The sequence below is a fragment of the Paramormyrops kingsleyae genome, chromosome 20 (assembly GCF_048594095.1).
Source record: "Paramormyrops kingsleyae isolate MSU_618 chromosome 20, PKINGS_0.4, whole genome shotgun sequence".
Classification (NCBI taxonomy): domain Eukaryota; kingdom Metazoa; phylum Chordata; class Actinopteri; order Osteoglossiformes; family Mormyridae; genus Paramormyrops; species Paramormyrops kingsleyae.
In genome coordinates this window covers 2029746-2173924 of record NC_132816.1, presented here as the reverse complement: position 1 = coordinate 2173924, position 144179 = coordinate 2029746, and the positions used below count along the sequence as shown (strand labels likewise).

At 42.5% G+C, this 144179-nt stretch overlaps 2 protein-coding genes across 6 annotated transcripts; both read left to right on the top strand.

The window, feature by feature from the left end:
* Nucleotides 1-7798: 7798 nt before the first annotated feature.
* Nucleotides 7799-49488, top strand: LOC111853475 (EGF-containing fibulin-like extracellular matrix protein 2). 2 transcript variants are annotated; one of them, XM_072703506.1, is made up of 9 exons: nucleotides 7799-8029; nucleotides 8809-8900; nucleotides 10785-10830; nucleotides 10952-11203; nucleotides 28132-28251; nucleotides 29221-29334; nucleotides 30148-30271; nucleotides 44134-44326; nucleotides 47676-49488. In XM_072703506.1, the coding sequence occupies exons 2-9, from the start codon at nucleotides 8820-8822 to the stop codon at nucleotides 47832-47834; spliced, it is 1089 nt and encodes a 362-aa protein (XP_072559607.1). In that variant the 5' UTR covers nucleotides 7799-8029; nucleotides 8809-8819; the 3' UTR covers nucleotides 47835-49488. The 2 variants fall into 2 exon arrangements, with proteins under 2 accessions (XP_072559607.1, XP_023686180.1); XM_023830412.2 differs by having other exon boundaries at nucleotides 7800-8022.
* Nucleotides 49489-60394: 10906 nt separating this feature from the next.
* mark1 (MAP/microtubule affinity-regulating kinase 1) lies at nucleotides 60395-143913 on the top strand. Of its 4 annotated transcripts, none has more exons than XM_072703890.1 (19): nucleotides 60395-60819; nucleotides 72176-72248; nucleotides 83736-83939; nucleotides 85224-85277; nucleotides 124924-124972; nucleotides 126558-126623; nucleotides 127364-127434; nucleotides 128711-128767; nucleotides 129453-129689; nucleotides 130286-130405; nucleotides 130768-130867; nucleotides 131042-131154; nucleotides 132022-132175; nucleotides 132784-132965; nucleotides 134291-134394; nucleotides 134535-134681; nucleotides 135707-135967; nucleotides 139543-139578; nucleotides 141090-143913. In XM_072703890.1, the coding sequence occupies exons 1-19, from the start codon at nucleotides 60800-60802 to the stop codon at nucleotides 141439-141441; spliced, it is 2400 nt and encodes a 799-aa protein (XP_072559991.1). In that variant the 5' UTR covers nucleotides 60395-60799; the 3' UTR covers nucleotides 141442-143913. The 4 variants fall into 4 exon arrangements, with proteins under 4 accessions (XP_072559991.1, XP_072559990.1, XP_072559992.1 ...); XM_072703889.1 differs by having other exon boundaries at nucleotides 139534-139578; XM_072703891.1 differs by lacking the exon at nucleotides 139543-139578 and having other exon boundaries at nucleotides 60396-60819.
* Nucleotides 143914-144179: the final 266 nt, after the last annotated feature.

Genomic DNA, 144179 nt, shown 5'->3' with positions numbered 1-144179 from the left:
TCAAAAGGGACCACAAGCACAGATAGCACATATAGCACAGTGCAAACAATGACCAATTCAGGAACAGAGCGAAGGCAGGCACCTAAATACACAGATAGCAAGAGCATGACAAGGGACAGATGTGCACCATTACAAATTACACACAAAGGACTAAGAGCTAAAAGAAGAGTTGTGGGTTATTAATATACACTAAGGAATACATGTGAAACAAGACATCTACAAACCAAAACAAAAGTAGGGATAACCAGAAACAAGGATACAAAAACAATGACCTATACTGAAAATACCCAAAGCTGGGCAAATATGAAGAAAGCAAGCCAAACATTTTTTTCTAAGACTGACATTTTGGACACCCAAACCACCATCACCCAGTCCTCATTCTGTGCCCCCCCCCCATATCTTAGAGTGGGGGAGGGGGGGTCCCACCTTTAAAAATGTGGCATTATAGGTTACAGTTAAAACATGACATGACCAGCTTGTTTTATTAAAAAACAAAAAGATAAATATAGGCAAAGCTATTTATAACATGTTTGGAACACAAATAGGGTGTCAAATGCAAAGTGTGTCTGACAGATGGCCTTCACAGTTTGAACACTGCTGAGCTTCCCATACGAGTGTGTTTGTGACCATATGAATGAGCATTTAATGAATAACAATGTGTGACCTGCCAGTCAGGTACTTCTTATAAATTGCAGGTATATTAATCTCTTTCAAGGGCCTGTTGGATATTTTGTATATCATCCAATAGGAAGAAGTCACATGTGTATCTGTATTTGAGTATTTTCATTTCTAACTGGATCAACCTGCTTATTTTCAGTATAACGGTGCCATTGACCATCACCTTAATCGTGGTTATTGGAGTTTCAGAAAAAATACTGAAGACTTGTCCTTGATGTCGTCAATGGTAGGTATGGGCATGACAGGAGGTAACATTTTAAGACACTGAATGAGGTTTTCTTTAGTCTTAGCTTATCCCTCATACACGGGGGAGACGTGTGGGATCAAGCTGCAGGGTCATCCAGTTTTCCATCGTTCATGGAGCAGTTTTGGGGGATTAGGGTCTTGAACAAGATACCAACAGCGATATTATCACGCTTCTGGCTTCACGCTTCTGGCCACAGGATTTAAGCTGGCTTCCCTACACGGGTACAGGCTCCTAACCCACAGGGTCACACACCCGCCCCAAACAGTATAGATTTATAGGTTTCCATTATTTGTTTTCTTGTTTAAAAGGGCAGTAATCACCCAGCCACTCAGGGCTAAAAGCCAGCTGGCACAGTCAATGCTGTACGTGAGTAAAAACAGGCACCACTTCCCTTCATCTCTTCTCTCCTTTCTGAATTACCTGCAACATTTGGGAGGTCAGAAAGATGGGGTTGAAGGCAAAAGGCTCTCAGGCCCCCAGTCAATGCCGGGTGCCGGCTCCTGCCGTGAGCCACTTCCAAGTGTATCGTTGCCACAGAAACCAGCCGGACAGAATAAGACGCCCCCCCCACACACCCCCCGGCATCGCCCCGGTTAGACCATCAGGTTCTGAACATCCACTGTGCACAGCTACAGACAATATGCTGGAGGTTCATGGGGGTCATCTGTGTCTCATTATGGAGGGCAACAAAATTCTGCTGAAGACGGAATTGCCAGCGATGGGATTAACGTAATTAACCATACTTGCTTGTATATGCTTCCTCTGGCCAAATTACACATTTAAGAAATCATTTAAACATGATGTGAAGAAATTAACTCCTTTGCCAAAACATATGTAAAAAACAAAGAAAAATGTAATTTTATTGTTTTGAGATTGTTTAACATTGATTGTAGAAGTTGTCGTATAGTACAGCAGAATAACATCCTTCATGATTATGAGTGTGTATCTCCTACCAGAAGATGGACTGGACTCCGGCAACTGGTACCAGCTTCTCCATCTTACTCCAGCCTGTAGAGATACCACAGTCTGCCTGTCTCATCCTGTTCTTAATTCACCATCAATAGTTGGGTGGGTTTAGTGTAGCTGACTTCAATCTAGTGACCTAAACTCATACTACTCAGGTTATTCTGTAAAATTCTGTATTAAAGTCAGCTGTAATTATATTTGAGTCACTAAACCATGCATGACACAGCCAAAAAGCAGATCTTTAGAATTTATACATCGCATTCATATTTGCACAAGATGTTAGTGACGGGTCATTTGAGAAATTGCTGTGAAACAGAAAATGACATAAATCTGCTTTAAATGCTCCTGCAGGTCTTTTTTGCCCAAACAAGGGCAAAACACCAGGCTGTGTCAGCAGCTACGTCTTGGTGATAGCTGATGGATCTTTCAGGGGTTCGAATCACCTACAACCTGTCCCTACACACACATAGCCAAGCGAGGCCCTCATGGCCAAAACACCAGCCGTCACTCCCCATTAACCAAGGCTGCTATCTACCGTAATCTCAGCTGGCAACTGTGAGCAGTTTAGCTACCCACAGTGCCCACTGGGATTATGGTAAATACAGCGATTTCCCCTGTGCTGCTGTATTGACCAGCCCAAGCTGTCACCCCAAGCCTGGATGTCAGGGCTCTGAATGGAGATGTCACCATAATTACAGAAGCGTATCTCAATGAGCTCAACCATTTGTGTCAAGAGGTCAACTGAGGTCAAATCTTTTGCTTGAGTCATTTTCTATTCCTTTTAGAATTGCTGGCGACTTGCATTGAATGCTTATTTTTCAGTTAATTTTGGTAGAGGTGTCCAATGGCACCATGTCTGATGTCGACGGTACTGCATTGAGAACTGATTGTATCATTTTGATTGGCCATCAGTTCTGGATGGAGCACCTACTGCATTGGAAGAAACATCACAAGATGACTGGCAGTTGAAAAAATACTCATTGCTCCCAGCTGGATACTTATGGCTGCACCTCAGCAGACCTACAGAAGACAGACATATATGCATAGTGCATAGTGGATACATGAAAAAACATAAACTTTAAAATTAAACTATATATATATATATATATATATATATATATATATATATATACACACACACACACACACACACACACACACACACACACATATATATCCATATATATAATTGTTTTTGAAGAAGCTTCCAGCATGCAACATTATAAACCACATCGGTGCATTAGATCTTGTCTGAGAAATTTTAAATATATTAAAGGCGTAAGTTGGATGTTTTTGTTACATAGTTTGATACTGAAATAACATTTTATCCTTCTTATATATCCATTTGTGTTATACATTGTGTGACAAACATATTGGGCAAGTAACTACTGTGTTCTCTGCCATCTGCAGGCTATTTAATGTACTACACTTTATTTCCACTGTCATAAAGAGCCTTGAAGAACAAGCAGCACCTTTGCCTTCTGATTTTTCTGTTGTCCACGCAGCTTAAAGTATATCATTTCTGGAGGAAAAAGCTGTAGCTGACAAAATTATATGGTTAGCATGTAAGATACAATAGAGAGCATTTAAGTGGATCTGAAGGTCATGGCTTGATTTTGCACTACAGAGAGCCTTTGCTACAGAGAACTTGGCTATTCATACAGCTCAAACAGCATTTGCTTTGTTTTACGTGTACTGTTATACTGTACTAATGACTTTCCCTTGTGTCCTATGCTCCTCTCTCAAACTCCGAATCTTCTCTCTCCCTCCTGTTTCTACTTTGTCATTATTGCTGGAAAGCCAGCACAGAGGAAAAAAGATACAGAAGTAGTTCACCCTTGATGTTGATGGTGCTAAGAATGACAGGCAACATCTCTTCTAAAACTCTTCTAAACTGTCATTAACAAACTGTAGAATAATTGGCTATTAAGCAGGGCTGGACTGGACCACCCATCTAGCATACCAGGCATTTTCGCGGTGGACTGACGGGTATGTGGGCCAGCAAAATATATTGTAGGGGCTTCCCCCCTTTGGGGTGGTATGGTGGTGCAGCGGTTAGCACTGCAACCGCACACATCTGGGAGAAGGGTTCCATGTATGTAAAGTTTGCATGTTCTCCCCGTGTCATCGTGGGGTTTCCTCTAAGTACTCTGGTTTCCCCTAGTCCAAAAACATGCTGAGGATGACTGGAGTTACCAACTTGCCCATAGATGTGAATGATGTGTGAGTGATTGGTGTGTGAGTGTGCCCTGTGATGGGTTGGCAACTTGTGCCAGTAGGCGCTGGACCCCTCGTGACCCTGAATAGGATATACAGTTATAGAAAATGTATGGATTCCTCTGACCCAGGTTGGCAAAGTGTATCATTTTAAAGGGGTTGTCTTTTAATCCCAGTCCAGCCCTGCCATTAACAAATACTCCACCTGCCTTTCTCAGAGCAGACTTGAAGTTGCTCCTCAGTACTGGAAGCAACCTTGTATGGTCTTAATGAAAAGTTCTCTCTCAGCCTCGCTTTCTTCTCTCTCATGGATCTATCTACAGATGCTGACCGGCAGTAGGTTCTCAACAGCCAGAACTGAGATATGTATCACAGGCATCCACAGAGCTGGTTTGAGCTATATCACAGAAAGGTTCTCTCACGTGACTTGGAAAAGATCTCTGGCGTACTGGATCTTGTAGGAAACTATGCATGCCAGTGGACACAAAATATCCTGCTGATAACCAGGATTCTAACTCCACCCATCGACATGGCCCATCCTGCAACATCTACAGCTTAACTTGTATCCAAGCTGGATGTATCCAAGCCTCAGAAGCAAACCATTACATTAGAGAGATGGCTATGGCCTATGGCTCCCCACACTATGATGCCGGGAGTAACGCTGGTGTGTCTCTACACAACACTGCCAGAATTAGTCCTCTCCTCTTGGCGCAGCCATACGCACACCCAACGGTCATCCATGGTAATGCAAAACCGCGATTCATCGCTGAACATGGTATGATGCCACTCATCATCAGTCCATGCATTCCGGTTATGGCACCATTCCAAACACAGCCGTCTCTGCACTGGTGCTAAGGGCAACCTATGAATGAGATGGTGAACCCATAGTCCAGCTGATGCCAGTCGTCGGGACATGGTGCGGGATGACACGGGGTGTTGTAGAGAGCCCACTACCTGTGTCTGGATAGCAGGCGCAGATGTCATGGGGTCCTCTAATACTTGGCACACAATACGACGATCTTCCCTTTGTGTGGTCTGTCTTGGGCAACCAGAACCTGCACAACATGTGTGAGTGACCTCACGTGCCCATTGGTTCCAACATCGGGCGACTGACATCTGAATGCCCCACATGCCAGGCAATTGCACGATACGAGCAGCCAGACTTATGCAAACCCACAATGCAACCCCTATCAAACTCCATCAAGTGCTGGTAATGCTGTCTAATGCATCTACTAGGCTTCCTCTGTGTTTGGTGACTAGACCTGGCAGCTCCTTTCAAATCAATCAAATCATTTACATATCCATCGCTGGTCTGCACGTGTACCAAATTACATCCTAATCGGACCATTACTTCTGGGTACTTAACTTTTTTGTCACTGAATGTATACAGTAGTATGCAAAAGTTTGTAAATAATAAATAACATATTTTGGTCATTTTTTAATGGAAAAGATGTAAACACTGTCTCTGTAGGAAATGGAAAAAATGCACAAAATTTACACCAAACATTGATGCATAGTTACTTTTTTTGTCATAAATTGAACAGAGATAAAAAATAAAAACATTATTGTGGCACTCTGCAAAAGTTTGGGCACCCTACATAATCAGTACTTAGTAACAAATGGGGGTTTTGATTTGTCTTTCTGACCAGCATATGAGCAGTTCTCTCCAAGAGTTGTCTTGGACTTCCAGATCTCATCTTGACCTCCACAGTTCCCCTGAACTGCCATCTCTTAATTACACTTCTCACTGTGGAAACTGCAAGGTGACAATGCTTTGCTATCTTCTTGTAGCCTTCTCCTACATTGTGGACATCAATAACTTTCATTTTCAGAGTCTTACACAGCTGCTTAGAGGAACCCATGGTTGCTGAGTGTCCACAAGTGTGTGCACAAGGTTTGAAGAGTCAGAGTATTTGTAAAGCTTTGAAATTGGCACCAGCTGACATTTACTAATGACAGCTGTTGCCATGCATCAGATCTAACGAGCTGATTAAGGTCTGAAACCTTGTAAAAAGAATCTGAGACTTTGGAACTCTTAGGGTGCCCAAACTTTTGCAGAGTGCCATAATAATGTTTATATTTTTTTTATCTTTGTTCAATCTATGACATAAAAAGTAACTATGCATCAATGTTTGGTGAAAATATTGTGCATTTTTTCCACTTCCTACAGAGACAGTGTTTGCATCTTTTCCATTAAAAAATGACCAAAATATGTTATTTATTATTTACAAACTTTTGCATACTACTGTATACATTCAGTGACAAAAAAGTTAAGTACCCAGAAGTAATGGTCCGATTAGGATGTAATTTGGTACACGTGCAGACCAGCGATGGATATGTAAATGATTTGATTGATTTGAAAGGAGCTGCCAGGTCTAGTCACCAAACACAGAGGATGCCTCGTAGATGCATTAGACAGCATTACCAGCACTTGATGGAGTTTGATAGGGGTTGCATCAATGTTTGGTGAAAATATTGTGCATTTTTTCCATTTCCTACAGAGACTGTGTTTACATCTTTTCCATTAAAAAATTACCAAAATATGTTATTTATCGAGGGGTGCCCAAACTTTTGCATACTACTGTATATTCAATGGCATTTACATATTAGTTTCCATATTGGCACCAACGTTTGATCCAAACGTACATCTTATATTTCATCTTTACTTCTATTTAATTAACAAATGCTTTTGTCCAAAGCGACGTACAAGAGAGTGTGCAACACAGACATACAGTTGTCAAGGGTCAAGGAGCCAATTAGGCATAAGTGCAGCTAGGCTGAGCTTCCAGTGAATGTCCAGCAACAAAAGTGTAAGCCATGTAGGCAGTATCAGAATCAATAGTTACACTCACCTAGAATTTACATTATACATAGTAATGTAGCATTTCATGCATATTTTCAGTCTAACCAAAGGCACACGTCTGCAATGTGCGTATGGTCCACTGGTCCTGCTTGTGAATCTCCCGGTATTGGGCTCTCTGCCAATAGCAACTTGCTAGATAATTGCTGGGGTACCAAACAGGCATCAGGACTCAAGAGCAAAAGACTGAGACAAAGGCCTGTGCAGATCTCCATGGCTCGACCCGGAATCGGAGTCCGTATATTGGGGAGACAGTAGAGGATGCATTGAAAAGAGATGGCCGATTTATAGATGAAGTGTTTCAGGGATCGATCTCTCTGTGCAAAGAAGGAGAAAAAAAAGAATATGATTTAAACACAGTTTTGAAACTTTGGCAAAACCAAAAGTTTGAAGGACTGAGTTGGAACCTACAGCTTAGACTGCCATTGGCCTGATACTTCGATGGCAAAAGTTTCCCCTTTTCTTACATGTGAGCTGCAGAAGAAAGGTCAAAATAGATAGACATAGATGTTTAGTATAGCTGTGAAGCATTGATCTCCACTATTAAATGGAGCATCTGATATGTTGTAGGGCAGAAGTGGTTGTGAACTGTTTTCCCCCACAAAAGCCAGAAAATTAAATTAAATATTAATAACCGATAAATGCACTTACATTCCCTCCAGCACACAAATCTTTTACATGGAAATGTGCTGAATTAGACACAAAAACAAGAACTATAAACAGAATTCATGCTGAATTTGAAATGACCTCCAGGGGGCGCTATATGTCTAATAACAATTATAATAATTGCGAGGGGAACACATCCAAGTGGAGTTTCCTAAAGGAAAACGATGGGACAGCGCGGTGGTGTGAGACCTGCGAGGAGCGCCGCCTCCCACATTCCGCATGTTCCCTCTGATTCTTCTGGGTGTTGGACTGCAGGAGATTACAGCAGTTGCCATACCATCACTTCACAACTGAAGATTAATTTAACTCCGGATTTTTTTTCCTTTACTGTGGGCTTTTCTTTAGAGGTGCTGTCCTAAGATCTGCTCTTTTCACTGAGCTACACCAGGTAACAGGTATTGACTGCTGAGTTTGCAGCGTGTGTATGACCTGAAAACAAATATGCGTTTAGCCTTTAAATACGCACAGGTGTTCAGCGGTGGAAAGATGTTCAGCTATAGTAATGTGTAGGAATGCAGTGACCGTTAACGTGTGCATTTGTGCGTACGCTTGGTAAACTTTTATCTGTAATGTATATTGAATTATTTTTATTTATTTGCATTGTATTACATAATAATTTTCCCCCTTAAACACCATACAAAATGCGTCTCTCAGTTAAACTTATTCCATGCGTATTTTATATATACCGAAATTTCTGTGACACTGACAGTAATTAATATACAACGTCAATAAATCTTTGCCATAGTTCAGTCCTCTCTCTCTACACGAAGATGTAACTAAAGTTGGTGTTTTCACACGGAAAAAAGCAGATGGAGTTGCGCCATGCATTGCGTTGCGAAATTTCTCAGCTCTGATTTTCGAACAGCTGAATTTTGGCATAAACGTTACAGTGTGTAAAGTGAGGCTTGCTTAACATGCGCGTTTGCCTGAGACCCCTTGGTGCGTTTAGTGCACTCCGAGGGAAAAACAAACGAAAAAACGCCGCATGCCTCCAGCTGTCTAAGACGAGACTGGAGCCGCTCCAGCAAAAACACTGCCCTCCAAACACGGGGAGATGTTTGCACTTGCTCAACGATTTAGCTTCTGATGTAATAACGGCTATTACATTTATCGACTGCCTTGAAACATGGAACATAAATAGGCCCGTAATAACGCCTTTCTTCCCTATTTTTAGGGCTGTTCACCATGTTCAGGATATGCTTGTGTCTAAGCGTGGTCATTAACTCCGTTCTTTCCCAAGAGGCAGAGGACCCGGTCTCTTACACGGTAAGTGCGCCTCCCGCTCCATTCGTATGCATTAAAACAGACACATTCATTTGTCCCGGGGGTGCCCAGTATCTGCTCTGTGTTTCTTTATACATCCATAACAATTTTCGGAAAGTATGATCCACTGTTCCAGAGTCAGATGTGCTACTTATCTTCACTGCATATTCTTAACAAACATAGTTTACTTACATTTAAATATGCTTTTATAATATACAACTGAATGTTAATAACATGTTGTTATTCTTTGGTGACAGATTATTTATTTTCTGAGTCCTGTAAAAAAAAAAAACATGAGAATTGAACACCATATAGGAAAAAAATACATTTAGTTTTAAATGTAAATTATTTGTTTTTAATGCAATCAATAAATGAACAGGTACTGTAGGTATAACCCTAATACAGACAAAAACATTACTAAATTGGATGCTGAGATACACTCGCTCACATTTTCATTAGTTCTTGGTGGATTGTAACAGTGACTTTGAGTCCATGCAAACAGATAAAGAATTCTTAGAATTTGCTCTTCACTGGCATCCCTCCACGCAGTCCTGGGCATCCTTTAAGGCAGCGTTTCCCAATTTGGTCCACAGTCGGTACACATTTTTGCTTCCTCCCAGCTCATTGATATATTCACAGAAGCCCATGAGTTAATCAGCACCAAATCCTAACCGGGAGGTAGGAGGGTGGAAAAATGTGAACTGCTGTGGGTCCATGAGGACCGGATTGGGAAACACCGCTTTAGGAGGTTATGAGGGATGGGAAGATGGTCATCGTGGAAGACACCTCACCCAGCAGGAGAAGGAGGTTACATTACAGGCAACATATCAGAGCTCATCAAGCTGTCCTTATAGCATGATATGTTTCTGAAGGCCCAACCAGGAGATGAGTTCCCAGGTTTTGTTTCAACCAACCAGTTGAGTTCTCTGTAACTCTCACTCGTTATACTCAACTGGTTGGTTGAAACAAAATCTTGGTCTGGACTTGTACTTTCAGGACCTGAACTTTATACCTCTGGTACTGAAGAGATGCAGCCAATGCAGGTTTTTTGCAGAGCTTGGGTGTAGGCACTGTGTCGCCATCCTGTGGGTGCTGGCAGTTTCCTCTAAGGTTTTTCGTCACATTTCCATCAGCCAATGATAGTCTCTCTTTTCTTTATCCCCAGTTTCAAACTGCTCTCTTTGTCCCCAAAGTGCCAAACACCTCCAGCACTCATAGATAACAGTCCAGGATTCAAAGTGCGCCAATACTTAGAAGTTAGTTAGCATCATCTGCTCCTTTCCTCCTGGCATTGTGTGAATTATGGGATGGGGCTGGAATATACTATAGGACAGAGGGAGTGTTGAGTAATCGACAGTAAGCTCTGAATGAACCTAAGTCAGAGAGCTGTGGTGCCCCAGATAAGACGAGGCTCTTCACATTTTCAGGTTTCCAGACACAGCTCCACCAGCTGATATGGGGTGTTTCCTAGTGTGTGTGTGTGTGTGTGTGTGGGGGGGGGGGGGTTGACACAGGCCTAGGCCTAGGCCTGAACAGAAACCCCAGGATAATGTCTCTGGTGACTCAGTGTGAGGCACACATTCCGCCCTCTGTACAGGGGGGGGGGGCATTAGACACGTTGTGGGCGGGGACGGCTAGTCAAAGATGCTGGATGCCAAGGATAAGTGCCATAATTCTGGCAAGCTGGGTACTTAAGAAACAGCCATTTGACAACCTGTGTTAAGAGGTATTTGTTAGGGACACTGTCACATACATTACTTTCAAAGGAAAAGGATGCAAGTGCAGCATACTTATAGGTTATTTGAGTAATGTATTGGTAATTTCTGGAAAAACAGTGGATTGTTTTTAGATTTAAGCTATGACTGGCTGTATTCTTTTAATCAACAGTGCACAGATGGCTACGAATTTGAACCCCAAAGGCAAGTGTGCAAAGGTAACATATTAGCCTGGAATTTACCCCTCAAATTGACCATCCTTCCATTCTGCATGTCAGTCACTCTCCCGCTCTTCAAAGATGATGAGCAGCGCCTCCCGTCTCTCCGTGTTCCCCTCAGACATCGACGAGTGTGCCATCCTGCCTGACGCTTGCAAAGGCGGCATGCAGTGCACAAACCACTACGGCGGCTACCTCTGCCTTCCTCCCAGCGCCCAAATCATTGTCAACAATGGAGAGGAGAGTCAGGAACAGGCTGCAGAGCATGTCAATTCTCCCCCAGTCCCACCCAGGCACCGGGTTTACCAAAACGTGGTCCGAAACATGCATTGCAGCCCCGGATTTGTTCCTGATGAGCAGAACTTTTGCAGAGGTGAGCCCCCATCTTTCACTTTTGAAACTTGTCTTCAAGGTCTAGCCACCAGATTCTTTGAATGCCGAAGCTATTGCCTTCATTAGCATTGGCAGGAGGGGCAGATCTCATTTACCAGAAAGACATGTCAGTTTGTTCAGGCTGCCTATGAAATGCGGGACAACAGTAGGCTTGGGCAGTATCCAATTTACGTACCATCATTCCTTCTTGACATTTCACCCTGGTATTCGATGCATGCCAGTATTTAGAAAAAAAACATGTAAATCATGTAGGCTACTGTAAACTGACTCATCAGTGTGGAAGTTGAGCACTAGGAAAACAAGGAGACAATCAGCCTTCGTTCATTGATACCATTGTAGCTGCCTGGCCTGCGACCACGTGCAAACTAAGATTCAAGTATGCCATGCCATGCTCCAGCAACTTACAGAGCATTCATGCCGCATTTTGTTTCTGTAGTATTAACCTACGCATGTGTGTTGTTCTTTGCCTTTTTCTCATTACTTAAGTGAGGCTCCAATCGCCGCTAACGCTGTGCGCTACAGTACATCACCTCAATGCAGCATCTCCGGTATCAGTGTCATACAAGGAGGAGCGTCTGTATTTTTTATGGTATTAAAAATAATGCCTTCTGCCTGGACTGCCAGATACCGCAGTATGCCGTAATACCACCATACCGCCCAAGCCTAGACAATGCTAATAAATAATCAAAATGATAGATACTATAAGCTGTCAGACAAAGAATGACATCCTGGTAAACGCCTTCAGAGCTTCTGCTGGTGTTCTTAGGGCTTACATCTATTGGCTTTTGAAATCTCAGGCTCGCCTGCTGACAAGTTAGTGTGTCACGGATTTGGCTCCAGTATTGTTTTCTTTCTCGTCAGGCTTGGACCCTCAACAGGGATCAAGATTCCCGCAATACTCAATTTAGATAACATTATATTATAATAATTATGAGTCCCAACTGCTGCTGAAAGGCTTCATACACAAGAGTATAATGTTCCAAATGAGTCATCTGTCACGCTGAGACCACAGGCGATATTAAAAAGAAAAACACCAAGCTGTCGAGAAAAGACCAGAACTGATTCTCTGTTTCATGAGTCCTTGAATTGCTCAAGTTCAGCTTTCTGTTGCATTTTCCTTCATGTGTTCCATACCTCACGTCTCTCTGTGTGCATGTCTGATTGGGTGCTGGTGCAACTCAGTGACAGTGAAGAAGGAAATACAAGCACGGGAAAAAAGTCAAAGACAATCAGTGAGTAAGTGCTTTTGGTAGGCGAATTGTCACAATGTTCACAGACAGTGGATTTCCCAAGTAGAATCAGAATTGAAGGTTTCAGGATGGCTATCCTGGTTATATGTTCAGTTCCCCTTTTGGCTCTGTCTGGGAGTTTGATGGTCCCTCCTGTGTATGCAATTGTTTCTTCTTGGTACTCAGGTATCCCATCCAGGGTGTCCCCTGCTTTTTGCCCTGGGTTTTCTGCCCCAGGTTCACTATGAGCCTCTACCTGTACTGTACTCATAGTTGTTATTGAAGATAAACAGATAGAAATTTATCATAAAAATGATTATAAAAAATTAGTAGTCTGAGGAATATTTAGAACCATTCTCTGACCCCCTTCAAAGAAGGTGATCATGTAATACTCCTGGGAAAGTTATGTTCATAAAGCATAATATCGCAGTGGTGAAGAGCATGGAATTTTGGGAAAGACTGGGGTTAACCCATTATCACTGGCTGATTTTTTTCGCTAAGTGCAGTGCGGAGATTTTGTTAATGCCTGGATCTGTATCCTGGACTAGGCTGATATATGGATCCCTCCTTTGGAAATTGTCATATCTGGGTTCTGGGTCCTGTGGGTCTAGGACCAGAATGAGAATGTCCAGGAATAGCTGATATATTCATGGAAGCCTGTGAGTTATCCGGCACCAAATCTTTACCTGTGATATGTGACAGCACTGCTTTTCTGAGATCAGCGTCCATCTATAAAATCAGCATCCATTCATGAGATAAGCATCCATCCATGTGATCAGCATCCATCCCTGAGACCAGCATCCATCCATGAGATTGGCGTCAATCCATGAATTCAGCATTCACCTATTAGATCACCGTCCATTCATGACATCAGCATCCATTCATAAAATCAGTGTCCATCCATGAAACCAGTGTCCATCCATGAAATCAGCATCCATCAGGCAGAAAAGAATCATGAAAATGCATATAACAAGATTCCGATTTTGTACGTGATAACCAACATTTTATGAATATTAACCACAGAATGGGGCCAAGGAGAAGAGAGAGAGATATTCACTATATATTTGACATGAGGTCAGTGTAGGGGGGTGAATACTGAGGTAGAATGTTTTCACTGTTTAGTTGTAATAAGACTTGTAGCTGTATTTATTAAAACTGGAGATACTTCAGGAAGCATTTACAGTAAGCAGATAGATGGCATAGTGTTGCTGTTAGATATATGCCATGAAAACCTTTAAATCTTTAAAGAGAGAGCTATGCCGGTCAGTACCGTAAAGAGTTAAACAATATGATGAGCTGTAACCACAGGTACTTTAATGTGTCAGTCTTGCATTAAACTGAGAGCCAACTCAGACCGTGAAAAATCATTGCTGTTTTATCTACATTCAGCATGAGGAGATTGTTTCAAACTACAACATCTTTCATGCAGACCTCCATTTTAGAGGGCTAGGGTGTCTCATGGTTTTTACAGGGTCTCTTCTTAATGTTAATAATACCTCCAAGTGCAGTATTTATAAGCAATAACATTTTTACGGACATACACAGTTCAAGTTCTTCAAAGAAAAAGATGTGTGGTTTTTTTTGCACAGTCAAGACATAAAGGGGCATGACCAAGCTAAGATACAAGAAACAAGAATTTTTTGGTTTATTTAAAACCTGTCAGATATGTGTTGAATAATGAGGTGGATGATTTCAGACAGATTAACAATGTCATGGACTCTGCTGAATGTTGATACTGTCTTGGGGAATTCTGCAGAAAACTGATCGTTTCACATTCTGGTTCTTGTGTTTACTGTAATAGTAATCTGCATGTTTAAAAAAAAAGAAAAAAAAGTCTTTGGTTTTGAAAATAATAAAATTTGCATTTTGTTATGACAGATAGTTACATGTTGATCTCAGTGAAAGTTTCACTGTTGCTAAGACCGCACTCTCCCTGGTCCTGAATGTAATAAGTAAGATGCAGACGTGGTTTTTAGAGCTGAACATAGCTGACAGGAGATAATCAGAAAAGTACGTTGGGAATATAGGAATATGCCTGTGAAGTGTGAATTCTGAAATAAGAGGTGTGTTCTTTGATAAGGGCATGCAACCTTTGATGACCTTCAGAATAGAAATGACATCAGAGGGGATTTGTGCATAGTTTTTGTACATATGTACATACTTTGGTGAAAATATATAGACCGATGACTGAAAACAACGTTCTCGATTGTTTTAGGGTGGCAGTGATGTTGCGAATGAAATTACATGTGAAGCTTAACTAGTGGTGTACCAATGTAGTATTTTTGACCAACGCTGATAACTGACATATTCAGATTAGGTGATTGATCCCCCCACTCAGCAAATTTTGTGGTTGGGCACCCAGGAGGTGGTGCCCCTTGTGTCTTCAGATTGAAAGTAGGGTTAAAATGTGAAAGAGTCGACAAAATCCCTCGTCCTCCACTACAGAAAACGGCTTGTTGTCCAGTGCCATCATCTCCATTATTTCAGTAGTTATGTCTTTAGGTCTGGTGCTGTTAACTTGAATTTTTTTGTGATCAAATTTTTATTATCACATCAGACAGAGTTCAATACCGTTGTCTCAACCAACATATCATACATCTATAACCCACTAATCTTCTGCATCACCTGTGCTTATTTGGTATAAAACTCACACGGTCACAGTTCCTGTTATGTGGTGGGAAAGCAAGACACTGAAATGGCTAGGAATCACAAAAGTTCCCAGTCCAGACAGTCCAAGAACTTGGAATCAGGGGCCGTATTACAGAAACTTCCTTACTTTCAGATCTTATCTAAACTGTTTGGTAATCACGATAACTGGGGTTAGAACCTGATTTAGGAAAAAAAGCTGTTACAGTCAAACAGGTCCTAAGCCAATCCTAACTTTAGGGTAACAGTTAAGCTGCCCTAACTTTAACTGGCCAGCACTAGTGTTAACTATAGCTAAACGTGTTTAATCCGTATGCCTGCTCTTTTATTGCTTTTACCCATCCAATGAAATGATATAAAGTGAGAAAAGCCTGGGGAGAAGATGCAAACTACTACACACAAACAGGCAGAAGCAGGTTCTGCACCCAACACGCCATAGGCTTCAGTGCTGATGGATATCCAGCCATGCTTCCATCTTTCCAGCACAGGGTTGCAGTACCTCTTTAAAATAGAGTGTCTACACCATGGAACAGTGTGCCCATGTCCACAGCCCATTGCTGTGATGGCTAGTCTAGCTACCTCTGTCCCAAGCCAAGTTATACTGGGGTTAGTCCAGCGAGATGTTTTTGGATGTTTTCTCTTTCCTTTAGGAAGAGACAAATTACCCTGCTTTGAATGCTTCACAGAGAAGCTTTGCTCTTCTCATAAAATCACTTTTTAATGATGTTTTCTGGTTTTTCTAGTTTTAATGCAGAATTAACAACTTTTTAAGCTCATTGCTTAAAAACACCTGGTCTGTTTGAAGAATGTAAAACTAACCGTTCTGTGCTTGTGATGAACAGATGAACAGAACGTGTTCATTTCTACAAAACCTGGTAGAAACATAACATCTCTTGTTTAAATTGTCACCCTCCCTATTTATATTACCTATAATTACTGATATAGTGGTCTGTGGATGAATCCCTCTGTTTTTGCACTGGTCCAGGTAGTGGAATTGAATGCTATGCCTATTACCAGTCTCCTGTAAAATTCCTCTCTCTCTTCCAATCCTTCACCTCAGCTGCCCGCTGCTTCCCAGCAGTTGTCCATTTACTTCCTCATAATTTCAAAGTCTAAATTAATTCTTGGTCCCATTTACCACTGAGCCTAAGACGAGGATCAACGAGACTCCAGTGATTCTTGATATTTACATGAGAAGAGCTTATTCCTTCTTGCAATTGTGTGTGGGTCCATTGCATTGTTTTCCGTAAATTCCTCAAGCAGGACCAGGAACATGGCCTGCAGTCCACGGTGGCCCATGGGTACTACCCATAATGCAAAGGCCGTGTCTCGTTAAAAGGCTGATGGTCCTGCAAACTTTAAACCTGATACTGCTCGACAATGACGCTGAATCGTAACAGCCTTTCCCAAAATCACCACTGGATTATGCTTCATTTCCTCTTAATTTCCTATTAAAATGGGATTTATGACAAGCAGAACAGTGCAGAGAACAAGCCAGGGTTGTCAGTATCACGGCCAAGCAGGGCAGCCAGAAGGATAAAGATCATGAAATGTAAATTGCTTTCATATTGTTACACATCAAACAACCTTTTTATCTGGTTAAGTATATCCTCCCATGAGGGTCTGCAACCTCACCTGTGTGCTGTATTTTCCAGAATTGGCTCCAGGGACACTGCAGATAGGGAAGTTAGGGATGGATGGGTTGGATAATGATGGATGAATCAATTTGTCAAATGAGGCGTGAATCTAAAATGTCATGTGGGTGATTTTCCTGCAATTTTTAATACAGTGTTCGCTTGCGTTTAGCTGTGAGGATGATGTTTGAATTCTTCAGGCAGAGTTTCTGTCACAGCTCCCGGTTCACCCTCAGGCTGGCGTGCCCCAGTTTTGACGTCATGTCCCCGAATGACCGGAGTCAGCAAGCAGAAATGTGGGAGGTTTAAGCACCATGCTCTGAACACGAATTAATTCTGTGCACACTGTGGCTCTTTAGGCCCATTCACTGGGATTTAATAGCAGGGACCGGTGACAACTTGCTAAGCTTTCATGTGACACCTTCACGGGCAGAGCTGCTCTGCACAGCTACCGGAGCAGTTGAGGATCAGGTCTTTCTTCTGCTGGATAAATAAACTTCAGGGTAGATTACCATCCTCTGCTGAGTTGCAAAATGTCCTTAGTGCCACACTTTGGAAAAAATATAATAATGGTTATATTTTTCAACAAGGCATGTAGTTGAAAGACATTTTAATCTCCTGCCATGATACATTTTCAAATATCTGACAGTTATAAATAGGATGTGTTGAAATAGCACTTATTCCTATAGATGAAAGTACAGTTTGCACACTTAGACCCACCATGATTGTGAAATAGAACTATAAAATTCATGCAGCCACACACTGAGATTAATTTAGTTACTTGCATATTTGTGTAACAGATGTCATACATTACGAGTGAAACACTGGTGTAGAAGAGGTCATATTTGTTTATCATGACATAATCGAGTAGCAGATGTTACTTTTGTTTATTGTGACATATCTGTGTCGTATGACTTCCGTGTGTGAATAATTTAGAGCACCCAGTTTTCATTTAGGCCAAAGCCTGTATGCAACTGTAACAAGATTTTTGTATTGCATTAACTTCGGTTTTCACATAGTAGATATTAAAACCTTTACTATTATCAGCTGTTTCTCTGTTAATGAATAATTATTGGCGTTACTCCAAGGCCGTGGTAATATGTACATTTTTACTACATTGAAAGATGGAAAGTTTGCAATCTACCGTCTCTGTTTCTGTTAATGGTTTGGCTTTGAAACCAGGATCACAACTTGTCCAAAAAAACAACAATAGACAAGATAAGCTTCAACTGCAGGGTGTTACGTGCAGAACGATTGGCTCTCAGCCTTGATGGTAAACAGAGAAAGCTGATGGATGAAGCTGGTAGTGGTGGGGTGGGGGTTTAGCTAAAGAATGAAGCTTGGATATGCTTCCTGGGCGAGACTTTGTGCTCATCCTGTTTCTGTGCTGAATAACTGATGATGGAGATTACTAACCATTTTAGTTACTAGTTAATGACACATTAAAATCCTTTGATTGTCTCAGAGCTGCAAATTAATATGCACAAACACTGTAGGCCTTCGAGGAAAAGGAAGGTCGTATATTCCTTTAGCCACTTGCCAGCAGAGTGTGCTGGGCGAGTTTGCATTTTTCCTGGAGATTTGGAGGTTCAGCACTAGCTTTTTGTGGCGCGGAGTAGGAGAGCCTTCTCTCCCCCTGATGTACATGGATCCTGGGGCAGGCGTGTGCTTGTTTACATGAAGGCCTCTGGAGACACTGGCAGGGTGGAGCAGCTTGGGCTTGCAGCCCAGCACACGGGTTGTCTCTTAGATAGGCAGCAGGCCTGAGGCAGCCTGGAAAGGCCTGAGGCATCCAGTGAAGCCCGGTGATGCCCGAGGCAGTAAAGTCAGGCATGGGGAGGCCCGAGGAAGCCTGGCAAGGTCTGGGGTGTCCAGGGAAATTTGAGGCAGCCTGGGCAGGCCCAAAGTGGTTCAATTAGGCCTAGGGAGGTCTGGCAGTCCCTGAGGTAGCCCAGCAAGGGCCGGGGAGGCCAGGCAAGGCCTGAGGGAATTTAGTGAGGCCCGTTGAGGCCCATGGCAGTCTAGCAAGGCTCGGGGAGGCCTACAGAGGTCCAGTGAGGCCCAGCGATGCCCTTGGTAGTTCAGTGAGGCCCAAGGCGGTCCAAGAAGAACCAGGGTGGCGTGCAGGGGTCCAACAAAACCCAGGGAGGCCTGGTGAGCCCTGAGGTGGTACATTGCAGCCAAAGGCAGCCCATCTGTTTTAGCAGACTTGCACAGGCAGGGTTGCCTGTTTATACCGAGCACCTCCAGGCAGGCTTTAACTCACCACATGGTCACTAGGTTATGGAGCTTCAACAGCATTAGGTTCTGTTCTGGAATCACTATCCGCTTTACGCGGTATATAGTGCAGGTATATAGTGAATTTGTTATTCTATTGGGAATCAGGTTTGAGAATTCTGGAACATTCCGCTGTTTTGTCGGTGGCAGAAATGAAATACGTATTTTATGCGTCCTTTGCTTTGTCTGATTTTAATTGACTCTGGTTTTCATTCTTGAAGAAAAGTTACCCACCTCTTATTTCAGTTCTTATTTCTGGAACATTCTTACAATATACAACTATATACACAAGGAACGTACTGGTTTTGATTTTATTGCCAGCATTTTCTCCAAGCGATCCCACCAGGCTGTCCCCCTGCCATTGACCCGTGTTCTTGGAACAGGATCCAGGCCCCGTGTGACCCTGTCCTGGATGAGCAGCTAGGGAAGATGGACAGATTGATTATGTTTAAGCATGTATCTGCTTTGTTTCACAATAGAAATTTCATCATAGTTCTGAGTTACAGTTCATCAAATTATGCATGCATCTCAACACTAAACCAAGCCAATCATTGTTTTGAAGAGAATTTTTAAAATCTGATTGTCTTATCGTTATTCTTTTATCTGACATTGCATTATCATATGAGGGTTGATTCTCTCTAATTTAGGAATGCGTGAAGCATGTTTTTTGTGATATGATTGTGTGAAGCTTTGGGCATCGTTTTCGGTTTTTGAATTTGCAGTGTCCAAGACGTTGATCTCTCATTTAGCCAGACAGTATACAGTAAGGGATTAAATGTACTTTAACAGAAATCGCATTGTGTTTTTGTTTGTTCAAACCTCTGGCATTCAGTATAAAGGATGACCTTTACGTAATTGTTTAAAACCAGCCCTTGAAAAAACTAATTTTTAACAGATTTTAAACTACTTGTGTAAAATTGCAGGGCTTTGATAGTGGTGGATCCACATTCCTGGCTCTGGAATGTAGAAAAACAGCCTGATTGATTTCACTCTGACCATGACACTTATTTTGACCTTTGCCAAAATAATTATATAAAATTTGCCGTTGATGTGTAATAATGATATTTTAGTGTCTTCTGTTTCTAAGTGCAGAATCTAATTTATCCAAGATTTAGATGGTCATGAGCAGAAAATAATATTCATAAGTCAGAGGAAGATCCAGAATTGAAACACAAATGATTTAGTGAAGATGTCAGTTTGAAGCAGAATTTTAAAAAGGGTATGCTGTTTGTATTTTAACAAAACACCCTCCCCTCCCTGCTAAAGTCCATTTCAGTTTGGGTGACCAGACAATCCAAGTCAGGAAGGAAACTTTGAGCTGCTTCAGGTTTTACAAACTGCTTTAAAACTGAAAGGCTCCTGCAAAACAGTTCAGTTCTTCTTGTGCTTTTACTGATTTGTTTCCTTGATCGAAAAACTCATCCAGCTGTTTCACATCAACATTAGTGACACATGCATGATTATAGGAGACCAATCAGCAAACAGCAAGAACTCAGTGCTTAAGTGAAATCCAGGTCCTTTTGATTGAAATGGTAGCTTACAAATCCTGTCCTGGCTCAAAATGTTCTCCCTGACATGGATTTTCAGTGTAACTTTGCTTTCCTTAAGCTTTCTTTGTGACTTAAAGAGCTTGCTAAACGTGTTTCTAACCTGTTTGTTAACAGAAATATCTCCTGAATGTTTTTCCAAATAATGTATGAAACATTCACTACCCACTGTCTCTAAAATGCAGGTATATAGTGAATCTGCTATTCTATTGCTTTGTTGTGAAGCTGTAACCAGTAATTTAACCAATACTCAGAACAGAGAATTGCACATCTATCTCTGTAATAAATTACATCTCAGCAGCTCATGTTGACATACTAAATTCAAGCCACTTAAGGAATAACTACTTAAGGAAAAGAGCTGTCAGTGCATGATAGTCTCAGCTATGCCTGAGTAAAAATAAACATTTCCAAAGCTGGTGCAGATGCACCTGGTGAAGGACGGGCCTTGGAAATTTGTGCATCAAATACCCTTCCCTGCTAAAGGAGGAGGGCAACTCACCTGTAAATGGGGGATTTCGTTTGTCTCCAAAATATTCTTCCATTTTCTGTATCTGCTTGCCCTGTCCTATGCCAGAAACTATGGGTGCAAGACAGGGAATTACCCAGGGTCGGGCACCAACCCATTGCAGGGCAAGTACACACACACACACACACACACACACACACATATACACACACCCGCACACACACACCATTCACTCACACATGCACAGTAGTGTGTCCCAAAAAACTAAAACTGTTGAAAAGTATAAGCCTCACCCTCCAAAAAGTTTCCTATAGGTAAGTTGTTCTCAGAGAAAAAATTTGAACCAAATCAGAAATTATTTAGGGGTGCCCCAAAGGGAACAAATTTTGAAATTTTACCTATTGAAATTGAAAATTTCTCTTACTTTAGACTGTTGTAACTTCATAGTGTACAACACTGTAATAATAATATGCCCCACACAAAATTACTTATTTATTAACAGTGTGTTGAGTGTAGTTAAATATTCTTTTCTTTGATGACGTCATGATTGTGTTTGTAAAGTTATTAAAGCTGCAAGAAATTAGAATTTTGTCATTTGTTAGCAGAAACAGTGAGCTTGTGTTGTTGACTCTGTTATAAGTGTATCATGAGTGCTACTGCTAAACACGCTATGAGAAGTGACAGTAAAGTACGATTGATAGGATTTGTAAGTGAACAAATAGTAGGTGCTGGTTTACCATCAGCACACGACGTTATGCGACATTTCATGTTTCATCTTTGCACACAAAAGTTGTCTGTTCGTCAAAGTGCTACAAATGCTTATGAACAGCTGTTACCAGAACAGAACAGCTGTTTCTTGGTTCTTGTCCAGAATTGGCCAGCCTGGCTCTGTTCTCTGACTTGGCGACAATTGATGACAAGCGCCTGCTGGTGACGCAAATTACAACTGAACGTGGGTCGCACCTGCTGACAACCCTTCCAACCAGCATTTCTGATCTACAGATATCAAAATCACTGTTCAGCGTAATGCAGCTTGATGACAGCTTCTTAGATCTTCCAGTTGAATCGTGGCGTGAGAAGCACTGTTGCTCGTCATTTAGCATGTGTCAATGACAGCACAGAGCGAGGGGTTGCACTGATTCAAGACTTCAACGAAACTACAATTGATGAAACACAAAAGCAGTATCTTCTGCAGGTCGTTGAGAACCTTTGTAAAAACTATCTTCACCTGACAGTAAAGGCAATGCACAACATATGGGTTATTGGACTGTCGAAGTTCTATGATTGACCAATGTATGACAATAATAGTAGCTAGCGCTAGCAAAAGCAACTTGATTATCAACTGGAGATGTAAATTGTAGCCAAGACAATTGTTGTATAATGTTTGTGTAATTTACATGCACACTGTAGTGTAACAATGTAAGCAATAGTATATTAGAGGCCAGTCGAGCAGATGCATGTAATATTAAATGTGACTTGCAATGCTAGAATTGCTAATTTTGCTATAATTTATCTGCGAACTACTGTTATGTAATGTTGTCATTACTACAACATCTAATTGGCTTTTATATTCTAATTCAGGACACTAAGTTATAGTAAGATTAGCAATGACAAATTTGCAGCAATTGCAATTCTGGAATTACATCAGGTCAAACACAGTGAAATTTTCAATTTCAAGAGGTAAAATTTCAAAATTTGTCTCCTTTGGGGCACCCCTAAATAATTTCTAATTAGGTTCAAATTTTTTCTCTGAGAACAACTTACCTATAGAAAATTTTCTGGAGGGTGAGACTTATGCCTTTCAACACTTTTAGTTTTTCGGCACACCTTAATGTACACCTACAGTGATGTGAAAAATAAAGTACACCCTCTTCAGTTCTGTGGTTTTACGTATCAGGAAATAATAAAAAAATAATCTGGTTCTTACCAGGTTGTAAAATGATTTAAATCTAACCTCAGGTGTAAAACACATTACAGATTCCACTGTTTCATTGTTTATTTAACAGAAACGAAGCCAAAATGGAAAAGCCATGTGTGACAAACTAAGTACATCCCCTAATTCAATAGCTTGTTGAACCACCTTTAGCAGCAATAACTTGAAGTAATTGTTTTCTGTATGACTTCATCAGTGTCTTACATTGTTGTGGAGGAATTTCGGCTAGCTCTTCCTTACAGCATTGCTTCAGTTCATTGAGGTTTGCAGACATTCATTTATGCACAGCTCTCTTACGGTCCCGCTACAGCATTTCAGTCAGGTTGAGGTCTGGACTCCACACATGTAGCGGAATGGAATCCTGGGTCCAGAGGTGTGAGGCAACCACACTAAGCATGGTGCCACCTTGCCATCCATCTCCAAAGCATTTGCTTTCTACATAGAGTTTCCAGACATGATATGCTGATTTGGCAGGGCTGCAGAACATGTGAGGGAATGTGGAAACCCTGCAGAGCTGCTCTGCATCTTCCAGATCCCTCCAAGCAGCATGAATTCCACATGTTCCTGCCTGAGGCTATACTAACACCTGGATTATCTTGTTGGGAACTTTAGACAATATCCTCTGTATTCTGGTATCTGTATTACAGTTGCTGTGATATTTCTGTTTAGTATTTACATGTACATGTAACCTCTGGTAAAGTTAACAGTATCGATGGTGTTTTGTTGACTCTACATACCTTTCAGGACTCTGAGGCCGAGCAGCTCTTAAATACATGTTCACATCTCTCTCTGCACTTCCCACAGCAGAGATCCAGCATGTCCAGCTCAGCTGTCGGCAAATGACCTACGGAACCTGTAACTTTCTCACCAAAAAAGATACAAGGGCTTTCTGGTGTTTGTCAGACATGTGCTTTGGGTCACACCCACTTTGGGATTCATGAATGTTAATCAGAGTACTGAGATATACCTTTAGGTAAAGCCCCTCAAGAGCCCCTAATGTAAACCATGAGCCAATCACAATGAAGCATGTTGCACGCGAGAAACACACAGGCCTGAAATAGCAAAATGACATTTTAATCACATGTGAATTAAACAACATCTCTTTTTTGGCAGAAATATTTGGAGCATTATAAAGTTTAACAATTCGGGTACTGTCTTGTTTGTGATTGCATTGCATACTTGTGAGAATGATCCCATTGCACAACGGTTCTGCCACTGTGTTTGTTTTCACTGCCACGCGAGTGCTGATGAAGGGTTCCGGATTGTTCTTCATGCCACTTAATTACCATTCAATATACTTGGCAGGCAAGCAGCGCATCAGCGTAGCAGGGCGGCCCTGGAAGCTGAGGGCGGCCCTGGAAGCTGAGGGCGGCCCTGGAAGCTGAGGGCGGCCCTGCAAGCTGAGGGCGGCCCTGCAAGCTGAGGGCCATTACATTTAAGATAACTGCTCAGAAGTTATCCTTCTTTCTTCATCGATTTTAGGACAGAAGTAAGACTTTAGGGGTGAAGCAGGGCCGCTTGGCCAGGCTTGCCGTATCGGGTGTGTTAAAAGGCAGTTTTCTGGGCAGAGGCTGGTTCTGGAAGGAGGGTAAATGGTAAAATTGGGTCATTTTATTGCAGGCTTAGCCAGGTGCAGTTTAGCCGAGTTGGGCTTAGCTTATGGGGAAGGTCGTCACTTTTGCTGTTGCCTTTCTCTTTGAGGTCATCATCACTTTTTCCATACTATGCTGTTTTTTTTTTTTTTTCTTTTTCTCCTTGCCACGTGTTCATTTGACCGGTGTTCTACTTCTGAACCAATGACACGGTCAGACATTATTTGGAAATGAAGTAGAGCCACATAAGGCGTATTTGTGTACACAGGAATCCCTCCAGAATGACACAATCCCAAGCTTGTGCTGCGCGGGCACCGAGCACTATAGCAGAGAGAAACATTCGTTTGTTGATGAAAAGGAAACTTCAAAATTCAACAAGCTTGTTGTGAATTGTTTTTTTTTTTCTCTCTCTCTCTTGTGTGTGACATAGGGAGATATGTGTTTATTAACCTATTTCCCATGGTTTGCTGGTTCTCACAGGAGCCCTGACTGAACCTAAATAGTCTATAAGTCTTGCCTTAATGAGCACAACCCAGCCTTCCTCCTGAACTGCCAACCTAGGAAGTGAGGAAGCAGTGACTGTTTTTCTGTAACATACAGTATCATGCAGCTGGTAGTTATTTCAGAAGCAGTTGCTCAGATATGGAACCAGATAGCACATCCTTGCTGAATATCATAACGGAGATCAGCTGGACTGTAAATGAATGATTTGCGATCTAAAGTCCACACTGGAAGTGTCCATATAATCTGCACCAGGCTGGAAGGATTTGCAGACTGCCCCATAATGCTTTTCAAACTTGGTAGAGACTTATTAAAACAAAGTTTCCTGCTTCCAGAGGTGCTTACACAAAATATTACTCCTTAAGGGGTCTGAATACTCATATTTTTAAAAAAAAAATAAAGTTTCAGTAAAGCCAAGAATAATCTCGCCACTATAAATGTTATGTTTAAGAGAAAAAAATAGTTATAAAGAGCCTGTGTGTTCCATTTTGTAGTAATGGGGGACCCACTATAATATAAGCCTTTATGGGAGAGGTACCCTTAATGTGACCATAGCATTACTCAGAGGTTGTAACGCTGATGATAGGCTGGCTAAAGAACTGGATTAGATGAGAAGGTCAAACTCTCAGGAAAAGAAAAACTGTTTCACCGTTTCAGAATTGTCACTAAACACACAGCCATATCAGATGATTACTGCAACTACTTGGCTGACTTTCAGAGGTTAATGACTAAGATGACACTAACGTAATATGTATAATACCAACATGGAGATCGATTAAGCATAATATTTTTTTGTGTCTGTCTCTGTCTGCCTGCCTATCTATCTGTCTGTAGTTTGTCTGTGACTGAACCCTGTATCTGTATGTGTTGAGTAGGTGGTACTATTTGTTCATCAAAGACTGCAGGAAAATCTCCAGTTAGTATTTGCTGAGTCCCCCTGGCCTCTAGAGGGCAGCCTCTCTTAGCTTCATATTTTCCTGAGGCATGTGCAGGGATGGAAGGCTTCTGGGGTCTGCTAAAGGAAGTCTGAGTAGGAGCAGATACGTAGGCGATTAACACTGTTTTTAGCGTGCTCTCGTCTGTCTGCCTTTTTTAGTGTGCTGTCTGAGTGGATACACATGCTGCTATCATTTATACAAATAATTTAAGGGGTAAAACGAGGCATGAGACCCGACTCCCATCCAGAGTGGAACTCAGCATGGGACAGGCTCCAGGCCCCTCAAAACTCTGACCAGGGTTTGCACTGGGAAAATGGATGCATATTTTAATATTTTAAACAAAACAAAGTAAACTGGTGAACCCACTTATGGTATGTGCATATGTCAGTTTTCCCTGTTGATAGACGTGAAACAACAAACATCGACACAGAAATGTTGAACTGCGCAGTGTTTTACTGGGCTGATTGTCCTGTCGGCTGAGATTCTCGATCCAAACATACCCAACATTCCCCCGCATGCCAATGTTGTGTTTGCATTTCAAGGTGGCACAAAATCCGCTCCATAGTGCAGCGCGAACACCAGTCAAAACCACACATTCTATCGCCTCTAAAGGAGCAGAATTCGCCATGTTGTCCTCCATCACCAGCAGCCACTTAGCGCTTTCATCGTTTCCATGCAAACAAGTCAGAGGGCCGTGGGTAATTTGCCTACATTCTCAACATTTATAGTCTACATTTACCATTTACATTTATATTTAACATTTATGTTTAATATTTACATATAAACATTTATATTTACATGTAGTACATTTTTCAAATATTATACATGGCGAAAAGTTGTAATTCTTGTTTCTAGCTAAATGTAATAAATGCACTAAATGTTGAAAAACTGACAAGTAAAAATTGCTTAGTGACTCCCCATATTATAAAGCTTAAAAATTCGGGTACTGTCTTGTTTTGCGATAGCATTACATACGTTGCACAACGGTTCTGCCGCTGTGTTTGTTTTCACTGCCTTGCGAGTTCTGATGAAGGGTTCCGGATTGTTTTTCACGCTTTCAATACACCTGGCAGGCAGGCTGCACATCTGCATAGCGGGGCGGCCCTGGAAGCTAAGGGCCACTCCGCAGGGGGCCACTCCGCAGGGGCCCGCTAGCTTTGCTTAGGCCTGGCGGACACGCAGCTCTGCATCCGACTGGAGGGCCTGACGCGGCCCCAGCTGTGTAGCCCTCTTGCAGGATATCCTCTTTGGTAAACAAACACGCTTCCCTCACGAGGCCGGCGCGGGGCTGCTCACATCCGCACCTTCCTGTTATCTTGGCTCAGACGTTTCACTCACTGCCAGGCCTCGTGGGGACAGAGTCAGTCATTCTGGCGTTGCCGGTGACAGCGGGAGTATTACAGTGACCGCACATGTGTCATTCCATTCTCAGTAAACCTCATTAAACAGTGTGTGCTGTTTGCATTGTTAATCACTTCCCCTGGATAGTGGTTTCTTGGTAAAATAAAAAACTTTAACACTTTACATGAGGGGGCACAAATGATGTAGTAAAGCACTCTTATTTAATGTTTTAATTAATCAGAAACCTGCCTGGCGCCTGTAGACTCCGGGATAGGCTCAAGACCCCCAGCAACCCTGAACAGGACAAGCGGTTACAAAAAGTGGATGGATGGATGGATCGATTGATCGATCGATCGATTAACCAGCATTAGTTACGTATTGATCTCATGCTCGTTCATCATTAATCAATCATAACAGGTCATGTTTTTCCTGTTACTATACTATGTACGGTACTATATTTTTTACATGATTTGTACTTGAGCAGTCACTGAATTACTAAGTTACTTGTGCCCTCTCAAGTAAAAAAATGTTACCAAACTTTCTCAATATTATTGTGAAGGAATATGGTACGCAGTGGTTCTGTGGGTAGCCCTGACTCCTCACACCCCCTCAGCTGGGGATCTAATTCCCCCCCCCCCCCCCCAATCTGTTTTGCAAATTTGTGTTTTGTGCCCATTTCTCAGGAAGGGTTCCACACTCCCTAACACCCTGCATCTGGACAGGGGTTTGAATCAGAGTGTTTAATGTTGTGATGCCATTGTGATGTCATTGATGGAATGACAATGCCGTCACCGTTCGTTTCAGATTTGAACGAATGTGAGGTCAGCAATCCGTGCCAGCACCAGTGCTACAACACCATGGGATCCTTCCTGTGTATCTGCGAACCCGGGTACGAGCTGGCTTCCAACATGGTCTCCTGCCACGGTACGTTTCCTGCCTGTCAGAACTGCGCAGACGCCACCTCCTGGATGCGAGTCAAGTGATGCTGAATAGCTAGCCTTGACATATGTCACATCAAAGCAACGTGAGCCGACCTCCTTTGGCTGTGTAACAAATGTAACCTCTTGTAATGTTAGCAAATCTGTCACATTTTGTGAGCTAATATGTCTCAACAGTGTGGACACTTTTGGGTCAATAAAAGACATCGACTGATATGTTTTTCAGTGGCAAATGTTGATGCCGGTTTTTTTTGGATGGGGGACAATGACCGGTTTTTTAAGTAGAAAAAAAAATTAATTAATAAAACAACTGCTTAACTTTAAATACTTATTTAACATTAATAGCAGGCAAAAGCAACAATCGCTTAACTCTAAATATCAACTCCCAAGACACAGCACAAGCACCCAGATATGAGTCTGGCATACTCTTAACATCAAAAATAACAGAAATTGATCACAGTTTAAACAAGAGTGTGCATCATTTTAAAAACAGTAGAAAATAAAAACAATGGCAATAATTTGGTTTGTCTTTGGTATTTCATGATTCAATTTCTGACAAAAGTAACAAAACGATATGCTTAAAAATTGAGATCGTTTTGGTGTTGCGGCAATGTTATTCATCAAGTGAAACGGATGTAAGCCGCAGGAATTTAGCACTCTAACCTTCAGTTGCCGCATAGGTTCCCCACTGTAGGTGCTGATAAACCACACTACAGCACTGAGAAGCGAGGGCCCCTGTGGCTGGGCGTCAGTCAAGCAGCCACATGGTCCATCGATTGGTCAACCTCGAGTCTATAATGCCAAAACTATGACTATAGAATCACTGGCCAAGACTCTTTTGTTAGCAAAAGTGGAATGTGAAGATTTCCAATTTATCTATTGTCATCTGATGGCAGAGTTTACTTTCGCACCATATCTGCTTTCACAAGTGTGTTATTGGTTTATTTCTGTCCAGATATTGACGAGTGCAGCCTATCCAGTTACACATGCCAGTATCAGTGTGTGAACCAGCCCGGGAGATATGTCTGCACATGCCCAGAAGGATACCGGGGAACAAGAATGTGTCAAGGTGCTGGCCGACTTGCTCTCAAACGCTGCCGAGTTTAACGGCTGCCGGCCGTTAAAAAAAGACGATGCGCGTATTAACTTCACCTGTCAGACGCACAACCAGGAATGTGGGCAAGTTCCCTCTTGGAGGTGTAGATTCTTGGAAAGAAGGTCAAATCAGTCAGACAACCTCATCGTATGTTAAAACTTATCTTTGTGTGCTTATCTACTTGTCTTTCTAGCAAGTAAAAAGAGGTGATGGGAAGGGATTTGTATACAGTGTATATAGCTACTCTGGCTGAGTGCTTCCTGTGGAGTACAGTCTTGCCTGGGATGATATTTGTGAAGCTGTTGCTGTATTCTGTTTGTTCACTATTATGAAAATTATGTAGGACGTTCCACTGTGCAGTTGGGTTTCAAACTGATGTTTTAAATGCAAGTCTTTACTTTTAGCTTGTGTACTCAGAGTACTGAACCATAAATGAAATGTAAATATTGCTATTATAATTTAGGTAAGGTAGGCAAGTAATGGAAAGAAATGTTGATTGTGGAATTTACCAGGCTTGTGTATTGTCTACTTATTGTTTTCTGTTGTGGCAAAGCTGACTGTGATGAATTAGATAAAATTTACTTCACTGTAGATTCACATTCTCTGGCACTGCTTATTATGCTAAACGGACATAGTGGCTATGCTGCTGTAGAAACTAATGGCAAACATTTATTGCAATGTGGCACGTTTTACAACCCAAACCCTGTCATCTCCATCCTGCCTTGAGTTAGCGTTTCTGTAATTTCGGGTGTTTTTTAACCAGGCTTGTCTTTATTTTATGGCCAGACATCAACGAGTGTGAAACAGGACATGAGTGTGCAGACGATCAGATGTGCTGGAATTACCATAGTGGATACCGCTGTTACCCCAGAAACCCCTGTCATGAGCCCTACGTCAGGACAGGAGAAAAGTAAGTCTGTATGTTTGTTAAAAAGTGAACTGAACCAAGTGCACACTTCGCCCACCTGCCACAGGACAGGAGACCATTTATTTCACTGAACTTATGATCAGCTATATATCAAATACAAATTAGTCATTTGTAATTAACCTCTGAAAAAACCTTGTTGTAAAGATGATCAGCATATAGAACTCAGTATGGTTTCAATTTGGGGTTTATTTAACATCACAATTTCCCGTATATGAGTCTAGCATACCCTTAACATCAGACAAATCTGAAATCTCCATCTCCTGAGCAAAAGTAACATAAAAATTCAAATATGCATATTCCTCATGTCTACGAAGAACTCTGTCTGATATAAAAACTATACATAATGGCAAAAGCCTGCAAGACTAATTAATTGAGCATGGCTCCATACATAGACAAATAGTTTTATATTACTAAAAGAAAATAATGCACAATAGTCTTAGAAACCGAAATCTATTAGCATAATATATCTTGCTGTATTGTGTAGTAAGGGGGTGGGTAAAAAAGTAAGTACAAAAATAAAATAAAAAATAAATAAAAGCCAGAAATGAAGGTTATTCTTGACTCATTTTTAATATAAAAAATCCCTGAAGTAATAGGAGGCATATATGTTTGAAATAACCATGAAAAAGTAGAAAAAACATTCATAATGGTAATTTTTATGGTGAGGATCTGGGGCTGACATGCATGGCCAGGAAGCGTAGGCCTCCCTTTCCAAGGCCACTGCTCATGCTGGGGCATCCCTAGGTGTTTCCCAGCCACCTGGGGGATATAATCTCTCCAATGCATCCTGGAGGACGTGCCTGGAACAGCTGCCTTGGAAGCAGACCATCTGGCATCCTTATAACATGCCTGAATCACTCAGCTGACTCCTCTCCACCCAAAGGGGCAGCAGCCATATTTTGATAAGAACATAAGAACTATACAAACAAGAGGAGGCCATTCGGCCTATCGAGCTCGCTTGGGGAGAACTTAACTAATAGCTAATAGTTGTTAAAATCTTATCTAGCTCTGATTTAAAGGAACCCAAGGATTCAGCTTGCACTACGTTATCAGGAAGACTATTCCATACTCTGACTACACGCTGTGTAAAGAAGTGCTTCCTTAAATCCAGTTTGAAATGTTCTCCCGCTAATTTCCACCTATGGCCACGAGTTCTTGTATTTGAACTAATGCTGAAGTAACTATTCGGATGAACAGCATCCAAACCTGTTAGAATCTTATAGACCTGGATCATGTCCCCCCTCAGTCTCCTTTGCTTGAGGCTGAACAGATTTAGCTCAACTAACCTTTCCTCGTATGGCATTCCTCTAAGGCCAGGAATCATTCTTGTGGCCCTACGCTGCAATGTCCTTTTTAAGATATGGTGACCAAACCTGCACACAATATTCTAGGTGAGGTCTTACCAAGGAATTGTATAATCTTAGCATTACCTCCCTTGACTTAAACTCCACACACCTGGAGATATACCCCAACATCCTATTGGCCTTTTTTATTGCTTCCCCGCACTGGCGAGAATGAGACATGGAAGCATCAACATACACACCAAGGTCTTTCTCATAATCAGCTACCTTTATTTCAGTAGGTCCCATAAAATACCTGTACTTTATATTTCTGCTCCCTACATGGAGTACCTTACATTTGTCTATGTTAAATTTCATCTGCCAGGTATTGGCCCAGTCACTAATTAAATCAAGATCCCGCTGTAGCTGCTGAGCTGCTAGTTCAGTATCTGCTACACCACCCACCTTGGTGTCATCTGCAAATTTCACCAGTTTACTGTATATATTGATGTCTATATCATTTATTTAAATTAGGAACAATAGTGGTCCTAAAATTGAACCCTGCCGTACCACACTATGAACGCAGGCCCACTGTGACATTGTGCCTCTTATAACTAGTCGCTGCTTCCTATCTGTTAACCAGTTAGTCAAAATGTTATTTGAGTCCAGGTAATCTACCATTTTCTCTTTGATTATAGCCTCCATAACTTTACAAGTTATACAAGTTAGACTGATTGGCCTATAGTTTGACAAATTACTTCTATCCCCTTTTTTGAAAATGGGCATTATGTTGGCATGCTTCCAATCAGAAGGTACCACACCTTCAGATAAGGATTTTTGAAACAGTAAAGTTAAGGGTCGGCAAATAATATCCCTCATCTCTTTTAACATTATAGGTAAGATGCCATCAGGGCCCTGTGATTTATTTATTTTGAGCTTAGCTAGGCTTTGCAGAACATCAGCTTCAGTTAAATATATTTTAGTTATAGACGATGCCGGACTAGTAATAAGAACTGGTAAGTTACTAGTGTCCTCAACAGTGAATACCCCTGCAAAACTATCATTGAACTCATTTACTATATCAATGTCGTTTTCAATTATAAGAATTATAATTATAAGATTAGTAATTTCAGCTTTTAGAGCTCTTTTAGAGTTAAAATACTGGAAGAAATTTTTAACGTCATCCTTAGCCTCCAATGCAATCTTCCTTTCGACAGGTGACCTGTCCCAGAGAGCGAGTTCAAAAATGCTGTGGAGAAACCTCATCTCTGCCGCTTGTGCTTGCAATCTTATTCTTTTCGTCATACCCACAACCAAGGGTGTCAGAAATATGGGGGATGCGTCCCCTTTCCTTCCCGATAGATAGATTAGATAGATAAAATAGAATCACAATCTCGATTCTTACCTCCGTGCAATCTCATCCTAGGCTGAATCGCAATCTCGATTCATACCTCCATGCAATCTCATCCTAGGCTGAATCGCAATCTTGATTTATACCTCCATGCGATCTCATCCTAGGCTGAATCGCTGAATGTGTGTTTGAAATAACCACTACATTCTAAGTACTACGTTCTAAGTAGTGCACCAATGAAAACATTTTGATCTACCTACTATTTGAACTAGTGTGGTGCTGAGGTATCACCAGCCGCATGTCTGCACTCAGGTTCTCATCCTTGAGGTGGTTTGTCATGTGGTGGATGCGGAAATGCACTGTAATCAGTGCATGATCCTTACTTCTACCAATACTGATGACCTAATATATTTTTGTCACCTTGGGCGATCCGGCGAGCGGGTAAGCAGGCGAGTAGACGGCAGTATGGGGCAAATGGGGTTTATTGACAGGTCCGGAGGCACATCAGGGAAACGAGCACGAGACATAACAGGTACAATGACAGAACTGGGGAATACTGACTGAGACACGGACTAAATACTATAGTTGTTTTTGGCGGCCTGTCTTAATTTTAGTTTTAGTCTAGTCTTTGCGTCAAGCTGTCATTTTAGTCATTATTAGTCTTAGTCATGTCCATACTCATTTTAGTCTAGTCAAGTTTCAGTCGACTAAAAGTCTGAGCATTTTAGTCATATTTTAGTCAGAATTATCCATGACTATTTTAGTTTAGTTTTAGTCAATGAAAACTGATGACATTTTAGTCTAGTTTTAGTCAATGAACATTGTATTTTAGTCTCTTATTTTAGTCATGTAGTTCTATTTTACCTAGTCAATATAGTACAAATACCCAGTAGAATAGACAAAAACTAAATTTTCTTTTAGTCAAACACATTTCACAATTAAAACAAGGTTCTTATTATTATATTATTGTTACCTTATAGACTCAAGAATACTCTACATCCATTCCAGACACGGATGACGCTCTGATTTGAATTTATAACATTTATTTTGCGAACCAAACATGTTTGAACTTAGAAGTACACACAAATTTAAATGAAATAAATAAATAAAATAATGTCCATCTTCTTGCGCGGGACTTGCTTCACTGAAGCTGTTTCTGGAATCTAGCACAGGAATAGATACAATGTCAGGACAGATGCAGCCTCTGGAAAATCTAACTGTTGTAAATAAGTAGCATAAATCCTTTCTATTAGGCCTATTTTGCCCTCAATGACTGAAACTTTTGGTTGTAATTTGGCTGTTTATTTTCAGCTACAATTGTTTAACAGAAAAAATAGGCCTCACAAGACCATAAGGGATGCCAATCAAAATGAATCATGCTCTGAATCATTCACGAACATCCTTTCCACAAGAACATTATTCCACAATTAGCAGGTATTTACATGAGCTGTAGCCAGAGCCTACCTGTACTACATGGATGATAACTAGCCTGGCAAGCCAGACCCACGCACGATGTTTTGAAAAACGCTCTTTCAATGTTTTAAACACTACCCCTTTCGACATACACTCACCTAAAGGATTATTAGGAACACCATACTAATATGGTGTTTGACCCCCTTTCGCCTTCAGAACTGCCTTAATTCTACGTGGCATTGATTCAACAAGGTGCCGAAAGCATTCTTTAGAAATGTTGGCCCATATTGATAGGATAGCATCTTGCAGTTGATGGAGATTTGTGGGATGCACATCCAGGGCACGAAGCTCCCGTTCCACCACATCCCAAAGATGCTCTATTGGGTTGAGATCTGGTGACTGTGGGGGCCATTTTAGTACAGTGAACTCATTGTCATGTTCAAGAAACCAATTTGAAATGATTCGAGCTTTGTGACATGGTGCATTATCCTGCTGGAGGTAGCCATCAGAGGATGGGTACATGGTGGTCATAAAGGGATGGACATGGTCAGAAACAATGCTCAGGTAGGCCGTGGCATTTAAACGATGCCCAATTGGCACTAAGGGGCCTAAAGTGTGCCAAGAAAACATCCCCCACACCATTACACCACCACCACCAGCCGGCACAGTGGTAACAAGGCATAATGGATCCATGTTCTCATTCTGTTTACGCCAAATTCTGACTCTACCATTTGAATGTCTCAACAGAAATCATCAGAGACTCATCAGACCAGGCAACATTTTTCCAGTCTTCAACTGTCCAATTTTGGTGAGCTCGTGCAAATTGTAGCCTCTTTTTCCTATTTGTAGTGGAGATGAGTGGTACCTGGTGGGGTCTTCTGCTGTTGTAGCCCATCCGCCTCAAGGTTGTGCGTGTTGTGGCTTCACAAATGCTTTGCTGCATACCTCAGTTGTAACGAGTGGTTATTCAGTCAAAGTTGCTCTTCTATCAGCTTGAATCAGTTGTCTCATTCTCCTCTGACCTCTAGCATCAACAAGGCATTTTCGCTCACAGGCCTGCCGCATACTGGATGTTTTTCCTTTTGCACACCATTCTTTGTAAACCCTAGAAATGGTTGTGCGTGAAAATCCCAGTAACTGAGCAGATTGTGAAATACTCAGACCGGCCCGTCTGGCACCAACAACCATGCCACGCTCAAAATTGCTTAAATCACCTTTCTTTCCCATTCTGACATTCAGTTTGGAGTTCAGGAGATTGTCTTGACCAGGACCACACCCCTAAATGCATTGAAGCAACTGCCATGTGATTGGTTGATTAGATAATTGCATTAATGAGAAATTGAACAGGTGTTCCTAATAATCCTTTAGGTGAGTGTATATCTAGTCATGCAGTAAAGGAAGCTTTAAAGTTTAGATCGCCAGGATTCAAGACAACGGAGCTGTCATTCTCCGTTTGCTACTTAGCTTTAGCTTGCTAAAATGCCTACATAGCTTCAAAGTGTTCCCTTTACCCACGTATTCTTATCAAACATCTTATCAGAGAGATGTTTTGTACAGATCGCCAAGTGTCCATGCTTATGAAATATAATTTTCTCCAAAATGCCCAAAGCTAGCAGGATAACATCTATTGCTAACGATAACATGTTAACCACAGTTGGCATGAGCTTTCTAAAATAGAAAGTACCGTTACGTTAATGTCTTTACTTACCTCAATGTCATTGTGGAATGGCTTGGAATGTCTTTTAAGGTTTGTGGTGTTTTTTCCCGATATTTTGTAGCCGCATTTCTCCGCCATCTGTGCGCCCGAAGGGGAGACACAGCTAGGAAACAGAAATACTGCATAATAATAATAACGCGATTAAACGAGAGGAAATAACGTCTCGTCTTGTTTTCGTCAACGAAAATGAAGAGACATTTTACTATAGTGTTTATTTTGTAAACCACTATAGTGTTACTATAGTGTTTATTTAGTCTCGTTTTTATTCGTCAACAGTATTACACGATATATTTCGTTATAGTTATCGTCACATGAGCAGCATTGCGTCTCGTCTCCGTCACGTCAAAAAGGTTCGTTGACGAAGATATTTCGTCAAAATTTTCATTGACGAAAACAACACTACTAAATACTCAAGACAAGGCAAAAGGAATAGGCAACAGGTGAGTACAATCAGGAGTTAACACGAGGTAACGAGGTGGGCGTGGCACACACGAGGATCGGACGGAGCTGGACGTGACAATTATGGTGTAATTTCACTGAAATAAATGACCGGTAGTGAAACTTGCCAAGCCTGCCTGCACAGATTAAGGGAATAATGTTCCTTTTTTTTTATTCTGTGGAAAACTAGAGATCAATCTATGGTGTAGATTTAATAATGAATTATAAATATTATAACTGGTACTTTGAGACGTCTTCTAAGTAATGCATGAACCGACAAAATCCCTCATACTCAACTATGGAACATGGCTGATTGTCCAATGCAATCATCTCCATTATTTCAGCTATTGTGTCTTTAGCTCTGGTGCTGCTAGGTTTGAATATTGAATACATTTAAATATCAGCCAGTAAGATTGGCCAAGATTGACACTTCAGGCTGTCAAATGCCTTGTTGATGGCAGAGGTTAGAGAAGAATTCCCAGACTGGTTCAAGCTGATAGAAAAACCACTCAAATATCCCACTCATTATAACCAAGGTATGCAGAAAAACATCGCTGAATGTGCTTCCCGTCAGATGGGCTATAGCAGCATAAAACCACATTGGGTGCCACGCCTGTCATCTAAGAACAATGGGCACAAGCTCACCAAAATTGTACAATGGAGGATTGTAAAAATGGTATTTGGTCAGGTAAGTCTCGATTTATGCTGCAACATTCATGCGGTAGGGTTAGACTTGGGAAGCATGGATTCATCCTCATGGGTACATGGTGGTCATAAAGGGATGGACATGGTCAGAAACAATGCTCAGGTAGGCCGTGGCATTTAAACGATGCCCAATTGGCACTAAGGGGCCTAAAGTGTGCCAAGAAAACATCCCCCACACCATTACACCACCACCACCAGCCGGCACAGTGGTAACAAGGCATAATGGATCCATGTTCTCATTCTGTTTACGCCAAATTCTGACTCTACCATTTGAATGTCTCAACAGAAATCATCAGAGACTCATCAGACCAGGCAACATTTTTCCAGTCTTCAACTGTCCAATTTTGGTGAGCTCGTGCAAATTGTAGCCTCTTTTTCCTATTTGTAGTGGAGATGAGTGGTACCTGGTGGGGTCTTCTGCTGTTGTAGCCCATCCGCCTCAAGGTTGTGCGTGTTGTGGCTTCACAAATGCTTTGCTGCATACCTCAGTTGTAACGAGTGGTTATTCAGTCAAAGTTGCTCTTCTATCAGCTTGAATCAGTTGTCTCATTCTCCTCTGACCTCTAGCATCAACAAGGCATTTTCGCTCACAGGCCTGCCGCATACTGGATGTTTTTCCTTTTGCACACCATTCTTTGTAAACCCTAGAAATGGTTGTGCGTGAAAATCCCAGTAACTGAGCAGATTGTGAAATACTCAGACCGGCCCGTCTGGCACCAACAACCATGCCACGCTCAAAATTGCTTAAATCACCTTTCTTTCCCATTCTGACATTCAGTTTGGAGTTCAGGAGATTGTCTTGACCAGGACCACACCCCTAAATGCATTGAAGCAACTGCCATGTGATTGGTTGATTAGATAATTGCATTAATGAGAAATTGAACAGGTGTTCCTAATAATCCTTTAGGTGAGTGTATATCTAGTCATGCAGTAAAGGAAGCTTTAAAGTTTAGATCGCCAGGATTCAAGACAACGGAGCTGTCATTCTCCGTTTGCTACTTAGCTTTAGCTTGCTAAAATGCCTACATAGCTTCAAAGTGTTCCCTTTACCCACGTATTCTTATCAAACATCTTATCAGAGAGATGTTTTGTACAGATCGCCAAGTGTCCATGCTTATGAAATATAATTTTCTCCAAAATGCCCAAAGCTAGCAGGATAACATCTATTGCTAACGATAACATGTTAACCACAGTTGGCATGAGCTTTCTAAAATAGAAAGTACCGTTACGTTAATGTCTTTACTTACCTCAATGTCATTGTGGAATGGCTTGGAATGTCTTTTAAGGTTTGTGGTGTTTTTTCCCGATATTTTGTAGCCGCATTTCTCCGCCATCTGTGCGCCCGAAGGGGAGACACAGCTAGGAAACAGAAATACTGCATAATAATAATAACGCGATTAAACGAGAGGAAATAACGTCTCGTCTTGTTTTCGTCAACGAAAATGAAGAGACATTTTACTATAGTGTTTATTTTGTAAACCACTATAGTGTTACTATAGTGTTTATTTAGTCTCGTTTTTATTCGTCAACAGTATTACACGATATATTTCGTTATAGTTATCGTCACATGAGCAGCATTGCGTCTCGTCTCCGTCACGTCAAAAAGGTTCGTTGACGAAGATATTTCGTCAAAATTTTCATTGACGAAAACAACACTACTAAATACTCAAGACAAGGCAAAAGGAATAGGCAACAGGTGAGTACAATCAGGAGTTAACACGAGGTAACGAGGTGGGCGTGGCACACACGAGGATCGGACGGAGCTGGACGTGACAATTATGGTGTAATTTCACTGAAATAAATGACCGGTAGTGAAACTTGCCAAGCCTGCCTGCACAGATTAAGGGAATAATGTTCCTTTTTTTTTATTCTGTGGAAAACTAGAGATCAATCTATGGTGTAGATTTAATAATGAATTATAAATATTATAACTGGTACTTTGAGACGTCTTCTAAGTAATGCATGAACCGACAAAATCCCTCATACTCAACTATGGAACATGGCTGATTGTCCAATGCAATCATCTCCATTATTTCAGCTATTGTGTCTTTAGCTCTGGTGCTGCTAGGTTTGAATATTGAATACATTTAAATATCAGCCAGTAAGATTGGCCAAGATTGACACTTCAGGCTGTCAAATGCCTTGTTGATGGCAGAGGTTAGAGAAGAATTCCCAGACTGGTTCAAGCTGATAGAAAAACCACTCAAATATCCCACTCATTATAACCAAGGTATGCAGAAAAACATCGCTGAATGTGCTTCCCGTCAGATGGGCTATAGCAGCATAAAACCACATTGGGTGCCACGCCTGTCATCTAAGAACAATGGGCACAAGCTCACCAAAATTGTACAATGGAGGATTGTAAAAATGGTATTTGGTCAGGTAAGTCTCGATTTATGCTGCAACATTCATGCGGTAGGGTTAGACTTGGGAAGCATGGATTCATCCTGGTGGTATAATGATGTGAGGGATATTTTCTTGGCACACTTTGGGTGCCTTAGTACCAACTGCGCTTTATTTAAATGCCACAGCCCACCAAGTCCATCCCTTTATGACCGCAGTGTACCCAGCCTCTAATGGCTACTTCCAGCAGGATAACACACCATGTCACAAAGCTTATATTATCTCAGATTGGTTCCTTGAACATTTCACTGTACTCAACTGGTCTCCACAGTCACAAGATCTTAATCCAATAGAGCACCTATGGGATGTGATGGAACGGGAGATTTGCATCATGAAGGTACAAATCGGCAGCAACTGCATGGTGCTACCATGTGAACATGGACCAAAATCTCAGAGGAATGTTACAAGCACCTTGTTGAATCTGTCATGAAGAATTATGGGTGTTCTAAAGGTAAATTAGGGTCCACCCCGGTACTAGGTATACCTAATAAAGTGGCAAATGAGGGTACATTAAAAATATTTAGCATACACTTTTGTTTAAAGTGACATACAAGTGAGGCAAATAGCACATTACAAGCATACAGTATGTGCTCTCATGAGACCTCTATGTATTGTTTATTCTGTCTTCATAAAGACAATATGTAATACAAAGTAATAATTTGGGGAGAAATATATTGCGCAAGATTCATGACAAAATCTAAATCTTGATTCTGAGTTGGAAAAACCGTGATTCATATTTTCCCCAGAATTGTGTGGCACTAAATCAGATCCCCCCCACTTAATACTGGCATTGAATCAGTGAAGTACATACTGGAGGTCCTGGTTGGATGAGGCAGAATGCATGACATAGTCTGCAAATCACAGCGATGTCACTTCTTGTCCCTCAAACTGGACACCCTTACACAGCTTCCTGAATCTTTGTTCCTCCTTTCTTCCTGCATTGTTTAACTGCTGGACAGACTCTCCTTTCCAGTCTCCTGACATCAGCTTTCCTAGGAGGCTAAGAAGCTGTGATCACCTATAGTTGCACAAGCTGGTCCCCCTTTTTAAAAATAGGGACCACCAGCCCTGCTTACTTATCCAGAGGTATGATCTAGCCATCTGAGTTGTGTCAGCAGTATCAAACTGGCTACTAGCTTGCCCATATCACTACTGGGCTGCAGTTTAACTAGCTAGCTACCTAGCTAGCATTAACTATCTTCCATCATGTTGGGCTGGATGATATGGCAAAATATTTTGTCACAATTTATCAGTCGATATTAATAATTATCATGGTATAATCAAAGTCATTATTTCTTTACTTCAATTTTACACAAAAACAGAGCCTTATCTTAGGATTCCTCTGAAACAGACGACAAATTGAATAAAGTGCAAACTGAAATCTTATTTTAATAAATAAAATTTATGAATTTGTTGCAAGGCACAACATTAGAAAACACTGACACTAGTTTATTGCTGGGATGTTCCTGTGACTGCTTGCCACTCATTCCAGGGAAGCTGACTGACATTGATGGCAGAGTTACCACCCACCGCTTATTGAAAAATACAATGTTGTGTCCCGTTTTGAACTTTTGAATTTTTCCAGTATCTCCTCAACAAATATTATCACTGGGGGGGGCATCCTGTATTTCTTCAGATTGAATTGGAAACCCAAGTGCTTGCATGCTGTATGTTCTACTGGATCATCAAAATAGTAGCATGTGGCGTACTCCACTAACTGAACCAACCTTGCTGTGTGTTTGTTGGGTATAGGTTGTCCAAGATTACCACATGATTGTTTGGATTACATTAACTTCTTCTATGTTGTAATGTGTGCTATCAAGCAATGTTCCTTATCAACAGTGTATCGAAGTTTCTCATTTTTTTGTCATTTAAATTTAATAAGATGAAAAGTCAATATATTATTTAATCACCAAGCCCTATAGTGACCTCTATGACTTCACGGGATCCCCCTGAAGTTGCTGGACATCATGGCTGGCCTGTACACTGGTACTGTGAGTGCTGTGCAGAGTGGAGGGAGAACCTCTGCATTCTTCCCAGTTGATTCTGTGGTTTGGCAGAGGTGTGTTCTTGCCCCCTACTCTGTTCAATGCTTGTATGGACTGGGTGTTGGGTAGGGTCGTGGGGTCCAGCAGCTGTGGGGCGTCTGTTGGTGAAGAAAGATTTACTGATCTTGACTTTGCCGACCATGCCATGATCTGAGCAGAGTCAATGGAGGCTCTGATCGGGGCCCTCGAGAGACTGAGTGATGAGTCTGAGTGTCTGGGATTGCGGGTGTCCAGGATAAAGACCAAGATCGAGGTCTTTAATGACTTCTTAGGCACAGCCATCAGTAGTGTCTCTATTCATGTCTCTATTAACTCTTCCTATGAAGTCAGGAGATGAATTGTAAGAGCCTGGGGGGTTATGAGGTCCCTGGAAAGGGGTGTTTGGCGTTCCCAATATCTTTGCAGTGCTCATGCTCCCTGTCTTGCTGTTTGGCTGTGAGACATGGACTCTATCCAGTGAGCTGAGATGAAGACTCAACTCTTTCGGTACTGTGTCTCTTCTGAGAATCCTTGGGTACCACTGGTTTGACTTTGTGTCAAATGAGCGGTTGCTCAAGGAGTCCCAAATGAGGCACTTTACCTGCATTGTGAGGGAACGTCAGTTACAGCACTACGGCCATGTGGCGAGTTTCCCTGAGGGTGATCCGGCTCGCAGGATCCTCATTGCAGAGGACCCAAGCAGCTGGATTAGGCCAAAGGGACACCCATGTTACACCTGGCTGCGGCAGATGGATGGCCATTTCCAGACGGTGGGACTGGACCATGTGTTTGCCTGGGGGATCGCCGGTCGGGATTCTGAGCAGTTTTGCCGTGTGGTGGATACAACAACGCGCTGCATCAGCGCATGCCCCCCAACCTGACCTGACCTATCAATAACACTAATTAGATCAGGTCAATCTACAAAAGTAAAGCAGCTGTAATCAGATTAGATTATACATTTCAAGTATTCAAAAGGATTACGTTACTGATTACATTTTTAGTCTTGTAATTTGGAATGTCTATGAGATTCCTTTTCTGAGGTAATCTACCCAACACTGATGCTTTCATCCCTGGACAGATTTCAGCTCCCCCCTTAGGCTTTCCACCATGGAGGCTTCTGACCAGCATATTGACTTCAGTTGTAGTGATTGATTGAGTGATTCACCACGAGTTTCCAACATCACCTTCTGGTGAGAGGGCAGTGGAGTTTCTAATAATAATAATAATAGATACTTTATTGATCCCCGTGGGGAAATTCTTTTTACGCCTCCCTCAACTTGCTCTTTGTAGAGCAAGCTGTCCGCGAAGGGCAGCCACCTGTTAGGGCGCCCAGGGAGCTGGGGGATAAGGGCCTTGCTCAAGGACCCACGGACGTGCTGAGGCTGGGTTTGAACCAGCGACCTTGTGATTACAGGCACACGGCTTAGCCCACTGAGCCACACGCTGCCCCTTCTCAAAGTATTCCAGGTTGAGGAGTTCCTCAAGGTGTTCTTTCCACCATCAGTTTCCCCATAGTTGGTCAGCACATCCTCACCCCAGATTAACATATCACGAGCAAGATCCCACCTCCCCATTCTAAGATTCCATCATCAATTCAGTGTTTTAGCAAAACATATTTGGGGCCACCTGAATGTTGCGCTCTATTGCATCTCTAAATTCCTTCTATACATGAGCATTGATCTTCCCAAATGCCTTAACTGCAGCCCTTCTGGCCTGTCATTGCCTTTCAGCTCTCAGGTGACCCCCATGTGAGCATTATTCAGCTTATTCAGTTTGAAAGCTTGCCTGACAGCAAGTGTCCAACAGTGAGTCCCTGGGTTTCCACCATAACAGGCATCAGTTGAATTGCATCGTTGTAGCATCTGCAAAAATTGGGGCTATGAACATGACAGTATGTTTAAGAATTTTGGGTTAATTCAGCTGTCAAAATAAATCCATATATCTAAAGCTTTAAAACCAAATATAAGGAAATGCCAAAATATCTTTTAAGACAACCAGAATAATTTTTAATGTACACTTTGTTTATTAATATTTAAGTAACTGTCACATATATGTTAGGAGCAGTGACAATATGTTGAAGCATAATAATAACAGCTTTAATCACTAACTAAAACAAAACAAGCTAAAAGAAATTCTGAAAAGCTGAAACATTGTTTCTAATCCTTAATATACACAATCAAAAATACTTTTACTTTTTATTTCTCCTGTTTGTTTATAAAGTGTTTTTAATCTTGATTATCTGTTTTAATATTAGCGCAAAAAATGCATAAACAGGGACAAAATGAAATTTAAACTGATGTGTTTATCAAAATGAACTCTATAGACATTGACAAACATCACAAAATAACATGTATTAAGTGTTACTTGTGTAGAGAAAAAAAAATGAAGTAATTTGCTTTAAAGTGAAACTACAATCTGGGGGATAAGATGAGCTGGAGCAGCTGTCCCAGGTCTCCCAGCTCACTTTATCGCACAGGAGCTGGACTGTTTTTGTCTTTCTTTGCTCCCAGCCGCTGCAGCTGCCATTCACCGACGCTCTGTCATGGGCTTCCAACCTCCATTGTCTACAAGTACATGAGCATCCTGTCCGACCGAACTGTGCCATCAGACATTTTTCAAATTCAGGCCACCACCTTCTATGCCAACGCAATCAACACCTTCCGGATCAAGTCGGGCAACGAGGGGAGAAAGTTCTTCATGAGGGTGAGGCTCCAGCTAGACATGTCCACCGTAAGATCTGCACTCTGTAAATCTTTGGAAGAACATAGCTTTCCATTTGCTATTATATATTTTATATATATATATATATATATATATATAATACATGCAGTATATAATCAAAATATATAGTGAAAAGTTTTTGCACACCACAGGTTTTTACCATGTTTCCATTTATTTCATAAACTACACATTTTTCATTCTTAAGTATTAGAAAGTTGGGTGACCAACTATAAATAAAAATTTAAGTCAAATAAAACAAGTTTCCTTTATAACATGGAAAGAGTATGTAACAGTGCATGTCTGACAACCTATTAACTGGTTGTGTGGTGATGACATAGTCAAATTCTAGGCTTTCCTTTAAGTTCAAATGTACCACTTAACTGTTTCATCCCATGAAACAGAGCAGTATTAATGTCCTTTATAGAAATAATGCCTGAAATGTACTTACTCTGTTAGAACTGCTAGAGGTTACTTTGATTAATAAAGTTACTCAAATGCAACATACTGTAAATTTATTTGTTAGCAAAGAATATTGAGTGTGTTTTAGTAAATTTTAAGTGAGTAACATGCAAATGTTGAAAATCTCAGTGTGTGCAAAAGCTTTTGACTAGTAGTATATATTATATATGTAGTTTATATATACACATATACAACTCTAGTAATTAGTGCATATTTCCTTAGAACAAAACATTACACTACGTACAAATGAACGGTAACACAATGAAATAACAAGAATTTCTGTTCTCCAAAAAGTTGCTTGGATGGTTAGTACTGTTGCCTCAGGGCTGCTTTGTCCTTCTGCAATGAGCCAAAGTCGTGACCTACGCAAGCGGTCTATGCCATTGCGAGCATTTGTACTTGTGCACTGGTGTGTCTGTGTCACTTAGCAATTACACTGATAGGTGATACATAGTTTGAGAAGTTGCGTTAGTCTTCCCACCCTGCAATTTAACATTGAACAAAGTATCCATTTTTTGAATCCTGGTTATATTTGTGCTGCTCCAAACTTCCTGTAGGCAAATTTAGAAAAATGTTGAGCTGCTAAAAAGTCACTTTTTATGCATTTTCCCGTATAACGTTAGTGTCTATGCTACTTCTTACTTTTTATAGTCTCGTGAAGTACAAACAAACATAATGGAGGCAAGTGAAGTCGGCTCTGTCATCCTTAGAGTTTGGGCACAAATACTGTACATCAGAAAGCATCTTGTTACAAATTTCAAATACTTATAAACTGTGTTATAGTGTTATTTGTGAAATGAAAATGACTTTTGTGACATTAGTAACATAATGGGACTCAAAAGGTTGCAACTGCAGTAGCGGGTCAGGGTTAGGGGGTGTCGCAATACCGTCTTCTGGAACCGTGATACCAGATGGTAAATGTTCGTATCGTGGTTTAAATCTCAGATTCAAAATCGTTACCCTTAATTTATATTCAGTGTTTCCCACAGAATTAGTGCGGTGACTGACGGGTATCGGTGTGTGCATGTGCACGCGCAAAAATGCACACCAACACTTTCTTAAATTAATTATCATCATGCGTGAAGCTCCCGTTTTGTCTTACAGCAGGTGCTGAACATGCGCAAACTTAAAGAATAAACTGTTTGTCAGATATACGCTGAAAAAATACAGCTATTTATCTGACTAATTAGTATATATTTTTGTAATATGCAACGTCAGGTTCAACAGCCGGTTCTCCCTTTTACACAGGCTCAGTGGCTATAAAACGCCTATATTTAGCTGATATAAATGAATGTTGTACTGAAAAAACAGCTAGCTTGCTAATGCAGTCTTCCATATATGACAAACCACAAGATGGAACTGCCTGCATGTGCATGTTGAAATTCATAACTAAAATGCCACTAGCAGGGTAGCAAGTTAATTCACAAGTTCAATAGCACAGCACTGCTGTTTACTAATTGCTCTATTTCTCTGTCCTATGACATTCAGTGAGCAATGTCCAGTAGTATATTTTACCGCATACTTCACCTTAAGGCAATTAGGGCCGGGCACCAATACAGCTTTCCTTGGATTATGGGCATGGGAAAACGAAGTTCACAAAAAGCAAGCTGGGATGTATCAACTGATTTACAGTACTTGCATCTAGCTAAAGATAGTGATAGGCTATATTTAAAAGTCTGTAAGTCTGGTGATGAAGGATCTTAAAATGACAGAAAATGAATCAAATGACATTTAGTTTTTTAAAATATTTTAAATACATAAAATACAATCTCTGATCTGATTTTTTTCCATACAACAAAATACAAATTACAAAATAATGAAATGTAATTAAATGCATATTTTAAATATATTTAATTGAAATACTGCCCATCTCTGGATATATAAATGGCACTTCAGTTTCAGTCAGCGGTATAAGTGCAACTTGGATGTATGTACAGCTTTCTTTGCTCCCATAAAAAGGGGACCAATCAGAGTTCTAGCAGTTTGCGTTATCACAATGTGTAGTTACATTTCTGGTGAGGTGCTTGTCAGGCTACGATGTGGGGTTCAGCATTGAGTACACAGCTACACCATACTTATGGCATCAATTCAGCGCAAAAGTATAAATCAGTCGACCCACTGGAACCAGGCTTTTAGTCTCTGACATGGCTCTGTGTGTCGAATTTGCATGTTCTCCCCATGTCGTTATGGGGTCTCCTCTGGATTCTGTGGTTTCCCCCCACAGTTCAAATATATACTGAGGTTAATTGAAGTTGCCAGGAGATCTGTAGGTATGAATAGAGTATGTGCCCTGCAATGAGTTGTTGCCCCATCCTGGGTTGTTCCCTGCCTTGCGCCCGTAGCTTCCGGGACTCTGGATCAACCCACGACCCTGAATAGGACAAGTGGGTTTGGAAAATGGATATTGGATGGATAGATGAATGTTCACAGTTAACAATCCTTTCCTCAGGCCCCTGCCATTGCACGTATTTGTCAAATTTCACCATCAAGTCACTTTAATTATCTCTACTAACTAATTAACGTGATGAAGTACTAATTAGCCTCACAAGGTGTGCTAGTGGTTGAGTCAACAAATAAACATGTATATTGCATGGTCACTGCAAATACTGGGGTGACTTTAGGAGAGGTTTTGAAATAGCTAAGCTAATACTGTTTGACAGACATAACATCATTGTTTTACGCCAACATGAAGATCATTTAAGCATAATTTTCTTTGACTGCCTTTTGCACAGCACTGTATGTATATGTACGACGTGTGAATATGCACGCATACATAAAGTACAACAATGTTGCTGTTTTTTATAGCTGACTATATATTAATATTATCTTTGTACTTTTTGGCTTTGTAATGTTCTCCTGGCCTTGTCCGCAGCGCACGAACAATGTGAGCGCCATGCTTGTGCTGACCAGGCCCCTGACGGGTCCACGGGAACACATTGTGGACTTGGAGATGGTGACCCACAACGTGATGAACTACCGCTCCAGTTCTTTGCTGAGACTCACCATCATCGTGGGCCCTTACTCCTTCTAGCCCTGTGTAGCAGATCCAGCAGTACTGCTCGATCACATAGACCATGTGTCTCTGTCAAATAGACCAGTGTTTCCCAATCCGTTCCCTGGGGATCTGCAGCGGTCCATGTTTTTGCTCCCTCCCAGCACCCAGTAGCAAAAATATAGACTGGCATGGAACTGGGAGCCCAGCTGGGGGTCCCTGAGGACTGGGTTGGCAAACACTGACATAGACCATCATAGCCACTTAGCACGGTCATGGCTTAGGTCCATTATCAACCGAATATGAACAGCTTGCTTTGTTTTTCGAGAAGTGCTGCTGTATCTAAGGTCAATATTACAGGACAGCTGCTCTTATTTCTCCTTCTCTGTACTATTTCAGCTTAGCAGAGGCAATGAAATAGTGCCTGCCAGCCTCGTTTTAATTAGGTCCACTGAAAAAAAAAGAATTAATACACAAGTGACTCTGTGAAATTCTCAGCTGAGGCTCTGTACAGCAATCAAGAAGATTTTTTTAACGATTGAAGAAGTAATCTTCATCTCACATTACCTTTATATGTACATCAGTTTGTTTTTTATTATTTGTTTATTGTTCAAGGCAGCGATGGAGTAATTGACCTACGGAGGAGTGTTTTGAGGAGAAGAGGAGATTAGCGCTTAACGACAGTTGTAATGTAATGCTGTAATGAGAGGGTCAGAGGTTCAGAGTTTGCCGTCACAGGAAATGAATTGTGCCAGTATAGCATCAACCAGCCATTTCTGGCAGGAAAACTGTTCCTTGCTCTGTGGCCTGCAGTTTAGAGACAGGATAAAGTCACTCGGTGAGATAGGAATGGAACTATTTACACTGAAATGCTACGCCACTTTTCCGAATGGAAATGTAAAATCATCTACTTGTATTTCTGAATACAGTTCTATAAGAAGGCAGAGAGTATTTCTGTTTAAACACAAAAGTAACGTTCTATTTTTAAGTAATTTGCAAAAAATAACCAGGTTTTTGATGCTTTGAACTGGTGTCTACAAATAATTATGCAGTATTTTTTGTGTTATTTTGTTTTTTTTGGTACTGCACCTTCATAATGCATTTGTAGAACATTTGGTGCACCTTCATAATGCATTCAATAAGCATTCATAGAACATTCATAAGCAGCATGTAGGTATACCTTAACAGCTTTAATATACATTAATAACAAACATTGTCATAATAAATATTGCAATCTATAATCATATAATGTTATTTAATGTATACTAAAGCTGTTAAAGTATGTTAGGATGTTATGGTATACTTACATGCCACTTATAAATGCATTATGAAGGTGCATGGAATGTTCCATGAATGTCTAATGAATGTATTATGAAGGTGCAGTTAATGTAAAGCTTCATCTTTTTTTCATTCTTCACAAATTTAAGATAAATATTCTAGCCCCCTCTGTTGTATTTGCAATAACACTGCTGTTTTTTTTTTTGTTTTTTTTTTTAAATGATGCAACAGCACGTAAAATATGGATTATTAAAGCCTGACACAGGAGAGAAACACTAAGAAAAAAGGTTGTCCAACTGTAAACTTTTATAATAAAATACACTGATATCCTATTGTTTTTCTATTTAAAACTATCCAGAAAATGTTACTTTGGTGTGCACAAAAACGTTTGTAAGAAAATAAAGGTGGAACTGAAGCTTTTGTCGTCCTGCATCACCTTGGGCTTTACCCCGACTCTCAGAGTTACCAAAGGGGCCATTTAATGAGTCTTGGATACGTCGAGAATCGTTGAAAGTTGAAGTTCGACGACTTCGTAATGACACAGAAGGACCTTTTTCTTCCTAACAAGCAGTCCACTTGTTAGCAGTCGATTAGTAACATAAACGTCTTACATAATCAAACGGCAGGAAAATCATGGCCTCTTTGGGAAAACCTGGCTGTACTTAATTGTCACTCTGCAGCCTGTGGGTCTTGGGATTTCCCTGAGCTGCCAAACCAATCCTCCACTGAGCCAAGCAAGTAAACACAGGGGCTACTTATTTTTATGTCGAGAACACAAAGGCAGGCAACTTCTGAGGTAGTTACCACTGGCGTGGGGTGGGAGGGGTATCAGGACAAAGTCACATTTCACCAGCTTCAAAAAACCTTTTACAGGAGCCTGTGACAGAATTTACTATCACTGGTCAGATATAATGGATGTAATTTATTTTAGCTGCTCTCCAGATAGTAATATAGGTTACATCATTTGTACAGATTTGTAAAATTGTTTGTGGGCACTTAAGATGTTATTCTTTTAAATTAGTTTCAAGAAAAAATCTGAAGGCATGGCAATTAGTGTGAGTATCAAAGTCAAAGGTTATTTTGCTCATCAAGACAATCATTAACATCAATTTGTTCTCCAATTTTTTTTTCTGGGAAAATTTATTTGTGGTTGTAGCCATACAAATTCCTAGGTTAACAAAACAATCAGTGTCAGCAAATACGAAGAAAATTACAGGCCTACAGTACTTCCCATGTATGACCAATTACCCCAGAATTATTGGTCTCAAGTGAACACATGTAATATGACTATTTACTTTGAAATTATTGAAGTAAAATGTTCCTACCAGGAACATTCTATATGTCACAGCAGGTACCTTTTCTCAAAAAATTAAACATTATACTTAACAAATAAGCAGTCATTCCAAATATTGTTTAAACTCTTATACCACACAATGCAGCATCATAATTCCATGTTATACTTTATTAGCAAGGTATTGTGTTATAATGGATTACTAATTATACATTTATGATAGCATTATTTATATAATATTACATATATATATTTTTATATATAAGTGGTTATGGAAGGTGGGTGGACAGATGGAGGGATTTGATAAATGCATGTGTGTTGCAGGATTAAATGAGCCAAAGTTGCAGTCTTCGATGGAATGTATCATGTGAATGTGATCCAAACACAACCACAGTGCACAAGGGGCAAGAGGGACAGGAGCACCCAAAAACCTACCGTCAGCGATGTCCTTCACAGGGTGCAAACGTGGAGCTGTGTGCTGCTCTCGCCGTGACAGCAGGGAGCCACTCACCAGCTGAACAACTGATTATTTATAACTTGACAGCCAAGTTGTCAAACTGGAACAGACTGTGCAGGCAGACATGAGATTCATCCTTTCATGTTCATCCACTTCTAGGCCATATGGTCATTTATATTTGTTAGGGAGTTTGTATTTGGTAATTTCATTCTTAGACGCAGTATCAAACTAATAGTCGTGTAGATATTTTGATTGATCTATTTTAGTTTTCACAATCTGTGATCTTTCTTCACCCAGATTTTTGTCACTCTTTCTTTATAGAAAATTCTACAACTAGTGAATAATCTTATACAAGAAAATTATATTTGAGTTTTTGGATTAATGTATTTTTAAAAGCTATTTAGTAACAAGACATCTTGGTGAATGTTTCCAAAATGAAAGAGGATGATAAATTGCAGAGTACTTGGCATGTACCACTGGAAAGTTATGATGTAACATGTTGCCATTGGCAAATATGTCGCAAAGTAGCACACCATCTATGCACAAACAGATTACTTCATTGTACCAATGCTCTTCACCATAGTAAAGTTTTTTTCTAGCCAAGAAGAGTGAGCCACTGTGGAGCCATTATAAATGGTATTTAAATTGATATAATGAATACATTCCTCAAAAATGATCCAAGCATCTTGCTCCCGTGAATTTAAACTATATTCATTTATGTCAGGAGAAACTGAAAGTAGAAGAGATTTAGAAAAAAATATTAAAATAGAACTTTATTAACATAGTTTAAAGTAAGCATTAACAAACACACATACGTCAAGCTGCATACCCATGTGATGACAGGTCTTCTGCCTATCAGGATTTTCCTCCTTGGCTGCCGTGTCTCTAAGCACAGTGCTGACAGGCTTGGAGCCGCTGATTGTGACAAGCAGATGAGATGATTGGATAGGACTCAAGTGGCCAAGCTACATGGGAATCTCCAAGGATGATGCAGTGATGATGAAGTGATCAGCAAAGAATCCATGACACTTAGCTGGACATTAAATCAGAAGAAAGTCAAGACCAGAAGAGAGAAAACCAATCCAACCAATCATTAAGTCAACAGAGAAAGATCAAAAACCAGAGTCTCACTTAGAGTCAGTCTGAGCAGGTGAACATTACCAAGGCCAAGGCTGAGCGAGGAAGCAATGACAGCATAGAGCTGAAAAAGACTGCTAGATCAACTCCACCCACCCACAACAAAGCAATGGTTCCTGATGGCTTTGATAGTGAAACCCCAGGTCCAACCAAGGAGCCCTTCAGTTTCAGGTATGAGATTCAGACTGGAACTGACAGGACAGCAGAGGGGGCTGACTGGGCAGCGATCGCAGAATAGACAAGGAAGAAGACAGGCAGCATCACCCAGAGGAAGCAGCAGACTGGAAAATGGACTGAAAACAGGACTGAAACTAGACTGACTGATGGGACTTGGACTGTTGTGAGGTGCCTACGTTCCATGGGAGGCTTCTTGGAAGGGGTGTGGCACAGTCCAGTGATGGATGAGGTCCAAGGATGTCACCAGATCCAGAAGCTCTCATCATGACTGTAACCCTGCTAGTCGACAATACAAGGTATTCAGTCCAGGAGGTCCTTGACACTGTGTGTAGGTCCCCATCCTGGAGTCTAGGAGCTCGAGGGGTAATGGAACAGGAGTAAAGGTGGTATTGAAGGTTTTGATAGGGATACTTGAAAGGAAAGGATAATCTTGAAGTGGTGTCATGGCAAATGGAGACTGATATGATGCTCAATGGGCAAGGCGGTCAACCCATTAGGTGACATATGCGTCTGCATAGCCTGCTATTATCTGAAGGTGCGCTGACTTAGCAAACCGCTGATGTCAAGGTCTGAGAAAAAGTGGAATAACTCAGTGAGGTCTGCAAAACAACAGTATGTAAGCTGAAGTACCAAGGAACAGGGAGTCTCATGATTTCTTAGCTGGATAACTTGTTGGATTTAAGGTAGTCTGGACTAAATGTAAGCAAATAAAGATAAAGTTGATTTAAACTTTGAGAAACAGGCCCATAAACACCTGCTTGAAGATAGCATCCACGGACATTAAATCAACAATGATGAAGATGGTGATGGTGTCTTTAGAGTCCAGAAAATTGATGATAGAAATGGCCAGAGCATGACCTCATATGAAACCATGGTCTATTGTGGTCTGTTGCCCTCCCATTTTAATTGGCTCAGTGATATCCAGCACACGTGTGAGGTAAGTGTCATTCTAATGTTTCCCAGAACTGCATGAGTATACACCAGTTTCATGCTTTCATTCCGGCTTGGTGGCCCCATTCGTGTGGGTACCTGAGGCAATGTGAGAGCCACCATTGCAAACCCTCCAATGACAGCTTTCACAGGCAAACCTGACTCATACAAAGTAATTGCTTTTTGGTCCAAATTATTGTCTTATTGTTGTTTACTTTGTCTTCACGCTGGGATCATAAAGATGCAGCAAAAAAAATGGTGCACTTGTGATCCGAAGCAGCGGTAACATGTACCCTTCATTGTACTAATATTGTCCAATTTTAAAACTCAGTGAAGTCGTTGCTTTAAACTTACCGTGAAGCAAGATTTGTACAATGATGGTGACTCACGTCACATCTGTGAAGAAAAGAGAAAAAAATTACATGACGCCAAGTACTGTAGATATGGATGAGTCAGACTGTTTAGTGGTAGACATGGAAACTTCAGGATACAGCTGTTTTGAAAAAGGTCTGATTTGTTTTATTCAAAGATTAGAAGAAATCAGCAGAATATATTTTCCTATTAGTTTTCTGAATAAAATCATCAACAATAAGACAGAGCCATAATTATTGCGCAATTTAAGAAAATGTGGTATTTTAGTTTGTATACACAAAAGAAAAAAGTCACTGACAGTTGTCATTTTTCCTCCTTGGAAAGTCTCTTATGTCCATTGTAGTGGACATTTTGTTTTTGCATCTTTTCACTGATGTAAGGAAACATATTTATTCCTGTTGTACACTAAGGAGGACATGCTGTGAAATTAAAAATAAAAATACATTTAAAAAAATCTAAATTGTAAGATGTCTTATTTCCCCCAAAGACAAACTTGAAGGAAAATTGAAGGACACTTGTTTCCTTGGGTCTCAGGAGGATATGGACAAAATACTTATCAATGAAATTCACTGTGGCCATATAATGCTAGGGGGCACTGTTGAGTTCACTAGGTGTTTTTCTTCCTATAGTAAGCTCTGGAGATCTGAGCAGTTGATGAGGCAGATGCACCTCCAGTGGCGCCAGATGAATGGCCTTATCTCGTGCTTGGCCCCCTGGCTTTGCTCTTAACTGTATACATGGGTGTGTGTCTCAGAACATATCAGGATGTTGAGATATGCAAAATGAAGCATACCAGATTACCTGCACATGTACTTATGCAGAGGGCAAATAATGCATCGTTTTAATTAATCAAAAAGCAAAGTCTCTAAGTCAGGTGACAAAACCTGACAATCCATGTTATCCCAGTATGATATGAGAACATCCCAAAGATCATCTTGTGATGTTACTGAATGCTTGGCTTACTTGGTCTTCAGGTTCCCACATAGATACTTGAAGGGGATGAGATCAGGTAAATCTATGACAGTCAGTCCTACTTGCTCTTCTTAGTTCTTGCAGAACTTTGGAATATGTTTGGGGTCATTATTCCGAGGAGCACAAGGAGCATGAGTCCGTTCCTGCAGAGCCAAACCAAGGAGTACAGCATGTTTCTGAAAAATGAAGTGGTTCTCTTCCTTTGTCAGGTTGTAGTGAATTTGGGGCCATTGTCCAGCTCCAGACATCAGTGAATGGGACTTTTCCCCCCCTCAATACGAAAAGGCTTTCATTACTCCTACAATTTAATTTCACATTGTTATTCTGACATTTTTACTCACATGTTAATTTACATATGGCCACAAAACGGCGCTGTTGTTCATCATGGAATATTAACAGACTGGATTTAAAGGAGCAGGCTGTTTATCTTTACAGTCGACAATTGCTAAATGTGAGAACTTTGATATTTATTTTGCTGTTTCACATACCCCAGTTATTGCAACCAGCGTTTTGAGTTGATTGGCTGCCTGTTTATGCAGGCAGGTACAAACCTCATTTGCAATTGTTGCTATTGTTAATATCTATTTATGTTAACAAATCTAACGGATCAGTGAAGCACTAACAGAATCATAAGCCACTAGTTTTAAACTTTGGCTGGATACTGTTGAAATTGTTTTACCATATATAATTAATTTTCTTGCTATTTATTAATTATGGCTCGGTGCATTAGCATTGTCACTTCACACCTCCAGGTTTTTTGGTGTGGAACAAAGTTATTTTTGAGGTAAACGTTTCCCATATATATTTATATGCAAAATCCATTTTTTACATTTATTTTATTTAGCAGATGCTTTTGTACAAAGCAACAAAAAAGTGAGGCACATAGCAGCACACTACAAACATAAATGGCACACGACAAACATAAATAACACACAACAAACATAAATAGCATATGACAAACAAGCACACTAGTTCTATGGAGTTCAGCCCATGTCTCAGACCTCCGCGGCTGTGGGTTCGCTTCTATCGTTAGCTGTGCGTGGAGTTTGCATGATCACTTTCTGTTTCTATGTGTTTCCTTCCATGGTGCGAAGACAGACAGATTAGTGTCACTAAACTGGCCACTCTGTGCCCTCCGACCGGCCGTTATTCCATCTGGGATATACTCTGCCTCATGGCTTCTGCTTTCTGGGACTGGCTCCAGACTCTGCAAGAGCCTAAGCTGGATAAGGAGTTCTGGAAAAGGGATGTGGAGTATCTATATTTATGAAATGATAATCCGACTTGCTGTAATACTAAAGCATGTATATTCATCTGAAGGATATTACTCTTGCTTGTAATGATTGTCATCATAAACAATAAAATAATGAGCAGCATGGTGGTGCAGTGGTCAGCACCTGCTACCTCACACCAAGAAGGTCCTGGGTCCGGCCCTGGGTCCTTTCTCTGTGGATTTCATACACTCTCCCCATGTTCGTGTGGGTTTCTGCCAGGGGCTGCGGTTTCCTCCCACAGTCCAAAAGTGTGCAGGATTGGTTGATTGGTGAGTCTAAATTGGCCTTGTGTGTGCAACATGTGGTGTGTTGGTGACTGCCCAGGGTTGGTGCCTGTTGTTCCTGGGGTAGGCTCTGGTCCCCCCACAACCCCACTTGGGATTCACTGGTTTCAAAAAATGGATGGACAGCAGAATAGTATGTTTCAATACATGGACAGAAATCTCATTTTACTTTACTGAAGTCCATGTGAAAACGACTCAGTTTTATGGAAAAACCAAGAACCTGAACTTGGCTTCAAACCAAAACAGGATGGCGCCTCTGGACCTAAACATACCAACAGCTCTCCAATAGGTCAGATTCTATGGCTCTTAATAATTCTTGCAATTATATTTTAAAAATATGACACTATGTATCTTTCTCTGACACATTCAGATTTGGATCACCTGTTGCTAATTTACTTTCCAAACCGTCAGCTATAGTACCGAACAAAAGTTTCAGGCTACCAAAGAATATTATGCTGAAATTATCTTCATGTTGCTGTAAAACTGTGATTTTATGTTTTTTAAAGTGTGTTGGTTTATAAATTTAAAAACTTCTAAAGTCACCCCATCCAATAATGTACAGTCCCTTCCACAATTCTTGGCAGCCCCAGTTAAGATAAGTAAAAAGGTTATAAGAAATTCACCTTTTAATGATTTAGCTCAATCTCACCCTGAAAAATTAGAAAATAAAATTAAATTATTGGTACCCCTGCATCTAATACTTTGTACAATCTCCCTTTGCCAATAAAATAGCACAGAGTCCTATAAAATCTCCAAACTTATGGAGCAGGGAATCTGAGACCATTTCTCTTCAAAGAATTTTTCCAGAACCTCCAGGGTCCTAGATCCGCTCCAATAGTCTCCTGTTCAGCTCAGCCCATAGGTTTAGTTCGGGGGACTGAGACAGACATGGCAGATGCTTGATTTTTTGTTCAGTTCACCATTTTTGCATTGATTTGGACTTACGTTTCAGATCACTGTCCTGTTGCAATATCCAACAATGTTTTAGTTTCTTGCAAGAGGCAGCCAGATGTAGATTTAAATTGTCCTGGTTCTTCATGGAGTCCATGATGCCATGTACCTTTAAAAAAGGTTTCCAGAGCCTTTGGTGAATAAACAACCCCACAACATGACAGAACCTCCATCTCACTTAACAGTGAGGGTCAGCTTCTTTTTACTACAGCCATCCTTCTTTTTACACCAAATCCACCCAAAAAGCTCCATTTTCATATTGTCTGACCATAGAATTTGGTTCCAGACAACGTTCAAGTAGTATTTAGCAAATTCCAGACACTTCATGTGATTTTATGTGGCCTACCACTTCGTGGCTGAGTTGCTGTTGTTCCCAATTGCTTCCACTTTGTTATAAAAGCACTAACAGTTGACTGTGGAATATTTAGTTAGCGAGGAAATTTCAGGAATGGACATCCTATCATGGTACCAAGCTTGAATTCACTGAGCTCCTGAAAGTGACCCATTCTTTCACAAATGTTTGTAGATGCAGTGTGCATGCCTCGGTGCTTGATTTTATACACCCGAAGCTTTGGAAGTGATTGGAACACCTGAATTCAATGATGTGGAGGGGTGTCCCAATACCTTTAGCAATGTAGTGTATTCTAAGGTGAGTGGCTATTTCTAATAACATTCCCTGAGTGATGAAGACCTGCACACTCACCCTGATTGGATTGCTGTGTTCTCTTATCTTTCCTGTGTTGAGGCCTCTCTTTCACCTTATATTTATACCTTAGTGAAATAGGAAGTCATGGATCACAGTTCCTTTACGCTCTGATAAACTTCAAAATCTAGGACATAAATGGAGAAAATGTTTCAGTTACATTTTGTTCATAAAAAAATGTCATTACCTTTAGTCTTTTTATATATTTTTATATTTATCTTTAATTTACAAAACCTTATTGTACAGCCTCTGGACCAAATCAGTGTACATTTCACTACACATTGTACTTGTATAACTACTGTATGTACGTGACAAATAAACAATCTTGAATCTTGAACATGAGATTTTGTTAAAAACAAAAATTTAAAATATTCAAATTGTACTTTTACATTTTCCTGAACAAATCTACTTTTACTGCCCATATAAATAGCTTTATACATAATTTTCCTTGGTCACCTAATACTTTTGCACAGTATTATGTATGTTGCAGCATCATGGTCTCACACAGAGGTGAAAAAAATGACTGAACATTTCATATGATATTGTCACTCAGCTTGTGATAAAGGTTGTGTTGACAGCAAAAAAGGCCCCCAGCCATCGTGAGGATAGCCGTCATTAGCCAATGTAACCTGAGACCAGGTTACACAGCCAGGATTTGAACAAGACAGAATCAATCACGGGCTACATATCTACATACAGGCAATACATTGTTGCTAAATCAAAAGTTGCATGAAGAGAATACAAGAGTATTTAGCTAGGCAATACTGCCGGCCAAAACATCCATAGCAACAAGGCACACAAAAGAGCTTGGCTTCCATAAACTAGCCCTGAAGAAAAAGAAGAAAAAAAAACAGAGTGGAAGAAACGTTACTATGGTTATGAATTTAATTCATTTAGGAGTCTGGGTTGGTCATCAGCATGCTGGGTAACCATTAATGGTGAATGAGATAAGGTGATCAGTCAGGTCTTTGGTCAGTGGAAAAATATTTAGCCTCCTTTTAGTCGTTTTTCTGTGGGTTTGAAAAGGTCATGCAGTTGTTAGCAAGCACTTTTTTGGCAGCACATGAGAGAGTTACACTTCATACCAAATAAAAGAGTAAAGGGTGAGACAAAATGAAAAGGTGAGTAGAAGACATCAGGTGAGAGAAAAACATATTACTTCGATTTGTTAAAGTGTAGTTCCCCTGGCTTCAAGCTGCTAATATGCTAATTTGATAAGTAAAAGGATTCTAATTTTAATTGCATCCACAAGCACAGCACGGTTCAAGCCTGTGTGATGCTACAGCCAGCCAGAATGGAAAGCTGAATCCTGGAACTGTTTAAGAAGGAGCGAGGAAAAGAGGAGTGGCCAGCCATTCCTCAAAAGTAATACCCAAAACCCCAAAAACCCTGTGATGATTGTAGTGCACAGTATTTAACCTCCAGTAACATAATTCCTAATTTGTATTTTAAAAGTCCATAAAGAGGAAGCAGAAAATATTAGAGGAAAAGGCTGCCCTCATGATTTAATTTTCATTATAGGCACTGTTTCTAAAGAATTTCCTCATTTTTAAAAGAATTTGTATAGAACACAACATTGGGTAAGTTGCATTTGTCCATCAAAGTCTTAAGTGTTTATTTAAATATTTGATTGTGAAAATAAACTGAACTCTGATGCATTATGAGGCAAATCTGGCGTTTTTAAATGTGTCCTTTCACCTGGGGGAATCATATGTCAATGCTACCTAATAAGGGTGCCAAGCTGAAGGTGCAGTGACTGTAAGAATTTTCAGTTTAGTAAGGTTAAATGTTAATCTAATCTTAATTAGCTAAATGATGATTAAGAGTTTAACAAGAGACAGTATGCCCATTAGGTCGGAGATTGTAAGTTAGTGATCTGAGCTGCCGCTTCTCTTTATTATGAACTGAATGAGCGTCATCCTTCCTAATACACATATGAATAAGTGAGCGCTGCTTAAAAAGCCGCACACGTTTATTAGCTATCAGGAGCGGGTCCTCATGTTAGATTACCTTTTCAACGAACGCAAGGATCAATTCCCTTGAATACATTAGTGTTCAAAATAAATACAACCTTTAATAATCACACTGGTTTAATCAACAATATCAGGGCCGATAACAACCACGAAAAGCACAGGCCTATTGATTTGGGAGATATTACTGATCTTATCCTTTCATAAAGCAATTTTATAAAACAATACTCAGATTTTAAATACGCTACATACTGTAAAAATAGTTTAAGGTGTACGTATGCAATGCTTTTAATTAAACGAATTACATGTGAAATACAGATTACATCCAGGGGAAAAACATTCTGACTGTTAAAGTACATTACAAAATGTTATGTCCACTTTCAGTCACTAGATGGAAATATTGCCTCCTTTAAATGTATCCTTTTGTGTCACTATGGTAAAGTACGGCGTTAATTTTACTGTATTATTTGAATAGTATAAAAGTATAAATCACGTTAAATAATGGACGATTGTGACAAATATATAAACAACGTGGGAGGTTTGTTTAGAAATAACCATGTAGCCTATTGTAAAAAAAAAATGAGAGAAATATTTAACAATCAAATGAAATTCGCTTTAACTGTTACAAGTCTTAAGCAAATCATAGTTGGTTGTTTTCTTTCACCCCCAGACACGGAGTTATCTATCAGGACTTCGTGACGCTGGACAAAGTTTATCGTATTTATAAATTCATAGGCTGCAGGTACAAATAAAAACATCTAATAAATTCATGAAGTTAAACAGGGACAGTGGGGACGGGTCACCTAATGGAGGTCCTGCAGTGCTGTCCGGGGGCCCGAAGCGGATCGCGCTTGTGGACGTGACTCCCTATCAGGATGGATCAATGCTAGAGTGTCTCTTTCATTTGAACTCTCTTTCTCTCTCCGTCCTCTGCACTCGCTAGCGGTATATCTGGGGAGGGGAGGGGGCACATCCAGGCGCCGGTTAGGTCCTCTTCATCTGGGTCGCTCTGGGCCAGGTGCTGGATATGCCATAGCAGGACTGACTTTGGATCGGACGGCCGGGTTTGAAGCGGACTCGGATGTCTAAAAGCTGAAAAATCCACCTTTCCCCCCAACTGTCCCTTTCTGCGTTTTGCCAAGCTTATAGCTCTGCTTAAGCGGCCTTAAAACACAAAATGTCGACCAGAACGCCATTGCCCACTGTGAATGAGCGCGATACGGAAAATGTAAGTATTTGTAAAGCATTGTTTTATCCCGCTTTCTACGAAACGAGGGGTTTGGTCCGTTAAGATGTGCTTTTTCCGCTCTGCTAACCGCGAATGTTGAAAACGCAAGATGTTGATGCTGCGAAAACGGGGAATAAGCCGCCTTCCCGCGGGAGGTGAGATGGTCTAAGTCGCTGCTGGGATCCATTGGAGCTGTTGGCTTCCAGATAAAGCAGATCGGCATCATTTGCAAACTGCATCGCCTGACAGTGTGGATCTCATTTACCGACACCGGGGTTGAAATGGACGTGTGGTAGTCTGATCGCGGCTTTTTCCGCAGCGTTATGCACCGGCGTCAGGCGCTGGTTTGCATACAGGCGCACATTCACTAGCAGCGTTAAACTACTGATGGGTCGGTTTGAATGAGGATTTCAGCAGTGTGCTTTTTGCACTGTTTTTAAACAATGATGTAACATTTTTACAACAATGTTCCATTCCTTCTCAAACGCCGGGCAGTAGACAACATTATTTAGTTTCGACAAACGTGAGGTTTTGAAAACCTTTTTTCCTATTCACTACTATTTAGACAGTGTGTTAAATGGGCATTTCAGGCTGTGTACGTCCTGTGAATCAGCGGAACCTTCCATCTCCAGTATAGTGTTGCACTTGATTTTTACATTTTAATATTAAACTAGGCATTTAGGTTGGAATCTGTAATGTTTAACACATATATCTATATTTTTTATCCACGTCTCTCACTTCGCAGACATGTCATCGCTGTAACAAAACGAATTTTTATTTGCATTTTAAACGTGCTGCTGAATTAAACTGTTCTTTTAAACCTCCGAAACAGTGAATTCCCTTGCACCCCCCGCACGAGACCTTCTTTATGTGAGTTGTGAAATATTAAGGGAGATATTAGGCTTGTATTAATTTCTGTCGTGAAATATGCTGGTAAATCTGAGTTATTAATATAAGGGTGATATCGGCGAGTGTGGCCGATGACGGTGCACATCGTACAGTAATGAGCCGCCAGAAGCATCCGCTAGATTGAATTTTAAAATGGGTAAGACGATACGTGTATGGACATTTAAGTAGGCCCTAGCGCAGTCTTAATAAATGATTTGTTCAGGCAAATCCAAAACAACCATCTACCCTGCACATTTACCTCTGTCTGCGTGTGTGTGTGTGTTACATTGTTTTTTTTTTTGGGGGGGGGTGACAATATAGACCTAGATGTGACAGTTCTGCCTGTAAACTGATGAACTGATGTGCGTCCGCATTACAATGAGTAAGGATGGGATGTCCAGAGTTAAATCATTGAAGAGTTTTTTTTACACTTTATAGTCTTTTTATGGATTTTCTGTAGTTTATAAACTGCCATTGTGACGTAAAAGGGTACAGATTTGGATATGCAAATTGATCATGATTTATGGTAAGTTGATATAGGCCTATTCATTTTATAGAGTTTTATATTGAGCACATCGGCTTTTTATCAGCGTTTTGTTTCAGGTTTTTCATACGGTAAAAACATGTATCCCTAAACTTTGAGTGCCTGAGGGTCCGAAATAAACTTTTTAATTTGTACTAGGCTATACGAATTTCCCTCGGTGTGTGCGTCAGACCATAATTTTCCATTTTGTACCTGCCTGTTATAAAAAGGTAGGCCTACATGAAACCCAAATTTTGTTTTGTCGCACCCGTGTTTCCGACGTACTTATCTAGAATGAAAAAATGAGCCCCGTTTTTATTGCTGATTATTAACCATTTCATTTCCATCCATGAGTCCCTCTTCCCCACCCACAGCGCTTCCAAAATCTTCTTATATTGCAGTGCCAGCACTGCCACTTTTAAATAGCATATCGGTATACTTTCCTGCTGAGATGAGTTGACATCCCATGCATAAAATCCTGACGATCGCCGTGCCCTTGAACAACAGATCTGACAGTGAACTTTGCGAGGCTGCATTACATATAATCTCAGCACTGCTACAGATGTAGCCCTCATGCACCCATGCTGATATATTGTAGTGTTTTTCTGTCTTGCCTTAGGTTGTTATTATAAATGAGGATTAGCTAAATAAGTAGCGCCTGCTTATTTTGCACACCTTGATCTTTCCTCCTGAAAACTCTTGGTTCGCTGTAACGACAGCTTCGGGTCCCGGCGAATTGATGTTTATGCGGCAATCTTTACATTTAACGGCTTGCAAACAAACCCATTTAAAAGTATTAAGGTCTTTTTCTTGCGAAGGTATACGGAACAGCTACTGGTTTCTTTGAGATTAGGGGGGTCTCAGCGTTTTGTTTAAAGTGGTGTTTTTCTTTATCACATGTTATCCAAATGTATACAATTTTTCTTATGAAACGCATGGATTTTAGTGGTCTGCCGAACGAAATGATAATGACGCCATTAGGGGAAGATTACTGCAACATTTATAACTGATTTAGGACCCAGCTCCGGTGACTGTCCCACCCAGGGGTAGGGATTAAGAGGATTCGTATCTGAGTCAAGGGTATAAAAGAAAGGAATTCTTGCACTTCGACAAATGTAGCTCTTTAATCACGATCCATCCTCCTGCTTCATCTCTGGGCTCGTCAGGCTACTTTGATACTTGCTATTTGCCTGTAGCTGCTTTGTCTTATCTTAAGCGCAGCCGGGCCGTTGTGCGTTACTTTGAACAGGATTCCGTAAGCTCGTCTTTGCTCCTGCAGCCAGGAGGTGTTTCAAATAGGGGTGCCCAGGGTGTTCCTACAGGTTTGGGGATATGATTTATTATTAGCGCCATGTGAGGTGATTTAACCATCCAAATAATTACATATAGCGATTAAAAGCTGAGTTGGACCAGGGCTGGGCACCAGTGACGTATGGTTAATCAAATGTTAACAAGCTGCTCGCATGGTTGTATTAGGGTATAGTAACTCAGGTCTGAAGTGGTGCATGAGAGCCCTCAGCAGTGTACTCTGTGCAGTGGACCGTTCATCCTGGGCCTTAAGTAACTTTATTAAGTGCACTAACGACGTAATCAGCCAAAACTGATTTTTTAATGGTCCTCAACAACGAAAGTTGTTCTCAGTTTCTTCTGTGAAGTGTAGATGTTTAAATACACACTGTTTCATCTGTATGCCCTATTCATCACCACTGCATGGGGTCAGTTTAAAAACATTTTGATCTATTAAAAAAAAAAAAAAAAAAAAAAAAAAACAGGCACTTTTGTCTAAAGCAACATACAAATGAGGATCAGAGAGCAGGGAAGGCCAGTGTCACTGGAGAGACTGGGGTTCAGGGCCCAATGGTGAAATAACGCAACTAGTTGTGGGATTTAAACCAGCTGCTGCTCATGTACACAAAGTCCTGACTGGTAGAGCCATACCCCACCCGGTAAGTAACGCTATTGCATGTAGACTATACAGTGGGACAAATGCAAAAGTATTGTACAGTATTTGGAAATATAGCTGTAAAATCTCATATTATTACAAGTCCATGTTAATGGAATAATGAAAGGTGTGCATCACTCATGCTTTCAGACATGATCTCTTTAAGTTAAGCCACGTTCCTGCAGCTGCGACCCCACAGCTGTCCTGTACTTACTCCCACTCACTGGCTGGAGGCTCCTCCCAGCTCACTGGTACCTCACCTGGTTCCCTGACAGCTGTCCTGTACTTACTCCCGTCACTGGCTGGAAGCTCCTCCCAGCTCACTGGTACCTCACCTGGTTCCCTGGCAGCTGTCCTGTAGTTACTCCCCGTCACTGGCTGGAGGCTCCTCCCAGCTCACTGGTACCTAACCTGGTTCCCTGACAGCTGTCCTGTAGTTACTCCCGGTCACTGGTTGGAAGCTCCTCCCAGCTCACTGGTACCTCACCTGGTTCCCTGACAGCTGTCCTGTAGTTACTCCCGCTTACTGGCTGGCAGCTCCTCCCAGCTCACTGGTACCTCAGCTGGCTCCTTGACAACTGGCTGCTGTGTGTTGTATCACCTGTCTCTCTCCTACGTCACTTTGAGCAAGAACATCTGCCAAGTAAGTAAATGTAAAAGTAGATCTTTCCACATTTAATAGTAATGTTGTATACTTTTCTTTGCTGCATTTTATTTGTGGGTCGAGCCTATTCACTTTAGTAATTTAGCTGTCTGTGAGATTAAAAGAGTGTCACAGGATATTGTAGTCATAAATCAAACTGTCACCTTTATTCTTGGGAAAGAGTAATATTGGTGTCTTGTTCTCATGCTTTTATAACAAAGTTTGCATTTGGATTCTCATCACAGTTGCAAAACCGATTTTATGAAACTTATTCAGCAGAACTTGTTACTAGACAGGTTTCCAGAACCTTTGGTGTAATGCATATTAAACATTCACAATGGATTAGTTTGATGGCTACACTCTTTCATAATTATCAGCAGCCATTTATAGTATTTTGCTTCAAAACCATTGTTAGTGTTATTTGCATGTAGTTGACGCTATGCATTTTGCTCTCGTAATTAGCTGTAATTTTAACAGCACAATGCTAGGCTAGGTTTCATTTTTTTAAGCTGCTGGATAATATCAAGCGCTACTCCTTGTATTACAGGATGGTAGCTGTTGGAGTTGGCCGGGGCAGTGTGTCTAACTGTCTTGCACCCTGTCAGTGGATGTACGTCCCGGCTGAAAGTGACCTTTAAACACAGTGATTTGTTACTAGACAGGCTATTCATACTTAGACTGTTTTCATCCAAGGTGTTGCTGCCTTAGAGTTGGGGGAACCATTAATAATCAGCATTTTGGGTTGTGCTGCAGTGTAAGTGCGTGAGTGTTATATGACACAGGTTATTAAGCTGCATGTGACACTCTGGCTACCTCAAGTGTCCTGAGGCCTTTTTTGCTGTTAAGTGAAACAGCCTTAAATATGGGTGTAGGACTCTGTACAGCGCAGTACAGTGCGGTGCTAGTCAACCAGTCAGGCTAATAGGAGGCTGCCTAGGGTGCCCCCTTCTGAGGGGACGCTGTACTAGATGGTGCTCCTCTGTGGTGCTGGCACAGAACAGCAACATGATCATGATAAAGATGGGGACAGTGGTGACATAATGGCAGTGTTTCTCAACCTGCCTGTGGGAATCTCCAGACAATCCACGTTATTGCTACCAGGAGCTGGGAGTGGGCAAAAATGTGGCCTGTCTGAAAGTTCCTGATGACTGTGTTGAGAAACACTGCTTTACAGTAACTGGTCAGCATCGGAGAGTTTCTGGAAGATTCCACATCGCGGCAGAGGCATGGTGGCTCTTAAATGGGGTCTGCTGCTTCCTGTCTGGAGGCGAAGCGTTCATTGTCACCCATACAAAGGGGCCCTTGTTGGGCTCTTCCGTTTGCGGAGCACAGTTAGCCTTGTGATCAGTGGCCACTGGGACGCTTCTGCTCAATTCTTGATAGTCTTAGAATGGCTCAGTCTGTTGCATCTACAATAAAACCCTCACTGCAGCTCTTCAGCTTCATATTTAGTGGGAAAAACATGACACTTTTTACATGGCGTGAGATTGCGGAAGATCGCTGATGTTCGTCTGTGTGAATTTTTCTTTCCGTCCATATGATTTGAAGTAAAAGTAGTGTTTGAATGGGCAGAAAGTGCTTCTTTGAAGGCATGGCTACCATGCTGAATTTTCAGCTTCCTGTTTCGGAAAGCAGAATTGTTTCTTGGGTTCCTTATTTAATCACACAACAGGTGAGAAGCCCAAGTAGCGAGAGTTACTGGGCTTCGGGGGAAAACTAGCCTGTGGACGGTTTGGGAGCTGTGGGTGGGTTTGTTGCGCTGTGACACACAGCGGCACTGATCGACTTCACCATTTTTTTGTGTTTAATGTGCTGAGACTGAGACTTGTGTGCCGTTTGTCAAGCTAATTGATTGCTGATTTAGCATAAGACGTAAAACGGTCCCTTTCCTGCACCTGTGTTCAGTATTAAGACTGGTAGTTGCGGGTGTTAGTTAATTTAATTAGTATAATTTTTTTTCCTTTTTTTTGATATTTTTAAGAAATTGAAGGATGTCTTACAGTGAAATGGTATTATACTATTACTTATATATTAGTTAACCACAAACTTACTTACTGATCTCATATTAATTAATTCATCATTAATGAATGCATGTTTTGTCTAAAGCAGTTACTATATTTGTTACTGTATCTGTTAATTCTGTAAACCTTTGAACTACTGAAGGAACAAGTTTGGAATAACACAAGAAAATTACTGATCTCATGTTTGTTCATCGTTAATGAATCGTGATGCATCTTTTATTTCAAGTAGACTATATTTGTTCATGATTTGTTCATAATTTGTACTTCAGTAGTAACTGAGTTATTACTCAGTATTTGTGCCCTGTCACGTGAAGCGTTACCCCAGTGGTGTTTCTCTGAGCTGCTGTGGGATGTTGGAACCTCATCATTCCTTTTGAAGGATCTCGCAAACATGTGGGACAGGGATCACTGCTGTTTTGTCGTGACAACACACGTTATGGTGAAGTACGCAGTGCACAGGGAAGTATTACAGACGCATCAGAAATTAGGGAAGTGCACTCAGATCTCAGTAACACGTTTGCTGTTGTGTGACAAACATTCTGGTATGGATGCTCCCTCCTTCAAGCTATAAATGTGATAACATGAGGAATAGTTTCGTCTGTAGTCTGCTGAAACCATATAAACAGGCTCCCTTATTGTACTGCTTTAGATAAGTAGGCAGATGTTGCTTATTTATGTTGACATTAGCTACATAAAATTGATCACAAAACCGTACGTATCTTCTGAACAGATGGGTTTTATGCATTGTAAGTTGCCGTAATAATAGTCTCTTGGTTTTAATTCGCTTTTGTTATTTTGTTTCAGAATTTGCACTTAGTGTCACATTTTAATAATATATTAAAGGTGGCGTTTCTTCAAAATCTATGCAGGCATTTCTGCTGGCCAGCTCACCAAGCATCTACTGTCTCCCAGTTACACCAAGGTAGGGCTGCACGATTTGGGGAAATTATCGTATCGCGATTTTTCTGACAGAAATTGCGATTACAATTTTATTTGCGATTTAATTCTTTTTATGTCAAGCTTCAGTTCAGTATTCAATGTGTAGTAATTTTAAAACATATGACGCAGCATGAGATACCATCAGTATTAACTGGTCTATATTCTAATGCAAGGATGAGAATTTAAAGATGTGATGTGTCAAGTTAAATAAAGTAATAATGAAAACAACTGCAGCAAGAAGAAAAATAGAGATCTTGCAGGTAACGCTTATTACCCTCCGAATAACACTAGAACCACCTTTTCCCACGCCAATAAGAACATAAGAACTATACAAACGAGAGGAGGCCATTCGGCCCATCGAGCTCGCTTGGGGAGAACTTAACTAATAGCTCAGAGTTGTTAAAATCTTATCTAGCTCTGATTTAAAGTAACCCAAGGATTCAGCTTGCACTACGTTATCAGGAAGACTATTCCATACTCTGACTACACGCTGTGTAAAGAAGTGCTTCCTTAAATCCAGTTTGAAATGTTCTCCCGCTAATTTCCACCTATGGCCACGAGTTCTTGTATTTGAACTAATGCTGAAGTAACTATTCGGTTGAACAGCATCCAAACCAGTTAGAATCTTATAGACCTGGATCATTTCCCCCCTCAGTCTCCTTTGCCTGAGGCTGAACAGATTTAGCTCAACTAACCTTTCCTTGTATGACATTCCTCTAAGACCAGGAATCATTCTTGTGGCCCTACGCTGCACCTTTTCTAAGGCCGCAATGTCCTTTTTAAGATATGGTGACCAAACCTGCACACAATATTCTAGGTGAGGTCTCACCAAGGAATTGTATAATCTTAGCATTACCTCCCTTGAACAAGCAAGAACTACTTCGGTGTATGCAGCCCTTTTGTTTGCACTATTGTGTTGTTAGCTGCTGCTATTAACACTAATAACACTCAAAAAACCGTAATGTTCATAACAGAGTGGCTGTTCTCTCCTGAAACCGCAAAGCTGGAAATTTTTAAACGTAGAATGCATTTTATAAAATGTTGAATAAATAGAAGTCTTTTATTGGTGATTTCATTTTGGTCGAAGTTTCCGCTTTTTAACAACTGTATACGATTATTTTCTATACAAATCAATTCAGGAGAAACAAAAAATGTACTTGTTCATGGTTGCAAACACTTTCAGACTCTCACGCAAGAAATTTTACGGCAAATCTATATTCCGTTCTGAACTTAAAATTAGCTGCATCAAAAACGTTACGGCAGTTTGCAAACCCTACTGACTTTTTACAATTAACGTAATAAAACTTGCATACATGTAAATGTGTGTGCAGAACAGAGAACAGAAAATCTCACTCCATGCAGCTGACCAAAGTTGCCAACCCTGCATTTTATTTTAAATGAGAAGTAAAACGCAGTTTTCGACTGAAGCAGCTTATCATTCCTTTGCTTTGTTATTGTTATCGTGCAGCCCTACACCTTGGCCTATACTTAGCCATAATTACAGGTACACAAGTCATCAGTTCATTAATTTGTCTTTAATAAGAATTTGACTATGGGCAGTTTTCCTGCCCATAGTCCTTTTTTTTTTTTTTAATGACAAAGAGTATTGAATAAATTCATATCAGGGTGCCAGTCCAAAACTAAATTTGTTGAAACAGAATAGGTTGTGGGTCATTAAAAAGTTCACATGAAGGACAAATTTTCATCCACTGGCTAGTATAAACATGCCTGATTAGCAGTAGGGCAATTCATGAAATTTTAACTTCATTTATGATTTTGGCTTCCAACAATTATCAAAGCAGAACAATCAAGATAAAATGATTTCCATCCCATTTCGTTTCGCAATGATGCTCCCATTGAATGAGTTCAAGGAAACCCATTGTTAACACAACGTTATTTAAAAAAAAAAAAAAGTCCAATAAATGCATGACATTTCCAAAGTCAATGAGTAATTGTGTTAATTGTGATGTCCGCATAATAATTGTTATTATGATTTTTGCCATAATCGAGCAGCCCTAGCTAGCAGCCTCACACTGGGAACATTGGCTTTGCTGTTAGTCTAGTATGCTGAGTGAGAAAATGGGGATGTTAACTCCAGGAAGTGTGCTGGGCCACGGCCTGGATTCCCAAGGTTGGGGTTCAGTTCCAGCCTTAGGGGACCTGCAAATTCTCCCTGTGCTCTTATAGATTTATTTCTGGTGCTTTGATCTCTGGTGGTTAATGGGGGCTTCAGGATTACCCTGTAGGTGTCCCTGTCCTGTGATGGACTCCCACCCAGGGAGTGTGACCTTGTACTGGATGAACTGTTATAGACAGAAACATTCAGCACTCTGACTGGCTCCATGTGAGCAGTTACCACTTGGGATTCAGCTCATTCGATCTGTGCGTCTTTGTGCAGATCTAGCGAATGCATAGAAATTGCACTTAGACTAGACTAGGGCTTCTCAACCTTCTGATGTCTGCGGGCTGGTGCATGTTTTGCAAAAATGTTTCGGACTGGTAAAACTTGTTGATCTGGGTGGGAGCTGGCAATTAGTCTTAAGTTTAGCCCTGGCTTGGAAACCTCATTTATTTTTGCAAATTAACCAACCCCTCCCCCAGCTTCCTGTGGACTTGTGCCTCGGGGTTGGGAAACCCTGCACTGGATGACATAATGTGCTCTTAAATATCATGTTTTTATTTAGAAATATGTGCAGATTGGACTTGTTTTTCACTGCAGGAACGTGGCTCCATCATACTGCGATGTGTGTAAGGGCCTCCCAGTGTCTCACTCCACCTCCCTCTTTTCCTCTCTCTCCGCTTCTCCGCTGGCAGCATAAACAGCCGTCTCCTCTCTCCGCCTCAGACGTCAGCGCCGGTTGCCTGGTGCGCTCAGTTGCCTGGGGCGCCCGCACACTCGCTCCGCGGAACTCCAGCCCGGCTTTTGTTCCCTCGCTGCACTCAGAGAGGAGCCGTCAGGCCCACAATGCCGCGGACGCCAAGTGCGGGGAGGGGGGCAGTCCTGTCACTCGCATGACACGTCCCCCTGAAAAAGTCTGTTTCCACCATAGTGTCACAAACTCAAACATCTGAAATATGAAGTTTTATTGAAAAAAACATCTATTATTGGTGATGGGGTATGTTTACAGACTGATCAATAAGGCCACAACATAAAGATAAGTCTGTCTCCTTCCAAGGTCACAGGACAGGCCTGAGATGCTCGTTGGCTACTGAATGAATTACTAAATGTCTGGTCACATGACTTCCACAGCACCCTGTGAAACAAACAAGCGTAAAACATAATGAGTGGCACTCAGACGAGTGGTTATCCAAAAGGAAACATCTACATGCTTAAGGAATTACATTTAACAGCGACAGCTCTGTTTAGGCCCTGACCTTACACTGGTTAATGAAAAGCTTTTATTAAGCATAATGAATTCAGTGTATAATGACCTTCCCCTTAGACGTTTGGTATGTGTGATTTAATGATTATTTTTCCCTAGCCGTACCCTTGCTTTACTGGGGCTGCTCTCGTGCTTTACATTAGGGCTGTGATGCATTCTTTGCGCGTGAGGTAATTTGAATCGCGCCTGATTGGCTGATGCATGATTGACAGCATTATGGCAGTGTAATGTAATGACGGAGACACTGGTAACCCGATGAGGGCTCTGTTATTCGGGCGTGTCTCTTCGGGCTCACACTCTATGGGGGCGGCGAGGGAGGGGGGATCCTGGGAGAGCTGCAGGAGCAGCCGCTGTTGGGGTTGTTGTGAGGATAAGAGAGGAGGTGTGATCAGCTGACATTATGGCTGCATCAGTAGGAAAGACAGCCAGAAGTCTTTTGGGAGGGTCACTCGGCCCTTGGCTCACTACCGTCCTCTTCAGGGCCGGGATGGAGGTGCAGGAATGCCTGTGGCAGGGACATAATTCAGGGATGTCGGCATGGGGATGCCCCCCAGTGTAAATTCCACATAATTTGGGAGGCTGACTTTCCTTCTCGAGTCCAGCTTGAATGCAGAGATGTGGGCGGAGCCATTGAGAAAGATTTGGCCAAGGAGGGGTGACATCATAGGCCTTCTTCAGCCCAAGCCCTGCCTCATATTCTTGGGCTTTTAGTCCGTCATTGTCAGTATTACAGGAAACAGCTGCCTTCTGTGTACTTGGAGACTTGTTTCCTGTCTTGCCCCCCCAGCTCATCAACACACAAGCTCTCTGAGCACCCCCACACCCCCCCCCCCCTTTGCAGGCCTGGCAAAGAACTCTGCTCCACCCATTGTTTGGATGCAGTTCCCCTAACATGCACGTCATTCCCACACCTCCTGTGATGTCATAATTATTCTGGATCATTTTACTGTAGCAGGAAACTACTCTATATGGCCGATTATTCTGTTTTGCAGTAATACTGTTTTTTTTTTTTTTTAGGTGCAGGCGGCACATTTCTTCAGTCGGCAGCCCTGTTGTCTCACACCTCCAGGGTTATGGGTTTGAATACCACGTACGTCTGCGCTGTTGGGTGGGGGGGGGGCTTATGCCATCCCTGTATCATGCGGGTTTCATATGGATCCTCTGGATTCCTCTTGCAGCTCAAAGGCATGCAGTTAGGCTGATCGGTGTCTGTACACTGCACCCTGGTATACTGTATATGCAGTGAGGCTGATCGGTGTCTGTACACTGCACCCTGGTATACTGTATATGCAGTGAGGCTGATCGGTGTCTGTACACTGCACCCTGGTATACTGTATATGCAGTTAAGCTGATCGGTGTCTGTACACTGCACCCTGGTATACTGTATATGCAGTGAGGCTGATCGGTGTCTGTACACTGCACCCTGGTATACTGTATATGCAGTTAAGCTGATCGGTGTCTGTACACTGCACCCTGGTATACTGTATATGCAGTGAGGCTGATCGGTGTCTGTACACTGCACCCTGGTATACTGTATATGCAGTGAGGCTGATTGGTGTCTGTACACTGCACCCTGGTATACTGTATATGACGGTATTTAAAATGAAGAAAAAAAAACAAAATAAATAAATAATCCATATAGGCTATTGTAAACAGTTCATGGCGCTTTTTCTTTCTGTGGCATTAACCTATGTATACACGTTATTCTTTGACTTTTTTCTTTTTTACTTATGTGAGGTTCCAATTGCCGCTAACACTGTGCGCTACAATACATCATCTCAATGCAGCATCTCCATATCAGTGTCATAGAAGGAGGAGTGTCTGTAGTTTTTATGTTATTAAAAATAATACCTACTGGATTCGTAAATACCGGGGTATACCGTAATACCGTCATACTGCCCAGGCCTCAGTGGTGTAATTATTAGCCAGTATATGGCTGAGGAGCAGCCTGGGGTTTAGGGCTACAATGCTGGGAAATGCCCCGGACGGGATGCCTGGCCATCGCAGGACAGGGGGACGCCCCGGACGGGATGCCAGGCCATCGCAGGACAGGGGGACGCCCGGGACGGGATGCCAGGCCATCGCAGGACAGGGGGACGCCCGGGACGGGATGCCAGGCCATCGCAGGACAGGGGGACGCCCCGGACGGGATGCCAGGCCATCGCAGGACAGGGGGACGCCCCGGACGGGATGCCAGGCCATCGCAGGAAAGGGGGACGCCCCGGACGGGATGCCAGGCCATCGCAGGAAAGGGGGACGCCCCGGACGGGATGCCAGGCCATCTCAGGAAAGGGGGACGCCCGGGACGGGATGCCAGGCCACCGCAGGACAGGGGGACGCCCCGGACGGGATGCCAGGCCACCGCAGGACAGGGGGACGCCCCGGACGGGATGCCAGGCCACCGCAGGACAGGGGGACGCCCCGGACGGGATGCCAGGCCATCGCAGGACAGGGGGACGCCCCGGACGGGATGCCAGGCCATCGCAGGACAGGGGGACGCCCCGGACGGGATGCCAGGCCATCGCAGGACAGGGGGACGCCCCGGACGGGAAGCCAGGCCATCGCAGGACAGGGCGACGCCCTGGACCGGAAGCCAGGCCATCGCAGGACAGGGCGACACCCCGGACGGGATGCCAGATCATCGCAGGAAAGGGGGACACCCCGGACGGGATGCCAGGCCATCACAAGGCCCATACATGCCCCGTGGGCATGTCACAGATGCTGGTTAACCTAACTGCATGTCTTTGGACTGTGGAAACCAGGTTATCTCCAGGAAAGACCCTGATAACCTGATGTTAGCTGCTATTACTCATTCAGAAAAGGCAAGATTACATTCATAATTATTGTCATTGTGCTGAGTACAGAGCCAATGAAGTGCAGTACCATACAAATGGTGCTGCGAGAGTCCCTGGATCAGGGTTCCCCAATCCCCAATGGCCAGTCTGTGACACAGTTTGCAGAATAACCTGCTCAAACACACCTACTAAACCTGGCAATTTGCTGGTGAGCTGAATAAGGTGAGCAGGGAAATCCACAAACTGGGGTGCAGACTGGCCCTCCAGCACCAGAAGCGGGGAACCCTGATCTAGATGCTGTTCAGGACCAGAAGACATGGGGCTTTGACCAGTAAATGGCATGTTTAATTGGGAAGGAGGCCCCTTTAACTGGGGTAGAGAGAATTTGGACATGTCACAGGAGAGGCACAGAAATATAGATGCTGTTTTGAATGAGATGGGGGGTGCTTGGGTATTTAAGTATGGGACCGGGGAAACCAGGGGAGCAATGTGTGGCTCAGTGCTTTAGGACGCCATGTCGGTGATCAGAAGGTTGCTGGTTCGCTGTTGGGCCCATGAGCAAAGCCTTTAATCTGCAATTTCTCAGTCGTGTGTTGCTCTGGGTAAAAGCATAAAGCATCTGCTGGATAAATCTAGTATAAAATCAGAGCGGTGGCTTTGCTGTCGTGAGTCTCTGGGACCGATACCAGGGCTGCAGGTGGCTATGCGTGTAAGGCGAGAGTGTGCGGTCACGTCCCTCCGTGCCGCCTCTCGGAAATGAGGGCGGCTGAACAGGCTGATTCCGGTTCACCTGACGCTCCGTGACCACCGGAGACATTTGATCTTCCTCCAGCATGCAGAGAGCTGCAGCTCCGTAACGATATAGGTAGGCAGGAATATTTTTATAGACACTATTGATTGGCGCTCAAAGTGCATTGCAGAGAGCACCAGCAAAACAGGCAGGGAAAATGGAGGAACTTATCTGTTTCTATACATATTAATATTGAATATATTATAAGAATAATAATATATACAATGTTCCCATGATAAACAGTAACAGTAGTTATATAATAAAATACATTTAAAAATAAAGATTTCTTATTTTAATATTAATAATAAGCCATCATTATAATAATATTGTCCTGCCGAGCGGGGACAAAATGGAGACAAAGGCTCAGACGTCAGGGTATCGGGGAATACGGGGTTTAATTACAGGTAAGGCTGGCAAAACGCAGACGGACAATACAATGACTGGACTGGGGAAACAAACTGAAACACGGACGAAATACAGAGGACTCATGACAACAACCAGAAACAGTTGATCACACACGAAGTTAATGAGGGGGCGTGGCACACGGAAGGAGCGGACGATTGGGGCAGGACACATAGTTTTTTTTTTAACTTTGCACATTGCTTGGATACATTTACTCTTACTTTACAAATTAATGTTTTGATGAATGTGCATAGATGTCTTTAGTACAGTATATGTTGTTCTTGTTTTATCTGGTTCATTTTGTGTTTGAATGCTAAAAAAAAAAAACATATTTAGGTGATATTTTTGGGGCCGGGAATCAATTATTTGGTTTTCCATTATTTCTTATGGGGAAAATTCGATCAGAACTCGAACTTTTTAGTATTCGATCCGGAGTTCTGAACGGATTAAATTCGAGTACTGAGGTACCACTGTATAGCTATCTATCAAATAAAAGCTGCTTGAGTCCTAATGGTATCTCATACTTATCAGAAACTCATGTCCTGAATTTACAGGGTTGATTTTAGTATTATTTATTATTATTATTTATTATCCTTTTCTGTTTTTGTTTTGTTTGGTTTCCCCAGTGTAGTCAGGGATGTCACCAAGACCAGGCAGGGGCAAGCACTGGATGAGGGTGCCAGTCCATCGCAGGGCAAAAGGCAGGGGCACGCGCTGGATGAGGGTGCCAGTCCATCGCAGGGCAAAAGGCAGGGGCACGCGCTGGATGAGGGTGTCAGTCCATCGCAGGGCAAAAGGCAGGGGCACGCGCTGGATGAGGGTGCCAGTCCATCGCAGGGCAAAAGGCAGGGGCACGCGCTGGATGAGGGTGCCAGTCCATCGCAGGGCAAAAGGCAGGGGCACGCGCTGGATGAGGGTGCCAGTCCATCGCAGGGCAAAAGGCAGGGGCACGCGCTGGATGAGGGTGCCAGTCCATCGCAGGGCAAAAGGCAGGGGCACGCACTGGATGAGGGTGCCAGTCCATCGCAGGGCAAAAGGCAGGGGCACGCACTGGATGAGGGTGCCAGTCCATCGCAGGGCAAAAGGCAGGGGCACGCACTGGATAAGGGTCCCAGCCATCGCGGGACACACTTGCATGCACTCACACACCCAATATCACTCTGTAGGAGGCAATGTAGGTACATCCATTTTCCCTTAAAATTAAATAACAGGTATGATTTGTTTATTGACTGTGTGTCATATTTATTTCAGTAATCTAATAAAATCCTGTTCAACTGAATGGACTGCCTGTATCCTAGAGGCAGCGTAATGTCACCTGCGTGTAACACACTATGCATTTTTTTCTTACCTTCATTAGCTGCTTTGATAGCAGATCAAAGGAGTATGTTTCTTATTCTCTTACTGCCATATACTTCTGCTGGCCAGATCAAGGTATTTCTGACTGTCATAAATGCAACTTCAGCACCACAGCCGTTTTCAGGGAAAGGTCATTTGTGATCATGTACTGATACTTGCTTCAGTGCTTTCCATGTGCCATTTGGTTCGATTCCCACCCCTGCCATGAGACTGGGGAGCTCACATGTTCTTCCTGCATTGTACCCATCTTCTCCTGGTGTGTTTGTACCCTCTGATGGTTTGGCCTCCCAGCCAGGGCGTCCCCAGCCGTGTGCCCAGTGCTGCCTGGGATGGGCCCCAGGGCCCCTGCGACCCTGATCAGGAAACGCGGTTGGAGGATGTATGGAAACTGCTGCGTAAACGTAGCTGCAGCCCTCTGACTCTTGCTGTGTGTGCTCTGCTGCTCTAAGGCCCACCCCGGCTGACCCCACGATCAGCGGGTGACCCTTGTGGCAGTAGAACAAGGCCCCCCGCCCCCTGCGGTGTGCAGCTGAGGGGCTTTCTGCTGTCTACTGAAGTGGGTCATTAACCTGCATCATGCAGGGTGGTGGGTCCTGGGTGGATGTTGCTGGGCTTAGCTGTGGGCAGACACTGGTCTGTCAGCCAACCAAAAAAAGGGTCCCAATGTTGCCATGGTAATTGTGCAGGCATTTCATTCCCTTCAGAAATTTGATGGCTTTATAAAGTTACTCTTAATAAAGTTACTCAGGCTTTGTGCTGTTGATGACACTGCAGCCTGCAGGAAATATGCTGTCGACTTTAAATCCACATGGATGTATTGAACTTTGCAGCCCCTGTCCTGTGTTTTAGGATCAAGGGTTTAATTATATTATTACTGCCGCGAATGAAATGGCGCGACTGCATCACTGACAGGCTGTGTGGAGCACGCAGCATCCGGGGGCAGGCAGATTGGGGAAAGCCCCGCGGTGTTTAAGTGGGGGCTGATCGCTGCTTCACACAGTGAAGGAAAATGCGGCAGTTTGGGCTCCAGGTCCTGGAAAGCAAGAAATCTGCTTGTCAGGCATTACATGTGCAGTACGCCTGTGAATCCTTTATTTCTGTTTACTAACATGCCCTGGCACCTTAACTCCACACTGTGACTGTATGCACCTGTGTCACAACGTTACTGTAAGCTACACTGTGCTGTACAACTTTTTACAGGATTGCGAAATGGATTTATTTCATAAAATTTTCTTGTGTGTATGCTGTGTCTGTCTGTGTATCTGTGTGTGGGTTATGTATATATTACATTGTGGGGCCAAATGTCCTCAGATTCATAATAAAAACCTGTTCCTTTGATGTTGTGGGGACCATATTTTTGGTCCCAACAAAAGGAAACTCAATTTTATATAAATCTGTGACTGCAGTCAAAAAACTAAAAATCCCAAAAGTCTTGTATTTTTGTTTGGTTACTAATGGTTAAGATTAGGGCAGGGTAGGGGTTACGGTTGTCATTCTTGGGATTAGGGTTATGCCCATAGAAACGAATGGATGGTCCCCACAAAGATATGAGTACGTGCACTGTGTGTGTTCTGTCTAATGTATTGTCAGGCTGCAGTCCTCACAAGCTCCCGTCAGTTCCACAGCCAGCCTGTCTGATCGAAATGCTCATCATTTTGATGAAGCAGTCAATCTAGCCATCCCGTTCAGGGGCTTAATGCCCTTGAGAGGAAGCACACTGGTTACCGCTGCCGTTTGTGCAGCCCCGCAGTGCCAGCTGGCCCTCAGCTGCTTACAGCATTAGGAAGAAAGGTTTGACGCAAAAGGTGACAGTTTTTAGCGTTAATATCCCGATGAGCTGAGGTGGCGTGTCTCACCCTGACCCAGCTGCATAATCCAGAGTCCTCATCTCTGCACCGCGTCTGACCCTCGTTCGGCTCAGGCTGCTAACGGGCTGTGAAGGGGCCTCCGAGGACCCGCACGCACGCGACCAATGCTGATTGGCTGGCCAATTAAGCTTAAGGGGTAGCATTAGCACGCTGGCGGTGAGCTTGCGGACTAAGGCGTTCCAGCGTAAGTGGAGGGAAAAAAGACGGCCATGTTTTCCAGAAATGGCCCCTGCAGCTGTCGCATCTGGCAGCGCAGTAAAACGCATGATCTCACTCTGAACTAATCCGTTCAGAAATCGGCAGGATTCCTGCGACTCTCCCACCCCACCCTCACCAGCAGATGCAGCAATGACTTTCCCTTTACCGATGCTTTTCATATCCGTATCCTCTGGAGTGTAACTAGGGTAAAACATCATGTGTATAAGGCAGACATTTCAGGGGCATCCCGTCAAACGTGTACCCCAGTCTTGTTCCTTGTCCTACCTTGGAAATGCTCCACCTCCTCCCGTGAGCACGACTAGGTTAAGTGGTCGTAGTCACAATAATAAAAATAATACATTTTATTTCTATATCACTTTTCAGGATCTCAAAGACATATAGAATAAAGCAAACATATGTGTGAGTGTGTCCTGCGATGGACTGGCCCCCCATCCTGGGTTGTTCCCCGCCTCTTGCCCGTAGCTTCCGGGATAGGCTCCGGACCCCCGCGACCCAGAAGGAAAAGCGGTTTGGAAAATGGATGGATGGATATAAGAAAACAACAAAGCACATTATGGATAAGGAGGCTTGAGCAAACAAAAGGGTTTTTAACTTTGAAATCTGTGACAGAGACCTATAGACGAATGTCATTGGGGAGGGAGTTCTAAAGTGGGGGAGCTGAACGAGAAAAGGACCTGCCACTGTCATAATGATTACTGTTAGCTAAATGGTTAAAGTTTGCTTACAAGCTCAGGAGACTAATTAGAAAGTTTTACTCAGCTGGCTCGAAAATGGGAAGATGGATGTCATTTTTAAATATATAAAGTTTAAAATGAGCTCTGGATCTGAACAGTTATAAGGTTTTTTATTATTATGGATGATGGAGAACATGTTATAAAGACTATTATACTCTTTACTAAAAGAACATTGCATGTTTATTATTTAGGTTGGAAGTTCTAGGCTATCTGAAATAATTTCTCTCAGTCATACTGAGTGGTAAAGTATGCTTTACCCTGGTAAGAACAGGACAGCCTGTTTGCTTCTTAAGATAATGTCTCTCTGGAGATAATCACTCAGAAATGAGCGTGTATCTCTGAAACGTTTCGTTGCGTGAAGTCCCCACTGGCACTGCCAGCTTTGCATGCTGCTGTCTGGGACAGGAGTGTTTGAAAGGCCTTTCTGAGAAGCAGAAGCCACACTGAAAAGTTCAGAGAGAGAAACTAGTGCTTGCAGACAGAACTCTCAGGATATTTAATGCTCCTGACTTCCTGCTTTAGAACATGTTTGTTTTCCAGTTGCCTAGAAATGCGTGCCTGATTTCCCATAATCAGAGGGAGATTTCGAAGCCTTTCACCACAGGAAAATGCTCTTAGGTTTTTTTAAGGGCACTCATGTAGCCTGAAAGATGTAGATCTTGACTGAGATGTAGGCCTCCGGAAAATTCTCCATCTGATAGTGCTTACAGATAACATGGAACAAACACGTTATTGACTGTTGACAGTGAAAGAGTTTGTTACTGTTTGTCCTATGGGCTGTGCTGCATAGACTTTTCATGACCATGTCTATGCTTTGCTTGGCCAATGTATGTGTGTTTCATGAACTAAATTAGCTGAATCTGTCACTGAGGTCTAAATGTTAAAAATCTGAAACGAAATTAAGAAACTGTTTCGTTTCTCATTTCATCTATTCTTCTTGCTGTTATTATTATTATGATTATTATTTTTACACAATAATAATAATAATAATACAGAAAATATCCTTTTCTTGGTTCCTTTAAAGTGCTGGCAAGAAAAGCTGAAACTCTGTCAGCCTGACCGGCTAAGTCCGTTAACCAAGTTTGTACCGTTTTTGTGCTGTGACTTGGGAACTTTTTGTTCTCTCCTGACTCCCTGCCAGACAGTCCACATTTTTGCTCTCTCCCAGCTCTCTACCAGACAGCCCACATTTTTGCTCCTTGCCAGACAGCCCACATTTTTGCTCCCTCCCAGCTCTTTACCAGACAGCCCACATTTTTGCTCCCTGCCAGCTCTCTACCAGACAGCCCACATTTTTGCTCCCAGCCAGCTCTCTACCAGACAGCCCACATTTTTGCTCTCTCCCAGCTCTCTACCAGACAGCCCACATTTTTGCTCCCTCCCGGCTCCTTGCCAGACAGCCCACATTTTTGCTCCCTCCCAGCTCTTTACCAGACAGCCCACATTTTTGCTCCCTGCCAGCTCTCTACCAGACAGCCCACATTTTTGCTCCCTGCCAGCTCTCTACCAGACAGTCCACATTTTTGCTCCCTCCCGGTTCCCTACCAGACAGTCCATATTTTTGCTCCCTCCCAGCTCCTGGCAAAATCTTGGACTGTCTGTGGGATCCCGTGGACCAGACTGGGAGACGCTCCTGTAACTTATTAATACTTTGGTCGTACTCTCATACCTTCCACTCAAAACTGGCTCCTGGTCGATTTTCATGGATGTTCTGACAGATCAGGTGTGAGGGTGAGATGTGAGATAATATTTGTCCACAAGCTGATGTTTCTGTACATTTCAGTGCAGCCTTTCCTATGACTGCAGTCTGACCTGCAATCAGTCACATCTTAAGTCTGGGAGGGCTTTTGTTGCTGTTTATTCTTCTCTGTTCTAAGATCATGTAACTATGGTGTTTGAACCATGTAAAAAGAAATTACTCTGTGCAGCTGAGCTGAATTCTACATGTTGTGTTTTGTCACAATTTCCAGCCTTAGCATAGATCATAATTATACAGAAAGCTTTGCACAGAGGCAGAGTGGTGGATCTGAGGCTTGCAATCTATGCCAGCAATTGGAAGGTTGCTGGTTTGAATCCCGTGAATGGCAGGAGTGATCCTGCTCTTTTGGGCCCTTGAGCAAGGCCCTTCCACCTGGGTCTGATGTTAATCCACATCCAGCCCTGTAAGCAGGTCCTCCTACTTTCAGGGAAAATTTGGGGGTTGGTGGCAGGATTGGCACTCCAGCCAGTGGGGAAAAACTTCACACTGTTCCATTTCATTTGGGCTAGTGCGGTGCTGAGGCATCACCTGCCGCATGGCTGCATTCGGGTTCTCATCCCTGAGGTGGTTTTTCGTGTGGTGGGTGTGGTAACGCGCTATAACAGAGTGCACTCCTTAGCTCTAAGCACCAAGGCTGTGAGTTTGTCTATCCTGGGTGTGCCTCTGCCTACTGACATACGACTTACTACCAAGTTTCCACCACGAGGACCATCTTAGAAGAGAATCCTGAAATTACAGTACATGTACATTGTTTAGCATCATGAGGAAAAATTGGGTAACACTTTGCTTAAAGCAGACACATTCATAAAGCATTATTAACATGGCTATAACTTTATAAAAGGCATTATAACATATTTTAGCCATATGTATTATGCATCATGAATGCTTCATGAAACTCCTCTATAATGCACTATAGATAACTTCATTAGTTAGCATAGTCATGCATTATATATGACAGATTTAAGTATTAAGTGTTACCAAAAATTGAATCAAATTAAAAACAATATATGTGAACTAAAAATGGGTCATTCAGTTTTTGTTAGACATTTCTAACAGACTTAAACAGTAGCTGTTTCTGACCCAAACGTGCTTTGGTGGTAAAATGGTTTGACCCGCTCCCTGAGCTCCTGGTGCTGAATACCATGAGACAGAAATGCAGAAAATCTTAGTTTTAGTCCTTTTACTGGCTTCACAAACTTGTGGAGCTTGATTTTTAAGGCCAGATGATAGTGTGTTAGTTTGTGCCCTGTGATGGACCAATATGACCCCAGGGTGCCCCTGTGCTTCCCAGGATAGACCCCAGGCATCATGACCCTCTCATGGAAAAAAAAGTGATTATAGATGTACAGTACTGTGTTTATAGACAGGAGTGTGCCCGTAACAATCTGTGTTTTGATTTTTCCTAGTTCACACAGGGACGTGATTACTGCATGAAAACCTTTGGTGTTTCATGCAGTGATCATGTCCCTGTGTGGGGTCATATTGGTCCATCACAGGTCACAGACTATCACACGATGGGCAGTTCGGTGATGCAGATTTACCTAACTGCACTAAAACTGGTTTTACACCAAACAACTTTTCAGGCGATTTCACTGTCACAGAGAAATTTCCAATGTTGGAATGAAATCATGCTTCCACTAGAATTGTGGCATGCTCCCATCATTTCGATTGTTTGCTGTAAGGTAGTCAGGATAGCTGTCTTAATTCAGTCTTTTTCTGTTCTTGACTTTCCGATAAAATCTTCCGTGTTTAATATTATCATTGGTCTATAGTCTCGGCTCATGTAATTAGTGGCATGGACATTGTCAAAACCCAGGGTCACATCCACATTCTGCAGTGTCTTCTTTTTTCACTGTTTTATCACAGCAAAGCTTTGCACACACAAGAGCAGCTGTGGCCAACAGTTTTTCTCTTCTTGTTAATTTCCACCAGAAGCATGATGGGAAATAATCCCAAAAGGGATCTAGTTGCTGTCTTGTAAATAGTGACCCTGCAAGATCCCGAGTTTTTCCAAAAACAGTCTATGACAAAAACTATGTGACTAATGGCACAGTGTCTTTAGATGTAAGAGGTTGTCAGAATTTAGTCTTTAAAAAGTCTTGTCAAAGTCTTCTAGTGTATGGTTAGCATTAATTGGAAAATCAGCAGGAAATCCATGCAGAAACTAAAAAAAAAAAAAAAACATGCCAACTTCTCCTTATGGGGGGCAATGAGTGGCTCTGTGAGGTTGGACTCTGTGCCTGTGTGTCGTCAGTTCAAATCCCATGGTCAGCAGAATAGTCACATCACCGTGGGGTGCTTGATTAAGGCCCTTAACAATAAAGAATGTCACTCTCACATGTATTTGTGTGTATTTATGTCTCAAATGTGAGCAAGATGTGATGTATGAAAAGGCATTCCAATGTACCTATACTTGTGCAGATGGCGAAAAAAACATCACTTTACAGACCAAGGAGGTAGGATCTGAACTCCCAACCCTAATGATCTGAAGCTGCAATATTAACTGCTGTATATCATAGGCTCTATGCAAGTCTTACCTGCTATCCTTAGTCCCTGGTCAGTACAGGTTGCAAGACTGGGCTTCTCTCGCAGAGCGAGCCTGCTGCCCCTCATTCCTGTGAGCCTGCAGCTCACCCGCACGTCTTCTCTTCCAGCACACATCCGTGGATGGCTACCACGAGCCTCCCGGTCCGCCGTCCAAGTCCAGCAGCCGGCAGAGCCTGCCCCGCTGCCGCAACTCCATCACTTTCGCCACGGACGAACAGCCGCACGTCGGTGCCTACCGGCTACTTAAGACCATCGGCAAGGGCAACTTTGCCAAGGTCAAGCTGGCGCGCCACGTGCTGACCAGCCGCGAGGTGAGAGCCACTCACTCTCATGTCACTTCCTGCATGTCTGCATGTAGCTCATCGGTTATTTGCTGTTCAGGGAATCACATTACAATTTTCCATAAGTTTTGAATACGAGTATTATTGAAAGCATTCATTAGTTTTAAGTTTTAATTCTTAGTGAAATTCTTAAATTCGTTAAATTAAGTATTTTCTGACTTTAAAAGTATTTCTGCAGCATTCTTTTGCCGGTGCTAAAAACACGTGGTCAGAGTTAGGATGGTGTGGATCATTTCCCACACCCCTCAGCTGAATCACATGTTCTGAAATGTACATTAAAGTTGTGTTTCCAATACAGTCTCCTCATTCTGGTCCAGATCAGAAGCTGAACCTGGACAGAGTATTTCACTGATCACTCAGGATTGTCTAGTTCAGCCCTGGGCAATTATTTTCTGTGGAGACCAAATCCAAGCTTCACGGGGTCATTTGAATGATTATTTTCATGTTCCATAGCCATACAATAGAAGATTTGTTAGATTTTCTTTTTTTAAAAGACCTACATTCTGAATCAGATATTTGTTTTTTCCTTTTCCAGAGAGGCTTATTTTTGTGTCTGTATGCAAGTAGCAGTTATAAAACTTTATCCTTTTTTAAATTATTATTTTATTGATCCTGTGGGCCAGCAAAAGTAACTATTGCATGCCACATATGGTCTGGTCTAGTGGAAAAAAAAATCTTTTCTTAAATTATAAGGTTAAAACTTAGTGGTGTACAGTGTTTTTAATTTAAGTTGTGTGTAAACATATTTCTTCATTGTATGTAAGATAGTGGGATACAATGTAATGAAATGGTCATAAAAGTTACAATATAAGGAAGACATGTTGTTCAGGAAGATACAGTGTTACTCCATACTTCTTTGAAGTTAAGGTCAGAATCTATACAAAATGAAGTTATTCAAGTGCTGTCCAGTAATTCACAAACCCTTGGCAAAGTGACTGAGAATAAGATGCACCCACATGACAGCTAGCTGGACAGAAGATGTACTCCATTCTGCTACTTACCATCCGGCAGACTGGGAGGTCCATCTCGGATGCTCACGCCCTGACTATACTGACCACTGTTTAAATATTAGCTGTAGTTTATCTCATTGCTTTAGCTAAAAACACACTTTTTTTTACAGTTAGATATTGTGCTGAAGCAATTCTGGTTGTTGATTGGTTACCAGCTGCCGTGACTAACCTCCTTCAGCTGGATAAATGTGTGTAAGACATGGATGGGAAATTATCTTCATTCAACATTTCCATGTTGTTCCAGGTGGCTGTAAAAATAATAGATAAAACGCAACTCAACCCCACTAGTCTACAAAAGGTAAGAACATAGCCAGTTCCTGTTTTTGTTTTCCCTCTTTTGGTGCTCTGAGTTATGCTTTTTTCCTAATGTGTGGTCTGGGTTTAGTGAAAAAGACAGCTAGATCATCAGTCAAGATTTTGCTTTTATCATTGCAATGGCGAGTGAGTGATCTGGACAGTATTTACAATCATACAGTCAATCTGTGACAGAGAGATTTTTAATTCCTTTTCTGGTAGTTACAGTGAAAAGCATGACCCAAGATGAGTCAGGTAACAGGAACCTGCTGACTGCAGAGGGATTGCCACCTCAACATCTACAGAGAACACTCGTGTAGATATCTATCAAGGCTTCTGAATGTCACATAATGAAATGGCTGATTTTACTTACTGAAATTGGCTCCAAATAATTCTGATCCTGACTAGACAGTCATAGCCTGTAAGATGTCATCTTCCGTCTGTGTTTAAATCATGAATAAAAGGTAAAAAACTAATGACTCTAAAGACAAACATAGCTATGATGAGGATGAGCATTTTGGTTTACTTTTAAAATAGCAGCCCTGCCAGAATGTTCTTTCGCACAGCTTATGGGAGACTCTCATGTAGCTGTTCCTTGAGAATCCTGGAATCAGTTTTTTACATTTGGACTTTGGCGTTATCATTACCTTTCTGCTCAGGCAGCTCCTAGCCTTTGTTATAGCTCTTAACATGCCATTATCAACTAGCTAATCTCTGTATAAATGTTATGGTCATACGTAGGGATGTAACGATACACTCAACTCACGATTCGATATGATTCACAATTCTGAGTTTATCTTTCTAAACTGTGCAAAACATGTGCTCTTCTTAACAGTGCAACTGAAATTGAATAAAATAATGTTTTAAAAAAAATTCTAAATCAAAATAAGTAAATTTAAAAAAAAAATCTTCAAATAAATAAACTAAAGCTGGCATGTGCAGCTTTTTAGCGTGGTTTGCCCTTTTAATAATCTTCGCTCAGCTTACTGTGGTGCCGGTGGACATGCTGAAGCATGTTCATTGTGCTATTTGTGTATTTGTATCAGTCTTTTACACACATTGTGTGATGACCGGGTGTCGGCGAGCGGGGAATCAGGCGAGAGAGCCATGAATACTATCAAACCGGGTTTATTTAGAGCGGACGGGACAAAGGGGAGCACACGGCAAACTCACGTTAATGACAGACCTAGGGAAACAGACTTGAACGCAGACTAAATACACAAGACAAGCAGAGAATAACAGGCAACAGGTGATACCAATCTGGACTAAACACCAGGTAACGAGGGGGGGCGTGGCACACAGGAGGATCGGACGAGCAAGTCATGACAGAACAGAACAGAAACACAGAACAAGAACAGAAAACGGAGGAACAACAGGGCGAGGAGTGAACATGGGAGACACAGAGGGATGAGGAGCAAAGACAGGAAGGACAAAGGGACCAGGAGGGAACGGAGGAGACACAGAGGGATGAGGAGCAGAGACAGGAGGCAGAAAGGCAAAGGGAGGAGGAACCAGGGGTGCCCGAGGGAACCCCAGCGGGCAAAAGGCGGCAGCCGGAAGAGCCACGGGCGACCGAGCGGCTGAAGCCGGAGGGTCCACAGGTGACCGCGAGGCAGGAGCAAGAGTGGACAATGACGGGGCAGAGGAGGGAGCCAGAGGGAACAACGGAGGGGCAGAGGAGGAAGCCGGAGGGGCACCAGCGAAGGCGAGGAGGGAGCAGATGGGGACCACAGCAAAGGCAAGGAGGGAGGGGAAGTCGCAGCAGGCGACGGCGTAGCCGGAGCAGGTGGAGGCACCATCCACCGACGAGCCGGAGTGGGGCGACCCGCAGGCGAGTGATGAGTCGGAGTGGGGGAACCCATAGGCGACTGCCGAGGCATCAGAGGTGGGACCGCAGGCAGTCGATGAGGCGATGCCGGTGGACCCGCAGATGAGAGCAGAGCAGGAGCCTGGGGGGACCGCGGGTGGGCGGGACCTGACCCCTGCACCTATGTCCCCTCCCTTTCCGGGACACAGATAGGCGGGGTTCTGGCCGGAGTCTACCTCGCCGGGGCGAGGGAAGAGGACTCATTAGGGAGGTCCCCGAGGGGTCCCACTCGAGCTCCTCCTCCAAACTGTCTGGGACCTCCTTGGGGACTGGGACCAGTGTTGGGGGGGCTGGAGCAGGGACTGGGACAGGCAGACTGGGCCGGGGCATCAGGCAAGGGTGGAACCTGGAAATCAGGCTCATGCAGAGCAGGAGCTAGGGCCTCGGGCGAAGCTATAGCAGGAACCATGGGTGTAGCCCGTCCGGCGTGGGCAGAGCTGCAGGTGGCGCCGGGACCTCAGGCGGAGCGGTAGGTGGAGCCATGGGCGGAGCGTCGGGTGCGGACGGAGGCAAGGCTGTAGCAGGAGCTTCGGGCGCAGCAGGAGGCGGGGCCGTCACAGGAACCCCGGGTGCAGCTGCGGGTGGAGGCTCGGGCAGAGCAGCGGGCAGAGCCAGCGAGACAGGCAGGACGGGCGGAGCCAGCGAGACAGGCAGGACGGGTGGGGCCGCAGCCGCAGGTGTCGCAGCAGGCGGAGGCGGGGCCGGCGCAGGAGCCCCGGGCGTAGCTGCAGGTGGCACTGGGACCTTGGGAGGTGCAGCAGGTGGAGGCGGCGCCAGGACCTCGGGCATAGCTGCAGGTGGAGGCAGCGCCGGGACCTCGGGCGTAGCTGCAGGTGGAGGCGGCGCCGGGACCTCGGGCACAGGGGCCGGAGCATCAACTGGTAAGACAGGCAGGATGGGCAGAGCGGTGGCAGCAGGCACCGCCGACTCGTGGCCAGCAGGGGGTGCCACAGCAGGCACCGCCGACTCATGGCCAGCAGGGGGCCTCGCGTGCAGCCCAGACAGGCAAGCTTGGCAGAGCTCGGGCGCAGCAGCGGGTGCCACAAGCGCGGTAGCAGGAGGCGCAGCAGGGCCGCTGGAACCGCCGACTCTGGGCCAGCAGGGGGCGCTGCGGTGACTGGAGCCTCGCTGGGCACCTCGGCAGCCGCTGGGACAGGCAAGACAGGTGGGTCAGGGATGGTGCCTCACGTGCAGGCGGTGCCCCCTTAAGGGCCCGCGGGACACGCGGGATAGCATCCCATACTGCGCTGGCCCCTTTAAGAGCCAGCCGCGATCCCCGAAAGGGGGAAGCTGTCGGCGAAGGCAACTTCGCGGCGAGGGTGATGTCCGGGGTGATCTGGGATTTCCCCCGATCACTGGTCGGGAGAGAAGCTGCCAAGAGAGAGCATGTGCCCAAAGACGATCGTCGGGACTTCCTCTGGTTTCTCCTTCGGCTTCTACTTCTTCCTGGCTGTCGGCAATGGTTGCGCCATTTCCGAGGGGACAGAAGGCGGGTTTACCTTGGAGAGAGCGAGCGGCTAGAGCTGCCTCCCCATTACCCTCTCGAACAGCTGCCGGAGGTTTTCGCACACGTCCGCAATGATGTGTGCTTCTGTGAGCGTGTCATCTCCTTTAGGAGGGTTCCGCTCCAGCTGGCTAGATCCAGTGGTCCGGGGTCCTCCTGAACCTCTGGCTAGTCAAGCCAATAAACCTGCAGCAGACCGATACGCAGGTCCTCAGTCTGCTGCGGTGATTCGTTGCGGAGGTCTGTCATTCTGTGATGACCGGGTGTCGGCGAGCGGGGAATCGGGCGAGAGAGCCGTGAATACTATCAAACCGGGTTTATTTAGAGCGGACAGGACAAAGGGGAGCACACGGCAAACTCACGTTAATGACAGACCTAGGGAAACAAACTTGAACGCGACGAGCAGGTCATGACAGTTTGGACTCAGTTTTTGTCTTGTCTGTGCTTTTCTCGCCGTTTTCGTTTGTGATTACTGGAAAGCTAAATGCTGCCACACCACCGATATAAGATCGGGCGGTGCATCCATTCATCCATTTTCTGAACCCGCTTAATCCCAACTGGGGTTACGAGGGGGACCGGAGCCTATCACAGGAACAATGGGCGCAGACGGGAACCAACCCCGGGCAGTCACCAACACACCGCAGGGCACACACAATCACACAACTACAGGGCTAATTTAGACTCACCAATCAACCTATCCTGCATGCTTTTGGACATCCTCAATTTCAAATTCAGTCAAAACCAAAAACTGACGTACAACGTTGAGGTGTACACGCAGTGACATCTGATGTCGAACTGACGTCATGAAATCAAATGTAATATTACACCAGTTTTTTTGTTGAAGTAATGTGAAGTACTCCTAAAGTACTGATTCATTTTCCACATGAGCCGGTTTAAATCGTCATACATTTACATCGATTTTTAACCGATTCACGATTCATCGTTACATGCCTACTCATACAATATTAATTAGTGTTGTAGTTCTCGAGACCGGTCTTGGTCTCGAGACCGGTCTCGAGACCAATTTTTTGTGGTCTCGGTCTTGTCTTGGTCTCGACTCTATTTGGTCTCGGTCTTGTCTTGGTCTCGGACATAGCGGTCTTGATGGGATGGGGAAAAAAAGAGAAAACTGCACATCCTCACAGAACAGTATCATTATTTATTACGCGCCTCAATTCAAATGCAACCAGTCAGATGCATCCATTTCAAAAACGTTACATTTTATACATTTTCTCCACGGACACTGCCAGTGCTTCACAGTCCACAAACATCATACACATCATATCATACATCGGCAAAAAAATGTCCGAAAATGTCCGCGAAGTCTATAGCATAGTTATAATTCAAATAAATTAGGTATTTTACATTGATTAGAAAGCACGGTCTTGGAGGTGCAAGTCAATCTGGAGGCTCATTCTCTTCAATTCAAAGCAAAGGATCATTACATAGCTGTATTCATAGCTTACCCGAGGCCTCTGTCCCTGGTATAAGAGACTTAATATGAACATCTTTCTGGTACATCCCATCTCTTTCCCTTGACGAGGTCTGATAAAATGGTTATAGGAGAGGATTGCTGAGAATATTATTTTCCGTCAGGTCTCATAACTATGACAAATCTGGGAGATTTTAAATGAGAGACATATGGACATACGGACAATATAATTGAAAAGATAACATGAATTTGATTTAACGAGTAATGACACTTTACAGCAATGCCTTTTTTCTCTACAGTTGATCTGGGTAATGTGATGTCGATTCTAGCCCTAGTCTGTTTTCGGTCTTGGTCTTGGTCTCGACCAGTCTTGGTCTTGGTCTCGCCTTAGTGTGTCTTGGTCTTGGTCTTGGTCTTGGTCTTGGTACCCTCAAGTCTCGGCAGTGTCTTGGTCTTGATACCCTCCGGTCTCGGCAATGTCTTGGTCTCGGTTTAGGCGGTCTTGACTACAACACTAATATTAATTAATATTATTCAATGAAGATACAAAGTAGCTTTATGTACATTAATGCTTTAACTGCCATTAAGCTAATGGAATCTCATAAGTAGCTACGTAGCGTTTGGTGTTAACCGAATATACTTAATCTTTCTTATGCTTGCCCATTATTTACATGCCTGTACAAAATGTGTTCTTTTTTTGACACTTTTCATCTTTAAACCTGCCAAATACAGAACAGATCCTGTTGGAGGACTTTGAGATGAGAGTTTGTCTGGCCGCTGAAATCAATAACGCTCAAACAGCACAATACATCTGATTGCATTGCCCAAGACGACTGCTGTCCCGGACCACCCAGTGTAGTTAATTCAGATTTTTTTCCAGCATTAATTTGCTTTCAACTGAGTATTCATGCTGAACCATCGGCACTTCCAGTTCTGCGTACCCAGGTTTGGGCTGTGGTGTGTGTCAGTCATGTTACTTCACACCTCTAGAGTTGAGGTTTGAATGTTTCAATCTCAGCCCCATGTTCTCCCCACATCATGCAAGTTTCTTTCTTCATTTGAAAGACATACAGTTCAGCTAAATGTTGCCTCTAAATTTCCCATTGTGTGTGTGGCCCGAAGTGGCTGGTAATCCCATCCATACACTTTATATGCAGCCTGCTCCTAGTCACTGTGACCCAACTAAGCAGATAGAAAATGGATTTTGTTTCAACCAACCAGTTAAGTACTCTGTGACTGTGACTCTTTATACTCAACTGGTTGGTTGAAACAAAATCTAGATTTTTACTTTCTTGACCTGAACTATCCACTTTTGATGTAAAACTACTGTACATGTAGGGACTGCTATCGTACAAAGTCTTGAACTGTGTGTAGTGGGCTATTTGCCCGTTGGTTCCATGAATGAGGTGGAAATTATACTCATAGTCCAGCTCCAGAACTTGAATAGCATGAAGGTTCAGTGATGTTCAGATTTGGAGATATGGATGAAGGCATTTGAATTAATCCCTGTGTTTATGAAACTTCTTCTGAATTTGTTTACCAGTGTGTATGGTGGCATTATCATCTTGCAACATGTTAGCACCATGAAGGAATCATGTTTGGACCTTAAGGTGCACCTGGTCCTGTAAATTGGCCTCTCATACCTTGGTGGTTTGACGACCATGCAGTGAATTCATCAGACCTGCTGACTCCCACAAGATGGCTGCCCATAGCATCATAGGTCATATTTAACAGCTGGCAACAGACCTTGTGGGCTGACGGCATAAGGCACCCTTAGGCTTCCCTCGGACATAACCAGTCCGGATGTAGGATGACTCCTGTGGGTTTTTTGCTCCTTGTACCAGGTATGCTTCTGCATTGGCTTGGATATAAGCATTACCTGAATGGCAGCTCAGGCTGGATCAGAGAGGTTCTGATTCGGTTTTGTGGTGTTTTGCAGCATGTAAAGTGTCTCTTTGAACTTTGGCTTTTGACAATTTCTTTTTGCAATCTACCCCCATTTGTCATGTGCTGTCATGAGCCTTACATGATGCTACAGGTTTTGCGAGTGATCCCATGACACTTTATATGACACTGCAGGTTTTGTGACTGAACCCTTGATGCTGCAGGTTCTGTGACCGTTCCCTTGACACTTTACATGATGCTGCAGGTTTTGTGACTGATCCCTTGAAATTTCACATGATGCTGCAGGTTTTGTGACTGATCCCTTGAAATTTCACATGAGGCTGCAGGTTTTGTGACTGATCCCTTGACACTTTACGTGATGTTGCAGGTCTTGTGATTGATGTACCTGCAGTTAGTGCTGTAACTCTTTAGACTCTCCAAGTCTCTGTTAGCTGCTGCCTCCTGCTGCTTTGCAAACTCAAAGTGCGACTCATCAGATCTTTTTACAGCTGACTCATACTGTTCACTGGAATTTAGCCTTGCTGAGCTGTGTTTTTTAATTTAATTTGTGTTTTTAAGACTTCAAAGTTAATCCTTTTTCCTGTGTTGTGCTATTTTGACCAACCCCTGTGTATAACATATTTTGTTTATTGTATTAATTTTTATGAAAATTAGAGATTTTTTTTTATCAAAGGGGTTGGAGAGAGTGTCGCCCATAGGAGGGAGGGTCAGGTGACCACTGGTTCCAGGGATAGGTCCAGTCAGCGGCGCCGTGTGCCTTCTAGCTTGTCTTTGGTTTTCTCAGCCCACTGTAGCCCAGACCACAGTCCTGACCCTTGTACTGACAGCTCACCATGTTTGTTTCCTTTTCGTCTCTAACCCACTCAATAATACAATAATTTAGGTAGAATAATATGCAACAACAAAATACCTACATCTTCTCACCTTTTATTGTAGTTGCAGGGGTTTTGAAAAACTGACACTTTGTCTTATCCAATACTGTAGCAAATGATTGCACTTTACCACCATATAGTACTTGTATCACATAACATTTAAACTACTTTCAAAGAACCCGTCCACAAAACACGTAATAGTTCATGTTAAAATGAACATTTTTGATCTCTTCTGACCGTTCAGTGTCCAAGATCATGCTGCTTATGTCTGGGGTCGTACTGGTTATGTACGACTCTGGTCATCTCGTCATCTGTATTATCACATATTCTTAAGAATTTTTCTCTGACAATCAGAATCAGCTTTATTTGCCAAGTGTGCTGGGGCACACAAGGAATTTGCTTCTGGCTGCTTGAGACTCCCAAAATAGACAATAAATTAAACTATACAAATAATAAGTTATACTAATCAAGAAATAAAATTTGAAATATACACACATGGGTAACCCACTGCAGTGTAGACCTGGCTCAGCGGCTCCCGTGGCAGACCGTACCCCCTTAGTTGCTGCAGGAAGTACATCCTTTGCTGGGCCTTTTTGAGGACGGAGTTGATGTTGGGCTCCCACTTCAAGTATTGGGAAACGGTTGTTCCCAGAAACTTGAAGGTCTTCACCATTGCCATAGGGCTGTTGGATATAGTGAGAGGAAGAAGTGCCTGATGGTGCCTCCTAAAGTCCACAGTCTTGAGCATGTTAAGCTCCAGGTTGTTCTGACTGCACCAGAACACCAGCCCGTCAACCTCCCGCCGATATGCAGACTCGTCACCATCTTGGATAAGTCCAATGACTGTAGTGTCATCTGCAAACTTCAGGAATTTGACCACTGGGTCATTGAATGTGCCGTCATTTGTGTATAAAACAATATGCAAAAAAACACAAAAATGTAAAGCTGAGTTCTCAGAAAATGCTACACTTCAGACTTCAGACTCCCCTTTAGGCAGCCCTCTGTGTGGGTGAGGCTCAGCCAGCCACCTGGGACATAAAGCCATGCTTTTCAGGTGATTATCCCTCACGTCGTTACCTGTGGCGGTCACCCTAGCACCCCAGTGAGCGTGATTCGGCGGAGGTCATGTTAGTGACCAGGGTCATGATCACAGTGCAGGAAAAGGCTGTAAATGGCAGCTGATCAGTGTATGAATGCATTACTGTGAATCGATGTGCAGCTCAGAAGAGCCTGTCTGATACGTTCGTGGTGGGGATGGAAGAGCATTGTATTAGATTTGTAATGTCTGATGCTGACCGGGACCCATGAGTCTCCCTTAATTCGTTTAACATGCTGATTAAAGTGGCGCCACCTAACATGCATGAAGAAGTGGGAGACCTGGGGGTCCCTGTGATGTGGGAGCCCCGGGGATCCATGGTGATCCTGTTCCACTCTAGACTTCCGGACTTCCACACATCTCTCCATATTGTGGTATTGAATAACCGGGAAAGGAAGGTAAATGCTGGGCTATATCCTTACTACCTCCTTGGATATTTGATTTCATTATTTCATTTCCGGATACTACTTCAGCTTTTAAGTTCAGTGAGCTTCATGGTCTTAAAAAACACCAACGCACAGCAGTATGTAACCGACTCCGGAGCACCCGCCAGCTTCGCCTACAGCCCCCACCACGGCGACATCGGCTGACCTGAACATTTCACCGTTACCTGGTGCTGACTAAGCTGAAGGTCATGGTGATCTTACTAAAAAGGAGTGAGGTGACACTTTCAGGATGTCAGTGGAGTTCTTCGTATTGAAGAACATCAGACGTTGTTTGTCATAATGCGGGAGACTTGCTCTAAGAGGACGCTAATGAGAGGAAAATCTAGCAGTCAAACTGCCGGTGCCTTGTGATGCATGCTTGGTGATTCATCGATGAGGTGGTGAGGTAGGTCTAGGACAGGAAAGAGCAGGTCCAGTTTCTGGGGGTGGGAAGGGGGCTGTCGTGCTGTTTAGGAAGGTTCTGGAACTGCGTCGGTACTTCAGACATGTGAATCCTGCTACATGAAAGGCTGCATTAGCTTCACGTCTTTGCTGCATTGGAGCCATTTCTCCCCCCTTGTTCGCTTGCTTTCCAGCAGTGAACCAGGTGGTTATGTCATCAACTCTCTCCCTCCTGGCTCTTCCTGTATCCCCCCCCCCCCCAACAGGCGAGTGACTCTCCAGCAAAATAAGCAGAACCCTCAGACTGGCTGAGGCAGACCAGGACTGAACAAGGTGTGCATTTGGGCACTTAGTGACTCCTTTCTGCAGCAAGCCACATGGGAGTCATGCCAGCTTTCAGATTATCACTGGCATGAATCTTGTGGCTCTGATTGAAGTTCCTGTCGCTTTTGGCGCAGTTTACACCCAGAAAATCAGCTCATGCTGTTGCAAGTGCCACCTAGAGGGCTGACATGGCTCTCACCCCTATCAGCCAGCAGACACCCAACAGCCAATCGAGGTGATGTACTTTCTCTCCACCAACCAAAGCCACACCTCCTCACTGGTTTGAAGTCCTGCTGACAGTCAGCTACAGTCACACACCCAGCCTGCATTGGGGGGGAGACTGATCACAGCCCCATGGTTATGATTTATCTTGTGGGATGTTTACCCTTAATAAGAGCCGGATTATTGAGTTTCAGCAGTTCTTCTAAGCCTTTAGCTTGTCCTAAATCCCTTCTGAATAATGCATTTTCCTGTGATACATTATTGGTCTGTGCTAACCAGAGATGGGGACTCGAGTCTGAGACTCGGACTCAAGTCGCACAAACAAAGACTTGTGACTTGACTTTAGTCTTGCCCTCAACGATTTGAGACTTCACTTGGACTTGGGTGTTGTGACTGGTGAACAATCTTCATTTCATGGAATTATTTATTTCATTATTTCGTTCATTTCTGTTTTTCCAATGTTGCACGAAAGCCCTAAAGACGCAATCGGTAGCTGACCGGACGGCCACGTACGTAAGACGTGTCACTGATGCATACGTATACCTGCTGGAGTAATGGAGAACATGTACTGTAATTGCGTGAATGTCTGTTACACCTTTTATCTGTTGCCGTGTGTGATTGACTTAATGGGTAAATAACTAATATGTTAAATCCTGGGTTGTATTTTATAATAGAACTTAAACATTGTTAATTTAGAGTAAACCGGAGATCTAATCATTACCGCGCAATCGTGTTATGTTAATGCGAGTTAAGTTTCTTTCCGGAGTTGCCTGTTAATGTACCGTGCCGTGTATCCTGAAACCACACCCATTCATTTATGTCCATTGTAGTGGACATTTTGTTTTTGCATCTATCTTTTCACTGATTTAAGGAAACATATTTATTCCTGTAGTACACTAAAGAGGACATGCTGTGAAATTAAAAATAAAAATAAATTTGAAAAAATCTAAATTGTAAGATGTCTTATTTCCTCCAAAGTCAAATAACCTACAATTGAAGGACACTTTTTTTCCTTGGGTCTCAGGAGGATATATTTAGTAGGTGAGAGATTTATCTAACTGACATTAATATTATTAATCTGACTTAATATATTGTGATCTGAGTCTGTATTTAATTTGTATTATTTAGAATATGCAAGTTTGCATTATAATGAATGTTGAAATGTAACGATCTAAGTAGTCACCAAATTACAGATGCCAGCTGTGAGATTGTGATAATTTACTGATTGTATTTGTTTCTGTTGTAGACCACAGGCAGTTATATTCAGCAGACTAATCACAGCTGCCCATGTAACAGATCAGAATGGAAACCTTGTTTACCAGCTATCAATCTGCTCTCCTGCATTAAAGTGTCCGCTGCGCTCTCAGTGTTCTCTAACCGGACCCACCTTCCACCATTTCTTCACCTACTCAACCAGCGTATCCCTGAGAAGTTCCCATAGCTCTCATACAAATATTTTATGGGAAAATCAGAAGCAGACTGATCACTTGGTTAGGTGAAAGTGAAACTTAGCGCGTATGGACGGATAACGTTACTGCTAGCAAACTAATTAACCCACAGTTGTATGCTATACAGACTACATGCAGATTACAACTTTATTGTTCCCTACCTGTTTTATTTGATTAACATCTCACTACGTTCAAACCTAGGCTACCAGCAAGTAGCAGGCCAGATGGTAGCAGAATATATACGTATGGATGTAATCTATTGTAGTCTACGTTAGTCCTATGCATTAATCACTGTTTTAGAATAGGCTACTGTTACAGTATGATATCAGTGCACCTGGTAAAACTCTGTTCAGCTGCCCAAGTGTTTATTCAGGAAAAAAATATTAAAACGTAATGTCAGTGAAGAAGAATTTTTCAGAACGTCTATCACAAAAATACTGTAGGCCTATTCCACTGCAGTATTACTATTAATATTGCTCTAATATTTTGATACTGTAGTGTATAATAATAGATGATAGTACAGTACATGCTTTCAATCCTAAACATACAGAAATGCAGTATTATCTCAGAAAGCATCTGATGACAAAATGTTCATTTCAGTCATTTGAGACTTGAGACTTGACTTGGACTTGGAAAAAATGACTTGTGAACATCTCTGGTGCTAACCAGTCTGCTTGTAGTCGCAGTGACTGACGTTGTCTGTTCAAACTGCCCCCCCCCCCCCACTGTCTCTCCTCAATCGGCACAGCGACTGTATGACTCAGACCCCTGTTTCAAAGGTACTTTATTCTTCTCACTTAGTTTAAGATATTTAATTAGAAAAAAGTGAGTGAAACTGTTGGCAAGTGATTTAAGGAGGAAGCTCATTGTGAAAGGAAATGGAGGTGCATTGTACAAGGCAGCCTGCCAGTCAAGAACTCGGTTCACGTACTGTAATTTAATGCTATGGCGTCCTATTTTACTGTCGGTGTAAAACTGCTAACAGAGTGTAAACTGTATTTAATCAAACAGCGTTTGTAAGACCACCTCTCCAGCGTGGAGCACATTGTTGATTTGTGGTATTAAAATGTCTTCTTTCCTCCCACGAGACGTTGCCTGGGTTTCTAATTTATATCAGTGTCCTTTTCATTATAATTTACATTTGTTAAGCAGTGGCTGCAGCTTACTGCTCTGATTTTTGAATCAGGGTTTTGCTGAAGGGTGTTTTAATGGTGGTAAGGTGGCTCGGTAGGTCACTCTGGCCTGGAGCTCACAGTTCTGGCCCGGCTCGTTGTGTGCGGGGGTTTGCACGTCACCTCTGCGTATCTGTATTAGCTAAACGAGTCATTATGAATCATACAAGCACACTCTGTCTAATACTAAACAGAGTGCAGTGTAAATGAATTTGGACAATGTTGAGATTGTGAATTGCTTATTCTCAGTTGGATTTGGGAGTGGGCAGAGAGCTGCTTTGTTTAAAATAAAAGACTGCATCATGGTAAGAGTTTCCTGTATTGAACACCTTGTGTAGGTGCTCCATTATGGCCCATATCCTCCTCCCTGCATCACTTCCTTTGGCACTGAAGATGGAGATACCGTATCAATTTCAGGAAAAATTTACTATTTTCTTACGGATGGCCATTAAACGTGGCTAGTTTACATAAAATGTGGACAGTTCAGTTTTTTAAGTAATCTTCCCTTTGATAATCGATCGAAATAATTTTACGATATGCTCCACTCAGTTAATGTCAAATTTACTTAACAGTATGCGTAAGCATAATGGAAATCGAGCGAACGGCAAAACAATTCCAAAAAAAATACAATAATAAAACTACTTTAAAAAATAGTAGAAGAAATGATGATTGTATACATACCTTTACTTATCGACCAGTCAAAGGAAAGTGGAGACATTGCTCTGCTTTCACCATTGTATTCAGGGCAGCTGTGTTCTTGGCGGGTGGAACCAACATACATGCGTCAGTATTTTTTTAACATAGGAAAAATTGTCCAGCCAGCTGAATTTGCGGGTGTTGCTGAGAAGTCTAGAAAAATTTAGTAGATTTTAAAAAAATTGCTGCATTTAGGTTATTTAGTAAGGATTGTGTTGAATAAATTAGATAGTATTATTAAGTACAGTGGTACCTCGGTATACGTCCTTAATCCATTCCAGATCCTTGGACTTATACAGAGTAGGACGTATACCAAGTTGGACTTATTCCAAAGCGAACGTATACCGAGGTACCAATGTACTGTTTTTTTTAAGCATTTGTTGCTGTGCATCTGAAACAGTTTTTAGAATGCTAAGAAACAGCATACTAATACTGGACCGGTCATGATTAGGCTGTGATTACATACCCCCACTGAGCACTTCATTAGGAACACTATACTAATACTTGGTAGGGTTTGGGTTATGCTGTGATTATATACCTTCACTGAGCACTTTATTAGGAACACTATACTAATACTGGGTAGGTTCAGAGTTAGGCTGTGATTATATACACTCACTGAGCACTTTATTACGAACACTATACTAATACTGGGTAGGGTTAGGGTCAGGTTTATGCTGTGATTGTATACCCTCACTGAGCACTTTATTAGGGACACTATACTAATATTGGCTTTGCCCACCCTTTGTGCTCAAAACAGCCTTAGTTTTTCAATACATGGATTCCACATGATGCAGGAAACATTCCTTTGAGATTCAGGTGCGTGCTGAAATGAGAGCATCATGCAATTTCTGCAGATTTGTCAGCTGCACATTCATTCTGTGAATGTCTTGTTCCACCACATCCCAAATGTGTTTCATTGGATTGAGATCCAGTGACTGAGAAGGTCACTGAAGAACGCTAAACTCATTGTCATGCTCATGAAACCAGCTTGAGATGACGTTTTCTTTATAACATGGTGCATTATCCTGCTGGAAATAGCCATTAGAGGATGGATCAATTGTGGCCATGAAGAGATACACATGGTCAGCGGCGGTACACAGACTCAGTGGCTATTGATTGGTATTAACAGGGAGCAGTATGTGGAAGGAAAAAAAAGACAAAAACATTCCCAACACCATTACACCACCAGCAGTCTGGACTGTTGACACAAGGCAGGTTGGGTCCATGGATTTATGCTGTTGATGCCAAATACTGACCCTACCATCTGTCTGCCTGAACAGAAATTGAGATTCATCAGACCCGCCTGCATTTTTCCAGCCCAGTTTTAGTGAGCTTGTGCCCATTGCAGCATCAGCTTTCTGTTTTTGGGTGACTGGAGTGGAACCCACCATGGTCTTCTGCTGTTGTAGCCCATCTACCTCAAAGTTCGATGTTTTCTGCATTCTAAGATGCTTTTCTGCTATCTGAGTTACCAGATAGCAGAAAAGCTATCTGGTTTGGCCTGCCTTTCTGTCAGGCCAAACCTGTCTGCCCATTCTCCTCTAACCTCTCTCATCAACAAGGCATTTTCATCCACTGCCGCTCACAGGTTTTGTGTTTTTCACACCATTCTAAGTAAACTCTACATATTGTTTTACATAAAAATCCCAGGAGATCAAATTTTACTCAAACAAAAGTGCACAGTGAGTGTCCTTCGAATTAAACTTGAAAGACTTACAAAAGCTTATCTTAAGTTAGTTTTTAAGCATAGTTTATGTCCAGTTGTTTTGAATCAAATTAATTTTGCCTCCAAAGCTGACCTTTAAGCTGTCCATTTAAGGCGAATTTACAAGGCTGGCCTTAATCCTTTCTCTAATCGATTCTGGTGAAGTCTGCCTCTGGGAGGGATTTGGTTAGTATTTTCTGCCAAGTCAGCCATATTTATGAACTCTAATATCTCATTTTCTTTTTTCTCTCCATGAATAGCAACATTAAAAAGAGCAAGTTCAGTAGGTATTTCCCTTTCTTTTCTTGTGGTGCAGCAGGACACAAATAGGAAATTACGTTACGTAATAGCCGTCATTACCCTGTTTTGTCCTGAATTGCGATCTTTGGCCTCTGATGGCTGCTGAACTCTGCACAGGTTGATCGATGGGGGTGCTTTGACCTATTTTTAAAATGTCTTTGTTCTTTTGACAGTGCAGATCGGCCTGAAATAGACACGAATTGGCTGTTTTTTCGTACTTTTTGGGTTCAGCATCGTTCTGTGCCCACTGCGAGCTGCTGAGCTGTTAAGATGTGAACATCTTTGGGGTCCTCGGACAGCTGCCTTTTCTGTGCCAGTTTTCTGCTGTGTCACGTCCCACAATTGGATGTTTTCCTCATGTAATAGACAATTATAAGTGTCAGTGTTCTGGATCTGTGTGGTTCTCTTTTTCATATATGAAGGTTAGGAAGGAGCACTTGTATAAGTGGGACCACCATCAGAAAAGATGATGTTTGTCTGCAGGCTAGCTGTTTTTTTTAATTACAGCTAGCATCATTGCATTATCTGTCTCGCATGACTTGGAGATTTAGCTTTTGGTTTATGCAGTAGTTTGTAAGTCTGAAGGTGCCAGAATGCGAAGAGCATATGAGAGCAGTGGGGTGACCAGGTGGGTGCAGGGTCCCGGAACGATACCAAACGCAATGCTTAAAACATGTCATGCTTTTTTAATTTTAATAAATCTAAACTAATAAAGGATTTGAAAATGCATGAAAATTGGCCTGTAAAATAAAATACATACTTTATAAATAAATGAACTTTACTATTACTTTATTTATGCACATTTGACTTGATTTGATTTATTTTTTTTTAATTGGTTTTGTTTTTAACTAGAGGGCTGCCAATCTGTGCGAACAGGTGCCAGAACACAGACAGTCAAAAACTGAGGGGTCCCGTAACGCATTCTGGCAGGATCCGGCACACATTAAAAACCTGGTTTTAAGGGTAAAGTTTAGATAGGAGGGCCCTGATATGGATGTTGTTGGATGAGGGAGGCAAACTGGCAATTCCGGTGGATGCCAAGTTTACACCAGCAGCTGCAGGTGTCTGATCCCTTGAGTGCCTGGTGTTTTGACAAAAAAACTTGATGGTCAGAGTTTGGATGCTGAAGGCGGCCAAAAGGTCTGGTAGCTGTCATCCGCCGTTACTGTCATGGTGAGGCTATTCAGGGTGAAGGACAGCCAGGCCGCGATGCTGACTGGCAGCCGTGAAGCCGGGAGTGAAAAGGAGCCGTGGCAGAACAGAGGTGTTAATGAACGTCCTTTTTGTGGGGGGAGGAAAGGGGCTGAGCCTCGGGTAAACAGAGAAATACATTTCACGCTCGGGAGTTTTGTACAAAGCAGAGGGCTCTGCAGGGGCCGTGTGTCTGTGGCCCGGGGGGCGAAACCCTCAAATAATGTAATCAGGGGCTGTACTGCTGGCTGGGAGAGTCGGACGCCAAGTGCAGTCGTGTGTCTCACTATTTAAAGGCAAATGGACACTTTAGGCAGGTAGCTGGCAAAGGCCGTTTTCCTTCCTTCCGGTGTAATAGGGAGTGTCATACGATCAGGGCGGGATTGTGGAGGCCAGTGATTTCATCCTAATTCAGATCGTATTGATCTGAGATTTGTGAAAACTAGAGAAAACCTGGCCAATTGAAAATATTATGGGATTCTCACGCACTACAATGGGAGCAGATTAACATTAGAAATGGGGGCTTATTTCCAAGATATCATTAAAAACTCAGACAAGCATTGGAAAGTAGACAAATGTTGATACTGGGAACAAAATCGAAGGCAATAAAAATGCCATATATTCATAAGTATTCTTTGATAACAATGTAGTGCTTCAAACTGCAGTCAGAAAGTATAAAAGATAAGAGACTATTGTGACGATAAGAAACAGTCAGTGGGGCTTGGTTGGAAGACGGGAAATCTGTGCAAAGAAAGCTGTGCAGATTGCTGTGTTATTAGTGTTATTAATCTGTAATAACAGCGGTTCAGCCAACAAGGTGACCTTGAAGCTGCTGGGACGGTTCCAGCAGACTACAATGTTCTGCAGATGATTATGGAGATGCGTGTGACATACATGCTCATCATGACACATGACGCGAGCAAGATCGCCGAGAATGGCAGGGATAACTTATACGGGGGGGGGGGGGGGGAGGTGCCTTGGCAGGGTGTCCGACAGCCTAACTCAGCACTAACCAGGACCTGCCTCATTCAAAACAGCTTAAGGCGATTTGGAGCCAGACGTTCGCATTTGCTCCTTATGAGCTCATGAGCCAAAACAGCAGCGAAGTACCTCATACCTCTGTGATAGCTGCCGCAGAGTAATCTGACAGGCCAGTTCTATCCAGGTACTGTGCTCCTGTACTGCAGTTTACCTATTTCGATCATGTACGGTATAGAAATGCCAAGAAAAGCATTCAAGAACGTCACTGGTTTCAGGTCCCCTGCAGATCCACAGATGCTCAAGTCCTGTGTGTATAACAACGTAGTATTTGCATATAACCTACGTACTTCCTCTTGTATACTTTAAATCATCTCTCGATTACTTATACTACCTAATACAATGTCAATGCTGTATAAATAGTTGTTATGCTGTATTGTTTAAGGAATAATGACAAGAAAAAAAATAACTTTCTGGATTTTAATTTTTATTTATTTATTTTAATATTTTCAAATCCACACTTGGTTGAATTCACGGAGGGAGAACCTGCAGATACAGAGGACCAGCTGTGCCTGTGCTTTTTCATCTGTGCAGTCCGAGTGTCGGCCCAAGTTCTCAAGGGGGAGGCCTGGTCCAGAGAGATATGCGCATCTGCTGGTATAGGAGATGTTAGCATACGATCTGCAGTTTGTGGCAGAAACGTGACTCTTCTGATACTGTGGTGATCAGTGTTCGGACTTCCGCACCTCTGCCATTTGAGTTATAATGTATTCAGGACTGGTTGAACATTTGGGTCATAACATTCTTCACTCTTATTACTGGCCTTGTTTTGGACTGGCATCCCACCCAGGGAGTTAATTTGCTTGGTGCTCTGTGCCGCCTGGGATATGCTCCAGATGGCACCCAGGAACCTGAAATGAAGAATCAGTTGGTAGATGGATGAAGGTATGGATGAAGGTATGGATGAAGGTATGGATGAAGGTATGGATGAAGGTATGGACAGACATGTTATTGGACAGATTGAACCGCAAGCTATTAAAAAGTCATCTTTCTGTGCACATCCAGTAATGAGTATGTCGTGACCAAGGCCAAAGCCCCCCCTCCCAGTTAGTGTGCAGTTGGGAGAATGGATCACCAAAGCCTGTCAGGTCTGTGTGCAGCAGCCAGGGAACATGCCTCCCCCCCACACCTCCCAGATAGACCCTATTTACCCGTAATAGTGTCATTAGCCAGTAAGAGTCAGCTGACTTTCATCACCCAGGCCTTCAGCCGGCCCAGGGATGCTGGTAAATAGCCTTGGCAGAGCAGATCTGGCGTAACCGCAGCCCTGTCCCTGTCACCGCAGTGTATCCTCTCTCCTGCACTGGGAGGGGGTACGCTGTGCAGAGCCCCGGAAGCAGCATGCTGTGATGCGTTTGGAAATACACCCCTGCCTGCCGGTAAATTCAGTTCAGGTGAAAGGCCTTTAAATCACTTAACATGTGTTTTGCGATGAATTGGGCTTTTGAAATGGTTTTAGGATTTAGGTCTAAAATCAGCATTCATCTGTGTTCTAACATTGATGAAATGGCTGGGTACAGTTTCTTTTTTGTCCAATAGGAGACTGAGTCTGTCATTTATTATTAATGAGCCCTGGCCAAGCTCAACAAATCACCTTAAAAAGGTGGATGAGGAGCCAAAATATGAACAGAAATTTCAAATGAATATATCTATTGATGTTGCCTCATTTCTGCTGTTCCTCTCACAAAGAATCGCACAGCGAAAATCATTGGAAGAACTATTTTTTGTTGAAGCCTCAGATGTTGTAGCTGACAGTAATACACTGATAGAACAGAATAGAGCAGCTTTCGTCGTCTCTTTGGGGAGCTGGCTTGTTTTCACTTACGTCATCTTACTCTCTATGAGAGAAACAGATGCATATACAGGTGAGAATAAGGTCTGTGGTCAGAGCACAGGGTCAGCCAGGGTTCAGTACCCCTGGGGAAGTTGGGGTCAAGGGTCCTGCTCAAGGACACAACAGTCATGGGATGGGATTCAAACCCACAATCTTTTGGACACAGACACATATCCGTAATCTGCTGAGCCACAAATTCAGAAGAGCTTGAGTAGTTCTGTCCTGATCCCACCAGCCAAAAGTGTTATTTCTTTTGTGTTTCTGCTAATATCTCTTTATATCTGTAATAATAAATGCTCTACTCATATCACTCCTGTTCTGCATGACCCTCACTGGCTCCCTGTCACTCTTCACTTTCAGTACAAGATATTTCTCCTCACTTCCAAGGTGCTTCATGGCCTTGCGCCACAGTACTTAACTGAGCTGCTCCATTCTTACACTCCTGCCAGTACTCTTCGGTCTTCTGATGCTGGTTTGTTCATAGTGCCCAAATACCGTGTCTCTTCCGTAGGTGAGAGGTCATTTATTGTCATGGCATCCAGACTTTGGAGCTCCTTTCCACAGGCGTTCCGCAGTATCTATTCTCTCTCCACCTTCAAAGCTGATATTAAAACACACCTTTTGCAAAAGTCTTTACAAGCTGCCACTTCATAACGTTTGTATTGTTTGCTTTAAATTTACTTAATTTCATTTTGTATGTTTTGTTTAAAATTATTATTATTATTATTAGTAATGGTCCCAGGTTTCTCCCTTACTGTGAAGCCTATCCGAAAGAGTTAACTCCAGCTACTTAACGATATGGCAAAATATTTTATCATGATATATTTGTTTTTCATGTAAAACGATAATTTGATAATTATCACATTATAATGCAAGTCATTATTTCTTTAGTTCCGTGCTCAATTTTTGCATTAATAAATCCCTTAGAATTTCTGTAAACAGATTCAGAACATGAAAAAGGCAACGAATTGAATGGACTGCAAACTGAAATCTAATTTTAATAAATCATGCAAAAAAATGTTGTAGGGCGTAACACAAGAAAACATGGACAGTACGTTTACTTGCTTGTTTTTTTCTGCAAACTGCACAGATGGAGTATGGTATGCTCGTGTTCAACACATACATTGATGATTTAAGAATAATTTTCTTTGACTGCTGAAGACACAGTACCATAGATATAGCATAGGAGTCGGTAATGGGCTAATGGTTAATGGTCATATCGCTAATGGTTAGCTTGGGCCTTGTGTTGTTTGCATGGTCAGGAATGTACCTTAGCATGCGGGTGGTGAGTGTACTCTGTCTGAGGTATCCTTAACCATGCAGGAATAATGAAGGTTACTTTATATCCAACTTTATATCAGTAAAGCAGGGTGTGACTCCTTCCTGAATGTGGGAAAACACACACGCACACACAGATACACATGTTTATATTGATATCTTTATGGGGACTCTCCATTCATTTCTATGGACAAAACCCTAATCCCAACAATGTCAACCTTAACCCCAACCCAGTCCTAACCTTAACCATGAATAACAAAACAAAATACAAGTCTTTTGGCATTTTTAGTTTTTTGATTGCAGTCCCCGATTTCTATGAAACTGAGTTTCTCAAAATAACAGATTTTTATCACATTGTGGGGACATCTGGTCACCACAATTTAATATATACATAACTCACAGACAAACATACACAGTATCCAAGCCCGGCTGAGCCGTAGGCCGTGAGTCCGGGGACTCCCCCCTCTGCTGGTTCTGGACCTGAGGAAGCCGAGCCCAGCAGCAGTAACCAACAATACCTGCTGTAAACCTGAAAGGGATAGAGCCTCAGAGACCATTATCAGTACATGTAAAGTATCCGCCTCAGTGGACACCAACGGAGTCAGGGCTCTCCATCAGCACTGTCTCTTAATGTGGCGCGGAGCATTACTGTTTCAGCAACTGATGTCATCTAATTCACCAGGACTGCTAACTACCATCACTGAACACTGACTGTGGGTAGATATTCCGTTTTATTCATATTTTCTTTGTGTTTAGTGGTAATCGTTGGGTACTTTATTGCTTTTTTGTATCTGTTTATCTGTATTTTGAAATGCTGCGTCACACTGCAGGCAACCTGTAATGAGTCAGCAGTTTTTGCTCAGTAGAGTTGCATGCTTATTGGGATCTCAGGAATATTCATCATGTGTACTCGCTAAAGAGTGGAATTGCGGAAAATCTGAGTTAAGTTTTTTTCTCGCTATGGGCCCAAGCTCATTCTCACAACATTTTAAACAGACAATCAACAACCAACCATCTCAGCGGTGAATTTCCTCACTCATCTGAATCTTGCCGGGGGACTGAAATGGAAAAAAAAGCAGTTTGATTAGGCTGAAAAATAAGGCTGGTGGGGACATGAGACATTGTTTTAGAGATATGGAAACGTGGTGACTGTGCTCTGAGCCTGAGCAGAAGGAGTGCCGGAAGCTTCTATAAGTGGAAGTGGATAAGCCTGACGATCATCGACAGAGAGAACCTCAGCTGGAGCCATCCTGCTGTAACCAGACAGAACGGGGGTGGATTCGGCTACATGCAGGAGTGATCGGGCATTCTGGGGGTCTCCTCACCCTTGGCGCAGAGCTTCCTTCTCTGACCTCCACTCCAGAGGCCCCCAAAATGAAACCAGACCAGAGCTAGAGACCCCCTACTGCTAATTCTGTTTTTTTTTTTTTTTACCCCTGGGGGATGCTGGAATGCTGAGTTGCGTAAACGGGATGATTATCCTGACATTCAGTCCATTTACGAAACACTTCTCCCCCACAAATGTTCTGTGGACCCCAAATTTAATTCCCCCACTCTGTGCTATAATCTTCTGGCACAGTGCCACCCAAGGCAGCCAGGAAACGGGAACGAGCGCCAAGGGTGCTAAGCTGCACAGCTCTGCAGGGAATCATGTGTGACGTTACGCGTGACATTCGGCTGGGGTTCCGACACTTTCTGCCCTGACTGTGAAAACCCACTTTATCTGCCCTGTGGCAGAAAAGCGAGATCCAGGAAAGGATGTCATTAGCAAGGAAGGCATATGATTCCTTTTTCGATTACTTTTTGGACGCTCAGTTATTTATTAGATATAGCCAAGTTCAAATTTAGTTTCCATTTGCTTAATTGTTTTTTTTCCCCCCAAAATCAGCTTGGACTGTAAGCTGTGGAAATATTCAATCTAACTTGACTCCATCATCGTCACTATGACAGGGGTGGCGAACTGGATCCATGGAGAGCCGCTGTGGGTGCAGGTTTTGGGGATGACCTCCTTATCAGCCAATAATAAAGCAGTGCTTCTCATCTCCAGTCCTGGGGACCCACTGTCATCCCAAAAACCCGCACCCACAACAGCAATGGGACATTTTGGAGAGTAAGACACCAGACGAGGGTGTAAGGGATTGATTGGGCTCTGATGCTTATATCCCTGCCACAGAGGACTGCTTTGTCATTCCCCTGATCTGGGGGAGGACAGTTACACTGTAGAGGTTAATGCATTAGCCATCCATCCATTTGTCATGCCACTTATGCAGTACAGGGTTGCAGTGAGCCTGGAGCCTATCCCAGGCAGTACAGGCTATATGGCCCTAGGATGCCAGTCCATCACAGGTCGCAGTCACGCCATGGGCAGGTCGGACACCAGTTTGCCTAACCATACGTTCTTTGTACTGTTAGAAACCACGTGCAAACACAGGGAAAACATGCAAACTTCACACACAGAGTCAGGGAAGGGACTTGAACCCACAACACTCTGGAGGTGTGAGGCTATTTTGCTGCCCTAGTTATTGTTTTAGATAATAGAAATTCTACAGGACTTATAACACTAACTAAATTGCAGAGAAGACTACACCAAGAACTAGCTCCAGTCTCATTTCACTTCTTCCATTTCTATGGATGTTTGTTCAGTTGGAGAGTCCAGAGACATTTTTAAAATGAGGTACTCATTTAAGAACTCGTTTAGCTGATGCTCAGGGTTTAAATGTTGCCTCAGCACAGTTTCTGTGTGTTCTTTAATTGCACGCTTATGATTTAGGAGAGTCAGTGAATTACAAGTAGATGTGATTGCAGCAGACTTGCACCAGTCTGCCTTGTTGCTTTTTAGCTCAGCTTAAGTTTGTTGCTTAAATCATTGCATATGGCTTTGGACATGTTGTTTAAATGACTGAAAACAAAATTTCTTCAAGGATTTATTCACACTCATTTGAACAATTTTGATGTTTTAATTCCTTTTGAGGTGTAGTATTACCCAGTTGTGTGTCAGGGGAAAAAATAATGAACTGGGGTCCCGTCCCCCAGACCAGAATATGTGATTGGAAAATGGAAGGATGGATAATTGGGGGTGGGGTTGAAAAAGAGGCCAAAAAATCCCCATCGAAACATAGAACACTCGACTGAGTTTACTGGGAATGTTTTGGTGGCTCATTCTGAAATATCCATCTAAAAATAGACCACAGATTTTTTTTCTGCTTATGACCCGGATTCTGCAGCCTAAATTAGAGCTTTTTTGTACGCCGTTGCATTGCCCAGTGTCTGATTTTATTAAGCAGAATTTCTCGATAAGGCTGCAGTCACAAGTGGCCAATGGTTATCAGTAAGATGCCTGTGTGTGTGTTTATCTGCTCTTCCCTGCCCTGCATAAGTGCAGGTAATTAATTAATTCTGCAAACTGCACTTTAAGATTACAGCTGATGTGCAGTTCAAAGTAACAAAAACATTTGTTATATTTAAATATCAGTAAAATTAAAGTTTGACGTTTCGTGCACCCTCTGAATGTGTGGGTGTGCTGGGTCAGTTTCATTGTGAATTATCTCTGTATGTTCATAAGGGTCTGCTGAAGTACTTCCTTTAATGTGATTTTATATTGCAAATCTTTGATTATAATCTTTAGTACCTGTTATATGGTTATATGATGTCACTGCGGTTGGAGATGGTGATGATTCTGTACATTGCTTTTAATATTTTTTTGTAATAACAGCTTCCTTATTCTTGTTTTTGATATACACTTAAATCAGTTATACAGTTTATTATTGGGTGTATAACCAGACTCAGTATTTATTGTTTTTTTATGTTTCAGTATGTCTTGTTTCTCAGTTGAAAATACTGTCAATGACAATTGAATACAAATGAATATAGGGTGGGACATACATTTCAGTATAATAAGCAGTTTGTGTGCTTACGTCTATAATTTTAACACAACACACAATGTCCTTTACTAGCTAATAGTGGTACATTTCATGCTACAGCATACTACTCTTAGCATCCATTTAATATATTGTGAATGTAATGTATCCTTGTTTCGAAGTATGTAGCAGTATTCTGACTGTTTTCAGTCCAAATATATTTTTATCCACATTTTGTATATAACACCTTTAAGAGTTTGCTAACCATGACGTATTATCAAGACTGTTAACCTATTAAAAGAAACCCAATGATAACAGTGTCACTTAGCCCTTAAAGAGACAGAAGATTGAAATAATAAGGTTATCATGTCCTGAATAAACATATGAGGAGATTCCTTCTTCTCTCTCCTTAATTGGCTGCAGAGGTGGATCATTTGGGTCCAGAAAGTAAAAATCCAGACCAAGATTTTGTTTCAACCAACCAGCTGAGTACTTTGTGGGTGTGACTCTTTATACTCAACTGGTTGGTTGAATCTTGGTCTGGATTTTTACTTTCTGGACCTGAACTATACACCTTTGGTAGGCCCAGTTGGTTCAGTTAGGTCATCAATCGTAGTTGATCATCAGCCAGCTTGGTGCTATTAGATTCTTAAGGGATATGAGCAGCCCAGATGGAGGAGAAACCGTAAGAGAGGCCTGTGTTGTGTCCTCTTGGCTCACACAGCTTCACCATCTAAACTAGCCAGTACTGAATGTTAGGCTTAGAGAGTCTCCATGGGCTGTCATGCGATGTTGTTATCATACATCGTTGCTTATGAAGTTACCATCTGTTTTTATTAACTTACACTGAAATATTTGAGACAATTGTTTAAGTGACTCAGTTTAAATCTCATAAACACAAAACGAAATGATTTGGTTGAGCAGACATATATATTATCCCCAGGGCTGCGTTTAGACAGACTTTCTGCTGATACAACTTTCTGTTTCCCAGTGGGACATGTTAATATGTTATGTACCGTTATCATCATTTATCATAAATAAAAAAGAGCTGAATTTCTGGGCTGTGACCCAAATGGCAAAACTTCATCCTGGCCAGAGACCTTTGTGGGTTTTTATGTGTTTTTTAGAAATAAGACTGTGGTGTTACGGAGAGGATAACGCCAATGAGATATTTGTCCTCCATTATATTTTCACATAACATTCCCATCAGGCAATGCTGAGCCAACAATGGTTCACTGAACACCGCTGTTTATTACTGTCTGGATTAAAAATACAAGACATTCATTTAGCCAGGAATTCCACTCCTAGCATAAAGCTGCTACAGAAATGCAAGAAGCTCTTTAAGTTTAAAATAATGTGGTTTTTAACTCCTGGGCTGTGTTCCTCTTCTGTTTTCTTGTTTATATTTATACAATATGTGCATAATATATGGGGTGGCATGGAGATGCAGTGGTTAGTACTGTTACCTCACACTTCTGGATTCAAGTCTCCACCATGGCTCCATGTGTGTGGAGTTTGCATGTTCTCCCTGTGTCAGCATGGGGTTACGTCCAGGTACTTCAGTTTCCCCCACAGTTCAAAAACATGCTGAGGTTAACTGTAGTTGCCAAACTGCCCATAGGTGTATGGGTGTGAATGGTGTGTGAGAGTGAGTGAATGGTGTGTGAGAGTCAGTGAATGGTGTGTGAGAGTGAGTGAATGGTGTGTGAGAGTCAGTGAATGGTGTGTGAGAGTCAGTGAATGGTGTGTGAGAGTAAGTGAATGGTGTGTGAGAGTGCCCTACGATGGGTTGGTACCCCATCCTGGATTGTTCCTTGCCTTGTGCCTGTAGCCCCCTCGACCCTGAATAGAAGAAGTGGTTACAGAGGATGGATGGATGGATATGGATTTTTTCATCAGTCCACCGAGTGTGTGTATGTGTGTGTGGGGATTTGGTTTCTATTACTTTGTGGGGGACCAAATGCCACCCCATAAATTGTTTTGAAATTATTTATTATTAAAATTATAAACACAAACACAATTAGAAACAGTTAATGAGTTTGTCTGAATAACAAAACCTAAGGGACATTTATTTGCACATTGTAAAAATAAATATGTAAACTAAACACCATAATGAACTAAATCCCATGTTCTCTACTGCTGAGCATGGTTGTGTATCTGTAGTGATTAATACCCCTATAACTGTAGTCGCTTTGGCCCGGTCTGAATTTCTGCCAAAAGCGCTTTAACTTGCAGAGGCTGTTTCTGCTGTGCTCTGGTTGTACACACACTTGGATGATGTTGTCACAAACGAGTTAGTATGTTGGATGTGTTTCAAGCAACATGTACGAGTATAACAGAGCCGACAGTCTTGGTCTTATCAGCTACTCTCTCTCCAATGCTGATGTAATTTGTTTGGAAACCAAAATGCTTTAAGCAACTCAAAGGCACAATCAGCATAATTTTTTACATGTTGAACATCTACTTGCGAATTCAGGATCTGTCTTTGTCAATAAATGTATTCGTTCAACTCATTGTGTCCCGAAACAAAAATTATATACTGAACACAGGGGTGCCACTGGAGATTTTGGGCCCCCTGAAAGTGTGTCATGATGGCCCCCAAACCCAGACCAATCCATTTACGTACTTCAGATAGAAGATGTGTCACGATTCAATAATGATGAACAAATATCCATCCATCCATTGTCCAACCCGCTTATCCTACTGGGCCGCGGGGGGTCCGGAATGAACAAATATGAGATCAGTAATTTGCTTGTTAGTCATGACTTGTTCCTTCAGTAGTTCACAAAGTTTACAGAATTACCAGATATAGTGACAAATAAAGTAACTGCTTGAGATATTTATTATTCATTTGAGTGATCAGTATGTAACTAAGACTTAGTAATTATGCTATTACTAATTATTACTAATTATGCTATTACTAATTAATTTATTAGTAATAGCATAATACTACATTATTTGTGCCTTCTTAAGTACAGTGTTAATCAATGTCCTAAAGATTATCCTCATTAATATCTGTTTGGAAAAATAAATGCCTCCTAGCCTTACAGCTTGGCAGAAAACAGGATGAAGGTATGATCTTTTTGTAAAAGCTGTTAGCTTTCATGACTCTGCTTAAGACGACCGTGCTTCAGGTGACTCGCTGTATCCACTGACAGGCAAATTAACATGCTAAGCAGTTAATGAGAGACTCCTGTCAGCTACTGAGAATGAGATGGGCATGTTGGCGGATAATTATCTATGTTAATAATGTCAAAGCCTTTAATTAAGTTCAAGTAAGTTCCAGGCAATTAATAAAAGGTGAAGTGACAGAAATAACATTTCTTTATGCTGTGATCTGAGGTTTTTGGTTGTTTTTGAATAAGTTTAATAGCGAATAGTCCTGTTTTCTTACCTTTGGGGGAGAGTTAATGCTGAAAATGAGACCTGCACAGAATCCATCTCCCATCTGCTTTCTCCCCTGGCCTTTCCCCTGATGGGATGTCTGACTGGCAGGCGGGAGGCAAACCCAGCAGAGCACTGAGATTTACACCAAAGTCACTGCATTAACTGCTAAATAATGTCAATACCTAACCTGTAGAGCAAGGTTTTTTCATGATGGCCGTGTTACCTGCTTAATGATGAGCCCAGATTCTGCTATCTATCTATCTATCTGTCTATCTATCTGTCTGTCTGTCTGTCTGTCTGTCTGTCTGTCTGTCTGTCATTTAATTAATTAATGCAAAAGAGGAATTTGCTCTGCATTGCCTTACTGCTGACCCCTAAGTCATATGAATCTAGCTATATTATTAATATAGCTGGGTGGTCAGTGTCTGATGCCTTCTATTCACTCACAGAGTGCTGTGTCGTTCCTGTTTTTGTGTTTGAATTGACACTTGCTAGGAAGTAAGTCGACATTTCAATATGATGTTGTGAAAGATATTACTGCGTATCACAGTTTGGATAGTTTGTCAATTTGCTGACAGGTGTTTACTGTGAAGGTGGGTATTTGTCAGTAGAACCTATAAGAAAATATACGGTAATCAAGTGTCTTCGCTGTCTGTTCTCCTTTGCTGAATCATTGTATTGTACTGTGAATCATTGTACAGAATGCACACCCACATTAATTATTATTTATTATGTTGCTGTTCCCCACACCCTCGAGACCCTAAACAGGATAAGATGCATACATTTACTTGTTGTTTGTTTTTTTGGGGGTGGATATTTATTTTGTAATGCCACTGGACAACAAATTTGGGAAACATGCAGCTAGAGGAAGACCTTCTGCTGCATGTTATGGAAGAAAAATAATGTAATACAGGGAAATTTGGTGGTCAACATACTCTCAAAGCCCGTTACCTATACACTCTATACACAAGCAGTGAACAACCTGACAGGGTGCATGTGTGTGTGTTTGGATTATGTTTATATTACATTATGGGAACCAAATGGCCCTCTCAATGTGATAAAAAACCTATTATTTTGACATTGTGGGTTTTTCAGTTCCCCACAAAGATCTTTGAATGCAATCAAAAAAGTAAAAAACTTATGGTTAAGGTTAGGGATGGGTTTTGGTTGCCATGTTGGCATTAGAGTTTCCCCCATAGAAATAAATGGAGAGTCCCCACAAAGACATAATTACATACCTGTGTGTGCTTGCGTGTGTATGTGAGAGCGAGAGAGTTGGAATCAGTGATTCCCTAGTCTCGTGCCCTATGATTGGCTGCAGGTTCGAAGATTGAAGGATAGGTGATTTATAACTATCGCTGTATTTTCACAAACAGTTCTTAATAATTTGGAAATAGAGCCAAGAGCAGAGCATTGGGGTCTTTAATTGGCTGTATCAGTACAGTTTAAATACATACAGATAATTCTCAGAAACCATCCCCCGACTGATGTATTCTGGGTAATCCCTTCACAGCATGCATTATGCAGGCATTTCTCTGCAGTATTGTAGCTGTATAGCATAAAGCATTAAGCTGCTGAATAGGACTGATTTATTTACCTGCCGTTTATAATTGATTTGATATGAAGGAACTTTAATGAGGCCGGCAGTGGGAACTGTGAATGTCACTGCCCCCGAATGTCGTTTTGACCTTCACTGGGGTCCACTTACTGTAGCTCAGCTATATTCACTCTCTCCGTTTACTGTGGAACGCGACTGGACTTGATCACACACCCGCCAGTCAGTGGTCTGCGTCAGGGAGTGGGGTCTGGTGGCTTACCTTACCCCTGTGCTTTTTTGGGTGAGCCACCTACCTATGAACCCCTGGAGATGCACACAGCAGTGCCCAGGGTATAGTGCCCCCTTCAGGCTGTCTATAAGGAATCACCACCCAGGGCTCCTGCGTGAAGAACAAGTGCATGTAGACACCATATGCCTAAAACCATAACAGCCATGCCATGTCTCAGTCCCCAAAGGCCTGATTAAAGGTGTTTTCTCACTTTATCTTACTGGATAAATGCTGTGCTGTTTCTTGCACTGTATATGGAGGCAGTGTGTGGCTCAGTGGGCTAAGCCTGTGTGTTTATAATCAGAATGTCACTGGTTCTGAACCATCCTCTGCAGGTGCTTGAGCAAGACCCTTAACCCCCAGCTCCCTGGGTGTCCCAATGGGTGGCTGCCCTTCATGGACAGCTTACTCTACAAAGAGCAAGTTGGGGGAGGTATAAAAAAGATGATTTCCCCATGCTAATCAGTAAAAGTATTTATTATTAAATAAATAGCTTTAAAACAGGGCTGGGCAATTTTATCCAGAAAGGGCCATCGGGTGTGCGGGTTTAAATTAGGGGACTGATTGGCTGGAGAGTCCTCACACCTGGGTTATAACAACTGACCTAAAGGTTACCCCAAAAATCTCCATGCACACTGACCATATGCAGATAAGACTGGCCACCACTGCTTTACAAAATCATTTTCAAGTTTAGGCAAGGGTGGTGTTTTTATCGGTATGCAAATAATACTTGAAATGCACTCCTTTCAAGGGTATTACTAACAGAACTCCGTGACTTGTTCAAATTTGAACTTATGAATAATGTTTACACAGTGAACTAAAATGGCAGTGATAAACAGCCTTTTAATTATATATTTTGCAGCATAATTTTAATTCTGTTTGACAGAGCAGCGGTAATGTCTGGATATGTGATGTCATGCCTGCTGATCACATGACTGGTGACATTTTACAGTAAGGGCTTTCTGCCCGCAACAGAACCCTGGGCCTCTCCCTTCAGATTAAGCTCATCACACGTCAGGAGTATAGCTTTCAGAGAGAGCATTAGGTGTTTTTGGTTGAAATACATCCCATTTCCCTTATTCTTTCCCCATTAAATGGCACGCGAGGCTCATTTTCGCTGCGTATGTATCCTTCAGTCCTGATATGTCATTCATTATGGTCATTACTCTATTCATCACTGGCTGTGAGTTCTGGTCCCTCCTGGAGTAGCTGTGGCCCCGGCTCTCTTCCTCACGCTGTTTGTCTGGCAGGGGGTGGGAACAGGAAGGCTGGACGTTGGCCTGGAGGGACGTTTGTCTCACACGGGGGCAGCAGCAATCTGCACTGGAGCTTCTGAACTGGACTGTTAACTGGCTTGTCAAATCTGCCGGGAATCACTCAATAAAGTGGAAAAGGGCATGGGCGGCAGCATTTGGGGGGGGGCGAACATGGTATGAGATGTGACAGTGAGCTGGAGTAGCCCCAAGCTGGGGGTGTTTGTGCATTTCGGGGGTGTGTCACTGTTGATATCTGTAGCACGGAGCTCACACCGAGCCCAGGTCTGTGCCTGTTTCCCATGCCTTTTTGTTCCTTATGCATTTAGAAGTAGCATATAGCTATCAATATTTTATTGTATTTGGTTTGCATTTGCTGTCTTTGTTTTCCATCCATATACTATAGCTAGATGTTTTGCCCAAGCAGTTTCAGTAGCTGGTATCTGGATGAAGGGGGCACCAGGGTCCTTATAGGAAGTTGAATAGAAATTCACAGTGGAAATGGACCCTTCCGTCCCTCTGACGTAGTCATCTGTCCTATTAGCATTCTGTAGCACAAGTTTCATATTCTCATATCAATATTCATGTAGAATTAGGTGATCAGTGTTGACACGACAAAACAACAAAATTCGTCCTGTGCATTTAACCTATATGTGACATAGCAGGGGGCTTCTAATTCAGCACCCAGGGAGCAGTGCTTGGGGGTGGTACCTTGCTGATCAGGGATTCAAACCAGCAATCTTTCAATTACAAGTGAGCATCCCTAAACATTAGGCCACCATTGCCCTCATGTATGATATTGAGCAATGTATCACGATAGTGTCTATAATGTTACAAAGTATATAACAGTAAAAATGTATTAATGATGGCCCTGTGGCTACCACTGTCACCTCACCCCTCCAGCCCTGGGCGGTTTGGAACCATCTTCACTGTGTGTGTCACATGATCTCCTCGTCTCCTGATCTCCTCAGCATCCTCCTGCAGTTCAAAGCCAAGTGGTGATTCTGATTGGCCTCTTTGAACTGTCTATGCTGTGTCTGTTTACTTCGTAAAAGTGCTGACTTTACAGCTGCACGAGTTTGGAAAGATTTCAAATGTCATATTTTTTTTCCAATAAATATTTCAATATTAATAAATATCTATGAGTGATTTAAACAACACGGATGGTAATACTTGCAATTGGCTTGGAGAGCTCATGCAGAGCTCATGCAAAAGTAGTGGCAGTAACCTAATTTTACTAATAGCATACAGTAGATAATCTTGAAAAGGACCAGTCATTAAAATAGCAAAGCATGATAAGTTTTGTTTCTTATGACAGAATATAAATGTTTACTGAAACTTAACTGCCCCCTGCGCTTGGTGAATTTTATCACAAAGATTTCTGAGTACCAGAATCGTTTTGAAAAAGTACCACTGTTCATAAAAATACCTAATAAAGCAGTATAACATCCATACAGTAGGAAGGTATGAAAATACCTAATACCGCAGTATAACATCCATACAGTAGGAAAGTATGAAAATACCTAATACCGCAGTATAACATCCATATAGTATGAAGGTATGAAAAAGCCTAATTCCAACCTAGTTGACTATCTTGGTCCTTGCTGCATATTTTTTGATATTTTAAAATTTAAATTAATCTTGAATTTCTCTGGTGTTTCTGAAGAATCTTTTTCACTTTTTCAGATCCAATTACATTGTAAGAACAATTATAATGCAGTTAAATATGGGGATGCCTCTCGCTGGCAGAGACCTGCCTGCATCACATGCCCTCGTGAGCTCGTCCTTGGCAGGGAACCCCACCATGGTTTTATAGCGCAGCTGCCGCAAAGGTACATCTGTGAGGTTTTCAGTGGCTGATTCTGTTTGGCTAAATACATTATCAGAGAGAGTTCCCTTTGCATAGCAAAACTGTACACTGGAAGAAACTGTCTTGTATTAATATTTATGCTTCAATATTTTGTTTCACATTTTATGCCTTAGCTGAGAAATAACCTCAGATAAGTTTTTATTTACCATGGATATTTCATATCACCACCAATAAGAACATAAGAACTATACAAACGAGAGGAGGCCATTCGGCCCATCAAACTCGCTTGGGAATGTTGTGTGTCAAACAGTAAATTAAAGGGCATACTGTAATTCCAATTTAAGTGGAAACCATTTCTGTCTGGAAAGCTGTCCAGTATAAGTCAGATTACTGAACAGGAATGATATTAAAGTTATTTTTGTTTGCTTCCTTCACCTCCAGGAAGTAAATTATAGCACAAACTTTTTCTGGGCTGTGTGTTCAGTGCCGGTTTAGTCCGCGTTTCAGTTTGTTTCGGTCCGGTCATTGTATTGTCCGTCTGCGTTTTGCCTGCCTTACCTGTAATTAAACCCGAATGGCCCCCTCTCGTTTGTAAATTTCTTGTGTTCTTATGTTCTTATGTAACCCCGTATTCCCCGATACCCTGACGTCTGCGCCTTTGTCTCCGTTCCGGCCCCGCTCTGCAATATTATTATAATTAAATGTATTAATGGTTTATTATTAATATTAAAATAATTAAGAAATCTTTATTTTTAAATGTATCTAATTATATAATAATTACTGTTACTGTCTATCATTGTCTAAATGTATTTTTACTGTCTAAATATATGTATTCAGTTAGTATAAACATGCACGATGCTATCACAGCGAATGCGAGGCTGAGACTGAAGCTTTACCCTTTGTTTCCGCTGAGAGACGTGCCGCGTGACTCATTTCCCCACGCGTACAAGTTATCTTAGGTTAGAGTTTACGATTTGACTTCTGAGATTCAGATCAAGCTCTAGGTAATTTTTTTTCGAACTGGTTGGTTCGACTTTTAAGAAATTCCAAGTTCTAATGAGTTCGAGAACTGAGGTACCACTGTATATGATACAGGCTGCGATATTGTGGTATTATTTTGTTGATGATGAATACAAGATATAAAACATCTTTCCATTTCCTCAAAAAGAGGTTTGTCTTCTTATATTGTCATTGAGAGTCTGTGGAATGGGTTTATTTGAAATACATCAGCTGTTTGAAAAGATTCTTGCAAGCTTGGTAGATTTGAAACCAAGACACTTGCCAGATGCTTGGTAATCAGATGCCTGTAATCAGATGGGCACCGGTTTCAGACCAGTCTCGGCAGATTAGTCACATGACTGGACTCTGGAGTCACATGACTGTGGACCCTGGGCACCACAGGCTGGCTGCTCCTTCACTCTGACCCCCAAGCTTCCTTTGTCATTGTATAGAGAGTGAGATGGGGCTAGAGTTCCAATGGTATGAGATTGTTAGAGTATGATAACTGTCTCAGGATATTTCACAATTATTATTATCAGTTACAGTGACCCTTAAAATAATGAAAACAGAAGGATGTTTTGGCTGAACAAATGTTTTAAATGGAAGTACTGTATGTACAAAAAGTGTCCCTTTTCAAAAAATATATAAAATAATAAAGAAAGCTTTGAATTTGAAAAATTTGAACAAAAGAAATTAGGAAGAAAGGGTCTTTAAAAAGTAATCTCTTTAGATAATAATCCTAATAATAAAAACATATCCCTATCAAGCCAAATATACATTAATAATTTCATAAAACATGTTGGTTATACTATCAAGCTAAATGTGAATGAAGCTGAATGACACGCCTTTTTACAAAATTCGTAAGTGTATTACATTGATGTATATGCTTGCTGAAATGTTTTTTTCCCCTGATCCCACTGATTTGGAGTGATTTAAATATGGCTGATGGCTGCAACAAATGCAAAATATGCCAAATCTCCTATTTAAGTTTACAGTAAACCAAAGTGTACCGAAATACCATGTTGCTGGATAGCAGCAATTTCAACTGATGAAAATATAAATGAATATTTCAGATATGGGATATTTAGTGTTGATCCAAAAACTGAAAATAGACAACGAGAGTGAGTTCTGAAATCAAACAAAGAGTGAACACTATGACAAGCATAGAAAATGGATTTTTCAGTCAGTGGAATCATTAAACCCAGTTCTCACTAAACAATAAAGTGACTACTGTGGTTTGCTGTTACTATAGTCAATATGATTTACTATAATGGCAGGATGAATGGACCAGGGACTGGCAGAAGATGTAATGCAGTGTACGCAAGCTCGAAAATGCTTGTACAGACTTGTGAGGTACAAATCGGGAAGGTGGTACGGATCAGAGAGTGACCCAGCGGAAGAGATTTGGCATGACAGCGACAGTTGCAGAGTCTGACAAGCAGCCGATTAGCAAAGGAGATGCACATGTGTAGGTGAGATTCTCTGATCGGTTGCATTCTTTTCATTACCAATAATAAACAAATGTACATGGTATGACAACCATCAATTTTCATACCGTGGTATACCATGAAACCGGTATACCGATTCATCCTTAAATGGGGCAAAGAAAATTTCCCAACAAGTATCACTATTTATCTGCATCCCAATATTGTTAATTACAGTTACACGAGGGACAGTGAGGTCTGTGATATGAATGTGATTTCCATTTTCCATACACCAGCTTATTTAGCAATCTTGTATTTGAATTCTTCTACAGTCCTGAATTTGGAAAACATAATGTGTATTTCACTCACCTCTATCATTAGTTTGTATAAACTGATTTTAACCTGTACACGTTTGAGCCTGTCTTATCTGTAACTCGGCTCCCACAAAGCTAAGCGCAGTCTACATCTCATTGCCTGGACTGATTACTTGTTCAAATTAGCAAAATAGCTGAAATATCCACTGAAGATCAAAATGGTAGAAGCAGCTAACAGCTTGCCTTTAGGGATTAGATCGTTGTAGTTTTCTTAAAAAATGTGTACAGCAAGTCAGTATGTTGTGACTTTTTTTTATATGTATTTTGAAATTTAGTATTAAAAACTCGTGTCATGGCTGTGTTCTTAAGCCTCTGAAGATTTTATGAAACTTAATACTTTAGGGCTGAGCCTATGTTTCACTGTGTACCAGTTAAATAAGCATGTAAATGTCCTGCTTGATTTAATTTGCCAGCGGAAAATGTGGTGGTTTCCTTTCCATGAACGATGAATCTAGATGATTTTATTGGCCTTAAATTAATAACCTTAGTCCTTTTCGAGCAGCCTGATGCTGACCCATGGGCATAAATTCTGGGGGAATGGGAGCTTGTAACCCCCCCCCCCCCAATAAATCAAAACCAGCCAATATAACCCCCAATAATCATGTTTCCACCTAAATGGGTGGAGACCTCAACCCCCCACTGTTCAAACCAAAGTTACACCCTTGTGCAGACCCAGCTTTGGTTGAGAGCTCTTCTTGAAGAATGAGTCTTCCAAAGATCTTTACCTTCTATGCTGCTTTATTTTCTGAAAGACTGCTGCATGTGCTGTAGTTTGGTCGCCCTTATACCTCAGACCTCCATTTAAGCAAATGAGGATCCCTGAATTGCCTATACTGTGTATGTATGCCCTGTGATGGACTGGCATCCCATACATAGTGAACCCCCGTCTTGTGCTGTATGCTGCCTGTAAGCCCCCTGTGTCCCTGAGCAGAATGAGCAAGTTTACGAGATGAAGAAAAGTTATGCAAGATCAAAATACACATCAGCTGTCCCAAGTGTACAGAAGATGTGCTAGAATTCTTTGCCATTTAAGGATCCTCTAAGTATTGTTATAGGGAGCAGAAATATAAAGTACAGGTATTTTATGGGACCTACTGAAATAAAGGTAGCTGATTATGAGAAAGACCTTGGTGTGTATGTTGATGCTTCCATGTCTCATTCTCGCCAGTGCGGGGAAGCAATAAAAAAGGCCAATAGGATGTTGGGGTATATCTCCAGGTGTGTGGAGTTTAAGTCAAGGGAGGTAATGCTAAGATTATACAATTCCTTGGTGAGACCTCACCTAGAATATTGTGTACAGGTTTGGTCACCATATCTTAAAAAGGACATAGCGGCCTTAGAAAAGGTGCAGCGTAGGGCCACAAGAATGATTCCTGGTCTTAGAGGAATGTCATACGAGGAAAGGTTATTTTAGCTAAATCTGTTCAGCCTCAAGCAAAGGAGACTGAGGGGGGACATGATCCAGGTCTATAAGATTCTAACAGGTTTGGATGCTGTTCAACCGAATAGTTACTTCAGCATTAGTTCAAATACAAGAACTCGTGGCCATAGGTGGAAATTAGCGGGAGAACATTTCAAACTGGATTTAAGGAAGCACTTCTTTACACAGCGTGTAGTCAGAGTATGGAATAGTCTTCCTGATAACGTAGTGCAAGCTGAATCCTTGGGTTCCTTTAAAGAGCTAGATAAGATTTTAACAACTCTGAGCTATTAGTTAAGTTCTCCCCAAGCGAGCTCGATGGGCCGAATGGCCTCCTCTCGTTTGTATAGTTCTTATGTTCTTATGTTCTTATAGGTGATAACTTGTCTTTCTCTCTGATTATTTCTCTCAGAATTATGTGGATACTGTTTCAGTGGCTCACAGATCATATTTTCAAGAAAGGGTTTTTCATCCAGATGTCACAGAGCGCTCATCTTTAGTGGGAGCAAGATTTTTTATAGGTGGTATGTCCCTTTGTCTCCCCCCCCCCCCCCCCCCCCCCCACAGCACGTCATCCCTCACTGAGGCTGCGTGGGAGGGACTGCAAATGCATGTAGACTGTGCCAGTTTCATGGGACGGTTGACTGCCGATGATCACTGCATAACAGAGATCAGTCTCTAATATAGACAGTGCATATGCTACCTCACTGCATAATGGAGCTCAGTCTCTAATATAGACAGTGCGTATGCTACCTCACTGCATTATGGAGCTCAGTCTCTAATATATACAGTGCATATGCTACCTCACTGCACAATGGAGCTCAGTCTCTAATATAGACAGTGCGTATGCTACCTCACTGCATAATGGAGCTCAGTCTCTAATATAGACAGTGCGTATGCTACCTCACTGCATAATGGAGCTCAGTCTCTAATATATACAGTGCGTATGCTACCTCACTGCATAACGGAGCTCAATCTCTAATATAGACAGTGCGTATGCTACCTCACTGCATAACGGAGCTCAGTCTCTAATATAGACAGTGCGTATGCTACCTCACTGCATAATGGAGCTCAGTCTCTAATATAGACAGTATGTATTCTACCCCTTGAGAGTCACTTCTCTTGGTTCATGTTTGTTACTTTCATTTCATTTCCCCCATCGGCTTGGCTGCGATTATGTAAATTCCCGGGGGTGGTGTCCTTTTCCATATTGGAATACCGAGTACATTTCAGAGTCCAGATTAGCCTCAGATGGATCTGACTCTGCATCAGGGTGTCACAATGTTACGCTGGAGCCAGTCTGTCTGGCAGGCCCACCCCTGCAAGGATTCTCATGTACCCTTTCTGTAAATCCCTCTGCACATCCACAAGGAACCGCTCCTTTGTGTCTTTAATTTATTGAAGTGTTATTGATAAGACGCTACATTTTTTCTATATTGTGTGAATTCCTATAATTTAATTCACTATAGAACTCTCTAATGGCAAAATTTCCTATTACCCTAGGCAATGGTATCTTTAAAAGGACATATATTTATATAGTACTACAAGTGAGATTTGTGTTTTCAACACATTTACCTATCAGGGGCTTTTATCCAACATGAAATACAGCTGAGAAGGTAGGATAAATGGTAAAATTACTTGGCCATTTGGGATTTGAGCCAGCAACCTTCTGATCACAAACACAGTATCTTAACCCACTGAGCCAAAAGTGGGCGCTATTGGGTGGTTATGAGGACCTTGGAAATGCTCTGGTTGTCGTTATTGTCATTAATGTGAAGGGTGTAGTAGCTAGCAGACTGAATAGGCATGTTCCGCAGACACTTTAGCATGTGAGGTAAGTAGGGCCTGGTGCCTGTCCGTCTGGTCCCAGTAAAGTGCTGTGGGCAGGGTGCCGATATACGTCAGAGGGTGAGAGCTGCAGTCCTGTTCAGATGGCACCTTGTTGTGGCTGCGCCGTTGCGGTGAAGAGCTGTTGTTTGTTGACTAGGTTTTATGATGAAGGTCTTCTATATAATACCTAATTTATATATATATATATATGTTTCCCATGCTATGTGCAGGGAAGTCTGTTACCTGATAGTAACAGCAAATCTCCTTGTCACAAATATAAAATGTAATTCAGATTGTAACTTAATACTATTTCAATTAAGTAAATAACCAGTTGCTTATCTAGCTGCTGGACACCAGTGCATTATGGTTTTCATTTTATTGGTCTGAATTATGCTTGAAGGAAAATTAAGTTATTTGGAAGTACTGAGGTTATTAGAGTGGAAATGGATATATTGTATCCAGAGCTACAACAACCAATCAATGATGTTGATAATAATCGGTAATTAAAATAGTTTGTCACCGATTGGTTGCATTTTTGAAGTTTGCTGTGTGAATTGCATATAATGACAAAATTAGCCAGGATCCCCTCAGAACAGTGGTTGCTGTGTAGCTGATGTCTGTATTTTATTATTTCTATGCTCATCTTGCAATAGATTTGAATATTACCAAGCCATCTAACTGAAGACACTCTAATACAGAGATGACATTAATGTTGTATTTGTTTGTCACTGATCCCTATGTCTTTTTCCCTTCCAACAGCTGTTCCGAGAAGTAAGAATAATGAAGATGCTGAATCATCCTAATATAGGTAGGCCTGTTCCCTTGGTTTCCTGCTGTGGCGTCCATAGTTAGTGCCAGTTTTTGCTACCTCCAAATCTTCATGCTTTTCACTTCCCGCATTATTAAGCAGTGGCGGTGACTGACAGCCTTTGAAGCCAATCAAAATGAAAAGTGGGTGTTCCTTTCAAAAACAGCCGCAGTGATGGGATTTACTTGATGGATTGGGCTACTGCATTCATCAGTATTACTTGTTTTCCGGAATGTGAGAGCAGCTCCATTTGTTTGCTTTAGAAATGCATTTCTGTCAGACAGCCCTAGCTGATCGCATGGCTGGCCCAGCCGGGAGTAAATTACCTGTATATAGCGTTATTAGCTGCGGCTGCCTGGTGGAAGTGCATTATCAGCCTGACAGACAGCACTTTTTCTCCTGTCCTGCGGTGCAGTTCTGTCTTTCAGGGCCTCACAGAGCTAGGCTTGATGGCTCTGGGGGGCAGCCAGGGATAAGCTGCAATTTGTTATTCGTTTTTCAAACCCTGAGCTTCATTTTCTGTGAATTATATCATATTATTATTAAATCATGCTAAATTGTACCATATAGTATTATTAATTCCCTTAATAGCATAAATCAGGGGTGGGCAATCTTATCCAGAAAGGGCCGCTGTGTATGCAAATTTTCACTGCAACTTCCTAATTAGATTACTAATTAGAGGACTGACTGGCTGAAGAGTCCTCACACCTGGGTTTGAACAGCTGACCTAAAGGTTATTCCAAAAACCTGCATACACACCGACCTTTGCGGGTAAGATTGGCCACTTGTGGCATAAATGGTCCATATGGTCAGAGACACTGCATACGTCTGCTGTTTTTGTGAACTCTTTTTTGGTGTGTTGCTTATGGTGACTCAGTGGGTAGTAATGTTTCCGCACCTTTAAATCCTGCCTTGGTGTTTGTATGGAGTTTCTCCTGGAACAGATGGTTACTTTGGCTGGCATCACTAAGCTGCCTCTGGTGTGTGTCGGGGTGTGGCCCTATCCTGTGCAGAGTAAGCAATTGAGAGATGGATACATTTTCTGTTCCTTGGCAAAGGGTTTTTTTTATTACTCTGTCAATTAATGAACATTTTCTAGGGTGAGATCGTGCTTCTTGTTGACATTTAGTGTAATGTAAATGAACCGGATTTTACTGTATAAGGTCTTAAAGCTCCATTGAAAAGTAGAAGCGCTTTGCAGAACATCTCCAACTTCGGGTACCAGTTTAGTGCAAACTTGACCACAGTATTGGCAGATTTGGTCCCAGTTGTGACATTTATGCTTTGAATTTCAATTTCATTGGTAACAAGCCTTTGCAGTTTCACATAAAGGGGTTTGGAGATACAAAATCTCCTTGTTAAATATATTGAACCAAAATATGAAAGGCATCATAACCTAGGATGGAGAGAAGCAGAAGGTGTTTGTGAAACAGCTAAGAGATCAACAGTCAGTGACAGTAACAGCAGAGTAAGAAAAGCTTTTATTGTTCTGTCCGCTTAACTCTGGATGAACAATCCCTTGTTTTATTTTGAATTGATGAGTCCTTTGTGTTCATGCTTTTTGTCTCTTTCTTCCCATCCACAGTCAAATTATTTGAAGTTATTGAGACTGAGAAAGCACTGTACCTCATAATGGAGTATGCCAGTGGAGGTGAGAGTGCCCCCCCACCCCGTACACCCCCAAAACCGGCTATTCCACATTCACTGACACCCGTCTGTCAGAAGCACTCAAACCTTTTTCCATCGTGGCAATAATAAAGAGGGTTAAACCGGAGCGTGTCAAGCAGTGTTTGGCATCCCAAACTTCCTGTGTACATCGGTAAACAGTCTAAAAGCCGTATACCTCTTATGAAAGGGGGGGCCATTGTCCTCTGTAATCCTCCTGAAGGGTGCCTGACTCACCCATCTTTGGCTCATTTCAGAGCAGGTACTCTCCTCTCCTGCTAGCGCAATCTATTACCCACAATTACCCACTGAATCACTGCACCCTCTAACTGCAATGTGTGCATCAAGATTCAGTAGCTACTTTCTGCACTTTTGAAGGAATTTTCAACACATGCGTCATAAACTATCAATGCATATATTTATGTGAACAAAATACCTATCCATTCACCATCTAGCACTGGAATTTTTTTACGATTCTTAATTATTTTAGTAACTTAAGTCTTTGCAAATTAACTATTTTGCGTAATAAATTATAATTGATACTCCAGTCTTGAACTATAAAAACAGTTGGTTTTATAAGTTATTATTTAGTTATTAGTTATTCCTGGTTTGTCTGGGTTAAAACATTCTGTTACCGGGAAATGTCACTTCGCTAATTTTGCACCGTTGGAAGGCCGTTGTTTGCTGTGACTCGCTAAGCTAAGCGTGTGCTCTGACTCCTTGCAGGGGAGGTGTTCGACTATTTGGTTGCTCATGGCAGAATGAAGGAGAAAGAGGCCAGAGCCAAGTTCCGCCAGGTGGGTTTGGGTCATTGTGACACGTTCAGTGTGACTCACTCTGCCACTCTGCCCATAATCACAATGACAACAATCGGCATGCTCTGAGCTGGCCATGTCAATATTCCATACGTGTGTGACAGACACATTTTGACATTGCTGCACTTTGAATTGGATCTTTGGAAAGGACCTTCCCTGATCTAGTTTCATATGTTCTTCAATGCATGAATGTGCATTTGTCATTGACCTTTTGCGCAATACAACACTGCAGTAAATCGATAAATATAATTTTGTACTATATCAAACAAACAATAAAGTGTGTTTTGAAATTAATGTTTGTTTTTAACTTAAGTAATCACCTCTGCATGTAAAAAATCGCCAAAAAACGGGTACTGTCCAGTGTCCCCACACGCGCTAATCGCCCCGTCTCTGCCGTTATGCACCTGCGAGCTTCGCTCACTGCATGCTGACATCTAGCGCCCTCTCGTGGTACAGCGCTCTGTAATCGTGGGTTAGTATCTCCGATGAATGACATGTCAGGCTTCACACGCGATGCATCACAAGGGGGCGATCCTATTTCTACCCTCCTGCTGTACTTCATTAATTTATATTAATTATGTCCCTTTGTGTTCAATTAATCAGCTATCAAATGCATTATAAACTCATGTAATTGATTTAAAATTTTAATTCATTCAGACTGTTCATTTTATATTTTGTACAATTTCTGTTTTATATTTAATTCACACATTTCATAATTTTGCATAACTTCATATTTTCAGGAATTTTTGCATAGGTATTTTTTGGATTATAATGAAATATATGTTTTGCATAGCCAATTTAAATTATTACATACTTTTCGTTTAATTTTTCATCCCTGCCTAATTTTTATAGGTATAAATTATTCACTCTGTCAGTAGCTTAGCTGGCATCCCAAGCGATACGGGAGCTCTTTTGTCTGCCAACGTCGGCAGCGGTCGTTAGCCGTCAGTCGCTAGCAGGCGGTAGGTGGTCCTGGGTTGGACGCCAACTGAGCTGCCGATCACGGCACAGTAATACTGCCCGGTGCCGAGCTTTTAAAATACAATAAAGCACAGAAATCAGATTTGCGGCACTCGGGGGGGAGGGGTAATGTTGTTCCTAAAAGCCTGTCTGCCACATTAGAGGAGTATTTTCACGCCGATTAATCGTGACATCGGTGCCCGTGGAAGGTGGGGAATTTGATGGAGGGTGGCACAGGTGCGGCCAGCCAGACGGAAAATCTCTCCCGCTGATGTGCGCAATTACACGTCCATTTCAGATAGTGTCGGCTGTGGAGTACTGCCATCAGAAGAGGATCGTGCACAGGGACCTCAAGGTGAGCCTCATCCTCCTGCCGCGGCCGATTAGGCGGAGACAGGGGGCGCTGGAGAGCTGCTTCTGCTATTCTGACACTTTCAGAAAAATGGGTGCCAATTTGTACCTTTGCTGTCACTGGGGCTATACCCTCAAGGGTAAAAGTGCATTTTAAGATAAGGAAATGGACTCAGCAACAGTTTTGTACCATTGGGGGTACATTGATGTTGTTTGTACCTTGGGGATGTTCCTCTGTATCTTAAAAGGTACAATTACCTACAGCTAGCTAGGGTACAATTGGCAGACCCTCAAGGATAGAGCCCCGGTGACAAGCACAGGTACAAAATTGGTGCCCCTGACAGTGTATAAACAAAGGAAGAGTTTAAATATACAGTATCTTGCAAATGTATTCAACCCCCCTAAAAATGACTGGGCTTGCCTGAATTAGAAATGATACATATATGTAATAGTGTCTTTCATAGAAAAATCAATTATTTGTCAGGAAATCTTTTAAAGAAAATCAGAAACTGATGTGTAACTGATGTGTAGTGCAAATATCCCCACATTCATTTTGCAGGTAATCTTGTCTTTCTGGACTTCAGCGTTGCAGCTGAAGCTGAATGTTCATTTATAAAGGATAGCTCCATGGCAAACGCCTGGCTGGTGTTGGCCTATCTAATCACCAGTCTGACGGCTGCCCTACGTAGGCGGAGAACCTGCTGCTGGATGCTGACATGAACATCAAGATTGCTGACTTTGGCTTCAGCAACGAGTTCACGGTGGGCAGCAAGCTGGACACCTTCTGTGGCAGCCCCCCCTACGCCGCCCCTGAGCTCTTCCAAGGCAAGAAATACGATGGTCCTGAGGTGGACGTCTGGAGCCTGGGGGTCATCCTCTACACGCTGGTCAGCGGCTCGCTGCCCTTCGATGGGCAGAACCTCAAGGTGACCCTCATACAGCATGCAGTCATGGTGGTCTGGATCTAAATCCAGTAACACTGCATAACTGCAAGCTCTCCTCTTTATCATCGGCACCATGACTATATGGAGAATGTTCTTTGTCTGCTTGGTATAGCAGTGCTTGTTTTGGTCAGCCATCTCTTCATTTATTTATTTAACAGAGGCTTTTTCCCAAAGTGCTGTACAATTCAGGAAACAGGGTCAGTCAGTCCCTGGAGAACTTGAGGTTTAAGGACCCAGCAGTGAAATCACTCTGCTGACCATGGGGTTTGAACTAACAACCTTCTGATAACAGGCATAGTGTTCCAGAATATTGTGGTCTATGAGTGTTGAATTCATCCTGAAATATTAAAATTATTGAAGTCGATACATGATAAAAGCAGATTGTGAGCACCAACCAATAATAATACAGCTTCAGAGCAGAGATTAGATTCGTGAAATTTAACATGGTGGAGTGCGGACTGCTGTTTGAGTTAATGCAGCGACATTGATGTCATTCCTGGTTCTTGTCTGGCTTAGCACCCTAGTCTGGCCTATGGACGCATGTTCCTCGTAACGCTGCTGTGTGTCGCCATGCGTAGGAGCTGCGGGAGCGGGTGCTGCGAGGGAAATACCGCATCCCCTTCTACATGTCAACTGACTGCGAGAACCTACTCAAGAAACTGCTGGTCCTGAACCCCTGCAAACGGGGCAGCCTGGAGGTACGCCTCCCCCCCGATGTGACCCCCAAACGTCCCCCTGACCCCTCCCCCCGAAATCATTTAGTAATTGTGTCTCGGGTCTGGTGTGCCATGTCATCACCAAACATTTTTTTTGTGAAAACACTTCAAAATCACACCAGAAATGTGTAAATACATGCTGCCTCGCATTCTCTATTGAGAAGGTTTTAGAGGATATATAAGAATATATCTTAACCGTATTTAGAAGTTTGAACTTGACAGCTGCTCTAACGACAGGAGTATGGGCTTGTCTGCACACTCATAACTCTCATGTCCATGTGAGAAATTATCCTCTGTGCCCTTCATGTCATGAAAATACTGCTGCCATCTCTTTCTCTTGCTAGCAAATAATGAAAGAGCGCTGGATGAACGTGGGCCACGAGGAGGAGGAGCTGAAGCCTTACGCTGAACCTGAGCTGGATTTCGGGGACAGTCAGAGGATAGGTCGGGACCCTTTGTCTCGATGAAACGCAGACGCTGAAAGCTCTCACCGTCGCTGTCCGAGTCTGCCGGTCGTATCGGGAATTCTTACTCCCTGCCCTCAGTGCTGCCGCAATCTCACCCTCACACCTCTGTCGATTTCTCTCCCCGACCCCTCTGCCCCCCTCCCCCACGTAGATCTCATGGTTACCATGGGGTTCCTGAAAGATGAAATTACAGAGTCCTTGGTGGGTCAGAAGTACGATGAGGTCATGGCCACCTACCTTTTACTGGGTAGGAAACAACCAGAGGCAAGTTGGGCGGATCAGCTAAGTCAATTTACACGCAGTTACACACACAGTGAAACATACCTGGGTCCTGCTAAAGCATGCAGTGCAGGACCTGAGCTCAGCACTGACAATGCAGGAGGACCATCAGAACTCTCTGGATTGTTAAATCTGTGAAGGGCGGCGGGTTGTCATTTGCAGGCATATCTGGCTGCCAGCCGCATGACGCTGCAGTTTAATGTGCTGGGAGAGAGGTAAGGTTACAGGGGCTCGATAGATACGTGTGGGAATCGCCCTGGCTTTGCCTCGGAGGACATTACCGTGTCATTGAAATGCTGCCACAGTGTAGCGCCTTGTGGCTGAGGTCCAGCAGTATCTTTCTGGATTTCTGTTTTTGGTTATGAAACTTGGCAAGGTTCAGTCTTACCTGCAGTTAAAATTATAGGATAGTAATGAAAATAAGGAATGAATAACAATTAATAAGCAGCCGGCCCATTAATGGCCTAACAATGTTGCCTGGTGATGTTGCTGAATTAAACATTGTATATGAGACTGTATTCTGTCTTAACCAGTAAGAATTAGGATCAGTTTAAAATCCATGATTAATAATGAAAATACAAACTCACATGGTACAATTATTGATTAATTAAATGTTAAATTTTGGGGAACCTGATTAAATTAAATTAAAGGGACCAGTAAAAGATAGAGGCACAATACGGACAAGGAGCAGTGTGTGTAATGTGAAAATTGTAAAAGACTCAACATCACAAACTGATTGAGCACGCAGGTAACGTGAGTTACATTAGAGTCCATGTTTCCTGACCTGGTATTAAAAAGAGCCTTGAAAGGAAGAGTGATCCTTTGCCTTCTTCCTGTTATTTATGTCCCCAGTTAGAGGGGAGTGACTCCCTCTCCAGCAGCAACCTGTGTCAAAGGTCACGACCCAACAGTGACCTGAACAACAGCTCTACGCATTCCCCGGCTCACTCCAAAGTACAGCGCAGCATTTCGGCCAATCAGAAGCAGCGGCGCTTCAGCGATCACGGTGGGGATTCACATTCAATCAAGTAAAGTAGTCCGAAAGATTCCCCTTTTATGGATGCTGTGATCCTGGCTCTCTGGTGCCCCCTGCTGGCATGTTACTTGTCACATTTTCCTTCACATCTTAGTGCATGTGGCTGGAGCTCATTGAGTTACCCATAATATTCTGATTTTACCCTGATGATTAAGCATTTGCAGAAGCACTTGACTGACTGGTCATCATTCAGGCTCGACACGTTGATGTGCACTTCCTTGTTTATGCTGACACACTGGATCAGAGCACAGTGGTCCCATCCCACCCTCTTGGTTTGGCTTTTGGACGTTTGCTCCTTTGCTGCTGTGTGTGTTAGATAAAATGGATGACCTGCCGTTCTGCAGATCCTAATAACACATTGGTTCTATGGAGGGTATTATAAATCCCCCAGTATGGCTCGGCAATCCATCTTCATTCATTACTTAGTGCTGTTTTTTAAATATATGGGAAATGTCAAGGGGTTATTTATAAGAAGCAATACGGTATCCCTTAATAATGTGGGAAATCAGTTAGCTCTGTTAAAGGGCCGGTGTCTGCCTCCTCTTTGTGACTGTGTGGCGGTTTTGCTGCCTTGCCAGTGGCCCCCAGCATCCCTCCGACGGTCTCCTACACCAAGCGAGCCCAGGCCAACAGCGTGGAGAGTGAGAAAAAGGAGGGCTGGGATGCCAGCCACAAGTTGGGCGCCTCCAGCTCCAAGGGCGACGTGCCAACGTCCCCCCTGGTAGTGCAGGAGAGGAAGAAGTCGGCGACAGGGCAAGGGGTGAGCGGCACATGGGAGGCCGTTGGGGGGCGGGGGGGCGGGGGCTGTTTTTCAGGAGGGAGTGACTCCTGAATTGTCACATCAGAGTGTCTGTCTGAAATGCTTCTCAGCACTAACCCTGTGTGTTGGGGGGGGGGGCATTTATCTAGCAGGAGAGAGACAGACTAGTTTTCATACCCTTTTGGCAACTATTCTACACTTGAAATAACTTCTTAGTATATATGTGGTTAAGAGCAAGCTATTTTTCCCTCATTTCTACAACTACTGTAGGCTATTCTCTACATGTAGTATAAATAATCCCGTGGCCACTCAGTATTTCAAAGCTGCAGCTGAACCTATTTATATGGACATAGTGAGAGGCTGAAATGGAGTAAAAGGAGTTTTACAGACTGCAGGAGTGTGTTGCATGCAGATTGGTGTGAATCAGTAATGGACGTTTCTCTCAGGTTAGCTGGTTTACATATCGACTGTAAGATCAGCTCTTAAAGAGCCTTTATTTTGCTGTTAATTGAATAGGTTGTACAGCAAGTTGCATAAATCTGTTGACTTCTACTGATAAAATTCTAGATACTTGATCTATCCATAACATAAGCATACCATCTGAAACATTTTTTAGTGCATACAATAATTTGCAGCACTTTACTTGACGGGCACGAATAGTATAGTATTATACACTTATGTATTAAATAACCACAAACTATGTCTTAGTTACATATTGATCTCATGTTAATTCATCATTTTTGAATCGTGATGCATGTTTCATCTCAAGCAGTCACTATATTTGTTACTGTATCTGTTAATTCAGGAAATCTTCGTAATCTACTGAAGGAACAATTCATGAATAACGCAAGTTACATACTGATCTCATATTTGTTCATCATTAATGAATCATGATGCATCTTTCATCCCAAGCAGTTACTATATATGTCACTATATCTGTTAATTCTGTAACCCTTTGTGAACTACTGAAGCAACAAGAAATGATTAACACAAGTTAAATGCTCATATTTGTTCATCATTAATGAATCATGATGCATCTTTTATCTGAAGAAGTGACTATATTTGTTCATGATTTTTACTTCAGGAGTAACTGTTATTACTAAGCATTTGTGTCCCATCAATAAAGTGTTACCAAATAATTATATATATTATAATTATATATACATTATATTATAATTATATATACATTTTTAAAAGTAAAAAAAAAACATATGAATCTTGTAAAATCCCCCACTGGGCTTCCCTCTCACCTCCTGTGAATGTCTGACCTGAAAGTCTCTTCACAAACTCCCCAATGACTGGTGTGCTATCCCACATTCCCACAGAGCAGCACAGCCCTGGGCGGAGCAATGACCCGCAGGAACACGTACGTGTGCGAGCGCTCCAGCACGGAGCGGCACTCCGGCATCCACAACGGCAAGGACAGCAGGTAAGGAGTCCTCTGGCAGCTAACACGTCTGCTGCCTGGTCCTTTATCGTTCAAGAGGGCGTCATTAGCCAGCACGCTAATGACTGATTAGCCTCTGTCTGAGGGCCTGAGACAGTTTGGTTAACCCTTCCCCTTCACAGCCTGACAGAGATGCCTGTCAGCACCTCCCCGCCCTTCTCTGGAGCGCCCTCTACCCGACCTCGTCACTCCAAGTCAGTGTCCACTCCGGGACACCCAGGCAAAGGTGCGCTTCCTCCCATTGAGGACAACAGTGAGTACAGGCCAAGGTAAGTGCCCAAGGGCATATCAGACCATCCTTTTAATCATTATTGATGTTGATGCAGGATATGCTCCTTTTGGGGTTGTAGGAGACCTAATGGACGTAATGATGCAATGATGCGTAAATTCACCATGACTCCAAGTTACGGAAAGCGCCCGGGATGCGGTGATCAAAGCAGGTTGCTGATTTGCTGTCGTCATCGTGATTCCCATATGTATGTGCTGTATTAGGACTTCCAGCTGTTTTACATTAAAATTAATTAATTTTTGAAACACCAGATAAATTAAAGAACTGCAGAGTGGTCTGTGGCTCAGTGGATTAGGCATCCGCAATGGCATGGGTTTGAATCCTGTAGCTGTCAGAGTGGTCATGTGGTTGTCCGATACTTAACCCAGGTCATTTTCGGGTGCAGGCTGGCCCTGCTCTCTGAGCCCAAGCTGCATCTTGCTTTGGACAGAAGTTACTACTAGATAAATGTGATGTTGGCTGTTTATGGACTGTAAGAGAGTACCAGCATTTCCACAGGTTGAGTATTTCCTCTTTTAGGATTGCTATTGTCTTTTGAAGACTCCTCCTGACCTCAGCTGCCTCTTGATAAACCCCTTTCCCGAAGCCACATGCTTTTAGCGTGATTAATCGACAAACTGCCAGCTAGCGAAAGCGGCTGCAACATCTTGCCTCATCGAACCGCTAAAATGTCTGAGTGTGGAGTCTGACTGATGACTGATCATGAGTGATGTTTGTTTGCTGGAGCTCAGCTTGGCAGCTGCTCAGCTTGTAGAGTTTTGGCCAGACAGTCCACAGTTACAGTAATTAAAGTGTCAGTGCTGCTTTGTCTAACAGTGCATCCAAGAAACATAATTAGCGTTCAAACTGCCTTTGATAAGTTATTACAGCGACCTGGGAAGCTGTTGTATGTTTGTGGCTGTTTTCACCTGCCCCAGACACCCTGTTGTTAGAGGATCAGAGAATCAAAACCGCGCTGGGTCAGGGTGCCTCCTGAATCGACTGCTTCTGTCTGTTGGCCTGTAGCTCTGCCCCCCGTGCCCCGGCCGCCTCCCCCTCGGCCCACAGCATCAGCAGCAGCAGCACGCCCGAGCAGAGCCGCTTCCCGCGCGGCACCTCCAGTCGCAGCACCTTCCACGGGGGACAGCTGCGGGACCGGCACGGCACTGCCTACAACGGCCCCCCTGCCTCACCCACGCTGTCACACGATGCCGCCGCCCTGGCGCAGGCCCGCCGTGGCACCTCCAGCGGCATCATCGGCAAGATCACCGCCCGCTTTGTCCGCAGGTCAGTCTTCATCGCCATGGCAACCCCTGGATTCGCGGGGGTGAGAACCTTCCTTCTGCATCTCCAGCCTGTTGGTTAAATCCTCCTGTCAATCAGTGGTACCAGCCAATCAAATCAGTACGTTCATTTGCGTCCCGGTCAGGTTCCTGGGGCATCTGATAGACCATGCTGATATACAGTTTTCATACAAAGTCAGGGGCTCAGGTGCATTCCTGCTCCTGACCAACACAGGATCTGTCATACCGCCCCCCCCGGAAGCTCTCTTCCTGCTCATGATTACTAATTATTACCCAGGTGGCCATTCATTCTTTCCCTCAGTCAACAAAAATCTTGGTCAGAGATGGATGGTGGCATGAAGGGGGACATGATCACGAGGATTCATTTTAAACTTTTTAAATTTTAAATTTCTGGACGCCTATATACCTGTGTGCCTAGAGTACAGACCATCATCACTGTAACATCTAGCCAGCCATCACCATTCACGTTACCCACGTGGGGCTGCATGTAGAGCAGCACCGACCGATGATGTGAGCAAACTAAGCGCCTGCTTAGGGCCCAGTGGCCAGCAGGGGGCCCTCCAACTGATCAGGTTCTCAGAATGGGAAGGAAGTTGACAAATGAAAACTGGGTTCATCAAATTTTGCTTAGGGCCCCAAAAAACGGTTGGGCCAGCCCTGATGTAGAGCCAGTCTGGAGCCGACCATGACCTGTTCACAGCCTTGCATGTATGTTAACTGGGCAGTCATGTGACCCCTCGACTCGGCCGGGAAACCTGAGATGTGCTATTGAGTGTTTGGAGGTTCTGACCGGCCATGGTGAGCCAAGGGCAGACAGTAAATCAATGCTGTCGTTATCAGGTGTAGAACTCAGCACGTGCACAGGGGACATGAGCGGCTGTGTCACCTTTACTACGAGGCCAGCCCCTGAGTTCCAGTTCAAGCTCATCGCCTGAGTTCTGATGGGAAAGAAAAAACAATATGTCTGTATTGTTATTTAGCATTAGCCTGAGTATTATACACTGGTGTGGAATTAAAAACCCAGATTCTTTGTTGTTCAATTAAGCAAACATACATTGATTTCAAGCCAGGTTATTGATCTTGAAAGCTTATACATATAACTAGACTTCAGGTCTTGCTGCATCAATTTTTCATTGCTAATAAAGGGTATTCCGGTCATAAGAGTATCATCAGCTTTTTGAGAGGAGCCTTACCCACAGAAATATAACTGTGATTTATAGAGCAGACAGGAGGTAGGTGCCCCCAGCCAGCGAGTGATATACAAGCACCTCCCACTAAGCCGCTCCTTTGCTGTCCACTGCCTATCACATGACATGACGAGCTCCCAGTCGTCTTTCTCCCCTCTCCCAATCGAACCCCCCAATGTGAAATGCATGGGACCAGCAGACCAAAACACACCGATGACTCACTCCCTGATGACTCTGGTCGCCAGCATCAATATTCCGGCAGTATTTTTGTCTCCTGGGTTTTTGTCGTTATATTACATATTGCATGTATTTCATGTAATATATTCTATGTAGACCTCGTACTGTAAAGCGGGTGTGGCCTTATTTATGTTACATAATTAGGAATTTTATTTTTTAATTTGTATTATAGCCAGTCTATGGCTGTGTAGAATAACCATATCAGCATTAATATGCACCTTTTTCTGTGACTGGAGGTTATCAGATGATCATAATTCTATGCAAACAGAGACTGGTTCACAGGGAACAGGAAATTACAATGGATACAAAGTCTCAAGCATCCTGGGACTATTGATATTTATAGTTCAGGCTTTCTGGTTGCTCACTTCAACATGTCAGTAGTATTTATAATAGTAAAAATACTTTATGGAATAAATACGGCCGTGTGTTCATAAGTAAAGCATCAACAATGCAAGTAACGCGTGTCTTTGTGACCCTGCAGGTGTCACCTCATATCACCACTTAGCAACGATGGCTAATTTAGCTCGAGTCAATTAACATTGATGTCATGATGAATGACTGAGCTAGTTTCAGCTCCACTCCGAGCTGTCCTCTTTCGCCTAGCCAGCGGCGGAGTTAGAAATTCTGGGCCTTGGGCTCCCCGGGTTGGCCCTTCCAGTCTGAAGAAATACGGGTCTTATAGCGTGCCGGGCCCCATGAATCTGCCAGGGTGTCCCTGCCCCACCAGCACTTCTGGGCCTAGCTGATCACTGTGTTTGTCCTGTTGCACTAAATCAATTTTATTTAAGCTCTGCACCAACTATCTAAAATGAGCTATTATTAATAATAAATAATAATAATTGTAATAAAGAAGAAGAGAAAGGTAGATGGCATGGTGGTGCAGTGGTTAATGCTGTTGCCTCATGCCTCTGGGACCCGGGTTCAAACCCCTGCTATTTGTCTGTGTGTGGAGTTTGTATGTTCTGCCTGTGTCATCAATGGGTTTCCTCTGCGTCCTGGGTTGTTTCCTGCCTTACACCTATAGGCTCTGCCTGCCCCCCGCCCCCAGCCAGAACCCCAAATAGGACAAGCGGTTACAGAAAATGGATGGATAACAATGAAGGCTGTGGTTTATCAGGGTTTTATGTAAAAAGAAAGCTCATTTGTTATGCATCTTTTTTTTTTACAAAAAATAAATAAATAATGCCTTAAATAACAACATATAAAAACGTTTGATTAATTAAACTGCAACTCAATCCAGTCAGAACATGTATTGGCATACTTTTAACTTGTATAATTGTTTTCTATAGAAATGAATTTAACACTTAGCATGTCCTGTCATTACAAAAAAATTCTACTACTGAATACATCTTCATGCCCAGTACATGTTCATGTTTGGATTATAGTTATAATGGGACCTAATCTGAGTTGTTTGGTATTTTTTTACACTAGGCAAGTTTAGTTGTTATACCTATTTTATACTTTATATACTATTTATATATATTTATATACTTTATTATACTATTATATACTTTATACTATTTTATAATTTTATACATTCCATGCAACGTTAAAACACTTTTTCTTGTAAGTATTCATTTTGAAAGCTTCTGCTTATCGGTGTGGCATGAATCGCAAATTATTAAGAGATAAATAAGGGCGTTTTGAGCAACTTCAGTCTGCAGCACGTGTGCGGTGTGTCGTTTCTGCCTGCATTATCCCCTTTAATAAATCTCTGATGTAACCTTCACTGTCAGTGTGGTGCAAACTGTAGCCTGGGATCAGGTTCCTCTCTCTGCTGGACTGGCCCAAGGCATGAGCGACCTAAGCGGCTGCTTAGAGCCTAGCTGCCACTAGGGGGCTCCCCTTCTAATCAGCCTGTCAGTAAGAAGGCAGATGACAAATGACAAATAGGGTAATCAGATTTTGCTTAGGGGCCCAGAAAGGGTTGTGCCAGTTCTGCTCCTCTGCTTGTGTGTGTCATCTTCTTCAGTTCTGCCGTGGGCTTGGTGTGCTAACGCTTTCTCTCCTGGGTGCTCCCCTGGGTTGCACTGTGGAGAGGCGGGGTCGCTGTGGCCCCCTCCTCCCAGTGTGTGTCCCATGCCCTTCTCTGATAATGAACTTTACCCTCTCGATTGCCTCCGAGGGTTCCCAGTGAAGGAGAGGCCAGTGCTAAGACAGACGCCACAAGGTGAGATACCACTCGAGATACTGTGAGATCATTCAAGGACCGACCTGCTGGTCAATCTGAGCTCTGGAAACAAGAATATATCCTGGAATATCATATCATATAAAGAAAGAGGGGTCTGAAGCCTTGGAGCTGGGTTTGAATTCTAGGGTGAAAAGACTCCAGTGGGTTAGATAACATCACAGGTGCACAGTCATCGTCATGTTTGTGAGCGACCAGCTGCGTGTTGCTCCAGCCGTGTCCTGCTTCACGCGATCATGCCTTTGCTCATGTTGTCATCTCATTTGCATGTCTCACATGCTGCTTTTGCCATGGTTTTTTGGTGGGAATCCATAGCCTCGGCCCTCCTGCCCTCGCTGTCTCCATGTCCCGGGCCAATGTCGTTCGCTTCACTTGATGTGGATCACACCCTAAAAGAAGAAGTGAGGCTAGCATGGGCCTAACATTTCATAGGCAGCCCTGGCTGTTGCATTATGGGACATCTCGTAAACGAGCAGGGTGGAGATGGGGGCATCCAGAATGTCACCATGGAAACCTAAGATTTGTGCTCCACGTGCCGTCCAGGCCACTGCAGGAACATCTGTGGTGTCTATTTAATTATCGAGGATCTGGGACATCAAAGGTATTTCAGGACGAATGTGTTCATTCAGGGGAAACGTGACAAGGTCTTCTTCAGCTTCTCAACACTCAGTGTTAGTCACCAACTTTTTATTAAAAAAAACATTTCCCAGAGTATCCCATGCTAATTCTGCGTAATTCTGTGCTGCTTTCTTAAATAAAAAAATAAGAAATTTATAAATGGTGTTAGTTAGATCTCAGGGACATATTTTTGGCACTACTATTTCATGTTTTTGAATAAAATAGACTGGACAATACTTTATTGGGCAAATTCATTTGCCCACACATCAGATTGGACACAATAGTTGTTCACTTACATACTATAAACAGAGAGCAACACTCACACATGGATATGAAAGGTAAAGAAATACAGGAAAATATGCAATTATGCAATTTTTTACTTTGGTTTCCTTTTGCACTTGTTGCCGAAACCTTGCTCTTTATCAAACTAGACAGTAAACTGCATCCATGACTTGAACTTTGACCTTTCAATTCTTTTGTTTACTTTGCAGAGATATATTTTAGAATCAAATATCTAAAGGCTATATCTACAGAGAGGCATTTGAACAACCCAGCTGTGTGTGTAACGTTATCCTATCCATCATGGCATTACCTAAATGTCCTTCATCGATCATTTCCTGCATCTCCAGAATATTGCTGTTTCTCCACAAGATGGCGCCCACCGCAGCACGCGATGGTTCAGGAAAAAAACTTTGCTGACCAGTCTAGACTTGAACGTTTAAAAGTGGTGCATGACTTTAAATGGTTCCTTAAATTTATGGGAAGACTGCTGAGGAGGACTTTTGGGTTAGATAAGTACAGATAGCGTACTGCTCACTTCAAGGGCGTCGTATCCAAGTGAGAAACGATGTGATGGTGATGCCATCTATTTCCAGGAGCACCTCTGGAGAAACGAGGGAGTTCAGGGAGGAGAGCCGGGAGTCGAAGCCTCGCTCGCTACGCTTCACCTGGAGCATGAAGACCACCAGCTCCATGGACCCCAACGACATGATGCGCGAGATCCGCAAGGTGCTGGACGCCAACAACTGCGACTTTGAGCAGCGTGAGCGCTTCCTGCTCTTCTGCGTCCACGGCGACGCCCACCAGGACAACCTGGTCCAATGGGAGATGGAGGTGTGCAAGCTGCCCCGCCTTTCACTCAACGGCGTGCGTTTCAAGCGGATATCGGGGACCTCCATCGCCTTCAAGAACATAGCGTCCAAAATCGCCAACGAGTTGAAGCTGTGAAAATTACATTATCGAGAAAAACACGGAGACAAAAACGGAGCCACGGGTTGCTTCTTTTACCAATGGGATCAGGGTAGAGTCTCGATTTTTCTGCGCAGTGTTTAACATGGAGAATGTATGGATATTTCGTTCTGTGCCGTGATTGGCTGGCCAGTGGCAGGAAAAAGCAGAGGAATGGCGCCTCTCTTTCAACCCCGCTCCACCCATAATCCTCTTCCCCGTGTCAATAATGCAACTTATCTGGTTATAACCAACCTTCCAATCTGCAATAAGCCTAAAATTTTCTTATTAATGACTTGCAAAACTCTGTTATTTATGCTGAACAAATGAAAAAAGGAGAGAAGGGTGAGGAATGTTTTTTTTTCCACATGCACAGGTAAATATTTAGAATGTTCTCTTAAGACTTCTGTTGGTATAGTTGTATATTACGAGAATCCTCTAACATCTACCAGTGTTGTATAGGTGTCTTAATTTCTGTACAGAAAAGTAGTCTAATGTTGCATATTGTATTTGAGTTTGACCCTTTTTTCATTATCGATGTCTGATTGTTTACCTGCACTCTGTGAAGTTGTTTTTAATTTCCATTTTTTAAAGAATAAATGTTTTAAACTTATTTTTGCTCAAGAATATGGACATATTCACATTTGCTTTCTATTTTGTACGAAACCAGAGCGTGGTCTTAATGTTAGAGAAAAAGACAAATGCAGTATCCAAATATATTGAAAACCAGGCAGAATGCATCACAAAGCCCTGCACACTTAACTTTCTCTTTTATGTTTTTCGGTTGTGTGTGTTGGCTAAAGAAAGAATTATAGCCTCTCCGAATTCAACGGCTGTATAGGTTTGAAAAAACACAAATTAATTAATTTATTCATTCTGAGAACTTGAGGAAGGGGCATTATAATAACTCAGCCGCTGAGGATTATGGGAAAGTGCTACAGCTATTACTGTGGAGCCCTGATTGTGTCTGGCTTTCCCTGAAATACTGCCCTTGCTCTTAGGCTTGCTCTACTGGCTGTTTTGCAAAATTCCCCTGAATTATTTTTCTGTCACTCACGTCGAAATATTTAGGAGATTGATTGTATTTATTCCACGAAATCATGCCCGTGATGTGCTGCTTTATAACCTGGAGGCAATTGCCTTTTGAGCTTGCCTTTATAATTTTGTTTTCCCAATTGTGAAAATTACAGCTGAACCACTAGTGCTGGTACATTTGTACTTATTTTGTACTACATTAACCAGTAGGTTAATTGTGCAATGGTTATTCTATGTTGTACTGCTGTGAGGATGCCATACAGTCCCTTCTCGTAGATTCTTGTAATACCGAGGAAAACCTTGACTTGTTTTTGTTCTTTTCATTTTCATATGTATAACAGTTTAAAGGACATTTTTTTGGCACCATGATCATCTCTGGAAGCATTTTATTGGGAAGCTTTCGCCTGTGCTGCCTTCCCCCAGTGGCATTATGGGATACCACAGAGGACTGTGTGTGCGGTGTCATGGTGTGTAGTCCCTTCTTCTGATGGCAGCTGATTGGACGCTCATTTCGTTGCCTTAGCAGGATTATGAGGCTCAGAATGAAAGGGAGAAGGTTTCAGAAAATGTGACCACTCCCTTCCCCCATCCCCGCTCCCCACAATGTTCTCTGAAGCAAAAGTGATGCGAGTCATCTGGGTTCTCTCCAGTGCACAATATTAAAACTTACTTGAAAGGAACCTCCTTCGAATGTCCCATTTGTTATTTACTTAAGAATGGAGAATCGCACTGCCGCAGTGTCATTTTCCATGTTAAAATTGAGAAACTGCTGTGTCAAGGCATTGGGTTTCAGATGGTTTCCAGAGGGTATTTCAGATTCTGTGTAATCTAAACAGATTATCTGAAATAAATTGAGTTATTTAAAATTAATTTGTTAAATGAATATTGTGTGTTTTATATGGGCAGTGTGGTGCCATGGTGGTGCAGTGATTAGTGCTGTTGCCACTCATCTCTGGGACCTGGGTTTGATTGTCCACCATGGCTCCATGTGTGTGGAGTTTGCATGTTCTCCCCCTATATTGATGTGGGATTTCAACTGGTTTCCCCCCACAGTCCAAAAACATAATGAGGTGACTTGAACTTACCACACTGCATATATGTGTGTGTGCCCTGCAATAGGTTGGCACCCCATCCTGTGTTAGTTTCCTGCCTTGTGCCCGTAACTTCTAGAACAGCGCCCTCCCCGAATAGGGTAAGCAGGGATGGATGTCTCATACTCACTGTAGTATTGTTTGATCTTTTAGTAGTATGGCACTAAATTAACCATAAAGAGAGAGAATTAATGAATGAAATGCTTAGCTCATATAATTGCGATCAGTGTAACACCATACAGGCATTGTAATGCCCACTATTGTCCAGTGTATTGCTGAACAGCGACTGAAAGAGTATATGTACTTTAATTTATTTAGCAAATAAATGTATCAGTGAGTATCAGAAGGCAGGTTCAGGCAGTATTCCTGAAGTTTATAGGGTTAGGGGTCTTGCTGAGGAGCCTCTGCCAGCCATGGGATTGCTGACATTCCGATCATGGGCATGGTGTCCTGACCCTTCTCATGGGAATGATCTAAATCACAGTCATCCCATGCAAGGCAGGGTGTGAGGGACAACAGAATTACAGCAACATTCATCTAAACAGCCATTGACTGAGCAGGAAAAGCAGAGGACCTAAGAAATGCACAATTATGGGGAGAAGAGGGGTGCAT

Excerpts from the sequence above, each read along its gene's own strand:
- LOC111853475 (XM_072703506.1), top strand. The coding sequence starts at position 8,820 with ATGTTCAGGATATGCTTGTGTCTAAGCGTGGTCATTAACTCCGTTCTT. Across the intron at positions 11,204-28,131 it reads TGAGCAGAACTTTTGCAGAG|ATTTGAACGAATGTGAGGTC; the intron begins GTGAGCCCCCAT and ends CGTTCGTTTCAG. Across the intron at positions 44,327-47,675 it reads GGAGAAAGTTCTTCATGAGG|CGCACGAACAATGTGAGCGC; the intron begins GTGAGGCTCCAG and ends CCTTGTCCGCAG.
- mark1 (XM_072703889.1), top strand. The coding sequence starts at position 60,800 with ATGAGCGCGATACGGAAAAT. Across the intron at positions 72,249-83,735 it reads GTTATGGGTTTGAATACCAC|CACACATCCGTGGATGGCTA; the intron begins GTACGTCTGCGC and ends CTTCTCTTCCAG. Across the intron at positions 139,579-141,089 it reads GCTAAGACAGACGCCACAAG|GAGCACCTCTGGAGAAACGA; the intron begins GTGAGATACCAC and ends ATCTATTTCCAG.